Here is a 144,179-nt window from a genome sequence, read left to right as displayed (position 1 = left end):
TGAGATATTTGCTTTTCATTTTTTATTGTAAGGTCACAGTATTTCTGATTATCAGAGGCTGAATATGTTCTAGATGGCTGTAATTGTTTCTAGTCGGGGTTTGGGTCAATGACATTTTTCACTTACAATATTGATTTACAATTACAGTTAAATCACATTTATCTTTTATCATCAGAAAGTCAATTACAATTACATTCTCAATTACTAAATTTCAAGCTTGAATTAATTAACCAAATAAATGTTAATCTTCCTCTTGTGTTAGCTTTCTGTTAGCATCTCTTATGATAACGGATCCTAAATCAGCTGTAAAATACTGTAAAATACACTATAAACAAATATCTATTATCTAATTTATTTCTTATCTATTGGTTACATTGTTAGGTTTCCTAATCAATGAAAATATAGGTTTTAATATTTTTGGTGTGGGTGTTTTTATTAAGTTCTTCTGTTAATACTGACCTATAGCTGTTATCACCAAATGGGCGGCTTTGCATGAATGAATAGGACAACAATGATACTACAAATACCTTTTACTCACATCCTTTGCTCATATATATATATATATATATATATATATATATATATATATATATATATATATATATATATATATATATATATGGCAGAATGGAAAGTTGTGACAACGCCACCAGGGGAATTTCGCCCCTGGAGATAGCTAAAACCAACTAAGGTTAAGGTCCCACAGGTCGGCTTACAAATCAGGGCTGGAGGCGTGATTTCTCGTACAACAAAATGCCTTTTATTATAACCAAATGAAACAAAAAGACAATCAATATTTAAACCAAACTAAAGGTGTCGCTATTGCTGGGGAATAACCAGAGGCAGAGGTGGCGGTACAGGGAGCAGGGAGGTGGACTTACCGCGGCAGCCAGGGGGGGAACAAGGGCACAACCTAAAACACCACGTGACACACCAAACCAAGGACACCACACGAGGTTGGAAACACCACCACCAGGGGATCTGGCTGCCACGCACCAGAGGCCCGCAGCTCCTGGCAGACCAAAGAAAAAAACAATTAATACACCCAGCAATAGGACGTCAAAATTAACATGAGAAAGAAATAAAAATACAGAAACCAATGTATATCAGAAAATAATGACAACTCAAGAAAGCAATAACTCTATTGGCAGGACAGACGAAACACTAAAATATAAACATACAATGCAGACACAGACAATGACAAAATAACACTTAGCCTGTTGCCCCCTGGAGGGATGGGCCAATCGGGCAGGTGCGGAGGGCTGATCCCTGACCAGACTATAGTGGAAACAGAGGATAAAATACCCACACACACACAACAATAATATTAAAAACGGAGCCAATGTGGATTAAAACCACCAAAAGACAGTTGCATTAAACACCAGCCAATCTCATAATGCTAATATAAATGAATCCTGGAGATGAAGAGATCCAACTCCGGCCGTACGACACAGCGCAGCAAAACAGCAGGTCTGAGGGGGAGTGGCAGCCGGTTTTAAGGGGCTGCACACAGCGGCTTTGAGCCTAAAACAAAACATTTAAACTTCAAGCACCAAGTCTAGCCATGATGTTATTTATGAGTTCCACACTTACAGACGGTAAGCTGGAGTGGGAGGAGTCGGGAGCCGCGATAATAGCGGCTCACGCTGCACAGAGAGCTAGACAAAAATAAAGCCCATGTTGGTGCTAAACTTATAACACGGAGCAGCCACAGGAGAACGAGCAAGCCTACCTCGGAGACGGTGGTAGATTCGTGCCGAGCCAGACAGAAGCAGCGTGTCCGCCAGAACATCCACTTTCCAATGCGCTCAATGCTGCAGACACACCACATGAACTGAGTGTCCGTGCGTGCCAGTGATCGGAAGAGGAAGCAGAACAAACCATGCTCACCTCTGGAGCGGTGTCAAACTCCCAATAGATGCCGGAGAAACTTGCTTAAAGCAGATCACTGCAGCCTTACGTCGCCAAGCCACTCCGCTACATCTACCAAGCATGAAGTCATCAGCAGAGGTGTGTGCAGAGTCATAAGTACGCAGCGCTGTCAGGGGCACCGCCCACTAATCAGCGCGCCAGCTGTGGAGGCAGCACACTCCATCCTGCTACATTCTACCCCCCGCTTTTGAATCGTCGGCCCGACGATTGGCTACGCATAAAATAATGGTGGTTTTGGAACTACGACCACGGCCTAAAGAGAGCTAACTGAGCATTAGACACCGGTGGCTGAGTGTCACGGATTCTGTGGTCTGCATGCCCTATACCCTGGGGCAGATGGTGCACATTAGGGTGTCGACCAGCGGTGGACCGGCAAGTCCGACGTAAGGTCTGGGGACTGGGTCCAGGTTGATTGCCTGGTGCAGGAGGCGCAGCCACCTGGGCCCGGCCTCTCATTGAGGGATAGGTTTCAGATGAGGCTCTCATCAACGGTTCCGAAGGGGGGAAAGAGCTGGCTGGCGCTAAGTTAGGTACCGGCGAGGTTTCTGGCATAAGGACCCATAGATCCTCTTCGCTGGAGTATCCCTCGGGCTCGAGTAGAGTAGGTGTCGATGGCGCCCGACGGGGGTTGACAGGTAGCTCGGGGCCAACCAGGGGTTTCATCATGTCTCGGTGGATGTGGCGGACCTTCTGGAGGTCATCCACTGGGGCGACTAAATAGACTGAACCCCCGGTGGGTGCCCTCAAGACCTTGTAGACCACCGGGTTCCAGGTATCCCGGATCTTATGTCGGCCTTTAGCGCTATGGTCCCTAAGGTAGAGTAGTTGGCCCACCTTCAGAGGGGCCTCATGAACACGCTGGTCATGTAGCTCTTTTCGGTGTCCAGCAGCAGCAGCTGACAAGCGTTCGCGAGCACCCTCAAAGGCAAACCGTAGAGTATCACGGTGTTCTGTTACCCAGTCTTGGACTGCTCCAGGAACAGGATCGTGAACCCGTCCCAGGAGAAAGTCAACCGGGAGGCGCGGCTCCCTTCCAAACATCAAGAAGAAAGGGGACTCTTCCGTGCCTTGATGGGGTGTGGAGTTGTAACAAAACAGGACTTGATGGAGACAGGAAGCCCAGTCATGTTTCCTAGAAACAGGTAGTGTGCGTAAGAGGTTGTGGAGGGTTCTGTTAAACCTCTCACACTGCCCATTGCCTGCTGGATGGTACGGGGTGGTGCGAGATTTTAACACGTCATACAACTTGCAAAGGTTTTGGACTAGGGAGCTTTCAAAACTCCTGCCCTGGTCTGAATGAATGCGGCTCGGAACCCCCAACCTATAGAACCACTCTTGAAGTAGTACCTGAGCCACCGTAGAAGCTCGCTGGTCCCGTGTGGGGACAGCCACGGTATATTTGCTAAAAACGTCGGTCATTACAAGGACGTTTTCTAAACCGTTTCGGGAGGGTTCCAAGACTGTGAAGTCTATGGCCACAATCTCATTGGGCCGGGATGCAGTTAAATGACCCATAAAGCTATGGGGCGCATGTGTAGTGTCTTTTGCCACTTGGCATCGTTCGCACCCCTGGACCCACTGCTTTATGTCGGACGTCATACCTGGCCAGTAACAGCGCTCCCGGACCAGTTCAGAGGTCCTTTCAATGCCTTGGTGGCCATGTTCGTGATGCAGCTGCCTCGAAGCTTTCCTCGCACTGAGGGGTCCAGCTGACAGCCAGGTCCTTTTCTGAGCCCTTTCTGTGCTTTTTACCCCCGAGTTCTGCCACTAGCTTGTGTAGGGGGCCAGCCAGATTGGCAAAACCCGCTACAAAACGGCGATAGTAGCTAGCAAAGCCCAGGAACGACTGTAGCTCGGACACGTTCGAGGGACGCTGCCACTTTGCAACAGCCTCGATTTTGTCTGAGTCAGTTGAGACTCCCTGGCTGGAGATGGTATGACCCAGGTATTTTACCTCCTCTCGGAAGAAAGAACACTTCTCCAGCTTTGCCTTCAGCCCCTCTTTCTGCAGACGACCTAGCACGACCTCCAGCCTCTGCAGGTGCTGGGAGATGGAGGATGAAAACACAACAATGTCGTCTAGATACAGAAGGAGGGACTGGCACTGTTGGTCCCCGAACATCCTCTGCATTAAACGTTGAAAGGTTCCTGGAGCATTGCACAACCCAAATGGCATTCTGTTCCATTCGAACAGGCCGAAGGGGGTGCAAAAAGCCGTCTTTGGTTTGTCCTGCTCAGTAACGGGAACCTGGTTGTACCCACTGGTCAGATCTAGGGTGGAGAACCAGCGGGCACCGGAGAGTGCGTCTAGACTCTCCTCAATGCGAGGAAGCGGGAATGCATCCCTTCTAGTCTTCTGGTTAAGAAGGCGGTAGTCCACGCACAACCGTAGAGTCCCATCCTTCTTGCGAACCAGGACAATGGGAGAGGCATATGGACTGCTGCTTTCCCTAATTACCTGGGACTCCAGGAGTTGGTTTATATGGGCCTTGACGGCCTCATACTCAGATGGAGGGATGCGTCGATACCGCTGTCGGAGAGGTACGTCATCCAGCAGAGGGATGTCATGCGAGATGAGGTGGGTACAGCCCAAGTCTCCCTCGTGGGCCGAGAAGACAGAGCTGTATTTCCGCAATAATGCCCTCACCTCAGACCGTTCTCCCTCGCCCACCGTGGACAGGTCTATCCAGTACCGGATCTAACACCGTTTGGGAGGACACCGTGGCCATGGTCGCCTGTACTTCCGTGACCCCAGCAGGGAGACTGACCACCTGGGCCCTACTTAAAGTGCCAAAGCTCGTACGTGGGTAGAGGAGCACCTCTGTAGTTCCCACGTTGACCACGGGAATGTAGGCTGTACCCCGTATAACCTGAATTAGGCTCGGGGATGCTAAAAGCCCTGCTGGAAGGCCGGACTCAGTTGGTTCGAAGAGTGCATTCTGGCCAGCAAATTGCTCAGGGCAAGTACTTGCTACCAGTTTCATGAACCCACCAGGTATGCGCACAGCTTTCTTCCCATGAACCCGGATGGTACCATGGAAGTCTGATGGAGCCTGGCCATCAACCCTGTGACATTGCTGGAGGGCTTCGCGAACTGGGCCTGGGGCCTCCGCCAGCAAATGAGACTCGAAGAGGGCAGGACCACACCCTCCAAACAGTTCCCTATAGCAGCGACGGATTATATTCATCCCTAAAATTCCTGGAGCAGAAGAAACAGGGGCTGGAGGGTCCCTAACCACCAAGATCCCGCAGCTGGGGATGACTTGGCCACACAACTCTACCTCTAACTCCAGGTAGCCAATGTATGGTATTGCGAGCCCATTGGCTGCTCGCAGCTGTAGCCAGTGACAGGACTGAAGGCGTTCCTGTCCCCAAGGTGCAAATTTTTCTAGAAAGAACTGCTCAGTCATGGTGGACACCATGGACCCAGTGTCCACCAAGCAGGAGACAGACACCCCACCAATCAGGACATCAATGGTGGGACATGACAACATCAGACCTATTTTCGGCACTCCCTGTGAGCCCGCGGACTCCCTATCTGAACTTTGGCTCGGCAGCTCAGTGGGCTTCAGTTTCCCGGCTGGTGGGAAGCCTGGGAGGGAAAATCAGAGGGCGGAGTGACCCCAGCCTGAGGAAAAGCCCGCTCTCCATCACAATCACGTGCAAAGTGGCCTGGCCGTTGGCATCGCCGACAAATTAAAGGTCTGCGGTGCTCAGCCCGACCTTGGGAAGGCGGGGCCTGCAGGGAGGCCACAGTCTGGGTGAGTAAGTCCAGTTACTTTTGTTGGCTCTTTATGAGAGCCATCAATTCACCCAGGCCGGGAATACTTTGGGGAGGGCCAGAAATTGTCTGGGGGCTACTCTGTATGCCGCATTGCAGGCCATAAACTGAGGGGAGAGAGTAACTACGGTCCCTCGGACCAGCTGGAAATCCCTCCCTCTCCCACCTGATTGCCTCTGCGCGCACCTCCAACATAGTCGCCGTCGGGTGGCCCCGAACAAACTGTTTTAACACCCTACGGAGGGTACTGGGTACTATGCCTGTTCTGCCATTAAATGTGGGACATCTACGATCCCTGGGTATGACCACCAGCCGTTCTGTTACAGTCGTGCTGGTGCCTGCAGTCGGGGCATAAGGAGCTGACGTAGGAGAAGCCACGCCTGCCCTGCTAGGGTCAACCCGGGGAACCAACGCCTCCTGAAGCAGCCGCTCATTATCTGCCTTCAGCTGCAGTACCAGCTCTCTGAGTTGCTGCATTTCCTCCGCCATACTGGCTGACTGAGGGCCAAAAAGAGAGAAGGAAAAAAAAAATTTGGCCGACGTTTGGGGTCAAGATTTGGGTCCCTCTAACCAGAACTGCTGTTTTGCTGGAAAAATATAAAAAAATCACAAGTGGTTAAAAACTACTAAAATAACACGGAGGGAATCACGCCTCGGCCCCAAAACGAAATGTGCAAGTCCTGTCGACAACGCCAAGATGTGGCAGAATGGAAAGTTGTGACAACGCCACCAGGGGAATTTCGCCCCTGGAGATAGCTAAAACCAACTAAGGTTAAGGTCCCACAGGTCGGCTTACAAATCAGGGCTGGAGGCGTGATTTCTCGTACAACAAAATGCCTTTTATTATAGCCAAATGAAACAAAAAGACAATCAATATTTAAACCAAACTAAAGGTGTCGCTATTGCTGGGGAATAACCAGAGGCAGAGGTGGCGGTACAGGGAGCAGGGAGGTGGACTTACCGCGGCAGCCAGGGGGGGAACAAGGGCACAACCTAAAACACCACGTGAAACACCAAACCAAGGACACCACACGAGGTTGGAAACACCACCACCAGGGGATCTGGCTGCCACGCACCAGAGGCCCGCAGCTCCTGGCAGACCAAAGAAAAAAACAATTAATACACCCAGCAATAGGACGTCAAAATTAACATGAGAAAGAAATAAAAATACAGAAACCAATGTATATCAGAAAATAATGACAACTCAAGAAAGCAATAACTCTATTGGCAGGACAGACGAAACACTAAAATATAAACATACAATGCAGACACAGACAATGACAAAATAACACTTAGCCTGTTGCCCCCTGGAGGGATGGGCCAATCGGGCAGGTGCGGAGGGCTGATCCCTGACCAGACTATAGTGGAAACAGAGGATAAAATACCCACACACACACAACAATAATATTAAAAACGGAGCCAATGTGGATTAAAACCACCAAAAGACAGTTGCATTAAACACCAGCCAATCTCATAATGCTAATATAAATGAATCCTGGAGATGAAGAGATCCAACTCCGGCCGTACGACACAGCGCAGCAAAACAGCAGGTCTGAGGGGGAGTGGCAGCCGGTTTTAGGGGGCTGCACACAGCGGATTTGAGCCTAAAACAAAACATTTAAACTTCAAGCACCAAGTCTAGCCATGATGTTATTTATGAGTTCCACACTTACAGACGGTAAGCTGGAGTGGGAGGAGTCGGGAGCCGCGATAATAGCGGCTCACGCTGCACAGAGAGCTAGACAAAAATAAAGCCCATGTTGGTGCTAAACTTATAACACGGAGCAGCCACAGGAGAACGAGCAAGCCTACCTCGGAGACGGTGGTAGATTCGTGCCGAGCCAGACAGAAGCAGCGTGTCCGCCAGAACATCCACTTTCCAATGCGCTCCATGCTGCAGACACACCACATGAACTGAGTGTCCGTGCGTGCCAGTGATCGGAAGAGGAAGCAGAACAAACCATGCTCACCTCTGGAGCGGTGTCAAACTCCCAATAGATGCCGGAGAAACTTGCTTAAAGCAGATCACTGCAGCCTTACGTCGCCAAGCCACTCCGCTACATCTACCAAGCATGAAGTCATCAGCAGAGGTGTGTGCAGAGCCATAAGTACGCAGCGCTGTCAGGGGCACCGCCCACTAATCAGCGCGCCAGCTGTGGAGGCAGCACACTCCATGCTGCTACATATATATATATATATATATATATATATTTTTTTTTTTCCCGGGCATATTGACACTAACCACAAGCTGAATCCATAGGGATTTGTATTTCATGAAGGAATTGATGGCTATAGTCGCTGTATTACCGATGCTGCACCAACAACAGAGCATCAACTACCTTTCAGCTCTTCCAGGGTGCTGTTGCTATTTTTGGACTCCCACAACATGTTAGGAGTGATGCTGGTATGGAGAATATTGATGTTGCAAGGTTTATGATTGAGAATCGTGGGTCAAATAGAGGAAGTTTTATTGTTGGATGCAGTGTTCATAACCAAAGGATTGAAAGATTGTGGGGGGAAGTAAGCAGGGTGGTGTCTGCTTTTTTCAAAGACCTTTTCCTCTTCATGGAAAATGTGGCCATTTTAGATAGCTCTGACCCAGTTCACATAAGGGCACTTTGTCATGTGTACTTACCAAGAATAAATATATCTGTGGATGAATTTGTGGGGCAATGGAACCACCACGGCTTAAGAACAATGTAAAGAGACGACTTATTCATGTGCATCTGCCACAACAACCACCTTATGATCCCCACCACTATGATGCAGACTTCGGTCACATTAATCCACTGGCTGATGATGGAAATCATGGGATTATGGCAGCATGTGACCTGCTTCAAATGAGTTCATGGTAACACTTAGTACGGGTGCAAATTTGTTGGCAATTAATGCACATTTATTGCTTTATATGTGACTTCTGTTTATTTTATGTAGTAAAATGTTGTATTATACTCCTGTTTCTCTACATCAGCTAATGATGAAATCATGTTAAGCTATAAAGTTAGGAACCTTCTTTCACTTTTACTTTATTGATATTATAGATATTTTGTTTTTTTAACCAAAGGTTTGCTCAGCTTTTCTGCATTAATTTAAAAGATTAGATTTCTAAATGACTTTCCACCATTTATTTTACATCATGTAAAACATTGATTGACAACTGTAAATGTTAACTTCGATTAATAATTAATTCATTGGTCATTACTTAACTTTATAACTATTTTTCCACTTACTAAACATTTTTTCTGAATATTTTCCTAGTATTTCTATTATCTTATTTATGAAAGGGGTAAAAATGTGTTTATTTTAACACTTAATATTCATACAAACAAATGAAGTTGCATGTCTATTTGCTGTGGTTCGTACCATTTGTTGTATACTGTAAAGTATTACTGAAAGAAAGTAGGCTGTCACCAAATAAATGCATGGTTTCTTAATATAATTTTATGCTGAGCAACAAGAGAATATGTTAAGTAAGTAAGTAAGTAGTTTATTTATAAAGCGCTTTTTGCAGATAAAATCACAAAGTGCTGTACAGAGTTGTGGTAAAAGTACAAGTGCAACACAATAGAATAATAAAATAAAAGTGCATAAACATCATAAGAACAGCAACATTAAAGGATAAATAAAAATTAAAATCCAGTTAACTAAAAGCTTTACTGTAAAGTGTAGTCTTCAGCAGTTTTTTAAAAGTGTCCACACAGTTGAGCTCCCTGAGAGACTGGTGCAGGTTATTCCAGAGTCTGGGAGCTACAGCCTGGAACGCCAGGTCTCCTCTGGTTTTAAATTTAGTTTTTGGGGTCTTTAGGAGACCCTGACCTGAAGACCGAAGGCATCGCCCTGATGAGTAGGGGCACAACAAGTCTGAGATATATTTAGGGGCCTGACCATTTAATGCTCAGAACGTGAGAACTAATATTTTATATTCTATGCTAAACTTAACTAGAAGCCAGTGCAGAGTAGCAAGAATGGGGGTGATGTGGGATGTTCTAGAAGCACCAGTTAAAAGTCTGGCAGCAGCGTTCTGAACGATCTGGAGTCTGTTTAGGGTCGACTTACTAAAACAAGTAAAAAAAAGAATTACAGTAGTCAATACGAGATGATATAAATGCGTGTATGACCAGTTCCAGATCTGATTTTGATAAAAGATGCCTCACTTTAGAGATATTTCTCAGGTGGTAAAAACAGTTTTTAGTCAATTGAAATATTAGATCACTGAGATCCAAATCTCTACTAGTAAATGACCTTATCTCAGAAAATAACTTTGATTTATTCTGTTTAACTGAAACATGGCTGTATCAAGATGAATATGTTAGTTTAAATGAAGCCACTCCTCCCAGTCATTTAAATACTCATATGCCACGAGACATAGGCCGTGGAGGTGGTGTAGCAGCTATTTATCATTCCTCTCTCCTAATCTATCCTAAACCAAAGGCCAATTACACTTCCTTTGAAAGCCTGGTTCTAAATGTATCTCATACCGAATCAAAAACCTGCCAGCCAGTCTTATTTGCGATAATTTACCGTCCTCCAGGCCCTTATTCTGAATTTCTATCAGAATTCTCTGAGTTTATATCAAACTTAGTCCTCAGTTCTGATAAAATACTGATAGTAGGAGATTTTAATATCCATGTTGACAAAGATAGTGATAGCCTGAGCTCAGCCTTTATGTCCCTAATAGACTCAGTTGGCTTTTTTCAAACTATTAATGAAGCTACTCATCGTTTATATCATACTCTTGATCTTGTTCTAACATATGGCCTTGATATTAATGAACTAAAAGTCTACCCTGAAAATCCTCTGCTATCAGATCACTTTTTAATATCTTTTAACATTATCCTAGAGTATCTCGCACTGTGCAATAAAATAGTTACGAGTAGAAATCTGTCCAATAGTGCTGTGGCTAAATTTAAAGAGGCCATTCCTGCTGCCTTAAACTCAGTGCACCATCCAATAAATAACTATGACATTAATTATAACCCCTCTCAACTGGATCTGCTTGTCGATAGCTCTGCTAGTCTACTAAAATCCACCTTGGACTCAATTGCCCCATTGAGGGAAAAAACTATTAAACGTCAGAGGAAAGCTCCGTGGTTTAGCTCTGAAACTCACACACTCAAACAAACAACCCGTAAATTAGAGAGAATGTGGCGCTCCAATAAAACAGAAGAGTCACGAATACTCTGGCAAGAAAGCCATAGTAAATACATGACAGCCTTACGACATAGTCGATCTACAAACTATTCCTCACTAATTGAAGAAAATAAAAATAATCCGAGGTACCTTTTCAGCACTGTAGCCAGGCTAACACAAAGTCAGAGCTCTATTGAGCCCATGATTCCTCTTGCCCTCAGCTGTGAGGACTTTATGACATTTTTTAACGATAAAATTCATAAGATTAGAGATAAAATTAGCCACTCCCTGCCTTCACCTGGGCCTGCTGTACCATTAAATGTAAATAGGACTAACCTAAACTGTTTCACACATATAGGACTTCAGGAACTTAACTCTATTATTTCATCCTACAAACCATCGACCTGCCTTTCAGATCCGATCCCAACTAAGCTGTTTAAAGAAGTTGTTCCCCTGGTCTGCCCATCTTTGTTGGAGACAATAAATATATCCCTATCAATAGGCTACGTGCCACAGTCCTTTAAAGTAGCTGTAATCAAACCCCTTCTCAAAAAACCTACTCTTGATTCCAGCACTTTAGCAAACTACAGGCCTATATCTAATCTTCCTTTTATTTCAAAGATTCTTGAGAAAGTTGTGGCGGCTCAGCTCTGTGAATTTCTTCAAAACAACAGCCTGTTTGAGGACTTCCAGTCAGGTTTTAGAGCTCAACACAGCACAGAGACTGCTTTAGTTAAAGTAACTAATGATCTACTCTGGGCTTCAGATGAAGGACGACTCTCAGTGCTGGTTTTATTAGATCTTAGTGCAGCTTTTGACACTATAGATCACTATATTCTACTAGAGAGATTAGAGGAATTACTTGGAATCACAGGGACTGCCCTAAACTGGTTTAAGTCCTACCTATCTGATAGGTACCAGTTTGTACACGTGAATAATAGGTCTTCTGTGTACACTAAAGTAAGCTACGGGGTTCCTCAGGGCTCTTCTGTATCTATATGATCCCCCTTGGTAATGTTATGAGAAAATACTCTGTTAACTTTCACTGCTATGCTGATGATACCCAACTGTACGTATCAATGAAGCCAGGTGAGACAAATTAGCTATCTAAACTTGAGGCCTGTCTAAAGGACATTAGGGCCTGGATGGACCAAAATTTTCTTCTTCTCAACTCAGACAAGACTGAGATCATTGTACTGGGCCCACGACACCTTAGAGAAACCTATGCTAGCCTAACTGCCCTAGATGGCATTACTCTGGCACGAAGCACAACTGTTAGAAACCTTGGGGTTCTATTTGATCAGGATTTATCCTTCAACTCTCACATAAAACAAACTTCAAGAACTGCCTTCTTTCATCTCCGTAACATTGCTAAAATCAGATCTATCCTGTCTCAGGGCGACGCCGAAAAGCTAGTCCATGCTTTTGTTACCTCTAGACTGGATTATTGTAATTCTCTTTTAGCAGGCTGCCCGAGCAAGTCGCTTAAGACACTTCAGCTGGTTCAAAATGCTGCAGCACGTGTACTGACTAAAACTAGGAGAAGAGATCACATTACTCCTGTATTAGCCTCTCTGCATTGGCTTCCTATAAAATATAGAATAGAATTCAAGATTCTTCTTCTCACTTATAAAGCCCTAAATGGACAGGCACCAGTCTATCTCAAGGAGCTTGTAGTGCCATACAATCCCCCCAGAACACTACGCTCTCAAAATGCTGGACGACTCGTTGTTCCACTTGTCTCTAGAAGTAGTATAGGAGGAAGAGCTTTCAGTTATCAGGCCCCACTTCTCTGGAACCATCTACCAACCACAGTTCGGGGAGCAGACACCCTCTCTACCTTTAAGGTTAGGCTCAAAACATTCCTCTTTGGTAAAGCTTTTAGTTAGGAACCAGCTCATAGCTCATAGTTAAGATGCAATAGGCATAGACTGCCAGTGGGGGGGGGTCTGGCACGCTCGGTTGGAGAGAGGTTGGAGAGGGCGTTAAGAGAAAGGTCATTTAGGTTAGAGAGGGACCGGAGAGGGTCCCATTCCTCTCTCTAACACTCCCTCTATGTCTGCTTCTTCCCTTGTGTGTTTGCTCCTGTACTCCTTCTGGCTTTTGTCTTGCAGGTCCGTGGGATCCTCAGTGTGGAGTTACAGAGTCTCAGCGGCTCTGTCTCCACTCGACAGTGTGCTTTCATAATTCAAAAATAACATAAATGAGTGTTATTGTATTGGAAGTTAAATGACTAGGTCTCACTGGACAGAAGATTTTTATTTGCTATGCACTTCTTTAATAAGAAATCATTGGAGATAATACTGTACAGAATGTTAAGTGTTTTTTTTTAAATTATTGTATGTTATGAGATAATTACTTTGGAGGAAAATAAAACTTTTTGGGATTTTCAAAAGATCGTTTTTTTTTTAAAGTTTGTCAAGGGCAAATGTGACACAGTCACGTTCAGACAAGCACGACCTAGAAGCAGACATGAGCATCAAACAGATTTATTCCTGCTGGCTCTCCAGAACAGTACATTTGTGCATAGCGCAGCGTCAAACTCCGAATCATGGGCAAACCTAAATAGAAAGCCGTTCAGGAAATTATATAAATATATGAGACTTAATATATATATATATATATATATACGAAAGACTTTATATATATATATATATGAAAGACTTAATATATATATATACGAAAGACTTAATATATATATATATGAATGACTTAATATATATATATGAAAGTGTATTTATATATATATATATATATATATACAAAAAACCTGAACGCCATCTTTGTAGTCATTTATATCGTTGGAGACAGAAGAGTAAAGACAGGCAGACACTGTGTGATTTTCAATCGTTGTATCAGCTACAGCTCAAACTCATGTTCTCACACTTCTTCTGTGTCCAATGACTCTGAGTAAATGGGCAAAAGTTGTAGACAGAGGCTGTTAAAGAACTTTCTAGAGAAGTGCTGCACCTCGTTTCGTCGTTTTTTTATCAAACGCAGCAGAATAAAAGTCTGTCTGTCGGTCGTTCTGTGTGGTGTTTTTCATATATATAAAGTCTTTCATATATATATATATATATATATATATATATATATATATATATATATATATATATAGCCACAGTGACAGGAGGTGTCGCCACCTTGTTTTCTTAACGCATTTGGCAGCGGTGAGCTGTGAAGAAGCGATGGTGTACCCGTGATGAACAGAAACACCCATTTTTGGACGCAGACGGACAATATTGGAGTTTTTGGGGGCATTCCGTTGATATTCAACATCTTTCATGCGGGGAATCGTCGGCTGTATCTGGCAACCAGTGTGGCACAGCAACAAAGCAGTGAAATGGCGGAAGGACAGAGATAGAGGTGATGGTAGAGTGTCCCTCTAAAGGTGATAAAGATTGTATAGTGAGCACAGCTAGAAACACCGTGGGAAAGAAAACACAATGGATGCCAATTTATCAACGAGCTGGATGATGACTGCCGTCAAAAAGGAAGAAGAAGAAGAAGAAGAAGAAGAAGTGCTGTGGAGGGAAGTGAAGCTGAGTGAGACGGACAGTGAGGATGAAGATGAAGATGAAGATGAAGGCTGCAGGAGGAAAGCTGTGCCGGAGGAGCTTCGTTATCACGACCATCTGTGGGACAGAAAAAACTTAGAGAAAATCCCCAAAGAAGAAACGGAAGAGTTTCCGTCCAACACAGCAGACCAAGGCCCTGTGAAGGAAGAGGTAAGACCACTCCACGTGCCCCTCACAACTAGTACAACTACCAGTATGTACTGTTAGTATCATTCATTCACTGATCCGGTGTCATCTACTGAGAATGTATATGCACATATATATGCACATGCGCACTACCGAAAAATTAAATTTCGCTAAAAATAAAAGTAATTAATTTTGTTTTCAAAGAGAACGGACACGTGTTTTATTTGTTTATTGGATTATGTTAGGGTTAGGATTATAATCTCAGTACGGAGGTAAAGTCAGACTGTGACAACAGGTTTCACTCACTCACTCACTCACTCACTCACTCACATTATGGTCACATTTTGTAAACATGAATATGCTGATCAGTGCTGTTTTACTTAATCATAATTAGGAAATACTTTGTTAAACAACGAGGGGTTTAATAAAGTATAATATAAGTATAGTTTAAACGGCAAAGAGCGGTGTATTAAACACACACACACACACACACACACACACACTAATAATGAAAATATACACACGCAGAAAAAAGGAGCAAGACTACACAAAAAAGTGTGCAAATGAAATGACCTGTCCATATTGAGAACTTTCTTCAAATTTGAAAATGTAAATTATGTAATAGCTTAATAAAAATAATCATATAATAATAATAATCAAAATAATAATAATAGTAATAATAATAATATTACATTTTATTTAAAAGCGCTTTTCGAGACACTATCAAAGACACTTTACAGCATAAAAACAACAAGAGCATTGGTAGAAGAAAATATGACATAGAGAAAAAAAATGAGTGGGTGGTTTAAACATTAAAAGCTGAGTGAAACAGGTGAGTTTTGAGAAGTGATTTGAAGGATGGGAAGGTCGGTGCAGTTGTGGATGTGGCTTGGTAGGGAATTCCATAGGGTTGGTCCTGGGGACAGTGAGGAGGTTTTCATCTGAGGAGGGGAGGCTGTGGGAGGGAGTGTAGGGGTGGAGCAGATCTGTGAGGTAGGAGGGGCCTGATTATTAAGAGCTTAATGCTGCGTTCACACCAAACGCGGTTTCTGCGGGACCGTTCGCGTCTGTCGCGCAAAACCTTCCGCAGGATTCGCGGGATCAAAAAATGTTTCCCTATTCGCTTCATATTCGCATCTGAAGCGAAGCTCCGCCCACCAGACTCCCAAACGGCGACAACCAGGCTCTGTTTGTTTCCACCATCAACTATGGAGGACCTCCGTCAATTCACTGCTCCTAACCTCGGAAGGGGAAGAAACGTCGGCTTTCCTGGCTTCACCAGGTTAACCAGCGCCACATCCAACTCGGTGAGCTTCACTGCCTGCTTCAGAAGCTACACCTGGATGATGACTGCTTCCAGCGGTACCTGTGGATGACCAGCGCCCGATTCGACGACCTGCTGGGTCGGACTGGCCCACGGATGTCCCGGCAGGATACCAACTACCGGAGCTCCATCTCTGCAGCCGAACAACTGTCTGTCTGTCTCCGGTAAGTTTCATAAGCAACCGAAGATGCCATGATTCATCAGACACATCTCTCAAATACACAATAAAGATAGATACTATATTAATCCCAAGGGAATTTAAAAGCAGAATTATTAAAATTATTGTTTTCTGGAGATACCTATTCTGGGAGAAAAGGCCTGCTTTATTATTGTTTTTATCATAAATATATTACAACTAAAATAAAAGTTAATCATTATATTAAATTATTTACTATTGTTATTTTTTGTCCTCTGGAGATCTATTCTGGAAGATGAGGCTTGTTTCATTAATATTTATTGTTTTTAACTCTTATTAATAAATCATTATTTATTTACTACTGTTAATTATTGTCATCTGGCAACACATTCTGGGAGATAAGGCCTGTTCTCTCTAATCTCTCCACCTTTTATGCACACGTAGACACACCCACATTATATATATCTAATTATCAATGATCTGAGCTTTTCTATGTTGTTCACTGTGCAGGTATCTGGCCACAGGTGACTCCTTCAGGACCACAGCTAACAGCTATGGACGAGAGGTCTTCACATCATACTTGTCTGCAGGAGCCGTTCCATGGCTAGACATATTGCACCAGCACACCCAAAACGACTATTTTAAGAGCCAAATGTGTTTTTAATCAACAATTCTGAAAGAACATCATGTACATTAACATAATACCTCAATTTTAAACAAACTATTTACTTCAATATTATAATACTTACATAATAAAGAAACTAGTATAAACAACTATTCACAATGTGGTTCTTGCCATGCAAAGAGTGCCGCCCATCCAGTCCAATCCAAAACCTAATTAAAATTTTCCAAATTTAGTGTTACCGGATGATAATAAAGAAGTTTAAAACTTTGAAATTTAACGTTCCCTAAATTCTGGTGGCACTTTTTGCAGGATAGGAAGCAGGTCTCTGAAAAACATCTCATCCTCAGTCAGAGCTGGTGGTGAGGAGGTGGTCTCCTGAAGGTCTGTAGGATAAGCTGCTCCACCTCTCTTGGAGAGCCTTGGCTGGGCCTCTTCTTTGCTCTTTTTCCTTAAAAATAAACAAACATTATATATATATATATAAAATAGCTTATCAAGTCACTGTTACTTAAATAAGATCATAGATATATTTTAATTAAACATTAAATGAGGTAATGATCAACATTGTCATCACTGATATACCAAGCATTTATAGATACATTTTATTTATAACAGAATGCAAAACAACTTCTGTCATGTTCATATCAGATGGTTTGGCTGCACTTGTTTCTGCAGGAGATGCTGCTGTAGCACCATCACCATCATCATCATCTTCTCCTGCTCCCTGAGCACTATCTGTTCCCCCTCCCTGTCCTTCTCCATCACTCATCTGATTGTTTACCTCTGAGTGACAGCAAACACAATATATGAAACACATTACTATAGATTTGAAATCATTATACTAGATTTAGATCCCCCCACTAGAAGAAGCCCTGTGATGCATAAAGGCCTGAATATTAACCTGGTATATATTTCTATATGTCTGCACTGATAAACAAACCTCCAGTCTCTGATGGTTGACCATACTCTGCAGTCCTGTCTTCCTCAACCCTCTACCCCATGTTGCTGCTTGTCTCTCGCGGTGAAACAAAGGGGTCGACGAAGGACATGACCACAGGGTATTTCCACAGTTTGGATGTTCCTGCAGCTGACCCACTACGGTTCTCCTGACTTTTTTTTCCTCTCATAACCCATAAGTGAAAATAGCTGGGGTTAGCGGCTAATGCTATCATTAGCTAATGCTATCCTCACTCACTGCTGACTTTCAAAGATGAAAACTACAGAGAGAACATTTACCTGCTGCTCCACCTCCTCGCTGATTCTCCTCCACACCAAATCCTTCCTGGTCCCGGTTAAAATAACAGGCCGTGTCATACAGCTCCCTGTGGTCACACACCGCTACGATTAGCTTCTCCTCAATGGTTGAACGGGTGAAAATACTGGTTTCCGTGTTGCCTGCCTGATGTCATTGCCAACAAGGACTCTGATTGGCTTTCGCGCCTGCGCGTCACGCGAAACAGCCGCTGGAGTTCAATATTTTCAACTCAAGCGAACGGCGAATAACGCGAAAATCGGGAGCGCGCTTGCCGCAGCCTTCGCGTTCAACGCGCGAAACAGTCCGCGCCGCCCCACCGGCGAATAATTCGCCTCCCAGCGCGTCTAAACCATTGACTTTGCATGTAATCTGTTCGCTTGTGCCACAGAAACCGCGTTTGGTGTGAACGCAGCATTATAGGTGAGAAGGAGGAGTTTGAATTCGATGCACTGAAGAACGGGGAGCCAGTGGAGGTTTTTAGAGGACAGGGGTGATGTGGTCACTGGAGCGGTTGTGGGTGAGGAGGTGGGCAGCTGGGTTTTGGATATATTGGAGGTTATTTAGGAGTGTGGAGGTTGTACCAAAGAGGATTCTATTGATAAAGGTTTCAATTAGAGTTTTGGAGTTTGGACCTGATTTTTGAATGGTGTACCTTTTTAATGTGAGAATTCATATTGTAATTCCTGTCTGGTCCACATCCCTGGTGTCATATAATAGCTAGTTTATATACAAATACAGTACATGTCTGTGATTAGGGATGTCCGATCATTTTTTTTTTGAGTCTGAGTCCTTTGATTTTGAGAATTGCCCAATACCGAGTCCCGATCCGATACTTATATAATACATTAAAAAGATAAAGAGCAAAAAAACAGATCCAGGATGTCCCTTATTTATTTTATTCACCTTATTTTAACATTCTACACTAAACAGAACACTTCTGTGACGTAGCTTGATCAATCAAGCAATACATTAAAAGAAAATTATCTTTAGACTTCTAGTGCAAGATTAAATTATATTAAATAAAAATTTGTATATAATAACAGGCATGTTAACAAATAAGAAAATAAAACTGCCACAGTGCTGTAAAGTAAGGACAGTAATGTGTGAACTGCACTCTTAATGTTTACTCTCCTCATTTTAGTTTTTCCATTGATTTAAAAAAAGTAAGGTATCGATAAAATACTGGATCGATAAGAGTAGTAGTACACCCATCCCTAATGTTGAAGAGGTAAAGACACAGATTTGTTTGCTTTATTGTTGTAATTTGTACTTTAAAATTTACATTTCATATTTATTTAAAGTTTAAATAAATCTGAAATTGTTTGTTATGAAACAGATGATTTGTTGCTTGTGTTCATTGAAAAATACATGACAAGAGGCCCTTGAAAAAAAAGAATCACATATGAAATCGCAATTGCAATATTGAGGAAAAAAAAATCATAATTATATAAATATTTTCCAAAATTGTTCAGCCCTTGACCAGAATAAGAACTTGCAACCCAGCAAGGCATGAAATTTCATTCGTGCGAGCTGGAGAACTACCCTCCTGACCGAAAGCCCAAACAGGTCTGCTGGGAGCAGAGAAGGACTGGCAGCTAAGGGTGGACCTGGGAAAACATCTTTGATTCCCTGAGAACATCATAGAAACCAGCCTTAGACCACACATCGTCCTGCTCTCAGTCATCCAAGCAGGTAATTTTGTTGGAGCTAACTGTGCCCTGGGAGGAGAGGATGGAAGAAGCCAGTGAGGGGAAGAGAGAGAAATACGCAAAGCTGGTGGAGGAGTGCGGGGTGGCGTGCGAGGTGCTTTCCCGTTGAAGTAGAAGGAAGGGGCTTTGCAGGAAAGTCACTCTGTCAGGCCTACAGCCTCCTGGGCATCACCGGAGCATGCAAAAGAAAAGCCAACAATGCAGCATCCGAGGCTGCAGAGAGAGCCTCAAGATGGCTGTGGATTATGAGGGACAAGCAGTGGGCGACAGCTTCTTGGACACAGGCCGGGAACTGATCTCTCCCGGTCGGGTCGCCTGGGTGAGGGGGTCTGAAGTTGAAAGACCCGAAACCCCCTCCGTGACCCAAGGTACTATCACTGAGGATGTGGCCAAGAAACTGCATCAAAATGTGTATGTAGCAACCAAACAGAAATGTACTATTGAGATATAAACGTAGACATATTTATGATTTTTGTAGTTGGACTAACACATCCGAGAACAATGCTGGAGTTGTGATGGAAGTCATTAAGTATATAGCCATTCAATGTTCAAGAAGAAGATGACATTTGCCTTCCAATCATTATTTTTTCAATTGCGTTTACTATACGGCCCAAACCCAATACGCTGAAGCCCTTTACAAACAGCGTACATGGAGCGGACACGGATAGGATCCGGCTACCCCAACTGCATCTTAAACAGAGTTTTCTGTACAAACATACACCCGAGTTCAGGAACAAGTCCGCATTATTTGTGTGAAAACAGGTCAAGATTGGCCCGGAAGGTTTTCAAAGAGGTGTGTGTGTGGCAGTGATTGCAGGGGGGTCGATGACGCAGAAAGAGCAAAATCCTCCAGTTCTGGTAGTCCTGACCAAGCCCAGCATCAACATCAGGAGACGGGTCCTGACACTGCCCTCGACAGAGGCCCTAGTGGCATTGAAGGATGGGTCAATTGCAGAGGACAAATTTCCCTACAGGGACATTTTACACCTGCAGTGTTTCATACAAAGCCCTGAAGAAGAATCCTAGAAGTCGAAATGCATTGGCGTAATAAAAAGGCTTAACTTTAAAACAGAGTGCCTCGGACCTTTTATCTCATTTTCAACTCTATGCTATGCCCTAAAAGGACCTTGAAGAGGACCTGTTCTAAAACCTACGAGCTGTGATCCAGTTGAGCATTCCCAGCTTCATATTTTGTACGCCTTATACTTGTGTTTTAAAACACATATGGAGTACAGAGTGGCCAAGGAGCCTGCTTTTATCATCTTTCAGGTCAATCACCTGTCGACTTTAAATTTCACACATGTATTTAAGTCTGCATGTGGTGTCACTAATACTAATAGTAGCAGTAGAAGTAGTAGTAGAAGTGCGTTAAAATAGGACATTTGTCCCATATCAAATTCTCTTCATTCTGTAGGGGGCGCTAACGTGCCAATATCCGTTTTTCTACATTGAGCTGGTTTAGGGCCGGGTGTTGAACAACTGATTCACTTTTGATGCTAATCAGAGTTTGTGTGTGCAAATGGGAGCATTTTTTTTTTTTGGCCGAAATTCATGGCTCTACCCTGCAAACATTGTAAAAGTACTCAAATATCCATGGATTACTTTCGGTGTCCCACTTCTCTAGCAATTTTGAACCCTGTCAGTGAAACGCCCTAGGAGAAGTGCGTTAAAATCAGGGATGTAACGATTCACTCAACTCCCGATACAATTCAATTCACGATACTGGGTTCACGATACGATTCGCTCACGATTTATTTTACAAAATGGGACTGTAGACAAATGATGACTGAAAAATATTCCTTTATTTTGTTTTGGGAAAATACTTTACTTTTATTTTTCATTGTCAAAAGATTCCCTTGATGAACTATTCAAAACAATGCAATTTAACTAAAAATAAATCTTGAATGAAATAAATAAAGGAATAATACAAATGAAGAAGAAGCCTATTAATTTCAATCAATCAATCAATCTTTTATTTGTATAGCGCCAAATCATAACCAATGGTATCTCAAGACACTTTACAGTAGAGCAGTCTTAAGGATGGACTCTTCATTTTATGGATACACACATATGCATATATACACATACATATGTATCCCACACCCAACATGAATTCATCATGGCGGCAAGGAAAACCTTCTGTTAAGCAGCAGGAACCTTGTGTGGATCCTAATTTAAATTCTGGTTCTACAGTTAACAATGCAAAACTGCATAATAGTTCTTTTTCTTTTTAAAAGTGCAACTGAAAATGTATTTTGTGCCTTAACAATTGGACTTAAAAAAAAAAAAAAACAGTCTGCACTGTATTTACATCAGATATTTGTTTGGACCAGCAGAGGGCGCTGGTAACCCAGTGGTCGGTTGGCATGCAGAAATTCTAGCAGTGAAGAAGAGATGCTATGCGCTAGCAGACAAAGCTAATAGAAAAACGTGACTTTTACAGATATTCATGTAATATTACAGATATTCTTTCGGTGCTAAAGGGGTAAGGAATCATTTATGAACATGTTTAAGAGTAGAAGGGAGCCAGGAAGAGAGTAGTAGCAGATTCCGCCCGCCGCCAACACTTCTGGACAAGAGAAGGATATATAGCGCCCTCTGCTATTTAAAAAAAGTACTGCGATTCAATTTTCATAGTATTGATGTGAACCGTGATACCTATTAATCGATTTTTAACTGCCTTACGATTAATCGTTACATCCCTATTTAAAATACGAAGTGAGCGAAAATGGCAATTTTGCAATTTTCAAATCAAGATTCTGGACTTCCTGTGTGTTGTTTGGCGTGGTCATAATTTTTTTCTACTTGTCATGGTTTACTTCTGTGTCAATTTTCATGATTCTACGATTAATTAATTTTTTTGGCAATTCCTATCTCGTAATGTATTTTTGGCGTGCTTGGGGTAGCCGGCGCTTCAAATTTTTGTATTTTTAAAACCGAAAATAGCCAGAAATTAGAGAAGAGCGCAATTGAATTTTATTTGAATTTTTGTGACTCTACATAATGGTTCAGTGGGTGAAAAGTAGGTGAGTTGGTTCTGACACCGGAAAAGAAAGAAAGACGAAAGAAAGAATAATATTCCAGCACAATAACTATGTTTCCCCTTTTTTGAGTACCATGAACTATACATTTTCGGAAAGCGTGGGGGCATTTCTGTGACATGGCAAGAGTTCCTGGTCAGTGACAGGCACATGGTGTTCGCATATGACACCATGTAGAGAGCAATAGTGGCCTCTTGCGCTCCACTTTGAGAGCAAGAGGCCCTTCGCCTTCGCCATATTTACAAGTGAGAGAAAAAACACAACCTGATCCCAGCTCTGCGTTTAACTGGCAGGTTTAAGGAATTTCCTTGTGGAACAGATCTGTTGCTTGCACATGCAACACCAGAGAAAGACTGACCACATGCAGCTTCCCACACTGCTTTGAACAGGTAAACCCCTCCCATGGGTGCCGTAGAACTAACTAAAAACAATTATCAATAAATACAAACAATAAATACTCACATCCTCTTTAAAGGATACCTGTATTTTCTAATAAAATAAACAAATGCATTTTTTAAAGCAAATCCTAAAATAAACCCCAAAAACATAAACTCACAATTAATCAAAATAACTCATGATCTCCAACCCCCGCGCTCATGCGCTACATAATCACTGAGTTAACCCCGCCCTGTCTTGCTTTTCAAATGCTCAGACGCGTCATTTCACCGGTAAGGATTTACGTGTGTGAGGATGTAGGGCTGCATGATTATGGCCAAAATGATAATCACGATTATTTGGATCAGTATTTTAATCACAATTATTAAACACAATTATTCTTCCTGTTGGAAAAAAATCTTTATTTTTATTTATATTCTTTTTAACAAACAATATTTGAGAGAGAGAAACCCACACCCACACCAGAGCCAGTACCAGCCGGCATGGCGCCACGATAAAACGCCCTCCACAGGGAGGCTCCCCCGGCGAGGAAGGACTACCCCGCCAGCCACGGACTGATAAGCAGGCGAACCCAAGCACCCCCAGCCAGGCACCGCTACCCCACACCAATGCCGCCATCAGAGCAGAAACCCCCCCACCACCAACGTTGCTGGCGATATCGTCATCAAAAGCAGAAGTGGCCTAAATGAAACATCAAGTCAGAGTTGTGCCTCGATGCATTTTAGTAATCAAATTACTCGAATAACACGAGGAATCGTGTTAGCCTAAAGCCCTAAATGAAATATGAAACTTCAGTCAGCATTAGGGGTGGAAGAAATAATCAATGCATTGTCATTTAGAGATTGTAATCAATCATTTATTCATACATTTCATTTCCCATAATAATTTATTAAAGGTGCTTAACAACGAAGCGTTAAAACGCTCTTGGATTTGTTTGCTCATATAGTCTGCCTCGTTTGGTTGGTGTGAACACGCAAATTAAATCTAGACTCGACAGAAAAGACAGAAGTGTTTGCGCATCCTGAAGTTCTTGCTTTGACCCATAAATGAGATCTTCTTTGGGTTTCTGTTTGTACTAAGGATTGTCAAGTGAGCCATCAGGACAGCTGGAAGCACCGTGGGAAAGAAAGAACAATGGAGGCTAATGCACCAACAAGCTGGATGAAGACTGCCATCAAACTGGAAGAAGAAGAAGAAAAAGAAGAAGAAATGCTGTGGAGGGAAGTGAAGCTGAGTGAGAGGGACAGTGAGGAGGAGGAGGATGAAGGCTGCAGGAGGAAAGCTGATCCGGAGGAGCTTCGTCATCATGACCATCTGTGGGATGTAATGTTTGCTCCAAACGAAGTAAAAAGCCACGAAAAAGTGACCCAGGAGTTTACATTCAACGTTGCAGATCAAGGCTCTGTGAAGGAAGAGGTAAGAACACTCTGTATGTTCCTCACAACTAGTACTGCTAGTTTCGATTTGTTCTTTCGTTCTTTCATTCATATGCCAGTGCTTTATTAACAGAGGTTACTCTGCACAATATCAATATGCATAAAACAAATTTAGAAAAAAACTAATTTAGAATAAAACTTTTTTCACATGGGGTCAGATGGGTTTGGACTCCCCCCCCAATAATAAATAAAATAATCACTTTGAAACTGCATTTTATATTTACTTGGGTTGGCATGGTGAGACTTTAAAATTGGTTTGATGAACAGAAACGCTTAGGTGTGATAAACATGCAAAATAATCAGAAAAAAAGGAAGGGGGGCAAATACTATTTCACGGAACTGTATTTTCTCCACATTGTTTAATAACCACAATTCCTTCATTTGATCAGAGACGAGTGCTACTGTCCATCCTGCACTGAGCTGTGTGATGCTTTGGTCAATGTTCTGCTGCCGTCCACGTTGATGTTCTATTGAAGTTGAGCTCCTACTGAAGCCTAATGCTATGTCTGATCCATCTCTAACAGCCACTGTCTAGGGAACACATTTAGAAACACATCTTTCAAAGGACTTTGTTTAGTTTGTTCTCTGTGTTTAATCTCTAACTATTTTACAGAACTCTGGAAGCCAGAACAAAGCGAGACCTCAATGCTCTGAAGAGGATGAAGCTCAGACAAGACAACGAAACAAATGTAAGAGAAAAACTTCTGCCACAGAGCAAAGAGTTCAACAACATAGTCAACCTGTTAAAGCCAAAGCACATACATGTGACCAGTGTGGAAAGGCCTTAACCACAAAATCAAACCTGGCCAAACATCAACTAATCCATTCTGGATCTAAATTGTTCCCCTGTGACGAGTGTGGAAAGTCTTTTAATCAGAATTCTTACTTAATGAGTCACAAAGTCGTTCATACTAGAGTAAAAAAGTTTAAATGTGATGTGTGTGGAAAAGATTTTGCTCGTAAGAAGAACCTGACAATTCATCAGCTGGTTCACAGTGGAAAGAAACCACACGCGTGTGACCAATGTGGGAAGGCCTTTAGTATGAAGAGCACGTTAATAGGGCATCAACATATCCACAGAGAATCTAAACCGCACACGTGTGAAGATTGTGGGAAGGCCTTTACTCTGAAGAATAATTTACTACGGCATCAACGTATCCACAGAGAATTGAAACCGTACAAATGTGAGGAATGTGGAAAGACTTTTACTCAATCTGGAACCCTCAGAAAACATGTACTCATTCATCGTGGAAGCAAAGCGTACAGATGTGAACAGTGTGGGAAGGGTTTCACACAAAGATCAAACTTAACGCTACACTCAAAGACTCACTCGAGAGCAGAGTTGTTTCACTGTGACCTCTGTGGAAAAATATATAAACAGAAACAAACCCTCACCATTCACCTGAGATCTCACACTGGACATGAAGTGTGTCGCTGTGACCAGTGTGACAAAGTTTTTACAACATATCAACATTTCAAACTTCACCAAATCAGCCACACTACAGAAAGACTTCACAAATGTGACACATGTGGCAAATCTTACAAGTATAAACGTGACCTTAATCGCCACCAAAGAGTTCATGAAAGAAATGTTTTTAGATGTGACCAGTGTGGGAAAACCGTCAGCAGTTCAACTGTTCTCAACTCTCATCTCTGTGTGGATGGAGCCATGGATCAGGAACTATCTTCAGATCAAAGTGACATACAGGTGTAGGTCCTCTGAATTTTCAATTAAAAAATTTCCCAAACTCCGTTCTAGGGTTTAGTCACGTCTGCGACTTGTTACACTTTCCTGCTTCCTGTTTTTTTTCCATAATCTTTTCCTGTGTAGATGACTTTCCTGGCTATTAAACCTTCCAAAGCTGTACCACACAAGCTAAATGGGGTTAATAGAGTCAAATACTGTTATTAATTTTACAGTTTTGACATGCTTCAGAGGATTTATATCAGCAAGATGCTTACGCTGAAATTAGGCAAGACGTCGCTGTAAATTTGATATGTCCGAAGCATGTAATATTGCCATTTCCATTTAAATTTTAGCAAAAATAGTATGCCCACTCCATGATTGTAATGGTTATATTCTGAATGAAAATGTACTGTGATTGCAATTACAATGTACTGATGATTACCAAATGTAGATCAGTGTTAAATTGTGAATAAACTTTCCAACAGATCTTGTGGTTCAAAGCTGCAACTGTGATGATTCTATGACTATATGTAAGATTAGTCAGAGCTTCACTGCTCTGTATTTAGGAGGAGGATATCCCACACTTCTTTGTCTTGCTCCATCTCTCAACTGGTTATTAAAAGTGAGGCCTGGAAATGTTATTCCGAGCTAAACAGTAATTCTGATGACTGATTTCTCATTTCTGAATGGTTGCCTTTTGTATAATGTCCAAAGTTTAATTTTTAATATTTTACTGCTGTCTTTGGGCATGTTGGTCTGTTTATTGTCCCAATGGTTGTTGTTCAGTGCTTTAAGGAAATGTGACGTATTGATTTCATTGTTTTTTGTTAGTTTTGTTATGTTGTCATGGTCAATGATTCCAAGACTGCAAGTCAAGGTATTTCAGTTTAAAACTGTAATTGAATTAGATAAATAAACTGTCTTTAATAGTAATTCATGCTTCATTTCCCTTTATTTTAACATAAGCCTAGCCTATAAGAAAGAACAATTTATATATAATACATCTGATATTGTTTATTAGAACAGATTATATTGATGATGATGATGATGATGTTTGTTGAAAAATAGATGAAAAGATGACCTTGAAAAAATAATCGCAAATTAAATTGTAATTGCAATATTGAGGGAAAAAAAATTGCAATTTGATTTTTTTCCAACATCGTTCAGCCCTAGTGCAAAACTGTGTTTAACAGGAAGTGCATCTGCCAGCTGTCAACAGGATGTGTCTCTGTATTAAGAGAAATGTTTATACTGCACATTGTCAACAATGCAATGGAGCCTGAATGAAAAAGTAAAGAGTAAAGTTTGGGACCATTTTGACCTTATATCAGTAAATGTATTTGTCCTAATTTACTTGTTTCAAAATTTAGTTTCTGCTTGATCGCTCATAATTCAAATCTATTTCAAAGTGACTTCATTTAAATATTCATTTTCTGTTCTGCAAGTTAAATACCACAATTGTTCTTCAGAGCTGTCAAAGATGAATAAAATCAGAACCTGTTCCATTCTCAGTGGTGAAAGTAATGCCTCATCAGCTGAAGAGCCACAGGAGGTCAAAAATACACCTTCTCGTATACAGACTTTTAAAAACTTCCTTATGGTGGCTTTATTAATAATGAATACATATTAAGTTTTATTGTCAAAATGTATATAAAAACACATCTGCTTCAAAGACAATTACATAAGCAGCATCACAACCACAACACACCCACTTTTTATTCAACTTATTTATAGATTATATTTTAAAGATATCAGGTATTTTATTTTCAAGATATAAAATGATACAAAATGAAATACAATAGCTTAAATTACAGACCCTTTAAAAAAAAAAAAAAAAAATAGAATATCATGGAAAAGTTGTTTCATTTCCATAATTCCATTCAAAAAGTTAAACTTTCATAGATTATAGATTATTTGTTTATATTTACATAATTTGGGCTTCCAGGTCATAAAACCCATGAAAACAAGAATTCAAAAAATTAGAACACTGTGAAGAAATCATCATTTACTTCTCAGTTTTTGCAGAAGAAAAGAGGAGAAGAAGGACTAGACTGTTGACCAGTGGTCCAAGGTCCTCTTTTCCGATGAAAGTAAAGTGTGCCTTTCATTCGGGAAGACGGGTGAGGAACAGAACCCAAGCTGCTTGAGGTCCAGTGTGAAATATCCACAGTCAGTCATGATTTGGGGTGCTCTGTTCTGTTCCTCACGTTTCTCTTGTTTCACGCAGCTTTTCATCACAGCTGCTCATCATATACTGTATGTGCAGTTCCAACACACAGCTTAGTTTCTTTTGGAAACAACAGCTGTGTCCGCTAGTTCTGCATGCTGAGTCGGCCCAGGAACGCATACAGGAAGCAGGTAAAGAGGTGATTTTTAATCCTCTCCTAACATACAACCTGGATAGTGCACTTTAGTCACTGAAGGAGTGGATAGACACTGCTGCTTAGTGCCGAGAGCAACATAGAAACAAAGCAACGTGAATGCAAGCGTGTCATATCCTGTCCTAAATGGCGGCACTCCATAGTTTAATGCCCGACGGTATAAAATCGTAATAAAAAGTCCTTTTATTTTAAATAAAAAGGTGCACATATTTTGTTTATTGATAATACACACATTTTTGGTTATATACATTTACACTACAGATACCCTTTAAATGGAACTGTCTTAGAAAAACCTTGCGTAAAAGACTAGTCGATAAGGAGCCATCAGTGTAGTTGACAATGAAAATGGTCGGTTAGCAACAGCCTTCGTGATAATGCAGTTGTAGTAAATGTGATCCAAATGGTACCTGACAGGGAAACCCTATCTAAAGCCTGGGAATGGATCATGCAGTTTGCTGAATAAATATCGGGGGAAGGGAAGTCCAACGTGTCCAAACACTCCCATTTTATCACCCATCTCCTGCAAGTCCTATTTACATTTCTATGAATCTTTCATTACAGCTCGTAGATTTGTTCTTAGTGATTTTGTAACTCTGAAATGTTCTTTAATCAGTTCTTTATCCTGTCCAGCCTATCTTTAGAAGATAGAATTTTCTATGAATCAATGATAAATCCTAAAGTTCTTCTTTAATCTCTTTTGATTTCTTCTGACATGAAGTTTGAATCACTGTGTAAATGTAATGATATGAAATGTCCAGTGAAGCTTTGTTCATTTGAATAAAGACCTGTTATTGTCTGTGCTGTGGATTTCTTTCAACAGAGAAACACGTTAGAGAGAGGAAGAGTTTTTCATTGGATTCAGAAAGCTGCATATTATCATCTGTCACTGATATTCCTCAGATTCCTTCCAGAGTCACTGGGTGTGTTTCCAGAAGTCTGTCATATGCTGCTTGAAAGTCCATCTTGACATTTGTTGGACCGACAGACTTGACAGCATTAGGGGCAGAAACACAGACACCCAGACTGTAGCCCTCCTCTGGAGACCCAGCACTGCATAAACATAAAAAATCTTCTAAGATGAGCGTTCAGTGTGCCTACATAATAATGATGGGAGGTTTAATTATGGGGACAAATTGTATATTGTATAGAGGAATATAAAACCCTGAGTCCCCAGTGAGGATAAGTAACAAATTACATGTAACAGCGTTACATAATCAGACTACAAATTATGAGTAACTGTAATCTATTACAGTTACAGTTTGTATAGTTGGTAATTACACAATGCTACTTTTCAGTTTCGCTGGTTTATTCACTACCAGCATGGCAACGCGATGCTTTTCCCAGAAGCTCCAATGTAAATATGAAAAAACCTATTTGGTGACTCAATCTAATGATGTCATAAAACAAGCAGTGGGAGAAAGATGTGGAACTGGATGAAGAGCTGGATCCAGAACCAGTGAGAAAGTGTTTGTTGCTCGATGCTCTGCAGCACAAAGCATGTATGTATGAGATGACAACGACTGTAAATGCTTTCTGCTGAAGAGTGACAAAGTTTGTTTAATGAGCTTCTGCCCTGAAATATCAGGAAAGTCTGTCACACAGTTAGTATGCTAACGTTAGCTTCTCTTCTTGGGTAATGATGTCAAAGAATAGCTGATATATGGAAAAATAAGATCCTACTCAGAACAGAGTGTTTTTATGCCCCCATACAGACACTTTTTAAATGTATGTCTGTGATGATTTTGGACGTTATTTCTGGAGCAGCAGTTACTCGTTTATCTCCTGAAGTGAGCGCTAGTCATGGTAACTTTGTGGTTAGGTGTTTATAATTTAGCATTTGTATTAATTCCAAATATTAACTGTAGGTAACCCCGTAATATTTGGAATTAATTCAAATGCTATATCATAAACGCCAATATAATGTATGTATCAATGTGTGTAGTTAGCAAAAATTCTGTGTGATGTCAAAATGTACTAAAATGCTTTTCTCTTCTTGATGTTGGTACAGTATTTGTATGTTTGTAATAATAACTGAATATTGGGGTAGGCACCTATAGGCTTTCTTGCTTCAGCCTATTCCTTTTGAGCTTTCATTTTTGATGATGTATCTTGTTTTTTGTAAAAAAAAATAAAACTTGATTGTAAATTGCTCGAATAAACTAAACTGAACTTACCCATTATTCACCGTTAAGGTGGTCACATGTACATGGTGGAAGTTTATCATGTAAATACTTTTACAGTTGAACTTAAAAGTACATTACCTTATCATTTCATATTAACATAGCCTAACATAACATACATGTTGACTGTCAGTCATCCCTCGGGGGCCCAGCACAGCAGACATAAGCTTGAAATCCACTTTTTACAGCATTGTTCTGTGAACTTTTTACATTTCTCACATACATGAACTGCTGCAATCCAAAATGGAGCTTGAAATGTTCAGCACCCTCTTGTAACTTAAAGGATGACTACCTGTCAACATTGAGCTGCTCGGCAAAACTGTATTTAATGACTAAATGTGTATCATAAAGAACACTTAAAGGTGCAGTTGGTAACTTGGAGGAGAGAGACTTAGCATTAAATTTGAACAAGTTCAACTTTCAGATCCCTCCCCCTCCCTCTCCGCTGCTTTCCTGCCCTGCCTCAAAGGTCCCTCCCATGGAGGAGGCTGGCGTGAATATTGCTAAATGGTCAGTAAACCAAACAACAAAACCCATAAGACTGTCGGGTCATTCATGAAGATATCGTCTGCTACTTTCTAAAACAACACCAACCAGTATTGTTAGCATTAGTATCGGAAAGTTTTGAGTCCTTCCAGAACATGGAGTTCCCTCCACCTCTGAAAAGCCTCTACGATGTTGACTCGACTTGACCCGGGCTCTGTCTAATTCTTTCTTTTAAGCTTTTCTTTCTTCTTGCTTCCTCTTTTTACTCGTCGTCTTTGCCGTGTAAGCTGTTGATGCTAACGCTAAGCAATGCTTAATGTGTGTTTGTTGTTTATATATACATGTTTTCTGTTCTTTTGTGTTCTTGTGGAAAGTGAAGAGTTCACCTATAGTCATAATATATGAAAACAGCTAAATAACAGATTGTTGCACTCTTAAAAACTATTTTCATTTTTTCTCAGTTCAAAAAGGATCTTCAGCTCTGGCTTAGAGAGGAAGCCACATTCTAAACAAGAATCGTTTCTCTGGAAACTGTTTCTGCCTCTAATCTCAGTCCCACACTGGATCACTTTCACACATTGGTCAGTTCCACCATGTGCTACACACACAAAGAAGGAAAACTAAACTATGTAAAGTGAGAGGTGTTGGAGTTGGGGAGGGGGGCTTCTCCACCTCAACACACACACACAGGGGTGTAACACCACATTTTCGGCCTTGGGTACAAACCATGTTGTTGGGCCCCTACTGTAAGTTATGTGCACTTTTTTTCCCACCTGGAAACTATACTAGTATTCTTGCATCATTATATAAGCTTTCTTTTACCTTCACAAAAACCAATTGACTCCATATTCATTTCTTGTGTTTAAAATGTGTTTATTATCTGGTTAATTAAAGTTAAACATAGAATGATTAGAATCATGAGGACAATCTCATGAGACTTGGGGCCAGCAACATTTCATCTTCAAAATCATTCTTTAAAATAATTGTATTTTTATTTAAGAATTGACGTGTAAAAGTAATGTTGCAGCATTTAAATGCACAAGAGTGCACAAAGTTAAAGCTGCAGTATGTACGTTTTTTTTTTGGTGTTAATTGGTCAAAAATCCATAATCATCTTCCAGCACAAGTGTAATCCAAAGTGTTCTGAATGGACAGTGAATCTCTTCCCCTGGCTCTGTAAATGAAGTTTATAAATCCAGGAGTGTGATGCTGGACTTCAGCCAATCAGAGATCTTTCCACAAACACAGTGCTCTATGAGTTGTTTTGGGCGTTACTATTGGCTGCTTGAGCTGCTCATCAAAGGTGTATGTGCTTTCACAATCTCAGAGTAGGGAAAGTGCAATGGCAGATCTATGGCAAGTCTCTAACACAGCTTTTGGCACAGCGGTTACTAGAGAAAACAGTTGCAAAGAGTTCCACAGTGTGCGTGTCCACGCAAGTGCTCACAAGAAGACTGGTAAGTTTCTTTCAGAAGGGGAGGGGGAGTGAGCAGTGTCTCGTGATTCTACATACTGCAGCTTTATTTCAATGAAAATAATATATTGCCTAAACAAAATGTGTGTTTTAAAGCTCACCTTTGAAGAATTGAGTGAGCAGTTGCTTTCCCTCATTTCACCTTCTCTCCCTCTCATTTCTTTCCTTGTGTTTTTGACCTTGTTTTTCTTTCTAGAGGAAAGACATGGTTTCCTGCTGCTTTCTATCTGCCTCTCCTTGTCACATCCACTGTTGAGACTACCTGTCACAGCGTTGCAGCAGAAGCACGTGGGTCATACCAGTTTTAAAGGAGGTGGTAGCTAGGGCTCTGATGCAGCATGAATAATTATTTTTAGTGCAAAACTGTGCTTAACAACCATCTTATTTTCAATCAGGGCCGTTCCCACCCCCCCCCCCCCCCCCCCCCCCCCCCCCCCACTCCTTGAGCCCTAGGTACTCAGCAGTGCCCTTTAACCCCCCAGTCCAATACAGTCACACCCATGCACACACACACTTTGCTTTGCATCATCACATCTGTACTACACTCAGTCCTTTTTCATAAAACAAATATTAGTAACAGTTGAGAAAATAATGGTGACTCAGCTACAGTTACTCAGAAAGAAACCGTAAGTAAATCAGGGTGAACACTGCTGGGTTGAACCTGCTCTGACTGGGATGTCTGAGAGATGAACATGAGTTGGAGACAAAGTGGGAGAACTGAGAAATTTGGTAGAAGCAGCAGGAGCTCAGACGTAACAATGTAGCAAAGAAGAGAAAAATCACATCAACAATTTAGAAAAAAGGTTCTTTACTGAATTTTAATGATTCACATCATATCATGGATCAGGACTCTTTCTTTAGTCATTCACTCACATATTCATATTTCAGTAAACAAATATTGCTTTGCCAGTATCTTCCATAAAAATTACATGAAAATAACCGAGTGTGAAACCACTGGCAATTAATCCTATTCATTATGACTGTGACTGGGGAGGGAAAAAAGACGGGACAAATATTTTCTCCTTTAGATGAAACATTCAAACAAACATCTATTTTCAGGCTAATTTGTGTGTAACAAAATTTGTTGTATTGTGTTAAATCACTTTGGAATGAAGGTGTTACTTTTGTAACATAATGGATAGAATGGATTGTAATCAGAGGGTCATTGGTTTTAATCTAACTTGGTCAATTACAATGGGATGTTGATCAAGTCTCTTAAAGGTGCAGTCTGCAACTCTTATAAATGTGACTTTTTGTCATATTTGCTAAAGCTGTTAATATGTAAGGACAGCTTTACATCAAACTAGTAGTTAGTGTGAAAAAAACAGACCCATTGAGTCCCCGCCCCCTTCTGCTCCTGCAGCCTTTGGCAGATTGCCAGAATGCACTGTGACTGAGCAAAAAGAACCAATCAGAGCCAGGATTGTGTTTGATGGGCTGTCTGACAGCTGTTGCTCACAGGCCCAGCCCCTTTCCTGAAGCTAGAGTGCCGTCTTTTTTTCAATGTATGGTCTGGAGGAGTAGACGATGGAATTGGTGACTTTTCTGCTTGAAAGGTAATTACTGCTGCTTGATTTACATTATGTTTGATTTGTTGATTCATGTACGCGCAGCAGCAAGTGACACTGAGTTGTTGCTGCTGCTGAGGTGTGTGCACATTGAGAGAAAAGCACTACAGTAATACGCTTTTAACAGAGCAAATTATATTACTGTGATGTTGCTGATGGACTAATGTTTGCTTGTTAGCTCCTCTGAGGGAGGGACTTTGGAAAGTTTGGAGGCAGGTGTCACGGCAAATTTGAGGTTGACCTCGTTTGGTGACATGAATTATGCTCTGTGTTGAATGATGATGTCCAGTCAAAACTTGATGATTTTATAAAAAAAAAGATTTATTATAAAACTAAATGAAAAGGAGTACAAAAAAAAAGAGTCCCATCCCGTGGGAAGGAAGGCAGCCAGGTACTAAGCAGCATGGTCCAAAAGTTCTTGTCCCTGGCTCATGATATACTGGACTGACCAACAGTTTCACAGTTTAAGCTTTATATACAGATATGAGAAAAAGTCCCAACCCTGAAGGGAGGAGAAGGTGGGGGTCAGATGCCCAAGGGATGGAGGATGATGAAGACATGTATGGAATGCCTGCACCACTGGTATCTGTCCTTGATAGTGTGTGTGCGTTGTACACATGAACACACATTTGATGATATGATGATGAATATAATATTTGCCATAACATTCCCCACTTTTGGTCGCCATCAACGACCAAATCAAGAAACAAATTTATTATATTTTACCTTTGCTGTCTGTCAGGGTTAACCATTAGCATCGTTATTGTCACATATTGGATATATTCTTCTTTTGTGAGGCACAGACATATCAAGAAAAATGTGGAAATAAACCTTAAAAACTTCATCATTATTATCAATGGCATGAATCATCAAAAATCAACCTCTATTACCATCTAGATAAGCAAAAATCATCATTTACATCAAGGACATCACTCGTGTTCATTGACTGAGTTCAGTGGCCCCGTTGGTAACTGGGGTCATCAATAGCCAGAAGAACAGTGGAGCCATGGTTAGAATCACCGCACTTGATTGGTGGCATCATGAGTAAAGAACCTTGAGTGTTTTCCGCAATCACAGCAGAAGGGCTTATGACTGTATCATCTTGCAGTTAGGTGTGAGGTTGTCCACCCTCCACCTAGCTCTAAGCCTTCCATGGGTGTGGCTTATAAACAAAGCAAAGGAAGAACAAAATCCCACATCGGCGGGGTCCTCAGGGCTTGATCTAGGCAATCAGCTCATGTGATCCCACAAGGCAAAGGAACGCTCCTTTGTGCACCGCACTGAGCTTAGAGGGTGTAGTGGCCTTGTCGGTTCCCCCTTCGTTGGTCAGCTTCTGTCTCAGCATCAGCTGGTGTCGGCAATCTCTGCTTGGGTCCATGTCGCCCGCTCCGCGACCTTCACTGCCGTGTGGGTCGTCAGCTGAACGCAGAAAGGGTCGGTCCACCTTCGGTCGGTCCACCTCAGGTCGGCGTGGTAGATGATCACGAAGTCATTAGGCCAAATATCGTGTAGATGATCGGTTGTTGTCTGAGGAAGGGTAGTCTCCACACACCTGGCAACCTCTCTTGGGATCGGTTGGTACCTGAACAGAAGAAAAGAGGGGAAAACCAAAACCAAAACAAAACAAAATAAAATAAATACAAAAATAAAAAGATAGAAATAAAATAAAATAAAATAAAACAAAATAAAATAAAATAAAACTAGTTTAAAAAGAAGGGGTGTTAGGGTTAGTTAACTAACTAAATGAATAGTTAGTATGGCTCTGCCGCTCAGTTATAGCTTCCAGGAAGGCAGAGACAGGTCAGAGGTCAGGATCTGAGAGCTTTTCAGATCCTAAGGTGCTGCTGCACAATCACACAATGGTTAGGAGTGGGTTAGTGAGCTTTTAGCCATGCTAGCTCAATGTTATCTGTAGTCCATTCACACGTAAGTGGGAAAATATGAGGCTGAAAGAAAAGCAGGAAGTATTAATTCAATTCTCCTTTCCTGGAGGAAGGAGAAGCGTATATCTTCATCTGTCTGTTTGATTCCCATTATTAGTGTTTTACTCCCTGTAGTCTTCACTACAGTTTATTGGATTAGGTTAGGGTTGGGGTTTTAATCTATTTTGATATCGGTACAGAGGTGAACTCAGTACATGGCACGGGGGTGTTTCGGAAAATTTGGTTGCCTGTCTATCCTATGGTCAGGACCTCACAGGCTGTTCGTGGAGGTGCCTGAACAGAAATCAAAATAAATAATTACCAGCCGTCCTAGATGCCTGAACAAAAATATCCGGAGCCCGAAGAAAAATATAGGGAACTTATAATATTAAAAAGCAAAGAACTTCAACCATTTGAGCCTTTTCCATGGCAGTCTTTTTACTGCGTCAAAACACAGAACAGCTGAAGAAGGAGAGAACCTCCAGATTAAATCAATACAGTGCTCCTGGTTGTCTGTCTATCAACACAGAGCAAATATACTGTATATATATATATATATATATTGAAAAAAGGCATTTTTACCTTATTAGTCCGAATTGGTGTTTGAAGATCAACCGATGATTCGTGGTCCAGTCTCTGTCCAGGAGGCAGACCACCGCGGGGCAGACTCGGAGTCCCTTGCCAAAACCTGGCTTTGGGTTTTAAGCGTGTCCGCTCTTCGGTACCGGTCCGTGGCAGAAGCCCCCCAGAGCAGAAGATGGGTCCTGTTCGTGATCGCCAATTTGTCACGGCAAATTTGCGGTTGACCTCGTTTGGTGACATGAATTATGCTCTGTGTTGAATGATGATGTCCAGTCAAAGCTTGATGATTTTATGAAAAAAAAAGATTTATTATAAAACTAAATGAAAAGGAGTGCAAAAAAAAAAGAGTCCTGCACCACTGGTATCTGTCCTTGATAGTGTGTGCGTGTATATCTGCATGTGAGTTTGAGGTTGGCCTTGAAGGTTCAGGCCGGGGTTCTTATCTGTGTGTTAACATGACTCAGCTGTTCAAAAGTGCAAAGAGTAATGCAGTCATCATGTATTAACACATGACAAATTGTACACATGAACACATATTTGATGATATGATGATGAATATAATAAATGCCATAACACAGTGCAAGAGAGCAGCGGGGAAGGAGGGGGAGAGAGGGATCTGAGAGTTGCGGACTGCACCTTTAACCCTAACTGCTCGTGTTGTACGTCACTTTGGATAAAAGCGTCTAATCAATGACATTGTAATGTGTCATTTCTAAATGTGTTTAGGCCTGCAGAGAAGGCTTTCCTTGCCCTATTGTTCCACTACTAGAGGTGTAAGGATACACTCAATCAATAAATCGATTCAAATCCCGATTTAAAAAAAAAAGATGTACTTAACTCCTTTCAGGCTGAATACATAGAGATCATATTTTGGAGAAAAAAAACAGATTAGTCAAAATACAGATTCTTATTCTTTTATCTAAATTGTCAAGAATTTTTCTTATAACCTTTTTTCCATCCATTTTTTTTTTCTTACAAACCATTTAAACTGTTTGAACACATGAACCAAGATAAACTGACCCGGCCCGTCAAGTTTGGGCTCAATTTTGATCATTGTACCATGGGCTCAGGCCGGGTTCGGACGTTGCACGGTAAATCAGGTCATGTGTTCTGATTAGCGCAAAAAAAACCCAAAAAAAACCCACAAATAAACGCTGACTCGCCTTGGATCATTTTACATGTGCGTGCACAGATGTGAATAGTGATTGGTTAATGGTCCCATATCATGCATTTTTCATCCATCTCCATTATTTTCCCAAACTCGCCTGTTTTCCAGAGTTTTAGCCCTCTGAAAAGTGACTTACTGACCAACGGGCTGTTTGCTGCCTGCTTATGCATATTCATGAGTAGGCGTGTCTATATACTGACTTGACTTGCCTGCATGACTCGCTCTGAGGCAGATCATTGATTGCCAAAGCGTATTTCTCTTGCTATCAACACACTGTTGTTATTATTTTTTACCAAAAAACTGCACATTACAGTAAAACACATGGATATTTTAGCGGCTAATTCTAGTGACGTCACTAGAATTATGAACCGCCCCCTCCAGGAAGTGTTAATAAGTGTTGCTAATTTTGTTTATCACCGTTGCATTGGGTCACAAACACATCAGATTAGGTCAAAGGCAATACGTTGTTTGCTCCCTGGGTGCCTACACTGCAGTGTTCACCGTGGAGGCTTGGCAGACACTTCCTGGAGGGGGCGGTTCATAATTCTAGTGACGTCACTAGAATTTGAACCACTTGTTTTCAGAAGTGGGCAAAGAAGCAGCTCAGAGAGCAGGATTATTGAGGATTTCTCAAAGATGCAGAAAGGAATCCCAAAAATACTTTGGGGGTGTTTTTGATAAGGAACTAACATTGTAACAAGGTTAGCTCAAAAAAGTCAATTTGCATGATAAAGGACCTTTAAACAAATTCAGGATTAAAGAGACATCGACTTCATACTGTGCTGTATCTATATATATATTTTTAGCCGAGTTAATATATATAGATCCTTCGCATCCCTATCCACTACACTTCCTGTTTATCACTGGCAGAAACACTATCTTTTTCCTGCTGTTGGACGCAACTTTCAAACTCATGTTTTGATTCAACTACAACTTACTAGAACATTTTATTCAGGGTTAAGTTGATAAATCTCATTGACATTCATTTGCAATTGTTTCCAGCAGTTTCTCACACAATCGTGGCGTGCATTCAATGAGGAAATCTGGTTGCCACGGACACAGAAAATTGTATCATGGAATTTTTGTGACAGTTGACCAACACTGTGGGACGAGGCTGTTCACTAACTCACTAAACATGAAATGCATCACTTCAGTGGGTAAGGATAGTAAATAGTAAACAAACACATATGAAATAAACACAGTTACAACTGACCCCAGATATTAGGATGGACAATGATGAATGTCCTGATCTGTACAAAGGAAGCACAAATGAAAATGATTCCATCTTAATACATTGTTTTAGTTTATTCCAGTTTTGGTGGCAACTCTCGAGCAGTGGTTCTCAAACTTGTTTGCCTCAAGTACCCCCTTTCTCCTATTTCCAAAGCCAAGTACCCATTTTGTCCAACTACAACATTTTGCTCAGAATACTATGAAAAAACAATTGTTTAGTGCCTCCTGAATAGATTTATTTTGAATAGTTTTTATCATTTCCGGTCATCTCCTTCCTGGTGTGGGACCAATACTGACTCTTGTATTTTTAGTACATGTTCTGATCAAGATCATTTCCATCATCAATATTATAAGAAATTATTTATAAGAAAATCCCATATTTTTTTTATTTATTTCAATTGTTAATTTCTTTCTCTCTCTCTCAAGTACCCCCCTGTAGTGCCATGGCGTACCCCTAGGGGTACACGTACCCCCATTATAGAAACACTACTCTAGTCTAGGAGATATGTTAGAGCATTTTTTAGGTTGCCAAACTAATATTACATCCCATTTTAAACACATTTAGCAGCTATGTTTACACTTAATTAAACACCTCCTGGTTTAAAAGTAAGAAAAGGGTGGAAATATCAACCCTTTAAAGATCACTTAAAACAAGTAGGTAAATGTACTTTTTTGGTCAGATCCAAACAGATGATACAACAACGGGTACTATGGATGGAGCTATCAACAGGAAGGCACTTGAAGGTTTGATTCTACTATTGCTGTCATCAGCTCCTGGGATGCAATATTTGAATATAAACCAACCTTTATGTTTGTTTAAATGTTTTAATAGTACATGTAAATATGTGACTGTTTTTGTGGTGTTTTCATTTGTTAATTAAAAAAAAAAGACAAAAAGGAAAAACCACCACAAGACGATATACATAAAAACAGATCAAAACACAATACACAACATTGTGTTATGGCAATTATAATATTCATCATCATATCATCAAATGTGTGTTCAGGTGTACAATTTGTCATGTTTTAATACACGATGACTGCATTACTCTTCGCACTTTTGAACAGCTGAGTCATGTTAGATTAAACAGTACAGATCGTATTGTATCCACAGTGCAACACAGAGTCTCTGCTGAAGGCCAAACTCAAACTCACATGCAGATATACAAGCACACACACTATCAAGGACAGATAAGAGTGGCGCCCAACCTTCCTCATAATATACACATCATCATCCTCAAACGTTTCCACTGTTGGGCATCTGACCCCCTCCTTCTCCTCACCTCAGGGTAGAACTTTTTCTGTTATCTGTATAAAAGCTTAAGCTGTGAAACTGTAAGTTAGTGGGTTGGCTTTTTGCTCTGCCAGGAGCCTTTTGACCATCCTTGTTGGGGCCTGCCTTTCATTCTTACAGGATGGAAGCTTCTTTTTTACTCCTTTTTTAATTGAATTTTATAATAAATCTTTTTTATATAAAATCATCAATGCTCCGACTGGACTCCATCATTCAACCAGAGCAATAAATCATGTCTCCAAATGAGGTCAACCGCAAATTTGCCGTGACAAATTGGCAATCACGAACAGGATCCATCTTCTACTCTGGGGGGCTTCTGCCGTGGACCGGTACCGGAGAGTGGACGCACTTAAAACCCCAAAACCAGTTTTTTATGGCATGGTGGTCTGCCCCTCGGACAGCGACTGGACCACGAACCATCGGTTGATCCTCGAACACCAATTTGGACTATTAAGGTAAAGCTGCCTTTTTATATGTACATAAATTTACATATATATATATATATATATATATTCGCTCTGTGTTGATAGACAGGCAACCAGTCAAGCACTGTATTGATTTTCATCATTCTGGAGGTTCTCTCCTCCTTCAGCTGTTCTGTGTTTTGACGCAGTGAAAAGACTGCCATGGAAAAGGCTCAAATGGTTGAAGTTCTTTGCTTTTTAATAATATAAGTTCCCTATATTTTTCTTCGGGCTCCGGATATTTTTGTTCAGGCATCTAGGACGGCTGGTCATTATTTACTTTGGTTTTGTTCAGGCACCTCCACAGACAGCCTGTGAGGTCCTGACCATAGGATAGACAGGCAACCAAAGTTTCCAAAACACCCCGGTGCCATGTACCGAGTTCACCTCTGTACCGATATAAAAATAGATTAAAACCCCAACCCTAACCTAATCCAATAAACTGTAGTGAAGACTACAGGGAGTAATACACTAATAATGGGAATCAAACAGATGAAGAATCCAATAAACAAATAATATATGCATGCGCATATACAATCTTGGTATGATATGAACTCAGATCATGAAACCGGCAAGCTATCAGTGAGTTTTACTTTTTTTTAATCTTTGTTTTTATTTTGTTTAAACGTGTGAATGGAATCAGATTTCTCCCTTTGGTTGTTTGGCTTTAATGCTTTCATTTTGGACGTTTCTCTCTCAGCTGAACGTACGGACGTACACACCCCCACACACACAGAGAGAGAGAGAGGTACACACACACTGTTGGACTCTATCCAGGCTTAGATTCCCAAAACTAACAACGTTGTGGTTTCTCAGCTTTCCCTCTGCCTACAGAATAGTGCGAAGCCATTGCAACACAGATACTATTTTTTTTTTTTATTTTAAATTTTATCTGATTTCATGTTTGATATATCTGGGGTCCACTCTAAAATGCCTATGAGCAACACACACTCAAACACACACACAGATGAATACAGTATTTCATTTTATTTTATTTTAATATTACTGTTATCATCATTATCATCCATCCATCCATCCATTTTCATACCCGCCTATTCCCGTTTAACAGGGTCGCGGGGGTCTGCCGGTGCCAATCTCCGGCTCTCATAGGGCGCTGGGCGGGGGTACACCCTGGACAGGGCGCCAGTCCATCACAGGGCAATCATCATTATCATTTTTTTAAATTATTTTATTGTTAGTTTCTGTTGGCTTTGCGGTTGTCCCTGAAGAAACGACATCTTCAATGAAAACTCTTAATGAATGAAATCACCTCCAACTCTTATGCTAATGAAATGTCAACATCATACAAAGGACCAAGCATCAGAAGGAAATCGACTATCAAAGGACTCAACTCCCATTCAGCAAAGCAATGCTGAAATAACTCGCTCAGTCCCAAGTCAACTCTTCATCGTCTATGAATGGGCCGCATGCCAATGCTGGGATTAACACATCCTGCCCCAACATCAAAGACTGAGAACCTGTGGGCGTCGGAGTTGGTTGGACACTCCCCCACCAGTGAGTTGCGGGTTAAACGCCACGATTACTGCCTGAATGATGGGCAGCAACTGCAGACTGATCACACGTCTGCTGGAATATCTTCACCAAAAAAGACACTGTTTCAAAAGCCACGAGGATACCAAGCCATAAGAAGTCCACCACAGCCTCTGGTGGTAGTGCTATATCACTTTAGCCTTGAACTTTGGCATGGGGGGGGACAACTAGCAAATAGCCAACAAGCTTCTCCTTCGATAGGACAATACTAACCCCTCTATCTTCTGACTGTACGCTAGATTATTTTGTTTTCATTTATTCTCTCACACGCTTTGAGAAGGTGTGCTCTAAGCAGACAGACCAGACATACAGTCACACACCCACATTCATAACTATGAGCTGAAACACAGGACCACCAGAACTTCACACAGAACCCTTCTGTTTGCCACATGAGACCATGTGTGCCCATCGTTTATCTTTGCTTTTATTCATTATGTTGCTCATTTATTTACACTGCTTTTGCCTTTATGAGAAAAGAACCAACAAAAAGGGAGGAAAATAATTACTAATGGGTGTGTTTTTGTTTGCTTTTCTTTCCTTTTATTTTCTTGTTGAGGGGAGGCCCCCCACAATGCAAGATAAGGTTACATCCGTTGAAGAAAGAGCCCTCTGTTGCCTCAGCTTTTGGAGCTGAAGTTTTAATTTTTTTATTCTTTTATTGGCCATGATTTTTTTTGAGCTCACACGTTTTTTCTTCTTTGTTATTTCTGAACGATTCTTCTTTTACTCTTTTGTTTTTACTCAATTTCAGGAAAATTGAGACAGAGATTGAGGACTGCAGCCTCAACCAAATTTACATTTTGACATTTTTTGACCGATACCCTCGTAAACAATCTGTACCTTACTCTGTTGAAGCTGCTTGCGACAGACAGCCTAGTTCAACATTCATCGTTTTCATTTTGCGCGCCTCCTCCTTACCGCGTCGGACTGTCTTGCCGGCCCAAAAACTAAACTGGGTTCTTCAATGTATGTGAACCAAATCCGCCCCATTGCCAAGCAGGTATGATCCTTTCTTATTGTTTGACTAAAATCCTATCTATGATGATGCTTGTTAATCAATAAATAAAGCTTTGAGTTAAAAGCTGATCTTAAACAGCTCCATAAGAGGAACTCCATTATAATTCTGTCTTTTCTCATCGTGTCCCTGCAGATGTTGGTAGCACTACAGAGACTCCAATCTCTGGGGATCACCCACAATGACATCAAGCCTGACAATGTGATGCTGGTAAACACTGAGGAGGATACATTACAAGTCAAGCTCATTGACTTTGGACAGGCTCATCCATCCTCCTCCACCACGCACGGGAAATGGCTTCAGCCCATGGGCTACAGGTATGAGTGTGTCAGCCTGAATGACTTCTGTGGTTTTGTAACAAACCTGTGTCATTATGAGGGGTGTAACGATTCAAATACGCTATTGGTTCATTCAGAACGATTTGATCAGAAATGATTCAGTGACTTAAAATCGATTCAGGAACTTTTTAGCCAAAAATAATAATTCAACCACTGTGACTGAAATAAATCCCTGAATAATGGACGGTACAGGTGAGGTTTTATAGATTTCTAATCGATCAAATAGATGAATCGATACACCCTTAGTCATTATAGTGTTGGTACTTAGTGCTAAGCAACAGATTTCTAAAGCGTATTTCGTTCATTTTGCTTCACAGGGCCCCAGAGGTGTGTCTTGGCCTTCCGTTCACAGAGGCCATTGACATGTGGGGACTGGGCTATATGCTGGCCAACCTGTACCTGAATACCAACCTCTTCCCCGTCAGCTGTGAATATCTCATGGTAGGTCATCTTTTTTTATCCACCATCCCTCCATCCATTTAATGACCCACGTGCTTTTTCTAAGGGTTGCAGCTGTTTTATACACGTTGATATAAAGTCTTGAAGAACTGCCCCTAATGTGTGTAATTGTGTGTTATTTCTGCAGATGAAAGCCATGGTTTAGTATCTTGGTATGCCGTCAGAAGAATAACTTGAACTTGATTTAATATTATTCACATTATAAACCTTTGGAAAAATACAGAGACACTCAACATGCTGATCATGATCATTGAAGTTATCACATTATGCAAGTTTCTTACAAATAAAGTGTGAGCAAAGACAAATGTATCTTGTTAAAACCAAATGGTGGCTTGTCAGGGTTTACAACATCACTGATCTCTATTATACCATTGGTGAAAAAGCCAAAGCCTTCGGCCACCATCTTGGTATAGTAAACAACTGCCAGGTGATCAACAGCTGATTCAGATTTGAACATATTTTCTCAAATTGAATAGAAAACAATACATTGAAATAAAAATACTGTAACACATTATAATAATAGAAACAACGTTTTTGGTGGCACGTCTTGTGTATATATAATTAAAATAGTATAATAGATTCAAATTCTAAAAAAACACTCTCTGTATACTTATATTGACCTGAATATTAAACACGTCTACTTCAGTGATAACGTCCTTTTCAGTTTAATGAGCAGACTATTATTATTATTATTATTATTATTATTATTATTATTATAACTACTACATTAAGTTTAATTAGTAATAAAAGGTACCTAGAGCATATGACGAGATAGAAAGTAGACTTATAATAATGGTAATTTCCATTTTATATGTACATTGTTCGTAAAATACATTTATTTTCTTGATAGTTTAATGGTGTTTATAAAAACACATTTGTGTAATAATGACCCACTTAATTCCTGTGACTGCTAGAGTGTTTTATTAACAAAATAATGCATTCTGATTTAACTTTAATAAACACATTCCACAACAACCATCAATAAATTACTAAAATAATAGTCTTACAGCCCCATAATGATGCAGTTGAGCGACACATGTTGTTGGCATGATCCAGGATGTTTTCAGTGTACCAATATGGCGGCGGGTGGCTACACTGCTGTATGATGGAGATCAGTGTTTCATTGACTCTTTTGTTCATTGTTGTATTGCTGCGGGGTTATCCAGCTGATGAATGTTTTGAAAGCCAACTTAAGTTTTGTTTCATTGAATTCAAGAAGTATTAAAGACAACCTAAAAAGAAAAGCCATTTTATTGCACTGCAAAGGAGTTAAATGCCACTGTGTCCTTCTGCAAGAAACTCACTCATGTGCTTCAGACATCACCTACTGGTCAACACAATGGGGAGACAAAACCCTCTTCAGCCATGGAAGTAATCGATTAGCTGGAGTTGCCATCTGCTTTAACAAGTCCCCGGTGAGGTCATTTCATATAAGGCAGATGACAATGGACACTGGCTGACAGCTGTCATAAAGATTGACAATGCAGACATAATTCTAACAAATGTTTATGGCTATATTACTACCACGCAAAACAAGAACTTATTACTAGAAATCACAAAGGTTAATTCTCAGTATAAAAGGTTGTATCATACAGACTTAATACTTATCAGAGGAGACTTCAACTTAACACCTGATGATTACTTGGATAGGTATCCATCAAAATTCACAGATACACATTTTAGTATCACTTTGATTGAATTTTGTAACACATTCTCATTGCTTGATATCTGGAGAAATAAAAACCCAAAGCTCAGACAGTACTCATGGATTAAACCTAATGGGTTATAAGATCTAGAATTGACTTGTGGGTGGCTGCTCCAGAATTGGTGAACCATGTCTCAGATGTAACTATCTCCAATGCACCATTAACCGACCACTGCCTGTTGTACCTTAACTTAAAACCAGATATAAGTTCTAACAAAAGGAATGTGTTTTGGAAATTTAATGCAGATTTGCTGAAAAACCAGGATTATTGCAACACAATTAAAGACTTAATTTCAGAAATCAGATATGATGTAACTATTGGTTACTACCGCTGGAGATGGGAATTTTTTGAATTCATGGTCAGACAGGTTTCAAGAACTTAAACTAATACAAGATTTGGATGAATATTGTAAGAAAACTCCAATGTTGGACTCGGACAAAGCTGCCTTTATAATTCTCAAATCTAAATGGATGAATGAAGTTCTCAAAGAGCCAGAGGAGCTTTCGTTAGATCGAGAGCCAAATGGATTGAAGAAGGTGAACGTAACACAGCATATTTTTGTGGCCTTGAAAAGAGGAGACAGGAGAGGAATTTGATTGACACACTCATGATTAATGATGTTGAATGCATGGATCCCAAAGTCATTGCTGAGGAAGTTTATGAATTTTATAAGGATCTTTATTCATGGACCTCTGATAAAGACTCATCTCTCCTGGACAGTATAAAACACAACATTCCTACCATCAGCCTGGATTTTAAGGAAATGTGTGATGCAGACATTGATATGTTTGAGTAGATACTGCAGTTAAACATCTCTCCCTAAGGAAATGCCCTGGTCAGGATGGCCTCTCATCAGACTTTTACAAACACTTCTAAGAGGATATAAAATACCTTTTTTTCTTTGCCATACAAGAATGTATCAAAGCTAAATCTCTGATGAACACCATGAAACAAGGACTCATTTCACTGATCCCCAAAAGTGGTAAATATAAAAGTATTTGAACAATTTAAGACTGATAATCTTACTCAATGTGGATTATAAACTGTTTGCTCAGGTTATTGCTAACAGACTTAAAGAAGGTATTTCACAAATTATCAGTGAATAACAATCTGGTTTTCTCAGAGGTCGCTCTATCAGAATCATAATCAGAATCAGAATCAGAATCAACTTTATTGACCAAGAATGTATGTTATACACATGAGGAATTTGACTTGGTGAACTGTGCTCTCTAATAGTGTAAACATTAAAAAATAACAATCAACTAGAAAAATAAAAAATAATAATAATAATAATAATAAGATAATAGTGCAGTAGTGCATTGATGAGTAGTGCAGGTGAACATTTAAATTAAATATTATGTACATGAACATTCACAGTGACAGGTTGATCCAGGGTTGTTATGTTTAGTTCCAGGGTTATTTCACAGAACCAGGTCTGACACTCTATGACTGTTTAGAGTTGATCAGAGTGACAGCCTGGGGGAAAAAACTGTTTTTATGGCGGGTTGTTTTGGCGTACAGTGATCTGTAGCGTCTGCCGGAGGGGAGGAGTTTAAACAGATGTGAGGGGTCTGCAGTGATGCTACCTGCCCGTTTCCTGACCCTGGACAGGTATAAGTTTTGGATGGAGGGCAGATCAACACCAATGATCTTTTCTGCAGTCCTGATTATCCTTTGTAGTCTGTGTCTGTTTAGTTTGGTTGTAGATCCAAACCAGACAGTGATGGAGGTGCACAGAACAGACTGAATGATGGAGGTGTAGAACATGATCAGCAGCTCCTGTGGCAGGTTGAACTTCCTCAGCTGACGCAGGAAGTACATCCTCTGCTGTGCCTTTTTCCTGGTTGTGTCTATGTGGGAGGTCCACTTCAGGTCCTGTGAGATTGTGGATCCCAGGAGCCTGAAAGAGTCCACGGTAGCCACTTTGCTATTCAGAATGGTAAGGGGGGTGAGTGGGGGGGGATTTCTCCTGAAGTCCACTGTCATCTCCACAGTCTTGAGCGGGTTCAGTTCCAGATGGTTCTGACTGCACCAGAGAGCCAGCTGTTCCACCTCCCGTCTGAAGGCAGACTCGTCCCCGTCCCTGTTGAGACCGATGACGGTGGTGTCGTCTGCAAACTTCAGGAGTTTCACAGAGGGGTCCCCTGAGGTGCAGTCATTGGTGTAGAGGGAGAATAGCAGTGGGGAGAGAACACACCCCTGAGGGGCGCCAGTGCTGAGTGACCGGGTGCTGGATGTGATGCCTCCCAGCCTTACTTGCTGCTTCCTGTCAGTCAGGAAGTTGGTGATCCACTGACAGGTGGAGGCCGGCACTGTGAGCTAAGTGAGTTTCTGGTGAAGGATGTTCGGGATGATGGTGTTGAACGCAGAGCTAAAATCCACAAACAGGATCCTAGCGTAGGTCCCTGGGGAGTCGAGGTGATGCAGGATGTAGTTCAGTCCCATGTTGACTGCATCCTCAACCGACCCGTTTGCCTGATAGGCAAACTACAGGGGGTCCAACAGGGGTCCTGTGATGTCCTTCAGGTGGCTCAATACCAGCCTCTCAAAGGACTTCATGACTACGGACGTCAGGGCAATGGGTCGATAGTCATTGAGTCCTGTGATGGCAGGTTGCTTTGGGACTGGGATGATGCTGGAGCTTTTGAAGCAGTAAGGTACTTCACACAGCTCCAGTGATGTATTGAAGATCCGTGTGAAGATGGGGGCCAGCTGCTCAGCACAGGCTTTCAGGCAGTAGGGAGATACTCCGTCTGGTCCTGGAGCCTTTTTGATCTTTTGTTTCTTGAATAGCTGGCACACATTTCCTTCATTGATCTTACATAACAACATTACACTCAAAAAAATGATTCTTGGCCCCAATAAACATGAAGCAATATTTTCAAGTAAACTGTAACTGAAATGTATAAAACTAAAAGTTTATTTAATAAGAATAAATAAACATTATGTATATATGCGTTCTACAAACGGAATGTAAACAAATCGAGTAAACTTTATCTGACTGGACCACATAAAAGGACATTGGGCGTGTGCCAGCATGTTGCTACCATGGCAACTGCAGAAATCTACGGGTTCGCCCACACTGCCCTCACAGCCTTAGCTCTGCCATGCGGAGCGAGCGCATACATGACAGATCCTAACCGACGGACGGAGGCAAGTGAACTTTAGGTAAGTTTAATTTTTTGTACTGCATTGTCTTGATGGAAGTGATTTGGTATTTCAGAAAAATGTCGATGTTATTTTGTTGTTAGTTTTTTTTCCCCCGAACTTCTCAAAGATAATTTGAATGCTTTTTTAGCCTTTAAAATTTTGAAAGTCCGGTAAAGTTCGAGTAGCATGCCAGGATATGCCTTTTAGCATGAGCTAGCAGCACTGCTTCCACCTCGGTTATGTAAGTAAAATGAAGCTAATGGTTCGGCTATTGCCACTCAGCCGGCATTATACATTATATATTAAAATACTTTAGGTGTTCTCGAGTCCCAGACGAAGCCGGGTGTTGCCGTTTCCATTACCAGGACGTGGCGGACTTGCTAAGGGCTAGCTATTTTTACGCTAGGGGCTGCCGCTAGGCTAACGGAGCCCAATATTACACGTTTAGCTGCAGGCTGGCACATGGCACCTGCCACCTGTCCAGCTGCTGCATTTGGGCGCTGACTTGTTCTGCAGTAGGAAAGCCGAATTACGGCCGAGGCTACAGAGTCTAAAATATTTTGAAATGTATAAATTTAATGTCAACCCGAGTTTTTCGTTGTCATTGTAGCCAAATGCTGCTAATGTGGAAATGTTCTCTTGAATTTTACGTCTACTTGTAGTTAGTTAAGTCTCATGAGCTGATATAAGTTGTGATTTGGCGCTGCAGATGACGTGATTAACATATCCATTTAAATTCTGATTGGTGTGGTTAATACTCTAAAAATGATTTAAAATGTCATTTATTTGGCCGGTTGGGGCTTTTATCAATTAATGTTGCATTTTATCTGGATATGGCTTCATGCTGAGGCCCCAGTGTTTTTTCCAGCTAACAGAACCAGATAAGTTAATTTATAAATTGACTTATTTATAAATATACTTATTTTAATTTATAAATTAACTTATCTGGCAAACACGGCGCTTTTTGGCGCCTCCCGCTTTTTTCACGTGAGTTTGGGTGACTTGTGTGAATCGTGCAGATCCGAAGAGGTTTTTTTGGGGGGGGTGGAGGGGGTGTATGCGTGTAACGTTTTAGCTTCACCAAACTCACCTGTAAAATATCTGGTGCTAGCTAGGGTTGAGCCAGATGCTCGTACGGATAAAGCATTTTTGACGAGTACGAGCATGATAAGAGTAAAACCAAAGACAGAGAGTAAATCTGGTCTATCTGTGCTCGTGCTGAGGGAAAATCCTCATTGGTAACCGGCTGTCTTCATGCTCTGTGATTGGCCAGTCACACAGTGCCCGCCCCCCTCTCACACAGACAGTGACTGAGGTGAGAGACGGAGGCGAGCTGACGGATTCTAGCTCACGCTGCTCTTTTCAGTCCTCCGGTTTTCTTCAGCTCGCCTCTATTTCTCTGATATTTAAAGTTACTTGGTGAACTTGTTTCGTAACGTACGCGGTGCATTTGACAAGACAGAGTTAAAAACGGTTCGTGCAGCCTCGGTCACTGCCCCGTTTTTTTTTTTTTAAAACGTCTGCTCTTAGTTTCAGCTGGAAAACTTTGCGTGCTTTTCAGAAGAATACAGTGAACAAGACTGACTTATTATTATTTATTAGGGATGTAACGATTCACTCAACTCCCGATACGATTCGATTCACGATGCTGGGTTCACGATACGATTCTCTCATGATTTTTTCATTTACAAAATGGGACTGGACAAATTTTTTGGGGGGGAAAAAAAAATAGAAATACTGTATTATTTTCCTTTTATTTTTCATTGTCAAAAGAATTCCTTGATAAACTATTCAAAACAATGCAATTTAACTAAAAATAAATCTTGAATTAAATAAATAAAGGAATAATACAAATGAAAATGAAGCCTATTAATTTAAGTTCTGGTTCTATAATAAACAATGCAAAACTGCATAATAGTTCTTTTTCTTTTAAAAGTGCAACTGAAAATGTATTTTGTGCCTTAACAATTGGACTTTAAAAAAAAAAAAAACCGTCATTGCACTGATTTACATCATATTTGTTTGGACCAGCAGAGGGCGCTGGTAACACAGTGGTCGGTTGGCTTGCAGATATTCTAGCAGTGAAGAAGAGAAGCTATGCTAGCAGACATAGCTAATAGAAAAACGTGACTTTTACAAATATTCAAGTAATATTACAGATATTCTTTCGGTGCTAAAGGGGTAATGAATCATTTATTAACATATTTAAGAGTAGAAGGCAGCCAGAAAGAAAGTATTAGCAGACTCCGCCCGCCGCCTACACTTGCTGGTTAAAAAAAGTACTGCAATTCAATTGTCAGAAAATCGATATCAACCGTGAGACCTATTATGCCCCCCATTGATTGGATTCAAGACTCCAGGTTCTTCACTGATGTTTATTAACACCGTAGAACTAAGTTCAGACAAACAAAACCATAGATATTAGTTACTTTACAGAGTTAGCATTTCGTAGCATCACACATGAAAACACTGAGCAGAAACTGACCACTTTAGCCTGCTCCTCAATCAACGGCAGAATCATCCCCAGCAGCAATCTTCACAGTAGAAATCACCTTTTAACCATGAACTTCTTATTTAACTGCATTCACAAACCTATAAACATTAACTTCCAGCAGCATGGAGTCAGTCATGGCGCTGCAGCTACTCCTCAGTCTCTGTGTCTAGCTTATAGAGTTAGCAGGTGCTAGTTCCTGTTTAGCATTTCAAAATAAAACAACAAAAAATATAGCTGCATTTACACTCCCACCATCACACAAAGTGTGATTCACAATGAAAAATCACATTACAATTAGAACTTTGTAAGCCATTATTGTGAATACACAAATACACTTTCAAAGACAAATCCCATACAAGACCTGCTTAATCAGCCTCAAGCATCAGTACTGTTTTGTGTACAGACCTTTCTAGGTAAACTGGCTTAGTGGTGCGTTTGCCTTTACTGTCTAGTGTTGTGTCACTAAGTAAAAGTTTCAGTTTTCTGACTCTTCCGTCAGCTCCTTGGAAGACTTCAACGACTTTTGCCACTTTCCACTGGTTTCTTGGTGCGCCATCATCTTGCAACAGGACAATGTCATTTACTTTAGCATTTCTCCTTTCCTTATTCCATTTGCTCCGTTGTTGCAGATTCAGTAAATACTCCCTTCTCCACCTAGTCCAAAATTCATTGGACAAGAACTGAACTCTTCTCCATCGTTTTCGAAGATAAAGATCTTCCTTTTGAAACTCGCCAGGTGGTGGTGAAATTATTGATGACTTCATCGTCAATATATGGTTTGGAGTTAGGGGTTCTGGCCCTAATGGATCATTGAGATTTTCTGTGGTCAAAGGTCGACTATTCACTATAGCCATCACTTCGTATAGGAAAGTTCTTAATGAAGTGCTGTCTAATCTTCCAGCAGACTGGTTTAGGATGGATGTAAGAACACTTCTTACGGTTCGAATCTGCCTCTCCCAGACACCCCCCATGTGACTGGAAGCAGGTGGGTTCATGACAAAGTTGCATCCTAAATCTTTCACACGTTCTTGCTCTGATCCTTTTAATAAAGCCTGGAGTTCGTTGCGTGCCCCCACAAAGTTTGTGCCCTGGTCACTCTGCAGCTGATACACATTGCCCCTTATGGCAATAAGGCAGCGTAATGCATTGAGGAAGGCATCGGTAGAAAGATCATCCAACGCCTCGATGTGAATGGCGCGTGAGCACATGCAGGTGAATAGGAGCCCGTATCTCTTCATTTCCTTCCTTCCATCTTTCACATAAAATGGCCCAAAGCAGTCCATACCACTGTAGGCAAATGGAGGAGTAGCTTCTACTCTCTCTGGTGGAAGGTCAGCCATTTTTTGTTCCTGACTCTGCTTTCTGAGTTTTCGGCATTTGATGCATTTGAAGATGAAAGAGGACACTTCACTACTGCACCCAATGATCCAAATTCCATTGGAGCGTAGTTCATTGATGGTCATTCCACGGCCCTGATGCTTAACCCTTTCATGGTAGTGCTTTATCAACAATCGAGATACATGATGTCCTCTGGGAAGGATAGCTGGGTGTTTTACATGGGGGTGGAGCGTTGCTTGAGTCAGTCTACCTCCAACCCTCAGCATTTCTTGGTTGTCCATGAATGGGTTCAACTTGTTCAGCTCACTTAGCTTGGTCCCTTGCACTTCCCCCTTTTGTAAAATAGACTTGATTTCAACACTGAATGTTTCTCTTTGAACCACACGGATAATGAAGAGTTCAGCATCTTCTCTTTCTTTAAGTGTTGAAACTTCATTGATTCTTGCAAGACCTTTAGCTTCCTTTGCAAGGCGTCTTAATCTTGCTATGGCCCTTACTGCTCTCTTCCACTCTGAAAACTTCTGAAGCCGATCTGGTAGAGACCTTTCCTCTTTTGCTTTTGTAGTGTGAACGTATGATCCTTTGATTTCCGGGTCATCCTCATCTAGTTCTCCTACCTTGGTTTCTCCTCTCTTAGGGAGGTCCCTTAGCCACAAGAAACTAGGGCCTTTGAACCAGTTAGACTCTACCAGCTCCTTTGAAGTAAGTCCACAAGAGGCATGATCAGCTGGGTTTTCCTCTGAAGCAACATATTGCCACTGACATGGTCGTGTGCTTGATTTGATCAGTTGTATTCGGTTGGCTACGAATACATGAAATCGCCTTTCATCATTGTTAATGTAACCAAGGACGACCTTGGAATCGGTCCAAAAATATTCTTGTAGATCTATCTCCATTTCTCTCTTTAGCAGATCACTTATTCTTGTAGCCACTACTGCAGCTGAGAGTTCAAGCCTTGGGATTGTTGTTACCTTCGTCGGTGCAACCCTTGCCTTCCCCATAACAAGGGTGCAATGAACTTCCCCAGTCTTTGACACAGCCCTAAGGTAGGAACATGTTCCATAGCCAGAAAAACTAGCATCGGAAAAATGATTGAGTTCATACTGCAGAACTTCTTTGGCTGTCAACGGTATGTAGCGTCGTGGTATCTCTACCGAAGATAGATTACGGAGGTCTTGGAGCCACGATTCCCAACGTGGCTTAAGGTCATCGGGAAGTGGATCATCCCATCCTACTTTGTCTTGGCACATCCTTTGAAGAATCTGCTTGCCTTTCAAGATTATGGGTGCTACAAATCCAAGAGGATCAAAAATTGAGGCTACCATTGACAGTACTCCTCTTCTGGTAAAGGGATGTTCTTTTACCCTTACACTGAACTGGAACATATCTGAGCCAATGCACCACTGGACTCCGAGAGCTCGTTCCATCTTGTGTTCTCCTAAAGCCAGGTCTAAGTCAGCTGCTCTCTCAACACGTTCTGATGTTGGGATTGTGGCGAGAACTTTCTTGTTATTGGTAATGAATTTATGTAAGTGGAGCTTACCAGTACTGCAGAGTTCTCTTGCTTCTCTAACAAGCTGGATAGCTTCTGCTTCACTGTCCAAACTTGTTAGTCCATCATCAACATAAAAGTTACGTTGTATGAACCTCACTGTTGCTTCACTAAACTTGTCTTTTCCTTCTGCGGCCAGGTGTTTGAGCCCAAAGTTTGCACAACCAGGTGACGATGCAGCACCGAACAAGTGAACCTTCATGCGGAACACTGATGGGGCAGATTCCATGTCACCTTTTTCCCACCACAGGAAACGGAGGTAGTCTTAGTCCTTTGAAGCAACATGAAATTGATGGAACATTCGCTCCACATCGCACATGATGGCTACTTGTCCTTTGCGAAAACGACACAAGACCCCTACAAGGGTGTTTGTAAGGTCTGGCCCGGTGAGTAGATGCTCATTCAATGATGTATTTTGGAACTTAGCTGAGCAATCAAATACCACACGAATTTTTCCCGGCTTTTGGGGGTGGTAAACCCCATGATGAGGAATGTACCACGTGGTCTGATTGTTTAGCTGTTACTCTGGAACTTTTTCAGCATCATCTCTTGTTATCATGTCATCCATAAAGGCCAAATAGTCCATATGATATTGCTTGTCTTTCTTAAGCCGTTTCTTTAGACATCTGAGTCGATGTTCTGCACACACTTTGTTATTTGGCAAACTTGGACTTTCCTCCTTGAAAGGCAATGGCATTTCATAATGCCTATTAGGCTTTTGCTTGATGCCTTCTTTCAACTTTGCCAAAAACCTTATATCTTCTTGTGACAGAACTTCTTCACTGCACTTCTCCGCAAAATCTGACTCGAAAACCTTAAGCATATCTGCTGGACTGATCATCTCTTTGACTTCAGTTCGATAAACAAAATGGACCTCGGATTTGAGCTCAGAAGAGGGCTTTGTGTTGGGCAGAACTTTCTTAATGATGACACGATGGCTGACACCAATTTCATCTTCCGGGTCACAAATCAAAATCAGTGCTGCTGCAGCCAATAATACTCCAACCTAAAACAGACCTTTGCGCATATGGCTGGTTTTCACTGCCTGTGACGACATCTCTAGGAAGTAAAGCTCATGGACAATTATAGCCCATCAACAATCCAACTTCACAGTCGAGCTCAGGAGACATTTCATCTGCCAAATGTTTTAAGTGAGACCAATTTCTTGCAGTTGAGCTTGTGGGAATGTGGGATCTGTTTGCTGGTATGTATTCTCTGGTATAAGTTATTGGAAGTGTGATTTTAGTGTCAGAGTTGATGCCTCTTACTTGCAATCCTTGCATTCTTTGGCTTTTTACCACCTTTGATTTTGATGTTATTGTTGAAATCTTTAGTTTTATTGGTTCTTGTTTGACACACAATTTTTCTGCTGTATCTTTCAAGATGAAGGTGGTGTCGCTCTGACTATCAAGTAAAGCATAAACTAAAATTTCCTTTTCTGGTTCATTTTGTGAGGAGACGTAGACTGGAACAATGGAAGAAGTATGAGTGTTGCTCTTCTCTTGAACAACTCGATTAGAAGTAGCGAGCTGTGTTTCTGTACATTCTGATTGATGGGTTTTGTCTTCTTTGTTTTCATTTGACCTGTCTTCTTTCTTCTTTACTTCTTGTTCTTTCTTACCATAATCACGATGTAAGCAAGTGGGATGGCGTTTGTCACATAAAGCACACACACTCCTGAATGTACAAGCTTTGGAGTTATGGCCAATCTTCAGGCAGCCAAAACACAACTTCTCCAATCTCACAAAGTTAACCCTTTCTTCGACTGGTTTTTCCATAATTTTGCGACACTTATGGAGTGTATGGCCTGTCCTTTTGCAGAAAATGCATGCAATGCTTGTCTTCTCTCTTGTGTTTGTGGTAAAAGTCTTCACACTGAAGTTTTGATTTCGATGATGTTTGGACTGTTCTCTTTCGGTTTGTTTTGATCTTTCTTGCTCAGTTGGCTTTACTGCATATAATGATGTAATAGGGTTGCACGCAATTCTAGCTTCCATGTTGAGGAATCTTACAAAGTGTTTGAACTCAGGAAAAATGTTGTGATGATCTTGATTGTGGCCTCTCTATTCCAGCGAGAAGTCAACCAGTCTGGTAGTTTGACTGTGATCCTTTGGTTTTCCACACAGTCATTCAGTGTTTGTAGACCTTGTATATATGGCATAGCTGATTCTACACAGCTCAAATAATCAACAAAGTCACGGAGATTTTCACTTTCTTTTGGACCAATTTTAGGCCATGCGTGTATTTTATCACGATATGACTTAGCAACTATGAATGAATTACCAAATCTATCCTCAAGTATGTCCCAGGCGGCTCGATAAGCTGTTTCTGTTCCTACAAGGAAATGGCCTTCAATAGCTCTCTTGGCTGAGCCACCAACATACTTGCGTAGAAAGAAGAGCTTTTCTTGAGTTGGCAGGTTCTTTCGATCTATCAGTGTACAGAAGGAAAGTTTCCAATCATGGTACTTGAGTGGATCTCCCTTAAAGATCTCAGGTTCTGGGATTGGAACTTGGTTAGCTGTGATTGCTTCAGCGAGAGCTTTCACAAGGTTATTGGAAGCCTCACTGGAGGTTGGAAAGGGTTGAGTGTTGGGAACTGAAATGGATGAGGTTTGTTGCATGAGCGGGATTGTGGTTTGGATTATGGGTTGACTTAGCTTGGCTTGTTGTGCAGGAGGAGCGTGGGAAACTGGTGCTTGATGGGAGGGAACAAATGGGTCGATTAAAGGGTTAAGTGTTGGCATTTGGTGGAGAGATTCTGAATAAACTTGAAACCTCGCCTGTGCTGCGACATGGCCCTTAAGTTCTTCTAGTCTTTCTACTTCTCTTCTTTTCACTTCCAGTTTAATTTTTCTATCGGCACTTTCGGCCACAAACTGAGCTCTTTTTCTAGCACTTTCAGCTTCAATTTCCCTTTCTTTAGCTTCTCTCTCTGCTTTTAGGATTTGTTCTTCAACCTCAAGTCTTTGGATTTCTTCTCTTTGTTGATGTTGTGCATTTGTTATCTTTATCACTTCTTGTGTAGCTACAACTTCAGCTGCTGCTTGTTTTGCATTCAGGGACAGGATAGAAGAATGTCTGGATGCTTTAGAAGAAGACTTTGACATAGCGGTTTGAGCTGAGTTGACACTAGACACTGTGCTGTCAAAAACTGACTTAGCATCAGGCCAAGATATATCATCTAATTTATCACCAGTGCGAAAGTATTGGGCGTTTACATTCGCAAACCTAGTGAATGCTTGGCATGTGTCATTCATTCTTCGGATGTCAGGTTCGGGACTTGAAATTGCTCTTATTTCAAGGTAAACATTGTCGATATCCACTTGAATTGTGTTGATTGTATTTACAATCTCATCAATCAGATCATTTCCATCACTGTTCTTAATCGACCGTTTTATGCCATTAATGTGATACTTCCATCTTCTGTACATCTTTACAAAACTCATGTTTAGATTTATCAGTTTTTCATCTATTAAGGCCTTTCCTTTTTCTGTTAACTTTCTTGTGCGTCCAGTTTTCCTAATTTCTGGAGGTAGGTGTGTGTCTTCTGCACCAACCTGAGATTGTGCATCTTCGACTTCCTCCCCAGCGTTGTCATGCTGTGGTAGTGTAGTTTGCTCTGTGTCACCATCTTCTTGAAGGTCTTCATTGGTGGCCTCTTCAGTTGGCAGAAAAATATTTTCTTCAGTGTGTGACATTTTTAATGTGTAGTGTATGAAAATGATATATTCGGTTCTCTTTTATGTGTAAATATAAAATAGCATGAAATGTTGAAAATGAAATTAAATGTAAAGATAAATCTCTTTCATTTACATAGCTTAATCTTTGCGCAATACACATCAAACATTCCAAATATTAGAACAACAAACTTCAATAAATGTGAAATAAATGGCAACTAACACAGCGTAAATCTTGGTACAGTCTATGTATAAATGAACTAACTCACTGAACAATGCTTAATATCAACTTAAAATGTCTTCAACTTAACTGGGAAAATGATTAACTTGTGTTTTTTTTTTTATTTTTTTTTTACTTCTACTTTTCTTTAATTAAATAATAAACTGCAGGAAAAAGGTCCACTGCTGCCTTAGGAAATGCACATAAAATGCACGTGTGCTTAAACTTAATGGCAGCTTACAAGTACTTGTGCTACTTTCAAGACGCTCTTCTTAACGTGCTTGCTTGTGTAGCCTTGTTCACTTGCCCCTTAGATTCACACGAACAGTTCATGAGCTAGCCTTTCTTTACCACACGTGGCCTGCAGCTGTCGTCTTCATCCACACAGAGTCTTCCCCGACGCAGAAGTGTTCTACTATGCCGCCCATTGATTGGATTCAAGACTCCAGGTTCTTCACTGATGTTTATTAACACTGTAGAACTAAGTTCAGACAAACAAAACCATAGATATTAGTTACTTTACAGAGTTAGCATTTCGTAGCATCATGGCTAACACACATGAAAACACTGAGCAGAAACTGACCACTTTAGCCTGCTCCTCAATCAACGGCAGAATCATCCCCAGCAGCAATCTTCACAGTAGAAATCACCTTTTAACCATGAACTTCTTATTTAACTGCATTCACAAACCTATAAACATTAACTTCCAGCAGCATGGAGTCAGTCATGGCGCTGCAGCTACTCCTCAGTCTCTGTGTCTAGCTTATAGAGTTAGCAGGTGCTAGTTCCTGTTTAGCATTTCAAAATAAAACAACAAAAAATATAGCTGCATTTACACCTATGAATCGATTTTTAACTGCCTTACGATTAATCGTTACATCTCTATTATTTATTATTATTATTATATTAACCCTAACCCTGTTTCCATACATACTGGGTACTAAAATGTAATGATTTTCCTGTTTTATTTAGTTTTTCCCTGTTACTCAGGGCACATCACCATTACTTACGGCAAAATCAACGAAGACTAACTCTTGTGTTGGGCAACCTCTCAAATAAGGTGAGTACATTTGATATTGTCAATTGTTGAAGCTTAATAAAGCCACAGTTTTCTGCTAAAATGTTAGATTTTATTAAATGTTGATTTGGTTTTCCTCTCTTTTGTAGGTGGAACATGTGAATGGGTGTATGGGAATGTAAAGTATGTAAAAAGTCAGTTCCAAGTAGGTATGAATTGCTTAAACATTCCAAGCTAAAACATGGCCATCATGGAAGCAGATTCAGGCATTGTTGCCCATATTCTAATTGTCCATGCACATTTAGACTTTGGAACAGTCTTTTGAGTCATATATACCGTACTCACAAAGCTCAAACATCTTCAGAACCATCCGAGTTATCTCTATATTCATGTCAGTTGTGTACATGTCCTAAACTTGCAAATGAACGAGATTACTTCAGTCATGTAAATGAACATTTGAGAAGACATGAAACTGTAACATGCATGTTCAAAGGTTGTTCTTTTAAAACTAGCATTTACAATACATTTCATACTCATAAAAACAGGAAACATAATCCCCATACTGTAAATGATTTTAGAGCTGAGGTTGTTAGTGTTGTTGCAAGGTTACATGAATCAGACACTTCAGTTATTGATGTTTCTTGTGCAGCAGACACAGATGTAGAACCTGAAACAGATGTAGATACACATGCCTCTAGTATTGAAGATCTTCCCAAAGTTATTGAGCAGAATATAGCGTCAGTTTTATTAAAGTTGGAGCATGTTCATTTTGTACCAGCTACAGCCATTGATGAATTACTTCAGGAATTACACTATCTGTTAAGCTCTGTATCTGTACCAGTCACATTTAATAGTCTGTGTAACGTCCTTAAAAAATGTTCTGTTACAGTCAGTGAGTCAGTTGTCAAGGAGCTTGCTGAAACAGTGTGCAAGTCCTGTCCTTTAGTTAAAGCCTTTACAAAAGATGGCCCCCTAGCTACAGCCTACAAAAGGAAACAGTATTATAAAAAACATTTCAATGTGGTAAACCCAGTTGAGTACATCCTTGACCTTAAGACAAATAAGACATACCAGTATATTCCTATTTTGTCATCTCTTCAGCGTCTGTTAAGTAATCGTGACATTTTAGAAAGTGTAATCCATACACACAAGATACAGAAAAGTACCTTGGATGTAGTACATTATAAATCAATAAGGGATGGAATTTACTGTAAAGAGAACATTTTTTTTACTGGGGAGGATTTGAAATTGTCAGTGTCTCTATATGTGGATGACTTTGAGGTGTGCAATCCCTTAGGCACATCCAGAAAAACTCATAAACTTTGTGGTGTGTATTGGATTTTGAACAATTTACCACCTGGATCACATTCAACTCTTTCTTCCATCTACCTAGCAGTTTTATGTAAGAGTACTGATGTTAAGCTGTATGGGTATGAAAAAATTTTGGAGCCCCTTTTCCAGGATTTGATCATTTTAGAGAAACATGGTGTTTTTATTACAGGTCTTGGAGAGTTCGTGAAGGGCACAGTCCAGTCAGTCATTGCAGATAATTTAGGAGCCCACGGGATTGCAGGCTTTATTGAAAGCTTCTCTGGTGTGTACTTCTGCAGGTTTTGTACAGGTGAGAAAAAAGACATTCAGAACAAGGCTGTTCAGTCAGGACATTTTAACTTGCGTACAAAAGAGCTACACGAAACACATGTAAAGTTTGCAAGGGAGAACTCAACTATCTATTGTGGAGTAAAGAGAGAGTGTTTTTTTACTAAGAATTTATCTCATTTTGATGTTACCCGAGGCTACCCTCCTGATATAGTCCATGACTTATTTGAGGGTGTTGTTCCCGTTGAAATTGCCCTCTGCATCAGTGAAATCTTCTCCAAAAAGTATCTGTGCCTTGACACTCTTAACAAATTAATTCTGAAATTTCCTTACAAATGGGGAGACAGAACTAATAAACCTCATATTATACCACGCACTTACACCTCTAGAAGGACCATTGGGGGTAACGCCCATGAAAATTGGAATCTATTGAGATTGCTTCCATTTATAATAGGAGACTTGATACCAGAGGCAGAGCCTGCTTGGCTTGTGTTGCTTGACTTAAAAGAAATAGTTGAACTCGCTGTTGCCCCTCTTCATAATAAAGAAACCATTGCCTACTTAGACTGCAAAATCACAGAACACAGAGACAGGTTCTTGGAACTTTTTCCAGCAAAACTCATACCAAAACATCACTTCCTTGAACATTACCCTCAATTGATAGAATGTTTTGGGCCTTTGGTAGGGCAGTGGACTATGAGGTTCGAGGCCAAGCATAGCTTCTTTAAGAAAGTTGCTCGTCACACAAGTTGTTTCAAGAATATACTGCTCACATTAGCAACTAAACATCAGCAAATGATTGCATATCATATCAGTGCATTACATCTTAAACCTGCTTTGGAAGTTGAAAATGTTTCTGTGTTTCCTGTGGATGTAATGAACAAGGAAGTAGCGGGCAGCCTTAGGCTGAATAACCCTAATATCAGTGATGTGCATCTTGCCAAAAGTGCAACCATTAAAGGCATGTCCTACAAAATTGGAATGCTTATTCCATATGGTTCCACAGGTGGCTTACCTGAGTTTGCAGAGATCCTTCAAATCTGCGTTGTTGAAAGAGGTTTGAGCTTTGTTGTAAGGGTATTGTGTGCATGGTATCATGAGCATTTCAGAGCTTATGAGTTAACTACATCTCCTAATAGAGAGGTTGCCCTGGTTCATCTTGAAAACCTGGCCGATGCTTATCCACTCTGTGACTACACTGTGGGTGTGAAACGAATGGTTACTTTGAAAAGGCACATTATTGTTTAAAGTACGTCTATAATGAAACTTCTTTTTCAATGTCTCATGAAATGGAGTTGTAACAAATTAATTACCTGATAAACATAAAAGAATTTAAATTGTATTCCTCTTTAAATAATGTAAATGTTAGATGTTTTTTATATTCAGTGAGTGATGTTAGTTTAAAAAAAACCCAAAACAATATATTCTCCATTTATAATCTCCACTTCTGTCTGTCCTCTCTCCATCTTATGTATGCTCATCAGACAATGTTTACGTCATAAATTGTCAATTAAAGAGGCTATCATGTTTGTTTTAGGGAAAAAACTTAAATATAGCCTCTTAAAGGAAAAATTGAGGGGAAATTTGCGTAATGTGTTGTGCAACTCTTTGTACAATTTTTTTTTTTTTTTTGGTGACACTTCTTGATGTAAAAACATTTTAGGTAAGACATTAACTCTGCCTGACACTCGCTATTGTATTTGTGAAATGTAACATTACTTCATTGTTTTCGAGGTAAATACAGAGACTGCTTGTAGAAAAACTTATCATTGAAGGCAACTCACATCAGCGGTTTTGCATGAATTTACCTCTAAAACTCTGTCTCAAAGCATTCCGTTATCTCATAGCATGGTGAATGTGCAAGTCACAACTTGCCCACCAGAGCGTTTTTAGAATAGTTGGATTGTTTATTTGATGAGGGGAAGCAAAGATATCCCATAAGCTTCTGTAGCATAGCTCTGAGCAGCTTTCGGCTCTGCTCCGGCGTTCTAATAATAGCTGGCACCGACAAACGTAATAAACCCATTCCTAAAACTTTAGGGATTATGGCAATGTGCCAATTTGCCAAAATGTTGAACTATCCCTTTAAGTCAGACAGAACTATGACCATAGTTGAAGTTCTTAAATTAAGTTGCAGTAATTAAATATTATCCTAACCTTTTGTGTCCTGTATTTGTTCCCTAGAATACATAAAGTGGAAAATGTCAAGTCCTGTCCACCTGAGAGTCGTCTTAGGCGGAGATGATGCCAGAAAACTTACCCTGATGTCAGGGATGCCAGCATCTGTGGATCAACTTATCTATGAGATAAAAACTGCATTTGGACTTGTAGAGCAGTTCAGACTGCAGTATAAAGATAATGATTTCGGAAATGAATATGTCAATCTTATGTCAACAAGTGAAATAAGAGACAGGGATACTGTGAAAGTGGTATTTATTGCATGTGAAGAAACTAGCTCCAGCATTCCAGGGATTCTACCATCTTGCAGCAGCAGCACCCCACTGACATCTCCCAATACATCCCAAAGCTCTGTGAACTCAACCTCTCCATCCTTGGATGAGGATGGTTTTCCCTCTGAGCAGTCGTTTGGCAGCGCAGACACGATCATTTTAGATCCATCTCCAGAGTCAAGAACCTCTGCATGGCCTCCAATCTTTATTGTTCCCAAATTTTTATATTTTGCTGAAATTCTACTTCAGAGAGCAAATGCAGAATTTAGAGAAAAGGGCACTCTTCTTACCCCTCCCCCAAAGCTAAGAATGGATATTCTTGAAGGCATGGCTGAACATATCTTTAAATACACAGCATACCCCAGTGACTCCCAAATTGAAGAGGCTGCTGTGGTCTTGGTGCATGTCCATCCATGTTTGAGGGAAAGAGGAGCTCGAGCTGGCCATGAAGGATGGAAACAGTATCTAAAGACAAAAGTTGCCAATTTCCACACAAAACTGTGCAAGATTGGATACCCAGAAGTCAGTGTAAACTCTCTCAAGAACAAACACAAAGGTCAAGAAAAGGCAGCTGCAAACATAAAAAAACCAAGAAAAGCAGAGGTTAACTTTCTCCCATCTCTCCCTTGCGGTGAAACAAGAGAGAGTCTTGAAAATGAAAGAGTAGCACTCTTGACAGAGGTGAAAAAGAGACACAATGAGGCTGTGGTTAAGGAGAAAATGCAGAAGACCTTTTCCTACAGACGTCAAGAGGTTGTCCAGGACTCTCCTTTAGTCTCTGAGTTAGTGAACAGATGGCCTGCCTTGTTCACAGTGAGTGAGGTATGCTTTATGACATTTTGAACCCTTCTCTGCTGATTGTAAAACTGCTTTCCAAAATTATTTTAAAGCAATTATTACTTTGTTGTGCCAAGTCCTCAAATTGTCTGTCCTTTTTCAGCACAGAAAATATCAAAGCTAGAAAGTTATTACTACTTTCTTCTCCTATTAACACATTTTTCCCTATATCTTATAGATAAATGCAGAATTCATGCGTCTAACAACTTTGCCACTTCAAGCCAAATTTTTGGCAGAAGTTGACAAATACACACCTAACTTGATGAAGGTCTTCAGCAGTAGAGGAGGAGCTTCTGGAAGGAAGATCAGGCTCCTCATGGCTCCAACAACTAAGGCAAGTGCAGTAACCTGTTAAATTATCTAGCCAGATAAGCCCCCCCCCACATAACAGCTCCTTTTTCCTATCTATCTTCATTGGTTTAAAGTGGCCCTTCCATCGCTTTTTTTTTTCATTAGTTTTGCAGTGATCTTTGGGATTAATTACAACACTTTGGGCCAAATTGAAGGGAAAAAAAATATTCTGGATCCTCAGTTTCAAGCAGCTTTAGTTTGGTGAATGGGGGCGTGGCGAGTAACACCAAGATTTTTCTGGGTTTTTTGCGCTTCAAGTACATATTCATGACTCCTTTGATTGGCATATATATATATATATGTGTGTATGTATGTGTGTATGTATATATAAGTATATGTGTGTGTATATGTGTGTGTGTGTGTGTGTATATATATATATGTATATATATGTGTGTATGTATATCACCCCCTCTTTCATCAATCTGTTCTTCCTCCCTTTCAACTTCCTTTCTATACCCTCCACTTTCCAATGTCCAACTTTGTTTACCTCTGCAACCTTCCTCTCCACCTCACATGGTGGGTTATTTGTGGCAGAGATCTGATAAATGCTGGAAAATGTCTTGAAAAATTGTAAGCTTTAATATTTCAAATACATTCTTTTGCAGAGTGAGGTCATCGAAGTCAAGAGGGACTGTGTACTTCGAGGTCTTTTTGCTTATCTCAGTGAGGACAGCAACACTCTAATCAATGAGTACTTGGTCAGTAATTGGATTTTTTTTTTACTGTTTTTTTTTTTTTTTTTTTTTTTCAGTCTTGCTATGTTTTCTCAGTTTATTCAAAATGCTCCTTGTTTCTCACCATTAGAACGTCAACTTTGAGGAAGCTAAGAGAGGCATTGCACAGACCACCATGGGACTTTATGTGATCCGAAAAGAGGGTGCTGATGATGAGGAAAAGCCAGATGATGTTGGAGTAGTGGTTGAGGGCGTGGAACTTCTGTGTAATCTTGGGAGCGTCTCCTTTGGCTGTGCCATGCTTTTTGGGCTCATTTACACACTCAACCTGAGCTATCCCCAGGAACTCAAATTCACATTTGAGTTCTTCCAGAAAGTGATGATGAACTTGGATGGTAAAACACTGTCCCTAAAGGTTCAAGCACTGAAAATAAAGATGCTTCAGTGAGCTCGCAAGTTAAGGTGTTGGACAGTTGAGCAAGCCACATTTGTTTGTGCTTGTTGGACATTGCCATTGTGATGTTGTTCTGCCACTGTGAACTTGTTTAACATTGTTTATTGTTCATATGTTCAATGTGCACATTAGCTCAACTGCTGTTCTGCTGTAATTTCACATTGTTAACTGTTAGATGTGTAGACGTGTTGCTGTGTGTCAACATTATTGTGAAACCAGCATGCTTGGCCCTTTCTTTTAGTGCGGCTACAAGAGAGGGCAATTAAAGCTGTAGTGTGTAACTATGCAAGAGTATTAGGGCCACTAAAAAAAAAAAATGGAATTCTGAGAAAAAAGTTAAAATTCTTAATTTATTCTGAGAAGTCAGAATTCTGTATTTTCTGAAATGAAAAAATCAAAATTGTTTGTTCTGAAAAAAGTCAGAATTTTTTTAATAGATCATTACAAAAACTGTTTCTGTTGGTATCTAATGTCTTTACTAATAGAGGTTTTATTTTCTTAATGTGAGCCATTTATTTTGACTAGCTGTGGGTCTGCATACATGACAGCTGCCATGTCTGCAGCTAAAGTCACTGTTAAGCTCATCTTTACCATTTGATGCCAGTAATTCCTACACACTAACCTTTAAAGTGACACATCACCATTTGGGTAAATGTGCTCATTTTCCACCTCCCCTCGAGTTAAACTAATTGAGTTTTACCTTTCCACTGTTCGTCAGCAGCTTTGAGGCTGACGACCCCATTTTTGGCTTTAGTTTAGCATGAATCATTGAATCGGATTAGACCATTTTGGTCTAATCCGATTCAGTCCAGACAACCCGGAAATGTAATAATTTGTGATTAAAACTATAATTATTCATGACAGCGAATAATGTATTAGACAATAATAAGGCAAGGAAACATTATGTAGTACATTTTATCAGCAAGGCATTCAAAGTGATTCATTTTAGGAATTTAAAAATGACACATGGCGTAATAACATTAGAAAACAGCTTTTTTAGATTAAATTTATAATATGAAAGCACCATTTTAAATTAAAAGGAAATAACATTACACAATATCTGGAAATAATCTGCAGAGATAACAAGTAATTAACAAAGTACACATACTTTGTCATCCATGAAAAAGCTACTTAACCTCCCACTATTCTATAGTAATACATACTTCCCACAGGCACTGTACTAGTAGACTGACTGAATAAGGATGTTTGACGACTATAGTTACTTTTTTACTTCAGATTGTGAAAGACTGACAGCATGTGGTCAACGACTGCAAGTACAACAGTGTAAACAGCTGTAAAACTTGTCTTTTATTCACTATTGATTATTTCCATGTAACTAAGGTGTAAACTTTAAAGCATTAAGATAAATATTTGGAACAAAAAAAATGTATTTTACTGGTCAATACTATGGCTCTAGTCTTTCACTCTGCAAAATCATTTTGTGAGCAAAATTAACCTTAAATATTTTGTCATTCCTCACATCAAAAACAGTAAAATTAGTATTATGTACTGTAGTGTAAAGTTTTTGACTGTTAGACAAATCATTAAACACACCAAGAGAGTCAACAACCTTTATTAATCCATATACAGTATGTGCCACTCAGAAACTGGGAACAGGTGTTACAAGTTGACCTCTAAAGGGAAGGTCTATATGGATCTTTCACAAATTGCTCTCAACAATGGGTTCATTGACAAAACACAGGGAGAGAAAAACAATAGATAATATGGTTGTAACAGTGTAAAAGCGTGACAGGAAAATAAATGCAAAATGTATCAGTGACAACATAAAATGTTGGGCAAGTTAGAATAAACAGAAAACTTCTGAAAACTTTTTTTTTCTCAAATAACAGCTCAGCATAAATTTCTACATAGCATTGTTTATTTATTCTCTGCTGCTCCACTTCAGTCATGTGCTGACCCCACCTTTATACATGGTGGTCTGACGTCTCCTATGCAGCCGTGGTGTGGATGGGTGGATGTGTTGGCTGAACAGAAAAAAAGGGGGGTCGTTAGCAGGGATGTGTTACATTGGACTGATCAAATATGTGCTGACTGATCAACATGAATCCTGTGGTGTCTGGAAAGGGACGATGAGTGATTAAATCCTTTTCCACACTGGGAGCCCATGTATGGTTTCTCCACAGACAGGATGTGTGGCTTTGGGAAGACATTGTTTCTGAATCCCTTCGGTGCTGGGATGGGGCTGGACTGCTGTGGCTCTGGCCGTAACTCGGGCTGAGGCGGCTCCATCGGCTCTGAGATGCTTGTTGAGCGAGGAGAAGTGTTTGAATCTCGTGCCACAGTGGCCGAAGTTGTAGGTTTTGCCCTCCGAGTGCACTCTTTGGTGTCGTGACAGAGACAAAGACTGATTGAAGCCCTTGTCGCAGTGGAGGCACATGTAGGGCTGGTCTCCTGGTTGGTGCACCTGTTGCTTCAAAGGAGAGCCATAAGGCAAAGGTTTCCCAGGCTGAGGTGGTGAAAAAACTGGATTCTGTAGGTGGGTCTTGTGGTGGCGAGAAAAAGACGACGAGTGGTTAAAGCCCCTTGTTGCAATGCTTGCAGGTGTACGGCGTGAACCTGCTGGTGTTACTTTAAATAGCTTCTTCTGCACATGTTGCATTTGTACGGTTTCTTGCCCGAGTGGATCCTCTGGTGCTCTCTCAGCATGGTGGTAGCTGCAGAACATTTGCTGTACTGGGCACACTGGTTAGGTTGGTCAATGAGCACAACTGTGGCGTGTATCTTCTGCTGCTGCTTCATGTTGGAAGTCATTACAAAGTCTTTACCGCATTGGCCGCAGGTGTACGGCTTCTCCTGTGTGTGGACCTCCTGGTGCTTTTTCAGATGCCTCCTTCAAACAAAGCTCTTTCTACACTGAGTGTATTTATAGGGCGTGTCCTCTGAATGCATCTTCATGCGTTCTCTTAGGGTTTTGGCTGCGGCAAAGCTCTGACCACATTCTGAGCCTGTCTGGTAAATGAATCATCTGATGAGATTTTAGACTGAAGGCATCCATAACATCTTTGCCCATGATCTCAACACCATGAGGCTTCTCTTTCATGTGAATCTTCAGGAGTTGCTTTGGGCTGGTCTCCACAGCAAAGCTCTCCCCACAGTGGACACAGATGTAAGGGTTGAGGTCTTTGTGAATCTCAAAGTGTTGGTGAAGATCAGCCATGTTGCCAAAGATTTCCCCACACTCGTTGCACTGCAGACTGTGGGCTTCGTGTATGATATTTTCTGACTCCACCGTAAATTCTCCCCCTGTGATTTGACTCCACTTTCACCACATGCTCACTTTCTGTCTTGAGTAAAACTTTGCCAAAAAAGAGTCTCCCCACTCGTTGTCTTGATTTCTGCTGCGGTGAAGCAGTGCATGTCCACTGGTTCCACTTTGATGTAGTCGTGGTCTGATTCAGCAACAATTGCATCCACGCAGGTTGCACCATCAAGATCTGTCCCCAGTTCCTGGATCTTTAAGCCTGAGCCATGGATCTCCAGCTCTTACCCTTGTTTCTCTTCTGTCCTGATCTCCATTTCTGCTTTATAGTGTAGGTCGACATGGCTATGGGCTATGACACACTCTGACCCAAGTGTGTCAAGCCCCGGCGTGTCACACTCAGTCTCTGACTCGGCCATGAGGACACACTCCAGCCTGACGACCTCCGTTTTTAGGCCGGATGAGGAATAAAAAGTGAACTGGGTTGTTTACAGTGTTTTGTGTGACGTCCTGCACTGTTGCACTTTCCAACGAGGAAATCTGGAGAAAAAGCAAAAACATAAAAGCCGTTACCAACACAACGCCACGAATGGTTCATCAATAACTTTATACTTGCTCATTCAAAGTGAATCATAAAAATAGTATCTAATAATACCTGTGGATGGGATAGAGAGCAGCTGGACCATGGTATGAAAGCCCAAAATAACTGTCTTTACAAGTCAGATTCCCATGAAGCTGATGCCAATCAGTTAAACTCATAGATTATGAGTAAATTATGTATTGCTAATTACTCCATCATATAGGTTCTTCAATCAGAAACATGATTGTTGTATTGTCATTCAGTAGGTAAAATAGAAATGCAATAATACATGTGTTGCTTCATTCCTGTGTTGAACATTTCATTGTAGCAGACAGATGAGCGCAGGTACCAGCTGATGTTGAAGGCCAGGTTCTTGTTACATGCTGCTGTGTCACCCTGGACTGCACAGAGATACAGAGCTGATGCTAATGCACATCCTTATAGCACGCTCATCACAAATTAATTACATATAGTGCCTTTTATTCACAGTAGGGGTGTTGATTCGTTGAGGCATATACTGTACCTCAGTTAAGTTGCACTAAAGTCAAAGTGGGTTTAAAAGCCACAGGCAGATTGTATGTTATTTTTTATTTTAAGTTGTTGGCACATGGCATGTTAAAGCCAATGTTTTGAGTGTAAAATATGCCAAGAAAATATATTTCATACATAATGTTCTCATGAAGGTGTACACATTTACAGATTAGTTGTTTCTTAAGTCATATATTTGAAAAAAAATCTTATACTTTAAAATCAGGAAATATCGTATCGTGACCTACAGTATGTCTCTGGATATGAATCATTCTGCCAGATACCAGGCAATACACACCCCTAATTCACATTATACATGTTCTTTATCTTTTCATCTTTACATGATACACATAGATCTATTAAAAATATATGAATATGTTTATTTCTAAGACACGACGTCATTCTCTCCCAGGTCCTTTAAAAGAAGTAGACAAACATAATAATCTAAAAGCATGATGAGCTAAGGTAAACAAGATTAATACTAAGAAAATGACAAAAAAAAAAGTCAGTTAAAATTAGTATGTATCCCTGCAGAGATTACACAAATCTATAACGTTAAATATTTAAAAGGTAAATCACAACATGATCTTAATAACTATGTGATAAATGCATTAAAAATGCAGGATTAAAAAGATGGCTGTTGCTGTTTTAAACCAGGTTAATTTTGGAATAATAAAACAGCTAAAGTAGCATTGAAACTCTGTTAGTCTGGTTTAAAGATGTAAATCCTTGTTTCAATCACAAATACTATTTTTTAAAAGTGAACAAAAATGGTAGAAGAGGTGGTGAAATGGGATTTTAAAAACCACAGAATTTGGTTAAAAGTTGCAAATTAGAGTGGTCAAAAACAGACAGAAAAAGTGGTAAAAATGGTTCAAAGTGTCAATGATGGAATCCAATGGGATGAGGCAATCTAACTAACAACCACAAAGTGACAAAAAAAACTAAATGAAATAACAAAAATGTTATTATCTTTGTCAGACTTAAACTTTGTTTTTCAAGGAAAATACAACAAAGTTATTCTGAACTTTGGGACTTCCGGTGCGACGCTACAGCAGGATGGACGTGTAGCAGTGAGCTCCCACTAATCGGTCTGGACAAAGTACCTCCTATCAATAGAAATAGTTTTGAAAACGTCTTAAATTAAGTATGAGAGGAGGGAAACAGCCAAGGAGTCAGAGGATTGAAAGAAAAATGAATAGAACACAAGAAAACACGGAGGTGTCTGAGTCTGCTGAACACGAGGAAGATGGCGACCAGGGAGAAACACCGACAGGGGAAGCTAACGCTGCGGCCAGCCTCCATCAAGACGCTCTGCTTAAAACCCTATTGTCACTCACAAAAGAGTTAAAAGACTTCAAACAAGATATGAGGCGGGACCTGAGTGAATTCAAGAACGAAATTAAGAAAGCTGTGAAAGACGACTTTGCGGAGTTTAAAGGTGAAGTTATGCAAGAGCTACAGGTCCAAAACGCTAATATTACGGAGGCCCAAACCCGCATAGCTGACCTGGAGTCGGCCTGCCTGGAGATGAAAGACACGCTGTTGACGGCGGTGAAGCAGAACGCAGAAATGCGAGACAAAATTGTCGACTTGGAGAGCCGTTCAAGAAGGAATAATATTAGGATCTACGGAGTGCCAGAAGAAAAAGAGGGGAACTCCGTGGTGGAGTTTGTAAAAGAACTGTTTAAGAGTCACATTACTCTACCTGACGGGGCGGAGCTCCAGATCCAGAGGGCACACAGAGCATTAATCCCAAGGCCAGCTGCTTCCTCATTGCCCAGGTCAATAATAGTAAACTTTTTACAGTTTCATGTTAAAGAGCTGGTCCTCAGGAAAGTTTGGCAAGAGAAAATTGAGATGAATGGCAAATGCCTTTACTTTGACAACAATTACGCAACTGACATCATGGAGAGGCGCAAGGCGTACGGACCAGTCAAAGCGGCGCTGAGGGAGAAGGGGAGCCGATTTCAGACGCCCTATACGAAGATGCGAGTGCACTGGGACTCCGGATTGAGGATTTACGGGACAGCGGAAGAAGCGGCTCAGGACCTGAAGCGGCGCGGGTTCAAAGTGACGGTGACAACGAAGGTGAATGCAGTGGCTGCTGCAAAGGAGCGACTGGAGGCGGCGTTACCATGGAAACGGGCCACCGCTTCAGGGAGCACAGCCCAGCGAGCGAGAGAGAGGCTGACAGAGTTCAGACGAGGCACCGAGTGAGAAGTGAAGTTAATAAAGGAATAATTGTGGCCCAGGTAAACCCAAACATTACTATTATATTATATTATTTACTGACTTTAATGAATATTTTTGTTTGAATAAGGGGTTTTGTTTAAAATAGTTAATCCTGGGCCACACAGGATAATTGACTCATGACTTTTTCTATTGAATTTATGAAACCGATTGGAGGTATATAGTTCAAACAAGCACCTAATGTTGGACATTTCTAGTAATTGTGGGTATCTACTCACTACTAGGGAGGGCCCTCACAGAAATGAGGCACCTAACCCTCCTCCCACCAACAGGGACCATAAGGGATGTCAAAACACATCCCTTCCTTTGGAAGTCACAGTGTTTTTGTTGTTCCATAGTTGGAGTTCTATTGTGTTTTTTATGTTCAGAGTTGTATTGCCACACAAATCCATAAACACTAATAATAGAGTATAAAACCAAGATACTGTCGTTGAATGTTAACGGCCTGAATAACCCTGTGAAACGACAGAAGGTAATGGCTAAACTAAGGAGGGATAAATCACAAATTATATATTTACAGGAAACCCACCTGTCTAGACAGGAAAGTGAGAAGCTCAAGAAATTTGGCTACACAAAATCATTTTACAGCTCGTTTCGTCATGGATGTAGAAGAGGGGTGAGCATACTTATTCCCAACTCTGTGAAATTTGAGTGTATTAAAGAAATTAGTGATAAAGAGGGGAGATATATCCTTGTAAGAGGAAAATTGGAGAATGAAATGGTGACAATGGTCAATGTATATGCCCCACCCAATAGTGGAAAATCATTCTTTAAAACCTTACTAGACATCATCATTTTGGAAATGGAAGGGATACTAATATGTGGCGGGGATTTTAATATTGTGATGAATAACAAATTAGACACAACAAACAAGAAAAAAAAACCTGATCAAGTCACCAAATTAATAAAGAAAACATTTAAAGAATTTGGTTTAGTGGATACTTGGAGGGAATTACATCCTTTTAAAAGAGATTACACACATTACTCTGCCCCCAATAACAGCTATGCTCGAATTGACTATTTTTTCATGAACAAAAAGGAATTATACAGAGTTAAAAAATGTGAAATTCAACAAGCAGACGTATCAGATCACTGTGCAGTTTACCTTGAAGTCAAATTAAAACCGCAGGAGAAAAATACATTATGGAGGTTAAATATTGGAATACTAAATAACAAATCAAGAGTGGAAGAACTAAGAAAAGATATCATAACTTATCAAAAGGAAAACGACAATGGAGAGGTCATACCCACTGTCTTGTGGGACGCCCTAAAAGCAGTTATAAGAGGAAAACTTATTGCAAAGACAGCAGCCATCAAAAAAAGTAGAGAGGAAATTTATAAGAAGGAAAATGACAAACTGCTTGAAATTGAAAAACAACATAAAACTACACAAGATTTTGCACTGCTTCCAGAAATTAAAAAAATCAGAGATAATATAGATAGACTACTAGTTACAGAAATTGAAAAGAAGACACGATTTCTGAAACAATCTTACTATGAAGTGGGGCCGAGGGCAACCAAACTATTGGCAAAAAGACTAAAAAAACAACAAGCAGACAGGACAATTCATAAGATAAGAGATATAAACACAAATCAGATTATCAATGAACCCAAGGACATTGAAACTACATTTATGAACTATTATAGAGACTTGTATAGCCAGCCCTCATCTGCTGATACAGACCAAATGAAAGCTTTTCTTGAGAAACTCGACTTACCAGCAATTGGGAAAAATCAGAATGATCTCTTGACATCACCCATTACAAGAGAAGAAATTCAAAAGGCAGTAAATAAACTAAAATTAGGTAAATCTCCCGGCAGTGATGGCCTACCATCTGAGTGGTACCGAACATTTAGCGAACAACTTATCCCACTACTTGAATTATCATTTAATTATACACTTGAATATGGTGAAATTCCACCATCCTGGAAGGAAGCAATAATAACAATGATCCCTAAGAAAAATTACAGCGAGACTTGTTCAGATTACAGACCTATATCACTACTCAACGTTGACTATAAATTGTATACTTCTATAATTTCAAAAAGATATGACCATTTTATTAGCGACATAATTGAGGAAGACCAGACAGGCTTTATTAAAGGACGCCAAACCCATGACAACATTAGGAGAACTTTGCACATTATTGATCATATCCAGAATCAAAATATCAATGCAGCCTTAGTAAGCCTGGATGCGGAAAAGGCATTTGATTGCGTTAATTGGAATTTTCTTTACCTGACTCTTAAACAATTTGGACTCAATGACAAAGCTTTTAAATGTATTAAAGCACTTTACCAAAGACCGACTGCAAGGATAAGAATAAACGGTAGCCTGACTGAGTGCATAACTTTAGAACGGTCCACCAGGCAGGGCTGTTGCTTATCACCGACCTTGTTTGCAATTTTCATAGAGCCATTAGCTCAAGCAATCAGACAGAATACAGGTCTTAAAGGGATAAAGATTGGACGAGAAGTACACACTATTGGACTTTTTGCAGACGACATGATCTGTTTTTTGGAGGAACCAGACACGTGTATTCCCATATTAATCAACCAGCTTGAAACGTTCGGCTTCTGCTCAGGATATAAGTTAAATCTAACTAAAACGCAAATTTTAGCATTCAATTATCACCCCTCTGAACACATACAATTAAAATACAATTTGGATTGGAATGCAACAAAAATGGAATATCTCGGTGTCACTCTAACACGAAGAATCGACGAAATGTACGAAGCAAACTATAACAAAGTGGATAAACAAATTAGAAATGATATAGATAGGTGGGCTGTTCTTCCGTTAGACATTGGTTCACGAATAGAGACCATAAAAATGAATATTCTGCCTCGTTTCCTCTACCTATTTCAGTCGCTACCTATGGAGATACCTGAGAAACAATTCAGACTATGGGACAAAACAATTTCAAGGTATATATGGAATGGTCACAGACCAAGAATAAAATTCAAAACGCTACAGATAGGGAAAGATAAGGGAGGAATGTCGCTGCCAAACCTCAAAGAATATTTTCATGCAGCACAAATTAGACCTGTAATTTGTTGGTGTGATGAAAATTATGTAGCAAAATGGAAAAATTTAGAGAAATTTGTACAAGGAAGAGAAATCGGGGGCCTTATTGGAGACCGGGAAGAAGCACTAAGTATGATTAAACATGTGGACACTATCACCCAATTTACTTTAAAAATGTGGTTTAAGTTAGTTAAAAAATATAGATTGGAGAAAGAGCTGAGATTAATCCAATGGATAGCCTATGATAGGCGTTTCATCCCCAGTTCTCATGACCAGACATTTAAGCAATGGATTTCAAGTGGAATAACAGCCATGTGTATGCTAATTAAAAATGGGAATTTTATGAGTTTTCAGGAGATTAAAGAAAAATATAATTTAAACAATCAGGATCACTACAGGTATCTACAAATAAGGAACTACTTTGACAAAGAAATAAAGCATAATATAAATTTGGATAATAATGGAATAATCAGAACCATAATTGGAATATACAATACAAAGAAATATAGAATAATATCTACATTGTATCAAAATCTATTGGAGACAAGAGGGAATACAACTTCATATGTTAAACGTAAATGGGAGGGAGAGCTGGGGGTGAATATCTCTGAAGATGAATGGCTAGACATTTGGAGAACACAACAGTCAAGCACATCATCACGTGCATGGAGGCTATTTTGTTGGAAGAATATAATTAGATTTTTTATCACACCTAAAATCCAACACAAATACCTGTCAGTACCACAACCATGTTGGAGAAAGTGCGGGGCAACAAATGTAGACCATTCTCATGTCTTTTGGCTTTGCCCTAAAATTGTAAAATTTTGGGAGGATGTTCATTTGTTTATTGTCAGAATTCTGTACTATGACATACCCAACTCATGTTTATTACTGTACTTTGGCAGAATGACAGGAAATGTGTTAAAAGAGGACAGATATTAGTTTAAAATTTTGTTAGCAGCTTGTAAAAAAGCAATTACGAGAAAATGGTACAAACCAGACCCACCAACACAAGATGACTGGCTCAAAATGGTGAAAGAGATTCACGTCATGGAGCTTTTGACCCATAAGTTAAGAACCCAAGAAGAAAAATATCTGGAAAAATGGGAGAAATGGACTGTACACACATCGACAGGATAAAGACTATCACACTGACACTAACATCAGATCAAACTGTAGAGACACGGCAATGCAACATGTTCTTTTTCTGTTTTTGTTTGCTTTTGCTTTTTTTGTGTTTTTCACTTTTGTATGTAAAAAAGGAAATAAAAAATAAAGTATAAAAAAAAAAAAAAAAAAAAGTTATTCTGAACTTTAACATAATGATCAAAACAAGTGCAAATATTCAAACCTGGGACTTTACACAAACTGTTATTCTAGTTTCAACCCTATTATCACATCATTTTGATAAAAAATACTAAGAAATGCATTTCTTAGCTCAAAAAGTTTTGACCTTTTGACCTTATAAAAGTTTATGTGATCATGTGCATTATGTATTAGAACAGTGGTTCTCAAACTGGTGTACGAGTACCCCTGGGGTTACTTGAACACCTCTCAGGAGGTACACAGAATCATTTGTCAGTTTATTTTTTAATCATTGAAGATTTTTTTTTTTTTTACATGCACACATACTTTTTCCTCCTCCATCAATAATAATTTGTGGCACATCTTTAAAATACACCAAAAGGTGAAGTTCAAATTGTAAAATTTGCAAAACATCAGAAATAAAAGAATAAAAAACGCCTAAATTCAAGGTTAATGTTGGATGAGCCTACAGACAAAAATAAACAATGTATAACGTGAACTATGGGGTACTTGTGATAATAAATAAAGGCTAAGGGGTACATGGGGCAATAAAGTTTGGGAAACACTGTCATAATATACAAAGTTTATGGAATATAATATCAGCAATTTGAATAAATTCTTAAAATGTTTCCAGTCATATCCACATGTCTTATTAATTTAATGGTTAGGTTAAAAAAAAAGAAAAGTACAGATACTCAAAATTACTTTAAGTACAGTACACAAATATATTTACTTCATTTATCAACACTTAATGTATACATTTACAATGCAGTTTGACAGCAGCTTTCAAGTATGGTTGCCATGGTTGCAAGATGAAAGAGAGCCAAACAAAGCCATAACTCCAGTAGTTTGTCTGAGTGGTTGTGGTTCAGTTGGACAAACTCTCTCTTGATCTAAGTATTGAGAAGTTAAATAAGCAATATTTGTGTATTTTTAAAGCTTAAATTGTGAAGACCTGATTGAGAAATGGCTGCTGTAGGTAAGAGACTTTATAGACAAAATATGAGGATTAACTCTGATCTGCTAAGATGAAAGAAGACTTTAGTCAATTAGTAGATTTACTTAAATTATGTTAGAAATTATTATTAGAAAATTACTTTAATCTGGTTTAAATATATTGAAAACAATATATATATATATAACCTTTTAAATTATTTATGTAGATAATACTGTTTAGAGTGTGCCAACAGAAAATGCAAGACTTCACATATGAAGTGGATTCACAGACCTTTTTTTTTTAAAAAAAACTCAAACTTCAAAATTATAAGACAGGAGAAAATGTCCTTGTTTATGTGAGTCTTACTGTTGAAATACTGAATACTAACCTTGTGCCCTGTCTATCACTTTGACAGAGTCTCAACTCATTTTAGGGCAGGTTCTGCAGAGCAGCTCAACTCAATATACAATCATTGAGTTCATCGGAGAAGGTGCCTTCGGTAAAGTGGCCAAGTGCCAGGTTAATTCCACCAGCGAATTAGTGGCAGTAAAAATATTGAAGGACACGTTTGTGCAAGACGTGGAGGAGGAGGTGAGTGTTTAGATCTCTCCTAGTTTTGGTGCCTCCAACAGGTCTTTAACTATGAACTGTTTAGAGAATAGTGACATAAAGATGATCTAATTATGCTTTTATTCCCCTCCAGCTGTCTATGTTGAGTAAAATCAACCTACTGGATCCAGACCAGTTTAACTTGGTCAAGTTCCATGAGAGGTTTGAGTACTCCAGCTATACCTGCCTCGTCTTTGAGTTGCTGGAGATGAACTTGTTACAGTTCCTCAAAACTAAACTGGGTTCTTCAATGTATGTGAACCAAATCCGCCCCATTGCCAAGCAGGTATGATCCTTTCTTATTGTTTGACTAAAATCCTATGTATGATGATGCTTGTTAATCCATTAAGAAAGCTTTGAGTTAAAAGCTGATCTTAAACAGCTCCATAAGAGGAACTCCATTATAATTCTGTCTTTTCTCATCGTGTCCCTGCAGATGTTGGTAGCAATACAGAGACTCCAATCTCTGGGGATCACCCACAATGACATCAAGCCTGACAATGTGATGCTGGTAAACACTGAGGAGGATACATTACAAGTCAAGCTCATTGACTTTGGACAGGCTCATCCATCCTCCTCCACCACGCAGGGGAAATGGCTTCAGCCCATGGGCTACAGGTATGAGTGTGTCAGCCTGAATGACTTCTGTGGTTTTGTAACAAACCTGTGTCATTATGAGGGGTGTAACGATTCAAATACGCTATTGGTTCATTCAGAACGATTTGATCAGAAATGATTCAGTGACTTAAAATCGATTCAGGAACTTTTTAGCCAAAAATAATAATTCAACCACTGTGACTGAGATAAATCCCTGAATAATGGACGGTACAGGTGAGGTTTTATAGATTTCTAATTGATCAAATGGATGAATCGATACACCCTTAGTCATTATAGTGTTGGTACTTAGTGCTAAGCAACAGATTTCTAAAGCGTATTTCATTCATTTTGCTTCACAGGGCCCCAGAGGTGTGTCTTGGCCTTCCGTTCACAGAGGCCATTGACATGTGGGGACTGGGCTATATGCTGGCCAACCTGTACCTGAATACCAACCTCTTCCCCGTCAGCTGTGAATATCTCATGGTAGGTCATCTTTTTTTATCCACCATCCCTCCATCCATTTAATGACCCACGTGCTTTTTCTAAGGGTTGCAGCTGTTTTATACACTGTGGTAAGGATGACCGGCAGCGGAGGGGACAGACAGACTCGAGAGTAGAAATACGTTTCAAGCTTTTTCTATTTATTTTTCTTCCTTGTCAGGTGCAATATATTTACAGTGAAACCCCCAAAACAGAAAACCAAAAACTTGAGCAAAACAAAAAGAAAAGGGCATTGAGATGCCAGGCTATATTTTTGCAAATCCTGAACATGGACTTTACCCTCTGTTTGTTGCCATCAGTTTTAACAGGTCTGCTCACTCAGGGTCCTCCCTAGCAACTGAGGCTGTGCTTCCTTTATAGGCAGCCTCTAACTGTAACTCCTCCCACAGACAAACCAAACCCCATCTAAAATCAATTAACTCAATAACAAACCAAATAATCATACAAGCAACACACAAAACAACAAACCTTAATTACTCAATCATACATAATAACTTCATGTAAATTAATTCACCTTAAATGTTTTTAAAATCGAAAACAAACAAAAATTACACAAACACCCCTGTACAAATGGTTTGACCCAACACCAGCCCACCAAACACCCCTATTTACATGAGTTGGGTTAGTCCCTCTGGTTTCCTGAAAATGGAAGTGCTCCTGTGACCATGGTGGTGAGTTTGCTGCTAACCAACAAACACATATGCTGGTAGGCCTTTCCCTGCATAGATGCTGAGGTCAGTAACTAACTGTGGTTATTGTGTGAGCGTCATGGCTCACTCCGTGACATTTCCCCCCCCTTCTCGAGATGCCCCCTGTGGCACTCTGGAGAGAAAGTCTGCAGTGCAATTCAATTTCCCAGAACGGTACAACACCTGAAAGTCAAAAGGCTGTATAGCCAAGAACCACCTGGTTATACGTGCATTTGTGTCTCTCATACGCCCCAACCATGACAGTGCCTTGTGGTCCGTTTCCAATACAAACTTACGACCCATCAGGTAATACCTGAAAGAGTCCAAGGACCACTTGATTGCCAGGCACTCCTTCTCAATGGTGGAGTAGTTACACTCCCTTGGTAGGAGTTTGCGACTAATATAAGCCACAGGGCGTAGCTGTCCATGGCTCACCTGCAGCAGCACAGCGCCCAAGCCTCGCTCTGATGCATCCGTCTGAAGTGTAAATGTCTCATCAAAGTTGGGAATGATCAGCACCGGCTCCTGGCATAAAGAGTTTTTTAGGGCCCAAAAGGCTGTTTCACAGTCCTCAGTCCAAATAACCTTATTGGGCTGCTTTTTCCGTGTCAGTTCAGTCAGTACCAGCGCTACTTCTGAAAAGTTTGGAATGAAGCGTCTATACCAACCCACCAACCCCAAAAACGAGCGTACCTGCTTCTTGGTGGTAGGTCGCTCTGCAGACATGATGGCTTCCACCTTGCCCACTTGAGGCCGGATGACACCCCGACCCAATATGTAGCCGAGGTAAGAAGTCTCTTCCTTTGCCAAGGTGCACTTATTGGGGTGAATCGTCAGGCCTGCCTCTTTTATCAAAGACAGGATATGACCCAGGTGACGTAAATGTTCCTCCCAGCTGGTACTGTACACAACAATATCATCCAAGTAAGCAGCTGCAAAGCCCTCCGTCCCCCCGAGGACTCTGTCCATTAACCGCTGGAAGGTAGCGGGTGCCCCATGCAATCTAAAAGGAAGTACAGTGAACTGGAAATGCCCAAATGGTGTCCTAAAAGCGGTCAGCTCTTTACTGTCCTCCGCCAATGGCACCTGCCAGTACCCTTTGCATAAGTCCAGCGTGCTCAGGTACTTTGCTTTGCCGAAGCGCTCAACCAGATCATCCACCCTCGGCATGGGGTAGGGGTCAAACTTTGCCTGGGTGTTGACCTTCCTGAAGTCCAGGCAAAAGCGCAGGCCTCCATCCTTTTTTGGGACCAGAATGATGGGACTGCTCCACTCACTACTCGAGGGCTCAATTACCCCCAACTCCTGCATCATGTCGAGTTCCCCCTTCAATATTGGAAGAAGACGTTCAGGAACTCTGTAGCATGGCTGTCGAACTGGCCCCTGGTCCGTCAACACAACGCGGTGCTCCACCAGCGTTGTCCTTCCTGGCCGCTCCATGAAGAGATCATCAGGCAGGATGTTGTGAAGCTCACTCCGCTGAGCATCTGGCAGGTGACTCAGGTCTAGCTCCGTCCTCCCTTCCTGGCCCGGCAGGTATTGCTCACTGCAATCATCCTCTTCCTGGACCGCCCGGATCAGCATTGCTACTGATGTGGCTGCAGGCTCCGGTCTCTCGTTCCACACCTTCAGAATGTTGACATGGAACACCTGGTGCTGCTTCCGACGATCTGGCATATCAATTTCATAAGTCACTGGCCCCATTTTCCTTGATACGACGTACGGACCCTGCCATTTTGCAAGTAATTTGTTGCCAGAGCTGGGCAGCAACAGCAGCACTCGATCACCTGGCTGGAATGTGCGGGAACGGGCTGCACGGTCATACCAAGACTGCTGCTTCTTCTGGGCCTCCCGCAGGTTCTGCTGTGCCAGTCTCGCTGCTGTTGAGAGCTTCTCCCTCATCTTCATCACAAACGAGATGACATCCATCTTGTTCGGCATCTCTCCCTCCCAAGATTCTCTGAGGACGTCCAGTGGCCCACGAACATGATGTGCGTACAGGAGCTCAAACGGTGAGAAGCCTGTGGATGCCTGCGGAACTTCTCTGTATGCAAACATCAGGTATGGCAACCACTGGTCCCAGTCTTTAGCATTCTCTGAAACAAACTTCTTGAGCATGCTGATCAGAGTCTGATTGAACCTTTCGACAAGTCCGTCAGTCTGTGGGTGGTATGGGGTCGTTCTGATGCGTTTGATACCTAAGAGGTTGTAAACCCGCCTGAGAGTGCGACTCATGAAGTTTGGGCCTTGATCTGTTAACACCTCCCGGGGAATACCCACTCTTGAAAAGAACTGGAGCATAGCAGTGGCAACATGTTTTGCCGTTATGTCACGTAAGGGGAAAGTCTCTGGGTATCTCGTGGCATAATCACAAATTACCAAAATAAATCTATTCCCCGCCTTACTCCTCTCCAAGGGACCCACTATGTCTACCCCAATTCTCTCAAATGGAGTGTCTAAAACTGGTAGGGGAATCAAAGGGGCTGGAGCAAGAGCTTTCCCACCTGTCTTCTGGCATTGGGGACAAGACTTGCAAAAGTTTTTAACATCCTCATACAGGCCTGGCCAATGGAACCTCTTGCTGATTCTTTGCAAAGTCTTCATGCAAGCTAGATGGCCCGCCCATGGGATTGAGTGTCCAAGTTCTAAAACTTCATGCCTATTCTTTTTAGGAACAATCAGTTGGAGACCTTCTTCACTCTTTCGATATAAAAGATTGTTCTCCACTACATATTTATCCCTGCCCAGCAAAGAATAATTATCTGAACTATCTGCAGTTCTCTTAAAGCAAGGGACAAGTGTGGCATCCTGACGTTGTTCCTCTGCTAAGTCTGTACTGAACACTAACTCTATGTCAGTTATATCTGGGTGTGTCGCATCAGTGTTTGGCTGCATGTTGGCATGCTCTATCATCTCACCAACATCCTTCCTGCGCCTCTCACAACGCGTCTCCCTTGGCTGTCTAGACTCAACCGCGACATCAGCCTCAAAGTAAGGCAATTCTGAGAGGTGTGATTGCTGTTCTGTTTTAGCTTGGGCTCTGGTAACTACACCACACCAAGCTGTGTTACCCACCAGCTCTGGTAATAAGGGAAAGTCTTGCCCTAACAGCACTGGATAGGGTAACTTTGGCACCACTCCCACTCTTAGAAGAAAGGTCTGGTCACTAACTCTCACATACACATCTGCCGTATCGTACTCTGTCCTATCACCATGCACACAGCAAACTTCAACAGTTTCACCAAAATTACATTCCTTGGGAGAAATTATCTCTGCTTCAACCAATGACTGAGAACATCCTGTGTCTATGAGGGCTTTAACTGGTTTACCATTAAGTTCTATGGTGATGATGGGATCTTTAAGTTGGCAGATTTTTAGGGGTGGGGAGGGGCTGGGCACATAGCAGAGATTACTATATTTTGACTTTCGAAGAGGGCAAGCTGGACTCTTGTGACCTTCCCTGCCACACTCAAAACAGACTAAGGGTTTGGGCCTGTTCAGGGAGGGGGGTGGAGCTTTGCTTTTATGACTAAATCTAGCATCAGAGCCATCCCTACCAACACCATCAGACTTACCCCAGGCCTGCTTGTCGATCACCCCAGCATAGCGATAGGTCCTTGGGCCCCTGTGCGCCGCCACAAAGTTTTCCACCAGCTTGGCTGCCTCTGCTGCTGTCGCTGGACTGTGCTCTTTCACCCAGATCTTTAATTCAGGATAGAGGACACGCAGATACTGTTCCAGCACCATCTTCTCCATCAGGCCTTCTTTAGTGCACTGCTCGAACCTGGTCCATTTGCAGAAGAGGTCTTTGAGGCGAATGTAAAGTTCTTGAGGTGTCTCTGTTGGGCTGGTCTCCATGGCACGGAACTGTAGGCGATAAGTCTCTGAGTTTATTTCGTACTTTCTCAGCACAGCTTCTTTGAGCAGGTCATAATCTGTCGTGCTGTCTGGGTCCATAGCCACAAATGCACTGCGTGCTTTGCCTGTCAGCAGCGGAATCAAGTGAATGGCCCACTCTTCCTTCGGCCACTCATACACCCCTGCGAGGCGCTCATAAGTGGTCAAGTAGTGCTCAATATTGTCAGAGTCCTCAAGCTTGGCCATCTTTAGCTCGTAGGCCCGACCCCTGGGGTTAACTGCTGGCGGCTCTGGCGTTGTGGGGCGGGATGGAGGTGGTTGAGGTGTCCTTGCTCTCTCTCTGGTCGCTTCCAAGTCCAATTGTAGCTGAACCACCTGGTGGTTGAGAACCTGGAACTGCTTGGCTTGTCTGGTTGACTCCTTCTCCATCCGCTCATCTCTGGCTCGCTGGACCTCCATGAAAGACTCAAACATTTTTCCAAGGTGACTAAGTGCTTCACCTGCAGTTGGTTGCCCACTGACCTCTGTCACCTCAGCAGCGCTCTCTTCAGGTCTTTTCTTCCTGGTCTCCATTTTTTTTTTTTTTTTTCTTTCTCTATTATTGCCTGTCCTTCTTCAGTCCACCTCCTTCATCCCACTTCTGACACCAAATGTGGTAAGGATGACCGGCAGCGGAGGGGACAGACAGACTCGAGAGTAGAAATACGTTTCAAGCTTTTTCTATTTATTTTTCTTCCTTGTCAGGTGCAATATATTTACAGTGAAACCCCCAAAACAGAAAACCAAAAACTTGAGCAAAACAAAAAGAAAAGGGCATTGAGATGCCAGGCTATATTTTTGCAAATCCTGAACATGGACTTTACCCTCTGTTTGTTGCCATCAGTTTTAACAGGTCTGCTCACTCAGGGTCCTCCCTAGCAACTGAGGCTGTGCTTCCTTTATAGTGTTGGGGCAGAATAATTAGTTATGCTTAATAATATAATTACTTATATATTTTAATCCTTAAGCCTTGGGGTGTAACTTTCCATTGTGTGATTTTCATGTCTTAAACCTTGCTGGGTCAAACTGCCTTGTCAAAAGCACACAATATCTCCCCAAAACAATAAACGCACAAGGACGCATAGGCACTCTGTGTGCGTACTCACATGCTCACACAGTCACATGTCACATAGCACACCCCATACACATTCATTCACACACACAAACACAAACGCACACTCCTCCGTCTCTAAGACAACCGACAGATAACAGAACTGGTTGTTTAGACCCAAAAGAACAAACTGTCTTTCTTTTTTTCACCCTCTGTCCTCACCTCCTCCCTCTGCCTCTGTCTCAATCTCGGGGGGGGAGGAGGGAGGGGGGAACTAAGGGGAGATATACGTGGCTTTAATATTGTGTCTCGTCACTCTGTCTTTGGATCGCCTGGCCAGGGGGTCACCATTTTTGTTTCCACTTTGTATTCTTTTATTTAGTTTAGAATAAACTATTTTTTATATAAAATCATCAATGCTTCTCCTGGACTCCATCATTCAACCAGAGCAATGAATCATGTCTTCAAATGAGGTCAACCGTAAATTCAGCCGTAACAATAGGCAGCCTCTAACTGTAACTCCTCCCACAGACAAACCAAACCCCATCTAAAATCAATTAACTCAATAACAAACCAAATAATCATACAAGCAACACACAAAACAACAAACCTTAATTACTCAATCATACATAATAATTTCATGTAAATTAATTCACCTTAAATGTTTTTAAAATCCAAAACAAACAAAAATTACACAAACACCCCTGTACAAATGGTTTGACCCAACACCAGCCCACCAAACACCCCTATTTACATGACTTGGGTTAGTCCCTCTGGTTTCCTGAAAATGGAAGTGCTCCTGTGACCATGGTGGTGAGTTTGCTGCTAACCAACAAACACATATGCTGGTAGGCCTTTCCCTGCATAGATGCTGAGGTCAGTAACTAACTGTGGTTATTGTGTGAGCGTCACGGCTCACTCCGTGACATACACATTGATATAAAGTCTTGAAGAACTGCCCATAATGTGTGTAATTGTGTGTTATTTCTGCAGATGAAAGCCATGGTGGAGTATCTTGGTATGCCGTCAGAAGACCAGCTTCTATTTGGCATGCATACCAAGAGATTCTTCTGTCAGGAGGCAGATGAGTTTGGCTTGGGATGGAGGCTCCTGGTAAAACGTAGTTTTTATTGTTGTTGAACCTTGACTGTTGCCTTAAACGTATCCTAAACCCTTATTATTGACATTGTGTTTCCTCAGACACCAGAAGAATACTCAGATATTAATAGGGTGAAAGCTAAGGAATGGCCCACATGGCGCCCCCATTTCTTCTCATTGGATGACCTGCTCTATGTAAGTATTCTCTACAATATTTGAGTTCAAATACTTAGCAGCGGTCGCTTCTTTAAAATGTAACCTACTTTATACATGCGTTTATCACCTGAAACGACTTGATTTTTTTTAACACTTATATGTTTTGAGCGAGAGAGGTTTGAACTTGTTCTAGGACCTACAGTAAATCCTTATTTTCTTTTTTAAAATCCAGATCTACGAAGAAGAGGATGCTGAGGAGTTTAAGGACAGGACTGAGTTCATAGACTTCCTCAAGCACCTGTTGACTCTGGATGAGGAGAAGCGATTCTCTCCGACTGAGGCTCTTCAGCATCCATTTATTAGGATGTCCCACCTGAGCCAGGATCCTGACAGCAGTGACTAGTGAGTAACTGCACTGAGGAGGCAATCACGCACATGGAGATCAACTTGTTGTTCTATTGACTTTTGTACTCATCTTTTTTTTACATTTTTCCTCTAGTCTGACCACCGCACAGGCATTAATGCCAACGGAGGCCTCACATAGTGTTACTCCTGTGAAGGATGGTGAGGCACATGTGGCTGAAGAGGCTGACGAGGTCCCACCCACTCCTGCATCCAGCCAAATCACACACATTGAGACAGATGTCCCCAAGGTCCCTCTTTCTCATGTGAATGATGACAATGAAAGAGTTCAGGAGTCATGCCAAGATCTGGGAAAAGAACTCCATCTTCCTGCAACTCAGAGTGATTCAGGAATCTGTTCCTTTCCAGAACAGTTTCCTAATCATTGTGATGAGGGTCTGGAATGTGTTTCATCAGTGAATGGACCTATGGTTGAAGACGTCCCCTTCCCCACCCCCAAGAGGTTCAAGAACATTCGGAGGTTCTTCTCCCGAATTCAAAAACTGTTTTTCAGCTGCTGCTGTTCCTCCATGCAGGAGTAATTTCTTTATTTGTACGATTCTATTATATTCTATTATAATTATATTCACCTTCTCGTACTATTCATCCTGCTCTCCTATCCACCATGGGACTGTATGTTTTAATTGTATTATTGCACATTTTATTGTTTATAATATTGTTTATTATTTTGTTTGTTTCAATGTAAGGTGACCTTTAGATTGTTTTTAAAAGGCGCCTGAGAAACAAAATGTATTTTTATTATAATAAATATTAAATGTCTATATATATTTGTAAATAAAAACACTTCATAACTTACCTGCTTTGTTAATGTTTTCATATTTTTTACCCTTTTTCCCAAATATTTTGAAGCTTTTCGGGGAAGTCCCTGACATTGTAGTGTGCTAAAAGTTGTGCAGAGCTGCTGAATGTCCTGGATCAAAATGAATAAAAGCTGTGTTCATTTTTCATAAGTCAGTAGTGGTGATGGCATTGTCCAATACCATGTCAGCCCTAAAACTAATTCCAAAGACACTTGGCAACATAATCTCAGCTTCTTCCCATGGTTATTAATAATAATAATAATAATAATAATAATAATAATAATAATGCCAGTGATAAAATAGAAAATGTATTTGATATACTTAGAATTGGTAAAACATTTGTGATTATGGATAATACTACACAAATAAATATAATAATGATAATTTTGACCCAGAAATCAAAATTTCACATGCTCATAAATTTTATTGAGGAGTGGAATAAGCTCACCAATGATCTGAAAATATTTCAACTTCTGTTTTTTTTTTTGCAAAGTTTCTAAGCAGCACTCAATCCTGGCTTTATTTATTTATCTGAATAATATCAAGTGTTATCCAGGAAGTTTATTACTATTTGTGCAATAGTATATAGTCATCTTAAAAGATGCTAATACCATCTACTGGAAAAACACGTACAGTAATTTAGAGAAACCATAATGCAGATGAGGTGAGGCTACTTACACTTCATGAAAATGGTGGTGTTGGCATACAGCGTCTTCCTAAACACAGCATCTTGTGTCTGAGAACAGAGACAATAAAATGATTTAATATCAGTCCATAGAACATGAATGTCAGTAAAGCACCAAATATTCCAACATTCCTGCTGGATCAGACAAATTCCCAACAACAATATCAAGTGTTTTTTTTTTTACAGTATTTACAGTTAAAAGAAGATAACATTAAACAGTGTAAAGCCCAGAAACAAGGAGTGTCGACACTTTTTACAACAATTACACATATTTTTTATATTATTTTAATTTCATGTTGTGCCTTTCGTTTGTTTTTTACTTTATTAATTTCATTTTTCTCAATAATTTTTTTTCCCAAAGTTTTTTTTGTCCCACAGTCGGATATTTGCATTATTATCCTATGCTGGTATTTATTTTTAATATTAAAGATTAAATCGGGGCATTCGCCTTTAATTGGCCATGTAATGTTATGACATGAATGGAATTTGTCCTCTGCATTTAACCCATCCCTGAGGAGCAGTGTTTTTGTTTTTAATATTACATTGTGTTGCTGCAACATGTGCATTTCCCACATTTGGGGATCAATAAAGGTCTATTCTATTCTATTCTAACAAAACATTCTTTGCAATTGTTATCGAATAACTTTAAAGAAATAATTTTTAGATGCAACTTTATCTTGTCATCAGAAAATGTTGAAGACAATTGTTTCTCCATCAATCAGAATATGCCAAACGGTCTATTTTATATATATATAGTAAAGAACAGTTCATAATTTGTTATTTATAATAACTAGATTCTCCACAGGAAATCATTCCTGCCTGTGGTGATCAAACTGTATAATGCATCACTGTAACCTCACAGCTGGATTGTTGTAAATATCTGCTTCATATTTGTATTATTATTAGTAGTAGTATTATCTCACTTTATTTTTTACTACTGTACTGTGTGTATCTGATCCTTATTTTTAACAGTCTTATTTAATTATAGACTTATATAACATTGATTCTTTCTTTCGTCTTTAATAAACGTTTTATTCTTTTATTTATGATTTTTTTCTTAAGTGGCTGGAACAAAAGCAAATTCCTCCTGGGATTAATAAAGGAATTCTGATTCTGATTCCTCTATTTCTAAATATATTTGATTTATCGATAATGTTTATTCATGCAGGTTGTCTTATTAAGATAACAAGGTCTCAATGTCTAGAGAGACTTGGACAGATACATAAATAAATGAATAAAGTAAATATTGATTTTCTAAGTAAAGAATCTAATACTAAGTGAAGGAAAGCAGCAGATACACAACATATACAGCAGGTGATATAAGTATTGAGTAATCAAACATCTTCTTTATAGGCCATCAGTTGGGACTGAACCAGCTGATATTAATTTATAACTAATTACTGGTTGATTTCAGCTGGTGTCTTAGGTTTTCCATGCTTTTTTTGCACCTCCATTTCTTCATGTGTCTTTTTCACATTATTACACATAATAAAAAAATTACATTTCATGTAAATAGCACCTTTAGAAATATATCATTTACTGAAGAAAAAAAAACGGTGACGTGTTTTTACCCACTGTATTTAGTTTACCTTTAATAATTATAAATATTTTTAATAAGCTCCCTAAATAGGTAATTATTAAATTAGAAATATTGTCATTAGAGATATGTTTGATGCAGACCAATTGGTGAGTAACATTTTAGGCCAGTTTAAACAGTTTAAAAGAGTTTATTATTTTTCTATGTATGTATTAATATGTAGTTATATGATTTCTTCATCAGAAAATTGAAGCTACTGTGAAGTTACTGTTGCACTTTTGCTTAAACCTGGGTTAAAACTTAAAATTGTTGAATGACAGAGACTCATTTACTTTTTATTTTGGGATTGTTTTATGCATTTTAACTCTTGAAGACAATCACAGCAATAAAGTTGCACTTTTGACAATATACCATCTATAAAAATTGAATCAAAAATCAAATTTTTCTTTAAAAAATGAGATTTTTTTTAGGGTAAAATCATACAACCCTACTAACAGGTGAGTTCCAGATCACTGAATCAGGTAATGCTGGTTTTAATTCAAAGTGTGTGTCGATGCATCAGTTCATTGTTTTTGGGAGATGAATAACTTCAGATCAGTCTAATGCTTTGGCTAATATTCTGCAATGAATTATTGACTCAAAAACCTACAATAACTTTAACTTGATTTAATATTATTCACATTATAAACCTTTGGAAAAACACAGAGACATTCAACATGCTGATCTTGATCATTGAAGTTATCACATTATGCAAGTTTCTTACAAATAAAGTGTGAGCAAAGACAAATGTATCTTGTTAAAACCAAATGGTGGCTTGTCAGGGTTTACAACATCACTGATCTCTATTATACCATTGGTGAAAAAGCCAAACACTCTCTGGTATACTTATATTGACCTGAATATTAAACATGTCTTGTTCATTACATTGTTTACTTCAGTGATACTGTCCTTTACAGGTTAATGAGCAGACTATTATTATTATTATTATTATTATTATTATTATAACTACTACATTAAGTTCAATTAGTAATAAGTACCTAGAGCATATGACGAGATAGAAAGTAGACTTATAATAATGGTAATTTCCATTTTATATGCACATTGTTCGTAAATACATTTATTTTCTTGATAGTTTAATGGTGTTTATAAAAACACGTTTTGTGTAATAATGATGCACTTAATCCCTGTGACTGCTAGAGTGTTTTATTAACAAAATAATGCATTCTGATTTAACTTTAATAAACACATTCCACAACAACCATCAATAAATTACTAAAATAATAGTCTTACAGCCCCATAATGATGCAGTTGAGCGACACATGTTGTTGGCATGATCCAGGATGTTTTCAGTGTACCAATATGGCGGCGGGTGGCTACACTGCTGTATGATGGAGATCAGTGTTTCATTGACTCTTTTGTTCATTGTTGTATTGCTGCGGGGTTATCCAGCTGATGAATGTTTTGAAAGCCAACTTAAGTTTTGTTTCATTGAATTCAAGAAGTATTAAAGACAATCAGCCATCCAACAAATCCTCTTCAGCCATGGAAGTAATGGATCAGCTGGAGTTGCCATCTGCTTTAACAAGTGCCCAGGTGAGGTCATTTCATATAAGGCAGATGACAATGGACACTGGTCATAAAGATTGACAATGCAGACATAATTCTAACAAATGTTTATGGCTATATTACTACCACGCAAAACAAGAACCTATTACAAGAAATCACAAAGGTTAATTCTCAGTATAAAAGGTTGTATCATACAGACTTAATACTTATCAGAGGAGACTTCAACTTAACACCTGATGATTACTTGGATAGGTATCCATCAAAATTCACAGATACACATTTTAGTATCACTTTGATTGAATTTCGTCACATTGCTTGATATCTGGAGTAATAAAAACCCAAAGCTCAGACAGTACTCATGGATTAAACCTAATGGGTTATAAGATCTAGAATTAGTAATATTGCAACACAATTAAGAAATCAGATATGATGTAACTATTGGTTACTACCGCTGGAGATGAGAATTTTTTTAATTCATGGTCAGACAGGTTTCAATATGTTTTGGAAAGGAAAGAAACAAGACTTAGAGGGAACAAGAACTTAAACTAATACAAGATTTGGATGAATATTGTAAGAAAACTCCAATGTTGGACTCGGACAAAGCTGCCTTTATAATTCTCAAATCTAAATGGATGAATGAAGTTCTCAAAGAGCCAGAGGAGCTTTCGTTAGATCGAGAGCCAAATGGATTGAAGAAGGTGAACGTAACACAGCATATTTTTGTGGCCTTGAAAAGAGGAGACAGGAGAGGAATTTGATTGACACTTTCATGATTAATGATGTTGAATGCATGGATCCCAAAGTCATTGCTGAGGAAGTTTATGAATTTTATAAGGATCTTTATTCATGGACCTCTGATAAAGACTCATCTCTCCTGGACAGTATAAAACACAACATTCCTACCATCAGCCTGGATTTGAAGGAAATGTGTGATGCAGACATTGATATGTTTGAGTAGATACTGCAGTTAAACATCTCTCCCTAAGGAAATGCCCTGGTCAGGATGGCCTCTCATCAGACTTTTACAAACACTTCTAAGAGGATATAAAATACCTTTTTTTCTTTGCCATACAAGAATGTATCAAAGCTAAATCTCTGATGAACACCATGAAACAAGGACTCATTTCACTGATCCCCAAAAGTGGTAAATATAAAAGTATTTGAACAATTTAAGACTGATAATCTTACTCAATGTGGATTATAAACTGTTTGCTCAGGTTATTGCTAACAGACTTAAAGAAGGTATTTCACAAATTATCAGTGAATCACAATCTGGTTTTCTCAGAGGTCGCTCTATCAATAACAACAATAGGATGGTGTCTATAGACTTATTAGATTATTGGGACAAAATTGAGGATGATGGTTTTATTCTTTTCTTGGACTTTTGTAAGAAATTTGACCGAGTTGAACATTCGTTTATGATGATACATTGCATCAATTTGGTTTTGGAGACGCCTTTTATGAAATTATCAAAATATTATACAGTGATGTCAATAGTTCTGTGTTGTTTCCTTTTGGTACCTGTAAATGATTTGATGTTAAAAGAGGTATTCAACAAGGATGCCCTGCATCCCCTTTACTATTCATTATGGTTGTGGATATTCTTAGCTTTATGTTCAAAAACTGTGAAGAGGTCAAAAAATTAAATGAGATGTTTTAGACAACCTATTAGCTATAATTCAGCTTGCAGATGACGCCACCCTTTTCCTTAAAAATGAGGTACAAATACCTATAATTCTACAAGTAGTCAGTCGCTTTTCCAAAGCCTCTGGTCTTCACTTAAATAATGATAAATGTGAATTCATGGCAATTCATGACCACCCTCAAATAGCCCTGTATGATATACCTGTTAAAGACCAGGTAAAATACTTGGAGATTACCATCTCAATAAACTCAGAAGTCTGATTAAAAAGCAACTTTGATAATACAATGAAAAAGAGTAAAACTATATTAAATACATGGTTACAGAGAGATCTCTCCATATTTGGTAGGTTACTGCTCTCTAAAATGGAAGGTCTCTCAAGAATCATTTACCCTGCATATTCTCTGGACATTCCACAAACTGTTATTAAACAAATCAATCAAAACAACTTCAATTTCATCTGGAAAAATAGACGTCATTATATAAGGAAGAATGACATTGTCAAGTCTTTAGAGGAAGGTGGTCTTAATGCTACTGACTTTGATCTGATGAATGGTGTTTTAAAACTAAGATGGTTACAAAACTTTATGACTCATATGAATACTTTATGGTTTAATCTCCCTGCTAAAATATTCTCCAATGTATAGGCATTCAATTGCTTTTACACTGTGATTTTAAACTGTCCAAACTACCCATAAAAATATCAAAAATCCATGAACAAGTCCTACAGTACTGGAAATTAATATATAAACATAATTTCACACTCCAAAACGCGCCAATGTGGAACAATCATTATATCCATATTAAAAAAATCATTTTACTTTAAAGACTGGGATGATCAAGGAATATGGTCAGTTTTGCATTTAATGGATGAAAGAGTGAATTTACTTAATTGTGATGATTTCAAGCGTAAATACAATATTGTTTGTACAATCCAACATTTTCTGATGTTATTAATGCAATACCACAAGCTATTATTTGCACTCTAAAAGGTTCTCTACTATACTCACACCTTGTCCCTCGTGTGCCTTCCTTACTGGTCCACTACTGCCCCTTTGTGGACAAGAAATGTAACAACCAGTTTCTCAGAACAGTGCTAACCAATGCATACTTCCCCTTATCTCTTAGAAGACGACATTTAGTACAAAGATTCACCAGTCAAAACGTTACAAATATTAGGTGCAATTATCTTAAATTTCCTATTCCACCTAAAGCTAAAGAAATGCATTTTAAAACTATGAACAATATTTATCCCTGTAAAGATTTTTTACACTTAAAATGTAATATTGGTGAAAATGACTGTGTTTTTAGTACTAACAACATAGAAACTGAAGAACATCTGTTCTTTACTTGTGTTTATACAAACATTTACTGGGACAGTTTTTGTTTATGGGTTTCATATAATAATTTAGAAATACTGTCTTTGACTTATAATGATGGTAAATTCTGAAAAACAAGAAAAAACAGTTTACAGTTAATAATCTTATCATTATGGCAAAATTCTTTGTACACAAATGTAAATTTGGTGACACTAAACCTGTTTTTATTGTGTTTCTAAAAGAACTAATATTTCTGAAGAACTCTTTAAAACTATGTAACTCCAAGAAGGCTGTATGGCTTTATAATAATCTAATAACTATGTCTTTTGACCCCATTGTACCTTAATGTTGTTGGCTTATACAATTGTTACAAATTGTAATGTTCTTTTTTTTCTGCTCATTTCATCTTATTTTTCAGGCTCTATGTGCAACTGCTCTTTGAAAAATGTTGAAAAATCAGTGTTTCAGACCATAGACAAGCAAATTTGACAATGTTTTTATTTTATTTTATTTACTTATTTATTTATTTATTTTTACTCATTTGGAAAACGTGAAATACATGGCTTAGTTTTTGAATATCTACATTTGTGAATAAAAAAATTTTGACAAAAAGTGTTTTGTTTTTTTCTATTTTTTTTAGTTTTAAATAAAAACAAACTTTTATTTCATCAGACATATAATTTTTCCACCAAAAAAGCATGAATATGAAGATTTTTAGAGAGTAGTACTCACAGAACTTATACACAATCTTTAAAACATTCCAAATAAATTAGGCCCCATTTGTACATAAAACACAATTTTGATATAGATTTAATAAACCAAGTTTGGTATATCTTTTGTTTTGTTTTAATTTCATATGCTAATAAAATTGTTTCTTGAAATCATTTCAGACGTCATGGTATTTTTATTCACTGGAACATTAAACCAAGCTAAAATACACAAAAGGACAACAAATTTATTTACAAAAACACAAAAAAACAACAACACCTAAAATGAGAAGAAAATGTCCATTGTAAAATCAGTGCAGGCCTGGGCGTAAAGGTACGGATGGTGACGCATCTGACTCGCATTCCTTAGGAAATTGAGAACAATGACAGTCCTCATTGAAGCTGAAAGACTCAAGATACAGAGAGTTCATTATTATCACTAAACTTCTAAAGCAGTGGTTCACAACCTTTTTTCTTTTGTCGTTACCCCATTTTTATTTTTCTCAAGAAACATTTTTTTTCTCTAAAATTAGTTTTTGATCGTGTTTGTTATACTGTGTTACATTTACAAATACATAGTATCCAGGATTAGTGCAGAAAGTGACAAGAAGCACCAACTCAGATATTTCTATATTTCATTTTATTTTAACTAGATTTATATTTGAGAAAGTGAAAGTATAGTGTGATGCCTTTTGGTCAAAGGCAGTAATAAGTTTATATTGTGAATAATTTACATAAATAAGTTCATAGTAAAAGTGATTTTATGCTAAAAACGGTTAAATTGTTTTAGGTTTATTGTCTACTGAGTGTGAGACATCTGTATCTTAACCATCTTTGTTATATTGTAGCCTACGTGTAACCGCTGAAGGAGTGAGCGCTCTCACCGTAGCACAATCTTTGACGTATTTTCTCCGGTAATGCTGTGAAAAAGTGTTAGCAGAAAATAAGTGAGGAAACGGCTCATGCACACGCTAAATGTGCCCTTACACGTTTGTGCCTGGGAAAACATTCGTCTTTTTACAAAAGAAAAAACTAATGAAAAAACTAAAGAGAAAAAGGAACATAAAGGATCTTTACATCAAGAAAAGCAAGCCTTGTGTGGAGAACTTTTATTTGTTTTGTTTTGTTCGCTAGCTGTCTAGCCTCACATAGTCACGTGTCGTGAGGACAGCATAGTAAAAAGACGACTACACGGCGGGTTCAAGCATACAGAGCTACATTGAGCAGCCATGAGTCTATGCTCAGGAAGAAATTATCTCAAAAACTTTGCTTCAGAACAGCTTGATGAAGCAACTGGTGGTGAACAACAGCCAGAAGTTTTACCTCAACCAGCTAGAACAGAGCAACAGTCTCAACCATTGGACAACAAATCGCAGGTATCCAGAATGACAAGTAAGCGGTCGCAACGGTCATCAACAAGTACCTCGTCAGCCACAAAAGCCTATGCTAAAGCCAAGGCTGCACAAGCTCAATTAGCTTTCGCTAAGAAAGAAGCAGATGTGATGAAGCAGAAAGCAGAACTGGAAGCAACTGTGCTAAAACGAAAAGCTGATTTAGATGCAGACCTCCATCTTCTACAGTGCCAGAGGGCAGCAGCTGCAGCTGAAGCTGAAGCCACAGCCTATGAAGAAGCAGATATTCAAAGCGGGGAGTTCAGCAGACCCCAATATGTAGAGCTGAAGCCGATCAGTGCAGCACAGCGCACGAGCGAATATGTTCAACAACAAAGTGAGTTTCTTTTCCCAGAAGCTCAGGATGATGCAATACGGCCTCCTGAAATAAATGACAATGAGGATTACGTAGAACACAATACACAAGTAGCCAATCGTGTTAGAGCCAACATTCAAACGAACCCACCACCAGTAAACGGAGAAATGAAAATGGAGCCAACAGTGCACACACATTTAACCAACAGCTACCTGCCCTATGCTCCAATGCAAACTGCCAATCTCCCTAACAGCTACATGCCTACAACTAACAACGCACAGGACTTTGCAAAATACCTAATCCGTAAAGAACTGGTGAGCACAGGTCTCCTGCAATTCGATGATAAACCTGAAAACTACTGGGCATGGAAAACCTCATTCGTTAGTGCAACTAGTGATCTAAATTTGTCTCCCAGAGAAGAGTTAGATTTGTTAACAAGGTGGTTGGGCCCAAAGTCATCTGAACAAGCTAAACGCATTCGTGCTGTGCATACCCTGAATCCTGCTGCAGGTGTCAAGATGGTCTGGCAACGTCTCGATGAGTGCTATGGATCACCTGAGGCCATCGAGGACGCACTCTTAAAAAAGGTAGAGGATTTTCCAAAACTAACAATTAAAGACAATGTTAAGTTACAAGAGCTTAGCGACATCCTAATGGAGCTAAAGTGTGCTAAACAAGATGGCGCTCTACCAGGGCTAGCATACCTGGACACTGCTAGAGGAGTCAGACAAATAGTTGAGAAACTTCCTTTCAATTTACAGGAAAGATGGTCTACTGCTGGCACGCAGTACAAAGAGTCTCACGAGGTGTCATTTCCTCCTTTCTCATTTTTCACGCAGTTTGTACAGCAGCAAGCGAAAATGAGAAATGACCCAAGCTTTGCTATGTCTAATCCTAACAGTCATGTCCCATCTCACACAGAAAAGCTGAGGCCTTATAGGTGCAAAACTACTGTGTCGGCACACAAAACGGACATAACAGGAGAACCTAACCAAAGCAGTCTCAGTCCAAAGAAAATGGAGGAACCGGATCGCCAGTGTCCGCTCCACAGAAAACCTCACCCGCTCAGAAAGTGTAAGTTTTTCAGAGACAAACCTATTGAAGAAAGACAGGCCTATCTGAAAGAGCAACACATCTGCTACAGGTGCTGTGGGTCTGTCCGACATATTGCAAAAGACTGTAAAGCAGTAGTAAAGTGCACCGAGTGTGACAGCCCTAGACACTTATCGGCAATGCATCCTGGTCCTGCTCCAGCCCCAACGAGCACTACACCAGGAAACGACGTCATCGAAGCCCTCGGTGAAAGCTCACCTTCAGTCATATCAAAGTGCACAGAGATATGTGGCCAAAGTGCTAGCCCACACTCGTGTTCTAAGATCATTTTAGTCAAGGCATATCCAGCAGGCCAAAGGGAGAAGGCTGTTAAAATGTATGCTGTAATAGACGAACAATCTAACAGGTCCTTAGCTAAATCTGAGTTTTTTAGCCTTTTTAACATAGAGGCTAGACCCACTCCATACACATTGAAAACATGTTCTGGAAAAGCACAAACATTCGGAAGGAGAGCTGACAACTTCTTCCTCGAGTCCATGGATGGGAAAGTCAACATTCAGTTACCTCCGCTAATTGAATGTGACTCTGTTCCGGATGATAGAACTGAAATTCCTTCTCCGGAGATCGCGCAGCATCATCCACATCTACTCCCAGTGGCAGACAAAATCCAACCTGTCGACTGCCATGCTCCAATCCTTTTACTCCTCGGTAGGGACATCCTCAGGGTCCATAAGGTACGTGAGCAAATCAATGGGTCCAACAATGCGCCTTACGCTCAAAGGCTGGATTTGGGTTGGGTTATTGTGGGAGAGGTGTGTTTGGGAAAAATCCACAGTCAGTCAGAGGTAAATGTCTACAAAACACACACTTTAGATAATGGCCGTGCATCCTACTTTGAGCCATGCCCAAACATAATTCATATTAAAGAGGATCATGGGGTTGCTATAAACACTAGCCTTGAGACAGACAACCTAGGGCATTCTGTGTTTGTTAGAACTGATTGTGATGATAAACAAGCACTGTCTATGGATGATAAAACATTCCTAACTATAATGGACAGGGAAGTAAGTCAGAATCAAGAAAATAGTTGGGTCACACCTTTGCCCTTTCGCTCTCCAAGGAGAAGGCTACCAAACAACAAGGAGCAAGCCCTAAAACGCCTCTGCTCTCTTCGAAAAACTTTAGAAAAGAAACCAGAAATGAAAGATCATTACATCCAATTCATGGAAAAAATGTTGGAGAACGATCAAGCCGAGCCTGCTCCTCCCCTGCCCAAAGACAAAGAACATTGGTATTTGCCCACGTTCGGTGTATACCACCCTCAGAAGCCGAAACAGATACGGGTCGTGTTTGATTCTAGTGCTGAGTGTGATGGTACGTCCTTAAACCAAGTGCTTCTTAGTGGACCAGATTTGAACAACTCCCTGTTAGGAGTGCTGTTGCGCTTTCGTAAAGAGCCTATAGCCCTGACAGCCGATGTGCAACAAATGTTTTACTGCTTTGTTGTGCGTGAAGACCACAGGGACTATTTGCGCTATCTGTGGTACAAGGAGAATGACATTACAAAAAACATAGTCGAGTTCAGAATGAAAGTTCACGTGTTTGGAAACAGCCCGTCACCTGCTGTTGCCATTTACTGTATGAGACGAGCAGCACAGCAGGGTGAACGAGAACACGGCTCGGATGCACGACAGTTTGTAGAGCGTCAGTTCTATGTCGATGACGGGCTCACATCAGTCGCCACGCCCGAGGAAGCAGTCAACCTTCTTAGGAGAACTCAAAGCATGTTAGCAGAGTCTAACCTACGCCTTCACAAAGTGGCATCAAACTGTAGTCAAGTCATGGAAGCTTTCCCTGTAGAGGATCGAGCCAAGGACTTGAAGGATTTAGATCTAGGAGTAGATCCTCTCCCAGTTCAGAGAAGCTTAGGACTCTGCTGGAACCTACAATCTGACAGTTTCACGTACAAGGTACTAAACCAAACCAAACCATTCACACGTAGGGGAATATTGTCAACGGTCAATAGTCTCTATGACCCTCTAGGCTTTGTTGCTCCCATAATAATGCAAGGCAAAGCACTACTAAGAGACTTGTCAGCGGATGAAAGAGACTGGGACACCCCTCTTGCTCCTGAAAAGCATGAAACGTGGGCCTTGTGGAGAGACTCTTTGCAAGCGCTTGAAAACCTCCAGATACCAAGGTGCTACACTCCAGGCACATTGAGCACAATGAAAGTAAAAGAACTGTGCATTTTCTCTGATGCCTCCACTGTTGCAATAGGAGCAGTAGCTTATCTGCGTACAGTTGACAGTGAAGGACAGTGTCATGTTGGGTTTGTAATGGGGAAGTCTAAACTAGCCCCCCGCCCTGCACACACAATACCACGTCTAGAGCTCTGTGCTGCTGTGCTAGTAGTTGAATTGTTTGAGCTGATCAGAGATGAGCTGGACATTAAAGTAGACAATGTGACATTTTACACCGACAGTAGAATCGTGTTAGGTTACATACACAACAACTCCAAACGCTTCTACATGTATGTTGCCAACAGGGTTACACGCATCAGGCAATCCACATACCCCAGCCAGTGGCTTTATGTACCAACTGACCTGAATCCAGCTGACCAAGCCACTAGGTTTATGCCAGCAGCTGACCTGCAGAACAGTACCTGGTTCTCAGGTCCACACTTTTTGCATTCTGATTCACACACTGAATCACACAACACCAGTCCGTTCGCACTCATTGAACCTGACAAAGATAAGGAGATACGTCAGGAAATAAAAGTATTGAAAACTTCAACCTTAGAGCCAGTGCTTGGCCCTGAGCGTTTTGGGAGATATTCCAGTTGGGCCACACTGTGTAGAGTCATAGCTAGACTTATTCATGTTGTTAGAGTCTTCAAAGAAAAGACCAATGGACAAAGGGGATGGAAAAGTTTCTGCGAAACGCCAAGCATCCAAGAACTTGCGCAAGCCAAAGTAGTTATCATTCAAGCTGTCCAACAAGATGCTTACAAAGACACATTCAAAAACCTTAAAGAAGGAAAACAGACTTTCACAAAACTTGACACGCTCAAAAAGCTCAATCCTGTAGTGGACAAAGACAACCTTTTGCGAGTTGGTGGACGCCTCTCCTCCGCCGACCTCACAGAGGACGAAAAGCACCCTCTGATTGTCCCATCTACAAGCCACATCACCACGCTACTAGTAAGAGACTTTCATGAACAAGTGGCTCATCAAGGGAGACACATAACCAAGGAGCTGTCCGTGGTGCTGGGCATTGGATAGTGGGAGGTAAGCGCCTCGTATCCTCTGTCATTCACAAGTGTGTAACATGTCGCAAATTGCGTGGCAAAATGCAGACCCAGAAAATGGCGGACTTGCCCGCAGACCGGGTCACCCCTGAACCACCTTTCACCACAGTCGGCCTAGATGTGTTTGGGCCGTGGACAATTGTATCACGTCGTACGAGAGGTGGCTGTGCCCAGAGCAAACGCTGGGCTGTCTTATTCACATGCATGTCTACCAGGGCTGTGCATATTGAACTGATCAAGAGTATGTCTACAGATAGTTTCATCAATGCATTAAGAAGGTTCTTCGCTATTCGCGGCCCAGTCAAACTTCTGCGTTCAGATAGAGGCACAAATTTTGTAGGAGCCTGTAAAGAATTAGGCTTAGACCCAAAAAACTCAGCAGTTGGAAAGTACCTGCGAGAGAGAAGATGTATTTGGACATTCAACCCCCCTCATGCATCACACATGGGCGGCTCGTGGGAGCGTCTCATAGGGGTCAGTCCTTAGCACCTTCATGGCAGAGGTGATGGCAATTATTAATGCAAGGCCTCTTGTTCCTATATCCACCGACCCTGACAGTCCTGCAGTGCTCACACCAGCAATGTTACTAACTCAGAAAGTGAGCGCTGTTTCTGTTCCTTCTGGGAACTTCTCATCTGGCCAGCTGTTTCGTAAACAATGGAGACATGTTCAACACCTTGCCAATACCTTTTGGAAAAGGTGGAAAGGAGAATATTTGTCCACCTTACAAAGCCGTGCAAAATGGACGGAAACTCAACCTAATGTCAAAGAAGGAGATGTTGTCCTTCTAAAGGACTCCCAAGTTGCCAGGAACGAGTGGCCCATGGGACTAATAGTAAAAACATTTCCCAGCAGTGACAATAAGGTCCGCAAAGTGGAAGTGCGGATTGTACAAGACGGGACTGTAAAAGTATTCCTCAGACCAGTTTCACAGATAATTGTTTTGGTTTCAGAGACTGAGTGAATTTTCTTTGATGTTACATACAGTAACCAAATGTGATTTAAAATGTGGTATTATGTTTGTAGTGATATAATGTGACTATATCAAACGGGGAGTGTGATGCCTTTTGGTCAAAGGCAGTAATAAGTTTATATTGTGAATAATTTACATAAATAAGTTCATAGTAAAAGTGATTTTATGCTAAAAACGGTTAAATTGTTTTAGGTTTATTGTCTACTGAGTGTGAGACATCTGTATCTTAACCATCTTTGTTATATTGTAGCCTACGTGTAACCGCTGAAGGAGTGAGTGCTCTCACCGTAGCACAATCTTTGACGTATTTTCTCCGGTAATGCTGTGAAAAAGTGTTAGCAGAAAATAAGTGAGGAAACGGCTCATGCACACGCTAAATGTGCCCTTACACGTTTGTGCCTGGGAAAACATTCGTCTTTTTACAAAAGAAAAAACTAATGAAAAAACTAAAGAGAAAAAGGAACATAAAGGATCTTTACATCAAGAAAAGCAAGCCTTGTGTGGAGAACTTTTATTTGTTTTGTTTTGTTCGCTAGCTGTCTAGCCTCACATAGTCACGTGTCGTGAGGACAGCATATATAGAATACTGTTGTTGGAGATTGTGTGGTGATTTATTTTGAAAAACAATTGTAAATTCAAAAATGTAAAAAAATATCAGTTTAATCAGTAATTTTTTTTAAATTTAATTTTATTATTTACTATTTAGGAGGCACTAAAAATAAAAAAAATATAACAAATTACCCCATTTTAAGTAAAAACACTGATATTTCAATGTAAATTTATAATATGAAAGCACCATTTTAAATTAAAAGGAAATAACATTACACAATATCTGGAAATAATCTGAAGAGGTAACAAGTAATTAACAAAGTACACATACTTTGTCATCCATGAAAAAGCTACTTAACCTCCCACTATTCTATAGTAATACATACTTCCCACAGGCACTGTACTAGTAGACTGACTGAATAAGGATGTTTGACGACTATAGTTACTTTTTTACTTCAGATTGATGAAGAAAAACCATATTTATTAACGGAATAATTTTTGTTTGATATTCATAAATGGATTGAAAACAATATATGTCTATTTCCGGGTCATATTTCCAAAAATATGATCACATTTGGACTCTAATTGCAAAATAAAAATGATGAATTTCTCAGTAAGATAATTATATGAAAGAGAAAGATTTTTTTAATAAATATAAATTAGTTTAAAATTCAACCCCATAACTTCAATTCCTTTTCAATGACTTTAAATTTTACTGCAACTTACAAAAATGATTCAAATTAATAAAGCACACAATTTATACACAATTTTTAAAACATTTCAAATGAATTAGGCCCCATTTGTACATAAAAACACAAATTAATTCAGAGGTCACTCAAATAACACTTTTTAACAGCAGGTTTAAAGTGGACGAAATTGACAATGTTTATTTATTTATTTATTTATTTATTATCAATTTTTATTCATTTATTTATTTATAATTATAATGACTTTAAATTTTACTGCAACTTACAAAAATGATCCAAACTAATAAAGCACACAATTTATACACAATTTTTAAAACATTTCAAATGAATTAGGCCCCATTTGTACATAAAAACACAAATTAATTCAGAGGTCACTCAAATAACACTTTTTAACAGCAGGTTTAAAGTGGACGAAATTGACAATGTTTATTTATTTATTTATTTATTTATTTATTATCAATTTTTATTCATTTATTCATTTATTTATTTATAATTATAATGACTTTAAATTTTACTGCAACTTACAAAAATGATCCAAACTAATAAAGCACACAATTTATACACAATCTTTAAAAAATTTCAAATGAATTAAGCCCCATTTGTACATTCATTCAGAGGTCACTCAAAAGACACTTTTTAACAGCAGGTTTAAAGTGGACAAATTTGACAATGTTTTCATTTTATTTATTTATTTATTTATTTTTACTCATTTATAAAATGTGAAATACATGGCTTAATTTTTGAATATCTACATTTGTGAATACATTTTTTGACTAAAAGTGTTTTGTTTTTTTAATGAAAAAAAACAAACTTTTATTTCATCACACATATAATTTTTCCACCAAAAAAGCATGAATATGAAGATTTTTAGAGAGTAGTACTCACAGAACTTATACACAATCTTTAAAACATTCCAAATGAATTAGGCCCCATTTGTACATAAAAACACACTTTTGATAAAGATTTAATAAACCAAGTTTGGTATATCTTTTGTTTTGTTTTAATTTCATATGCTAATAAACTTGTTTCTTGAAATCACTTCAGTCGTCATGGTATTTTTATTCACTGGAACATTAAACCAAGCTAAAATACACAAAAGGACAACAAATTTATTTACAAAAACACAAAAAAACAACAACACCTAAAATGAGAAGAAAATGTACAAATTTTTTACAAATACACAACAATGTTTCCAAAAACCAATACAAAAAAATAAAAAACACAATAGAAAAATATTTTGGTGATTTTTAAAATCCCATTTTACCACGTTTTCTCCCATTTTTTGTAAATTTTAACAAATTTTATCTGTGATTAAAACAAGGAATTCGGCTACATCTTTAAGATGAATATATACTATGACACAAATAATAATACTAGTAATTTTTCTAAGACACTGATGTCATGTTTTTGCTTAGAAAGCCAACCCTCACGATTGGACTATTGTAACAGTCTGTTTACATGCCTTAGCAAAAAGGATCTGGCTCGTCTACAAGTGGTCCAGAACTCTGCTGCACGCCTCCTGACCCGTACCTGTAGGAGAGCCCATATCACTCCTATTTTAAAAACTCTACATTGGCTCCCTGTCATCTACAGGATGAATTTTAAAATCCTTGTGCTGACTTTCAGGGCCCTTCATGGCCAGGCGCCTGAATACATTGAGGGTCTGATCCAGCCCTATGTTTCAAACAGGAGCTTGAGGTCTTCTTCGCAAAACCTGCTGATGGTCCCCCGCACCCGCTTTAAAACACGAGGTGATCACTCTTTTAAGGCGGTAGCTCCTCGTCTCTGGAATGCTCTTCCACACACTCTGCGGATGCTGGACTCTGTGGATGTTTTTAAAAGTCATCTAAAGACCCACTTTTTTATGGAGGCTTTCTTGACTCACTCCTGTTTGTGAATGGACTCTTTTATACATTGTAGCATCATTGTAGTGGACTTTTATATGCATTGTGCCTTTTAACTGTAAATTGTGAAGCGCTTTGTGACCCTGGTCTGAAAAAAGCGCTATATAAATAAACTTTACTTACTTACTTACTTTACTTACTCCTATATCTGACCATAAAGAAACAGATAAACTCTTTTGCAGACACTTCTTTGTCTCTGTAAAACATGTTCCCTCAGGATCCTGAATAAATCCACACAAAGACATATTATTGTCATCCACTCATTTTTATTTCATCACACATATAATTTTTCCACCTAAGAAGCATGAATATGAAGATTTTTAGAGAGTAGTACTCTTTAAAAAAGTGTAAAACAGTTTAAATAACACATCACATTTTTAATACTGAATATTTGATTTGATAAAAGGGATATGAGGATTATATACATTATATATTTACACTACAAGTGTTCACAGGTTGAGCATTCTCTGAGCTGGAGGATCGTCTGTAACTTGGCCTAAAAACAGATTCAAGGTTTTGTTGGGGTTCAACATTCTGTTCCTCAGCTTCAGTAACAGTTTGTCTCTGCAGAGGGAAGCCATCAGCCACACATCCAGATAAGTCAGAAATAGGGCTGTAGAGGAATAGGTTTCCAACAATGTCAGAGACATGAGCTGCATTAGGATCAGTGGAAGCAAAGCTGAGCTGGTTTGGAGAGCAAATGCTTTCAGTGACCTCAGGAGGTTGGCTCATGCTGCCAGGCAAGATGTGTTGTTGATCCCACAGATGGCCTCCTTCCTCCCAGGTGTGGGTACCACCACAACCTGGTTCAGAGATGGGCGGTCCATACATTGAAAATACAGGCCGTGGTCGCCTGCAGGACGGCCAGTCCATTGTAAAATCAGTGCAGGCCTGGGCGTAAAGGTACGGATGGTGACGCATCTGACTCGCATTCCTTAGGAAATTGAGAACGATGACAGTCCTCATTGAAGCTGAAAAACACAAGATACAGAGAGTTCATTATTATCACTAAACTTCTAAAGCAGTGGTTCACAACCTTTTTTCTTTTGTCGTTACCCCATTTTTATTTTTCTCAAGAAACATTTTTTTTCTCTAAAATTAGTTTTTGATCGTGTTTGTTATACTGTGTTACATTTACAAGTACATAGTATCCAGGATTAGTGCAGAAAGTGACAAGAAGCACCAACTCAGATATTTCTATATTTCATTTTATTTTAACTAGATTTATATCAGAACGTGAAAGTATAGAATACTGTTGTTGGAGATTGTGTGGTGATTTATTTTGAAAAACAATTGTAAATTCAAAAATGTAAAAAAATATCAGTTTAATCAGTAATTTTTTTTAAATTTAATTCTATTATTTACTATTTAGGAGGCACTAAAAATAAAAAAATATAACAAATTACCCCATTTTAAGTAAAAACACTGATATTTCTATTGATAAGACTATCACAGGTCACATGTATAAAAAGATAAACAACAAAAAAGACAAAATGTAAATTGTTGCTGAGGAAGTAGGCTACCTAGAAAGAAAATCTAATAGTGCCTTTAAAAGTTTAAATCAAAGTAAAGTTTTAACCTATAAAGCTTAGAATCTGAAGAAGCTATTAAATAAATAGCCCTCTGATTGAGAGGTTGGGGGTTCGATCCCTGTCTATACCGGTCTGTGTGTCTAAGTGTCTTTGCTCCCAGTGGTTGACTAGCGCCTTGCATGGTAGCTCTGTTCCAGTGGTGTGTGAATGTGAACGTGAGTGTGAATGAGCTGATATGTAAAGCACTTTGTGACCTCTGTCTGTGAAAGGTGCTCTAGAAATAAACCTTACTTACTAAAGCAACAATCAGTCACCAATTGATAGAAAACAGGAAGTAAACAAGTTTGTAAATCGAGGCTACTTACGTGTTTGGAATAGTTTGTCCATCGTTTGTTTAGCAGAAGTATAAATGTTGTTATTTCTGTCCAAAGCGCAGGTAAACGTGCTTTTATTCACAGGAATATTAGAGACTGAAAAAGTTTCCGCTTTCAAGTTGAAAGAACAAGTTTTTAACGCTCGAGTGACGCACGTCTGTCACTGTGGTTACCGCTGAAGACACGCCCACTAAGGCAAACTCATCAATGATTGGTCCATCAGTAATGCAGTCCAGACAACCCGGAAATGTAATAATTTGTGATTAAAACTATAATTATTCATGACAGCAAATAATGTATTAGACCAATAATAAGGCAAGGAAACATTATGTAGTACATTTTATCAGCAAGGCATTCAAAGTGATTCATTTTTGGAATTTAAAAATGACAAATGACGTAATAACATTTTTAAGAAAACAGCTTTTTTTAGATTAAATTTATAATATGAAAGCACCATTTTAAATTAAAAGGAAACAACATTACACAATATCTGGAAATAATCTGCAGAGATAACAAGTAATTAACAAAGTACACATACTTTGTCATCCATGAAAAAGCTACTTAACCTCCCACTATTCTATAGTAATACATACTTCCCACAGGCACTGTACTAGTAGACTGACTGAATAAGGATGTTTGATGACTATAGTTACTTTTTTACTTCAGATTGTGAAAGACTGACAGCATGTGGTCAACGACTGCAAGTACAACAGTGTAAACAGCTGTAAAACTTGTCTTTTAATCACTATTGATTATTTCCATGTAACTAAGGTGTAAACTTTAAAGCATTAAGATAAATATTTGGAACAAAAAAATGTATTTTACTGGTCAATACTATGGCTCTAGTCTTTCACTCTGCAAAATCATTTTGTGAGCAAAATTAACCTTAAATATTTTATCATTTCTCACATCAAATACAGTAAAATTAGTATTATGTACTGTAGTGTAAAGTTTTTGACTGTTAGACAAATCATTAAACACACCAAGAGAGTCAACAACCTTTATTAATCCATATACAGTATGTGCCACTCAGAAACTGGGAAAAGGTGTTACAAGTTGACCTCTAAAGGGAAGGTCTATATGGATCTTTCACAATTTGCTCTCAACAATGGGTTCATTGACAAAACACAGGGAGAGAAAAACAATAGATAATATGGTTGTAACAGTGTAAAAGCGTGACAGGAAAATAAATGCAAAATGTATCAGTGACAACATAAAATGTTGGGCAAGTTAGAATAAACAGAAAACTTCTGAAAAACTTTTTTTTTCTCAAATAACAGCTCAGCATAAATTTCTACATAGCATTGTTTATTTATTCTCTGCTGCTCCACTTCAGTCATGTGCTGACCCCACCTTTATACATGGTGGTCTGACGTCTCCTATGCAGCCGTGGTGTGGATGGGTGGATGTGTTGGCTGAACAGAAAAAAAGGGGGGTCGTTAGCAGGGATGTGTTACATTGGACTGATCAAATATGTGCTGACTGATCAACATGAATCCTGTGGTGTCTGGAAAGGAACGATGAGTGATTAAATCCTTTTCCACACTGGGAGCCCATGTATGGTTTCTCCACAGACAGGATGTGTGGCTTTGGGAAGGCATTGTTTCTGAATCCCTTCGGTGCTGGTATGGGGCTGGACTGCTGTGGCTCTGGCCGTAACTCGGGCTGAGGCGGCTCCATCGGCTCTGAGATGCTTGTTGAGCGAGGAGAAGTGTTTGAATCTCGTGCCACAGTGGCCGAAGTTGTAGGTTTTGCCCTCCGAGTGCACTCTTTGGTGTCGTGACAGAGACAAAGACTGATTGAAGCCCTTGTCGCAGTGGAGGCACATGTAGGGCTGGTCTCCTGGTTGGTGCACCTGTTGCTTCAAAGGAGAGCCATAAGGCAAAGGTTTCCCAGGCTGAGGTGGTGAAAAAACTGGATTCTGTAGGTGGGTCTTGTGGTGGCGAGAAAAAGACGACGAGTGGTTAAAGCCCCTTTGTTCCAATTCTTGCAGGTGTACGGCGTGAACCTGCTGGTGTTACTTTAAATAGCTTCTTCTGCACATGTTGCATTTGTACGGTTTCTTGCCCGAGTGGATCCTCTGGTGCTCTCTCAGCATGGTGGTAGCTGCAGAACATTTGCTGTACTGGGCACACTGGTTAGGTTGGTCAATGAGCACGACTGTGGCGTGTGTCTTCTGCTGCTGCTTCATGTTGGAAGTCATTACAAAGTCTTTACCGCATTGGCCGCAGGTGTACGGCTTCTCCTGTGCGTGGACCTCCTGGTGCTCTTTCAGATGCCTCCTTCAAACAAAGCTCTTTCTACACTGAGTGTATTTATAGGGCGTGTCCTCTGAATGCATCTTCATGTGTTCTCTTAGGGTTTTGGCTGCGGCAAAGCTCTTACCACATTCTGAGCCTGTCTGGTAAATGAATCATCTGATGAGATTTTAGACTGAAGGCATCCATAACATCTTTACCCATGATCTCAACACCATGAGGCTTCTCTTTCATGTGAATCTTCAGGAGTTGCTTTAGACTGGTCTCCACAGCAAAGCTCTCCCCACAGTGGACACAGATGTAAGGGTTGAGGTCCTTGTGAATCTCAAAGTGTTGGTGAAGATCAGCCATGCTGACAAAGATGTCTCCACACTCGTTGCACTATAGTATAGGAATCATACTGCCAGATACCAGGCAATACACACCCCTAAATCCTTGTTTCAATCACAAATACATTTTTTTTTAAAAGTGAACAAAAATGGTAGAAGAGGTGGTGAAATGGGATTTTAAAAGCCAAAGAATTTGGTTAAAAGTTGCAAATTAGAGTGGTCAAAAACAGACATAAAAAGTGGTAAAAATGGTTCAAAGTGTCAGTGATGGAATCCAATGGGATGAGGCAATCTAACCAATGGCCACAAAAAACTAAATGAAATAACAAAAATGTTATTATCTTTGTAATAAAACAAAGTTATTCTGAACTTTAACATAATGATCAAAACAAGTGCAAATATTCAAACCTGGGACTTTACACAAACTGTTATTCTAGTTTCAACCCTATTAGCAAATCATTTTGATAAAAAATACTAAGAAATGCATTTCTTAGCTCAAAAAGTTTTGACCTTTTGACCTTATAAAAGTTTATGTGATCATGTGCATTATGTATTAGAACAGTGGTTCTCAAACTGGTGTACGAGTACCCCTGGGGTTACTTGAACACCTCTCAGGAGGTACACAGAATCATTTGTCAGTTTATTTTTTAATCATTGAAGATTTTTTTTTTTTTTTACATGCACACATACTTTTTCCTCCTCCATCAATAATAATTTGTGGCACATCTTTAAAATACACCAAAAGGTGAAGTTCAAATTGTAAAATTTGCAAAACATCAGAAATAAATGAATAACAAAAGGCCTAAATTCAAGGTTAATGTTGGATGAGCCTACAGACAAAAATAAACAATGTATAACGTGAGCTATGGGGTACTTGTGATAATAAATGAAGGCTAAGGGGTACATGGGGCAATAAAGTTTGGGAAACACTGTCATAATATACAAAGTTTATGGAATATAATATCAGCAATTTGAATAAATTCTTAAAATGTTTCCAGTCATATCCACATGTCTTATTAATTTAATGGTTAAGTTAAAAAAAAAAGAAATTAAAAAAAAAGAAAAGTACAGATACTCAAAATTACTTTAAGTACAGTACACAAATATATTTACTTCATTTATCAACACTTAATGTATACATTTACAATGCAGTTTGACAGCAGCTTTCAAGTATGGTTGCCATGGCTGCAAGATGAAAGAGAGCCAAACAAAGCCATAACTCCAGTAGTTTGTCTGAGTGGTTGTGGTTCAGTTGGACAAACTCTCTCTTGATCTAAGTATTGAGAAGTTAAATAAGCAATATTTGTGTATTTTTAAAGCTTAAATTGTGAAGACCTGATTGAGAAATGGCTGCTGTAGGTAAGAGACTTTATAGACAAAATATGAGGATTAACTCTGATCTGCTAAGATGAAAGAAGACTTTAGTCAATTAGTAGATTTACTTAAATTATGTTAGAAATTATTATTAGAAAATTACTTTAATCTGGTTTAAATATATTGAAAACAATATTTATTAAAAAAAAAAAAACCTTTTAAATTATTTATGTAGATAATACTGTTTAGAGTGTGCCAACAGAAAATGCAAGACATGCAATAAATGCAAAGACAGGACTTCACATATGAAGTGGATTCACAGACCTTTTTTTTTTTTAAAAAAACTCAAACTTCAAAATTATAAGACAGGAGAAAATGTCCTTGTTTATGTGAGTCTTACTGTTGAAATACTGAATACTAACCTTGTGCCATGTCTATCACTTTGACAGAGTCTCAACTCATTTTTGGGCAGGTTCTGCAGAGCAGCTCAACTCAATATACAATCATTGAGTTCATCGGAGAAGGTGCCTTCGGTAAAGTGGCCAAGTGCCAGGTTAATTCCACCAGCAAATTAGTGGCAGTAAAAATATTGAAGGACACGTTTGTGCAAGACGTGGAGGAGGAGGTGAGTGTTTGGATCTCTCCTAGTTTTGGTGCCTCCAACAGGTCTTTAACTATGAACTGTTTAGAGAATAGTGATATAAAGATGATCTAATTATGCTTTTATTCTCCTCCAGCTGTCTATGTTGAGTAAAATCAACCTACTGGATCCAGACCAGTTTAACTTGGTCAAGTTCCATGAGAGGTTTGAGTACTCCAGCTATACCTGCCTCGTCTTTGAGTTGCTGGAGATGAACTTGTTACAGTTCCTCAAAACTAAACTGGGTTCTTCAATGTATGTGAACCAAATCCGCCCCATTGCCAAGCAGGTATGATCCTTTCTTATTGTTTGACTAAAATCCTATGTATGATGATGCTTGTTAATCCATTAAGAAAGCTTTGAGTTAAAAGCTGATCTTAAACAGCTCCATAAGAGGAACTCCATTATAATTCTGTCTTTTCTCATCGTGTCCCTGCAGATGTTGGTAGCACTACAGAGACTCCAATCTCTGGGGATCACCCACAATGACATCAAGCCTGACAATGTGATGCTGGTAAACACTGAGGAGGATACATTACAAGTCAAGCTCATTGACTTTGGACAGGCTCATCCATCCTCCTCCACCACGCACGGGAAATGGCTTCAGCCCATGGGCTACAGGTATGAGGATGTCAGCCTGAATGACTTCTGTGGTTTTGTAACAAACCTGTGTCATTATTAGGGTGTAACGATTCAAATACGCTATTGGTTCATTCAGAACGATTTGATCAGAAATGATTCAGTGACTTAAAATCGATTCAGGAACTTTTTAGCCAAAAATAATAATTCAACCACTGTGACTGAAATAAATCCCTGAATAATGGACGGTACAGGTGAGGTTTTATAGATTTCTAATCGATCAAATGGATGAATCGATACACCCTTAGTCATTATAGTGTTGGTACTTAGTGCTAAGCAACAGATTTCTAAAGCGTATTTCATTCATTTTGCTTCACAGGGCCCCAGAGGTGTGTCTTGGCCTTCCGTTCACAGAGGCCATTGACATGTGGGGACTGGGCTATATGCTGGCCAACCTGTACCTGAATACCAACCTCTTCCCCGTCAGCTGTGAATATCTCATGGTAGGTCATCTTTTTTTATCCACCATCCCTCCATCCATTTAATGACCCACGTGCTTTTTCTAAGGGTTGCAGCTGTTTTATACACGTTGATATAAAGTCTTGAAGAACTGCCCATAATGTGTGTAATTGTGTGTTATTTCTGCAGATGAAAGCCATGGTGGAGTATCTTGGTATGCCGTCAGAAGACCAGCTTCTATTTGGCATGCATACCAAGAGATTCTTCTGTCAGGAGGCAGATGAGTTTGGCTTGGGATGGAGGCTCCTGGTAAAACGTAGTTTTTATTGTTGTTGAACCTTGACTGTTGCCTTAAACGTATCCTAAACCCTTATTATTGTCATTGTGTTTCCTCAGACACCAGAAGAATACTCAGATATTAATAGGGTGAAAGCTAAGGAATGGCCCACATGGCGCCCCCATTTCTTCTCATTGGATGACCTGCTCTATGTAAGTATTCTCTACAATATTTGAGTTCAAATACTTAGCAGCGGTCGCTTCTTTAAAATGTAACCTACTTTATACATGCGTTTATCACCTGAAACGACTTGATTTTTTTTAACACTTATATGTTTTGAGCGAGAGAGGTTTGAACTTGTTCTAGGACCTACAGTAAATCCTTATTTTCTTTTTTAAAATCCAGATCTACGAAGAAGAGGATGCTGAGGAGTTTAAGGACAGGACTGAGTTCATAGACTTCCTCAAGCACCTGTTGACTCTGGATGAGGAGAAGCGATTCTCTCCGACTGAGGCTCTTCAGCATCCATTTATTAGGATGTCCCACCTGAGCCAGGATCCTGACAGCAGTGACTAGTGAGTAACTGCACTGAGGAGGCAATCACGCACATGGAGATCAACTTGTTGTTCTATTGACTTTTGTACTCATCTTTTTTTTACATTTTTCCTCTAGTCTGACCACCGCACAGGCATTAATGCCAACGGAGGCCTCACATAGTGTTACTCCTGTGAAGGATGGTGAGGCACATGTGGCTGAAGAGGCTGACGAGGTCCCACCCACTCCTGCATCCAGCCAAATCACACACATTGAGACAGATGTCCCCAAGGTCCCTCTTTCTCATGTGAATGATGACAATGAAAGAGTTCAGGAGCCATGCCAAGATCTGGGAAAAGAACTCCATCTTCCTGCAACTCAGAGTGATTCAGGAATCTGTTCCTTTCCAGAACAGTTTCCTAATCATTGTGATGAGGGTCTGGAATGTGTTTCATCAGTGAATGGACCTATGGTTGAAGACGTCCCCTTCCCCACCCCCAAGAGGTTCAAGAACATTCGGAGGTTCTTCTCCCGAATTCAAAAACTGTTTTTCAGCTGCTGCTGTTCCTCCGTGCAGGAGTAATTTCTTTATTTGTACGATTCTATTATATTCTATTATAATTATATTCACCTTCTCGTACTATTCATCCTGCTCTCCTATCCACCATGGGACTGTATGTTTTAATTGTATTATTGCACATTTTATTGTTTATAATATTGTTTATTATTTTGTTTGTTTCAATGTAAGGTGACCTTTAGATTGTTTTTAAAAGGCGCCTGAGAAACAAAATGTATTTTTATTATAATTAATATTAAATGTCTATATATATTTGTAAATAAAAACACTTCATAACTTACCTGCTTTGTTAATGTTTTCATATTTTTTACCCTTTTTCCCAAATATTTTGAAGCTTTTCGGGGAAGTCCCTGACATTGTAGTGTGCTAAAAGTTGTGCAGAGCTGCTGAATGTCCTGGATCAAAATGAATAAAAGCTGTGTTCATTTTTCATAAGTCAGTAGTGGTGATGGCATTGTCCAATACCATGTCAGCCCTAAAACTAATTCCAAAGACACTTGGCAACATAATCGCCGCTTCTTCCTATGGTTATTAATAATAATAATAATAATAATAATAATAATAATAATAATAATAATAATAATAATAATGCCAGTGATAAAATAGAAAATGTATTTGATATACTTAGAATTGGTAAAACATTTGTGATTATGGATAATACTACACAAATAAATATAATAATGATAATTTTGACCCAGAAATCAAAATTTCACATGCTCATAAATTTTATTGAGGAGTGGAATAAGCTCACTAATGATCTGAAAATATTTCAACTTCTGTTTTTTTTTTTGCAAAGTTTCTAAGCAGCACTCAATCCTGGCTTTATTTATTTATCTGAATAATATCAAGTGTTATCCAGGAAGTTTATTACTATTTGTGCAATAGTATATAGTCATCTTAAAAGATGCTAATACCATCTACTGGAAAAACACGTACAGTAATTTAGAGAAACCATAATGCAGATGAGGTGAGGCTACTTACACTTCATGAAAATGGTGGTGTTGGCATACAGCGTCTTCCTAAACACAGCATCTTGTGTCTGAGAACAGAGACAATAAAATGATTTAATATCAGTCCATAGAACATGAATGTCAGTAAAGCACCAAATATTCCAACATTCCTGCTGGATCAGACAAATTCCCAACAACAATATCAAGTGTTTTTTTTTTTTACAGTATTTACAGTTAAAAGAAGATAACATTAAACAGTGTAAAGCCCAGAAACAAGGAGTGTCGACACTTTTTACAACAATTACACATATTTTTTATATTATTTTAATTTCATGTTGTGCCTTTCGTTTGTTTTTTACTTTATTAATTTCATTTTTCTTAATTTTTTTTTCCCAAAGTTTTTTTTGTCCCACAGTCGGATATTTGCATTATTATCCTATGCTGGTATTTATTTTTAATATTAAAGATTAAATCGGGGCATTCGCCTTTAATTGGCCATGTAATGTTATGACATGAATGGAATTTGTCCTCTGCATTTAACCCATCCCTGAGGAGCAGTGTTTTTGTTTTTAATATTACATTGTGTTGCTGCAACATGTGCATTTCCCACATTTGGGGATCAATAAAGGTCTATTCTATTCTATTCTAACAAAACATTCTTTGCAATTGTTATCGAATAACTTTAAAGAAATAATTTTTAGATGCAACTTTATCTTGTCATCAGAAAATGTTGAAGACAATTGTTTCTCCATCAATCAGAATATGCCAAACGGTCTATTTAATATATATATATATATATATATATATATATATATATATATATATATATATATAGTAAAGAACAGTTTATAATTTGTTATTTATAATAACTAGATTCTCCACAGGAAATCATTCCTGCCTGTGGTGATCAAACTGTATAATGCATCACTGTAATCTCACAGCTGGATTGTTGTAAATATCTGCTTCATATTTGTATTATTAGTAGTAGTAGCATTATCTCACTTTATTTTTTACTACTGTACTGTGTGTATCTGATCCTTATTTTTAACAGTCTTATTTAATTATAGACTTATATAACATTGATTCTTTCTTTCGTCTTTAATAAACGTTTTAGTCTTTTATTTATGATTTTTTTTCTTCAGTGGCTGGAACAAAAGCAAATTCCTCCTGGGATTAATAAAGGAATTCTGATTCTGATTCCTCTATTTCTAAATATATTTGATTTATCGATAATGTTTATTCATGCAGGTTGTCTTATTAAGATAACAAGGTCTCAATGTCTAGAGAGACTTGGACAGATACATAAATAAATGAATAAAGTAAATATTGATTTTCTAAGTAAAGAATCTAATACTAAGTGAAGGAAAGCAGCAGATACACAACATATACAGCAGGTGATATAAGTATTGAGTAATCAAACATCTTCTTTATAGGCCATCAGTTGGGACTGAACCAGCTGATATTAATTTATAACTAATTACTGGTTGATTTCAGCTGGTGTCTTAGGTTTTCCATGCTTTTTTTGCACCTCCATTTCTTCATGTGTCTTTTTCACATTATTACACAATAAAAAAAAAATGACATTTCATGTAAATAGCACCTTTAGAAATATATTATTTACTGAAAAAAAAACGGTGACGTGTTTTTACCCACTGTATTTAGTTTACCTTTAATAATTATAAATATTTCTAATAAGCTCCCTAAATAGGTAATTATTAAATTGGAAATATTGTCATTAGAGATATGTTTGATGCAGACCAATTGGTGAGTAACATTTTAAGCCAGTTTAAACTATTTTGTAATTGCTAGAAAAGTAAACAAAAGGCTCTCCAAAGCTGCTTTTCTTTCCAGGTGTTCCTCGTCCACATTACCAGGTCGAGTTTCAGAGAAAGGAAAAACACAGCAACTGTCACAAGGATGTTAGTAGATTAGGATTATGAAATGAAAAGATGGTGGAAAAAAAGATAAAAACCTAACAAGTAGGGCTGGACAAAAAAAAAAAAATCGATTTAAAAAATTTGTACATAAAAACAATTTTTATTTTGCAAATTTAAGTTGTTTCCCACCAAATTTTTCAGACTCTTGCGTTCTGTCCTTGTGGGTTACCGTAGTGAGATGTGATGTGAGCCCGCCCCCTCTTTGTTTACATATGTTTACCCTTTGAATAGACTATGTGTGTGCCACAAACATGTTTAATGTTTTATTCACACTATGCTGAGATGCTAAGGGAAGAGTTTATTATTTTTCTATGTATGTATTAATATGTAGTTATATGATTTCTTCATCAGAAAATTGAAGCTACTGTGAAGTTACTGTTGCACTTTTGCTTAAACCTGGGTTAAAGCTTAAAATTGTTGAATGACAGAGACTCATTTACTTTTTATTTTGGGATTGTTTTATGCATTTTAACTTTTGAAGACAATTACAGCAATAAAGTTGCACTTTTGACAATATACCATCTATAAAAATTGAATCAAAAATCAAATTTTTCTTTAAAAAATGAGATTTTTTTTTGGCAAAATCATACAACCCTACTAACAGGTGAGTTCCAGATCACTGAATCAGGTAATGCTGGTTTTAATTCAAAGTGTGTGTCGATGCATCAGTTCATTGTTTTTGGGAGATGAATAACTTCAGATCAGTCTAATGCTTTGGCTAATATTCTGCAATGAATTATTGACTCAAAAACCTACAATAACTTTAACTTGATTTAATATTATTCACATTATAAACCTTTGGAAAAACACAGAGACATTCAACATGCTGATCTTGATCATTGAAGTTATCACATTATGCAAGTTTCTTACAAATAAAGTGTGAGCAAAGACAAATGTATCTTGTTAAAACCAAATGGTGGCTTGTCAGGGTTTACAACATCACTGATCTCTATTATACCATTGGTGAAAAAGCCAAAGCCTTCGGCCACCATCTTGGTATAGTAAACAACTGCCAGGTGATCAACAGCTGATTCAGATTTGAACATATTTTCTCAAATTGAATGGAAAACAATACATTGAAATAAAAATACTGTAAGACATTATATTAATAGTTATAGTTATATATAACATTTTTGGTGGCAGGTCTTGTGTATGTACATCCATAAATAAAACAGTATAGTAAGTTCAATGTCACGGTCCGGTGTGGGTGTAGACCCAAATGCAAGGAGAGATGGAGGCAGGATAGATGCATAACGTTCCTGGAACCAGTCCATGTTTTTATTCTCCAAACAAAAACTTAAATCCAAGACAGGGGAGCAGGAACAGGGAGCAAGACCAGACACAGCAGAGGGGTATTCCATAAAGGAGGGTTAACAAACTCTGAGTCAATCCATAAACTCTGGGTCAACATACCCCATGATGGGAAACTCTGGGTATCGATTCCATTAAAGCTGGTATGAAGTGGGTTAATCAACCCTGAGTATGTAAACCTTGGGTTACTGACGTGCACGCGCGCGATAAAAAGCCATCATCAATGGATCGAAGATGAGTCGAGCTGCCATGGCAACCACCCGGAAAATAGTGATTTATTCACCGTAATGGGTGAAATAAGCCGGTGTTTGAGGAATATGAGCCTGATCTAAAGGTGCGTACAGTCTTCAGTGACTATAGTGGCTTAAATCACCCATAATTAGTCACTTCATCACTTCAGTGACGTGAGGAGCGGTGAATAATATGAAAAAAAAGTGTCTGAGGACACGTGTCAGCAGCATAGGATGGCTGCATAAAGACCCCTCCTGTTACATTGGATATAAAAACAGTAAATGCCGCTTGATATCGCATCATTTATATTGATTTTTAATGTAATATTGTTGCCAGAGTCATTCAACGTCCTAAAAAATGTCATAAAAAAACACTGAAGCGGGGCACAAACTCGTAACCCATCGCTTCCAAAAGAAGCATCACAACTCACTGCGCCATCATATCTTCAAAGAAGCGTGATCTACAGATTTAACTGTATAACAATATAAAACAACAAACGAGCCTTAAAAGTGTTTTCATTTAAATTTTCATCTCCTTTATATATTATCCAGAGGTTTGTATTCAGGGAACTTTACGACAGACGTCAGTAGATGTTTTAATGCAGATCAACCTCAACCTACATCCACAATGTTATAAAGAAAACTACCGTTTGCACACACAAAAAAAAACATAAAGCAACACAACATTAGTAATGATGTGAGCACGTCTGTGGTGTGTGATGTTACTAATGTGTTTCAGAGAAGAGTTAATGTTCATTAAAGTGTTCAGAAACGGTGTTCAGGTGGGCGGAGCCAGGGAGAAACCCAGGGTTTCTTCGATAAAACCTGCCAGCTACCAGGTTTAGTTCACAGACAATGTTGCCATGGTAACATACTCAGAGAAGAACATACCTCGTGTTTAGGAATGGGATACTCAGAGTTTCCCTCATTTCTCAGAGTTTCAACATAATCTGCTTCATGGAATACCCCTCACGAGGAGGGAGACAATGAACCTGACATCAACGAAAAAGCAAACACACTGTGACCAAGCACTCAGTTAAATAGTGGAGGAGACCTGATTGGGAATGGGCCACACCTGGGTGAAAACATGAGGGAGCTAATCAATCACCAACCAAGCACACAAACATCACTGGGGGTGGAGCCACAAACAGGAATCCCTGAAACACAGACAAGAGTTAACACAAGACCAGACTCAAACCAAATAAACAAAGAGAGAATAATGAAAAGAGGACCCCAAGGGCTAAATAACCAACACATGACATTCAAATTCAAATGACGAGATAGAAAGTAGACCTATAAAAATGTTAATTTCCATTTTATATGTACATTGTTCGTAAAATACATTTATTTTCTTGATAGTTTAATGGTGTTTATAAAAACACATTTGTGTAATAATGACCCACTTAATTCCTGTGACTGCTAGAGTGTTTTATTAACAAAATAATGCATTCTGATTTAACTTTAATAAACACATTCCAAAACAACCATCAATAAATTACTAAGATAATAGTCTTACAGCCCCATAATGACGCAGTTGAGCGACACATGTTGTTGGCATGATCCAGGATGTTGGGGCATTCCAAGATGGCCGAGTGAGTAGACGCTTACTGCCGAGCTCTGCAGTTATAAAGTTGTAACGCTGCGGAAAATAATTTCAGTCCATCTTTGAAACGTTTAATGACTTACATAGTACAGCAAGAGCTTGCAGTGTGAAGGAATAGCGCCAGAATTAACCCAACTCGTGAGAAGAAACGGCCGTTGGGAAGCGCTAAAGGAAAGCTAATGCTATCTGAGAGGAACGCTGATGTTACTATTGCTGCTGGAAATACTCTACTTGAAAACTGCCATGATTAAACTGCATCACCGTCGACGTCGATAGCAGAAGATATGGTGGAGGACTTTCCAGCTCTCCCCGTGACGCCCAGTAAGTCTCCAGTAACAAAGAAACCAATGCACAAAAAGCCTGAAGCAGAACACGTGGACATTGTTGCTAGCTTGTCAGAGTTAATTAATGCAAGGTCCGACTCATGTTATGGCACTTGATGGGCTTAAAAATAATTTGGACTTTGTATGTGAGGAGGTCAAAGACGTAAAAGGATGAGTGACCAAGCTGGAAGCTAGAGTCACTAAAGAGGAAGCCCGTGGTGAAGTGAGTCCAAAGACTACCTCCCTTACACTGTGGATACTGTGCACCGTATTGGCCCCAAGCGCTAAAACGACAACAGACCAAGAGCAATCATCATCCAGTTAACTTCACGGTTCTTTAGAAATTCCATTTGGAGAGCAGCAAAATCTTCAACATTCCTCAAGGAGAGACACCTGAAATTCGCTGAGGACCTTTCGAAGGAAGATTGAGAACGTCGCAGTAAGTTGTGGCCCACCATCAAGAAGGCCCGTAAGAAGGGCAAGAAGACGTACTTCGTGGGTTTGCGTGGATTCGTCGAGGGCTCAGAGATTTCCCTGATGTCAACATAAAGAGGGTTCCTTCAATATCTCTTAGACCAGGGATCTGCAACCTTTACTCTCAAAGGAGCCATTTTGCCTCATCTCACCTGGATTAAAGTCCTCCTGGAGCCGGAAAAAAAACCTTCTCAATGAAGACAATACAGTGAATGAAATTCTATACAGTTAAAATGACATAGAATAATGTTTGATTTCATGATTTGATTTATATTGATCATGTAAATGGAAACTTAAAAACAGATTAAAATAAAATTAAATAAATTAACATCAAGAAATAACTAAACAGTATCTTGCATCTTCAAATTCTTACACATCTCAGTTTACATGAACACAATGTTATATAAGATTATTTTTAGTGAATGTATTTAAAGGGCCACAAAAAGTAACTTGAAGTTTGATAACACATGATCATGTGATCAACACATGCTAATTTCTCATTTCTTGCCACACATAAAACATGCATATTTAACCTGCACATTGGTGGTTAAATGAATCTGTCCTCACACAATTAAAATCTCTATTTTCTTTCAGAATAGTGTTTTTGTTGGTTTAGTTATTTACCAGGGATTTAAAACTTAAGGTTAGCCACAGGTGCAGGAAAGTTAATGGTCTGTAGATGTTGCAGGAAGTGAAGTAGGAAGGTGCTGAGTCATTGCACAATGTGATTTATTTTTAGGTTAACAAATTGTTATATCTTGATTTTATTTGTCATTAATCAATAATAGCTTCTGTTGGAAAATAACAACTCTTTATTTCAATAGATTTTTTTAAAGCTATAGGGAGCCATTGCAAAAGAGTCAAAGGGCCACATGAGGCTCCAGAGCCGGAGGTTGCAGACCACTGTCCTATACAGATGCATACAACAAACACCTTCACTGAATCCAGATTACTCTTGTATGATATTTATGTTTATATTTTTTTTCTAGTTGATTATTATTTAATGTTTACATTGTTAGAGAGAGCACAGTTCACCAAGTCAAATTCCTCGTGTGTATAACATACATTACATGGCCAATAAAGTTGATTCTGGTTCTGAGTAAGTTTGGAGACCAGAGAATATAATTCCACACCACAACAATCCCTCAGAATAGAGGGAGTTTTTCTGCTCAAAATCCAATCCCTCCAAGTACTGTGAGAGGCACCCTGTCTATGGAAGAAATTGTCATGTAAATTAACAGTAGATTACTGGCAACAGTGTCTCCAGCAATTTGTTTACCTACTGTTATTTTACTGTAAAATTAATTAATTTTCATTACTGTTATAATAACAATAATGTAATGCTCAGTGTTGTGTAGTGGGAGTGAGGGTATCTCATTGCAGGGTAATAACAGGGTAACTCATATGATATGAAATGTGATTTGTGGTTTTACAGTAATCCATATATTGCAAGAAAATTACACGATTCATTACAATATCCGACTCAAAGACAAACAAATTAACTGAAACAATGTCAAGTGCAGAATTTCTCATTTTATTTACTGAATTAGTGTTAGTTTCACATAATTTTACACAGATGAAACACAAGACAGAAAGTGCACAAAGTCAAAGTTTTAATTTTAAATAATTAAATAAACAATCCAGTTCTCCCTAAGCCCTTTACTTTTAACCCCCTCACTCAGTTGTACCACTGCCCTCTCTTTTTCACATCTTTTCCCCTAATAAAGTTTAACTCACCCTTCCACTAAGACATGTGTATTGATTTATTTTTCACAAATAAAAAAAAAAAAAAAAAAAAAAAAAAAATCATGCATTGTTGTTGCAAAAAAGATTCAATATATGTCAAGAGATAACCTAAAACAACAAATGCAACCAGGAAAAAAAGTTATCATATCAATAAACATGTCATGGTGGAAGGAAAGCGATTATTGCCATTTTTTGTCCCACCCTATTGTGGAGTTTAGAAAATGCATGGAACCCACTATACAGTTATTTTATTCTTTACAATTACATTACCAAAATAAAATTAAATCAGGCTTTATTGTCATTTTGCTGCACATACACCTGCAAGATGTACATCAAGATGAGAAAGCATTTCTACAGGTTCTAGTTCAGAACATATTTTCTTGAGGATTGTTTGTGTGGAGTATTTTTTTTTTAATTCTATGTAAGGTTTTAATGATATAAACCACTTTGAATTATATTCTACGTTTTATTTTATTTACACTTGTGCAATTATAGAAAAGAAAAAAGTCTTCGGGGTCGTCAGAATTATTATTATTATTATTATTATTATTATTAATAATAATAATAATAATAATAATAATAACAAAAAGTTTTTCATAAAAAACTTCAATTAAAAAGAAAGGGTTCAAATGCAAATTTTTACGTTTCAAAAATATGCAAATGGTTTTGTAAAAGTCCAATTAAGTTACATTGTTTTTGTATCTGCCTTGTGTTTTGTATTTTATTAAAACTGATGAAGAGGGTTTCTATTGTGTGCAGTTTTTTTTATTTATTCATGATCTAACAATCTCCTCCTGTACAGCGGACATCAGCAATTACACACTATATTTAATATTTTGGAGCCTCAAAAACTCTCAGTGAAGTTGACATCAATCAGTTGGTTTGAGAGGAACAGTTTGTTAAACGTTGACAGATGTGTTCAGTTTAATTACCTCCTCAGTCCAAAGGCGATGATCTGCTCAGGAAACACTGATCACTCTAAATGCAGTGGTTCTCAACCTTTTCAGCCAGAGACCGAGGATCGACCCCCACTGTACCTGAAGGTGGTTGAACACAAACATGAACATTAAAGAACAGTCATGTGGAGACAAGGTCATCTATAAGGGGGGATACAGGGGAGAGATTTTTGGGGCCCATCCATAAAGTCAGCAAAATGATAATGCATCAATTTTATATAGCGCTTTTTTGGACACTCAAAGACACTTTACAGAATTAAGGGGTTATTCTTTCACACTCCACACGTAGTGGTGGTAAACTACTATTGGAGCCATGTGTCAAACTAAAGGGCCGGGGGCTACCTCAGGTCCTTTAGAGTGACCAATTCGGCCCCTTGAGAAAAAGTAAAAATGACAGAGAAAATGATATCTCAGCCTCTCCAAATACACAATTTAAAAGAAACTCACTGTGTTTTGATGCTTATATCACATGATGGCAGTCATTTTCAGTTGCAAATTGTTGAAAGAACTCTCAGTTTTTCTCAAACTGTGACATTTTCATCAAAATATTTCACAGAGTTCCCTGAATGAAATTAAAAATTTGTTACAAAATCAAGGAAATTTAAAGAGAACGAATAATCTCAGTCACCTATTGCTTGGATATTGTCGGTACCACTGTACTTTATACTGGCCCAATAAAGACCAAACTGGTCCTTATTTGGCCCCTGAATTAAAAAGAGTTAAAATAATTATATATAATAATGAATCAATAGTCTAAAAACAAAAAATGAGGTGTACCTTAAAGTGATGTGCAGACAGACACACTCTGAGAATAAGTTTAATCTCAGATGTGTGTTTTAATGTCTAAGAGTATCAAGGTTTGCATCAATTTAACTTCAAATAGTGTCTGTGCTCTCCATAGATTGTTTGAATTGCATATATCAGCCATTTAAGATGGTCTTTAACCCTTAGTTTATGTTGTATTCTATCATAGAGACTGACCTAAAAACAAGCCTGCAGTAGAATCAGAAAACTCATCAGCTGTTCTCTATATTTTAATAGCACCAAGGACAACAATGACAACATCAGCAGCAACATCAACATCAAGGGCTGAGAACACCAGAAGAGGAACATCGACTAGCAGCAGACGTGGGCAGATGTTTTTCTGCTCCCTGCTTGACATTTTGCTTTTATTCGTTTTGGCCAGGGTCTCTAGTCTGTGTTTTTGTTTTTACAATATACAATATTTTCTGTAGGTTTTTTTTTTAATTTAAAGTGCTTCCATACAGTTTCAAATTTTTATCTTATGACTATATCTATATTTTTTTTTACATTTTTTATAGCGAAATATATAATAAAATTATATTTGAACTAAGTTGGAAAAAAGCTTGCTTTCTACACACACATCACAAAAAGGTATTAGAAGTCTATTTATTTAGAATCAATAGAAATTCATTGACCATTGTCAATGTGTATCACCAGATATTTTATTATTTAGTTTTTTTGTTTTTTTATTTGAAAAAAAAAAATATATATATATATATATATAAATCTCTGAAGAAGAAAACTGGGTTATCAGAAATACATCAGGAGAAAGTTTACAAGGTGTACAGTAACCAGGTTATGAAAGTGGACAATATCACTTTCCATTGGATATACTGTAGCTGCTGACAAATTATTTTGGCACAAAACTATCAGTAAATGTAAAAGTCCGACCTTCTTTTAAAAAAACAAAATGTAACAACCTTTACATTACTGACCCTTCCTTACATATGAGTATATAAGTTACACGTGTAGTGCAAAAGTGCCGAGTCTCACAAAAATATGGTCCAGAAGAGACAGGAAGGGCTCAGATAACTAACCAGTGACACTACACACATGCAGATGTCTGAGATTTCATGATTTTGAAAGCCGATAACAAATAACATTGAGTCAAATGGATAGTATGAATATTGCTGTGTTGGATTCTGTACTGCAGTTATTTGGGATGATGGATCTTAATGTCTAAACAAGAATGAAACACTTATGAGGCCACTTTAGTTGTTGTAAAGGATTGATTTGTGACTTAACATTTTCAGTGACGTCCCTATAGTATCGGGACTTCACTGAAAATGTTAAGTCACAAAGAACAGTCTAAGACTTACACTGTTCTGTTCAATATTATGAAGAAGTTCAAACCAAGTCTTTACTCAGGTTAATACTTGTGGTGTTCTGTTTTATGCTGCTAATATTTTTACTTTTATTATTATTCAGTCTCAATCATATATTTTAGTTCCTAACTATTAATGGTCAATTGCAGCTTGTTTTTCAATTTCTTGCCATATTTTTGTGGGAATGTTGCAGTGCTCGGTCCCTTACTGATCTAACTGCTAGATTCTATTCGTGTTCTAAATTGTGTTGTTTTTTTTAATTTGTTTGAATTTCACTGTCACTAGTTTCCTTTAATGCCAGGGGGTTAAGACAACTGTGTTAACGTAAAGCCTTTTTTTTTTTATTTTGCCAAAACATTTAAAGCCGATTTCGTTTTTTTTCAAGAGAGTCACTCTACAGTTGCAGATGTAAACTTCTGGAAATCCCAATGGGACAATGATAGCTGGTTTTCTCATGGCTCACAGAGGTCAGCAGGCATCACTACACTGAAAGGTACTTCTGGTGGAAACATTTTACATTCAGAATGTGACTCTCTGGGTCACACCCCCCTCCTCATAAATGGAGAACAGGTGGAGACTGTCACCACCTTCAGGTTTCTGGGCACCCACATCTCCGCTGACCACTCCTGGACTGTCAACATCGGGGCCCTGGTCAAGAAGGCTCAGCAGCGGCTACACTTCCTGCGTGTCCTCAGGAAGAACCACCTGGAAACTAAGCTGCTGCTGGCCTTTTATCACTCCTCTGTAGAGAGCGTGCTGACATACTGTCTGGGTGTGTGGTACACAGGCTCAACAGCCAAGGACAGGAAGGCGGTGCAGAGGGTCATTAACACTGCCCAAAAGATCATCGGCTGCCCTCTGCCCAGCCTGGAAAACATCGTCACATCCTGCTGCCTCAGGAGAACCAAGGCCATCACAGGAGACCCCTTACACCCTGCCCACCCCCTGTTCGACCTGGTGCCCTCTGGAAGACGCTACAGGTCAAAGTCTCACACAAGCAGACTGACAGACAGCTTCTTCCCCTGGGCCATACGGACTGCAAACACCCATGGATACGCACACACACACTCACGAACAATCTCCCATAACCCCCACACCCCCTCATTTATCACTAAACACTTTAGCACCTTAAACTGTTATTTATTGCTGTAAATTACTCACTAATGTCTTGTTTTAAGAGAAAAAATACCCCCTTTTTTTTTACCTTTTTAAATGTGTTTTTGCTCCTGTCTCTTAATTTATGCTCTGTGGTGTACTGTAGATCTATGCGAGCACCCCTCAAATTTTGCTGTACCACCGAGTACAATGACAATAAAGACTATTCTATTCTATTCTATTTCAAGAAACAATTTTAGTAGCATATGAAATTAAAACAAAACAAAAGATTCACCAAACTGGATTTATAAAATCTATATCAAAATTGTGTTTTTATACTTAGGAACATTAATGAAAACTGTTGAACAAGAAATGGTCCAACTTCAGAAATGGTTTAATAAAAATAAATTGTCATTAAACTTAAGCAAAACAAAATGTATGTTGTTTACAAATCAAAAATGTCCTGATAGTGTTAATTTAACTTTAAATGGAATAACTATTGAGAGTGTCAGAATTTAGGTTTTTAGGAGTTCTCATTGAAAATTTAAGTGGAAGTCGCACATAGCTTACGTAAGAAATAAAATTTGTAAAAACATTGCCGTTTTGAGTAAAGTTTATGTTGAATTACAAGGCAACGAGAATTCTATATTGCTCCTTTATTTTGCCATATTTAATGTATTGTTTGGAGATATGGGGTGATTCTTATATTACTAATTTAACGCCCTTATTTCTTTTGCAAAAAAGGGCTATAAGAATAATTAATGGAGTTGCTCCAAGAGCGCATACCACAGGACTGTTTCTGAGGTCAGGACTACTCAAACTGAAGAACTTGGTTTCTTTACAAACTTTATTAGTTGTTCATAAAGCAAAACACTGTCTGTTACCGCATGGACTTCAAACCCTTTTTACTGTAAACAGTGAGACAAGCAGAAGAAATAATGACTTAAAACAACCTTTTGCAGGAAATACCCTCAAAAAAATGTGTGTCTCAGTATCTGGTGTGATACAATGGAACTCTCTAGAAAATGATCTAAAATGTTGTTCAAATATAAGTATAAACAGCACATACTTAACTTGTATAAAGATGAATGTGAAAATTGTTAAATTTACAACAACTGTTGTTTTAGCAAAATCATTTATAATAATTGAGAAATAAAATATAAAAAATCATAAAAAAAGAAAAAATTGTTAAAATCAAAAGTTGATTACATCTGTTCTGGGCTATTGTTATCTTTTGGCATCGGTGAGGCCATCTAATTTGTAACGTTTTTGTTAAGAATGTGGTAGGAGTTTATAAGATTTTTTTCTTCATCCTACTCCTGTTCTTCTTTTCATGGAATGTATTATTGTTGTGTTTGCTGGATTGTTGTACCAATTTTATGTTGCATTACCATGAAAAAAAGAAGAAATAAAATAAAATGAAATGAAATGTACAAATGGGGCCTAATTCATTTGGAATGTTTTAAAGATTGTGTATAAGTTCTGTTAGTACTACGCTCTAAAAATCTTCATATTCATGCTTCTTTGGTTTTTATTAAAAAAACACTTTTTGTCAAACAAATGTACTCACAAATGTAGATATTCAAAAACTAAGCCATCCATTTCACATTGTCCAAATGAGTAAAAATAAATATTTATATTTATTAAGAAATATGAGCAGATGAAATAACTACAAGACTTCACAGAGAGATATTGGGTTAGTAAGGCAAGGCAAGGCAAGGCAAGGCAAATTTATTTATATAGCGCATTTCATACTCAAGGCAACTCAATGTGCTTTACATGATAAAACATTCAATTGTTTAAAATCAATAAGAACATTTAAATCAATAAGAACAATTAAAATCATCAGTAAAATCAATTAAAATCATCAGTAAAATCATCATTACATCAACAACATGACAAAAAATCTCTCTCTCAATCATATGCAGTAGAGAAAAAAAGTGCCTTTAACTTTGATTTAAAAATGTTCACATTAGATGCTGACTTCAGCTCCGCTGGCAGTTTGTTCCACTTCTTTGCAGCATAACAACTAAAAGCAGCATCACCATGTTTACTGTGAGCTCTGGGCTCCACTATCTGACCTGTGTCCATAGATCTGAGAGACCTGCTGGGTTCATACCTGACCAACATGTCACTGATGTATTCTGGACCAAACCCATTCACAGATTTATACACCAGCAGCAGAACTTTAAAGTCTATTCTGAGGCTGACTGGGAGCCAGTGTAAAGACTTTAAAACTTGTATGATCTACAGTGTCAAATGCAGCACTTAGATCCAACAGAATGAGAACAGATACTTTTCCTGAATCAGTGTTCAACCTTATGTCATTGATCACTTTGATAAGAGCAGTTTCAGTGCTGTGATGAGAACGAAAACCTGACTGAAATTTATCAAATATTTTGTTGAATGTTAAGAATTGACTCAGTTGGTTGAAGACCACCTTCTCAATGATCTTGGCCATGAATGGAAGGTTGCTGATTGGTCTATAGTTAGCCAGTATAGAGGCATCCAGTGTTCTCTTTTTTAACAGCGGTTTCACAGCAGCTACTTTCAGGGATTTTGGTACGGTGCCTGATTGGAATGAGCAGTTAATTATCTGACACAGATCAGTGACAATTGACTTTACAACAGTTTTAAAGAAGTTTGAGGGTATTGTGTCAAGGCAACACGTTGATGGATTCAGCTGCTGAACAGTTTCCTCTATTGTTTTTGGGTTCACTGTAATAAACTCTAACATTGTAATTGACTCATCCCTCAGTGGTTGAAGCTGTTCAAGCTTTTTGTGATTTTGCTGGTTTGTTCTGATGTTTGACCTTATTGATTGTATTTTTTCATTGAAATATACAGCAAATTCATTGCATTTTCCAGCTGACAGTAATTCAGGGGCTATCTGATCTGGGGGGGTTGTGAGCTTTTCAATTACAGAAAACAACGTGCGAGAGTTGTTGACATTTTTAGCAATAATTTCAGAAAAGTATTGCTGCCTTGCTTTGAACAAGCCATCATTGAATTTTCGCAGACTTATTTTGTATAGTTCTAGATGAATTTGGAGTTTTGTTGATCTCCATTTACGCTCAGCTCTTCTACAGTCAGATTTCAAATTCTGCATTATCTCAGTCCTCCTCCAAGGTGTTTTCTGTGTGTTTGGTTTTCTCTTAGTTTTGATTGGAGCCACCACATCTATGACATTACAGACGTTTCTATTATACTCATCCAGAAGATCATCAACTGTCTCAGCACTCAATGTTGGTGTCATTGCTATGGCTTCCATAAACTGTGCACTTGTGTTCTCATTTATGTACCTTTTCTTTAAACACACATAACTAGGGGGAACAGATGTTACAGTCTCTAGGTCAAAAAAGACACAGAAATGATCAGATAGAGCTAAGTCTCTTACATCAACAGCAGAGATATCAACACCTTTAGAGATAACCAGATCCAAAGTGTGACCTTGAGTGTGTGTCGGACCAGTCACATGTTGTGTCAGACCAAAAGTATCCATTAAAGCATACAGTTCTTTGGAAGTATTGTCCATGTTATTGTCTACATGAATATTTAAGTCACCTGTTATTATTAAAAAGTTGTATTCAGTGCATACAACTGACAGCAGTTCAGCGAACTCATCCATGAATTCTCCAGAATATTTTGGGGGTCTATAAATGACTAAAAACAGAACTCTTGAATCACCCTTCAGTAAGAATGACATATATTCAAAGGAGATAAAATCACCAAATGTTATTTCTTTGCACTGAAATATTGATTTAAAAATGGCAGCAACTCCACCACCTTTCCTGCAAGTACGACACTTATTTAAATAAATAAAGTCTTGTGGCGCACTTTCATTGAGAATAGTATTACTGATACCATCATTCAACCATGTTTCATTAAGAAATAAAAAGTCCAAGTGATGTGTCAAAATAAAATCATTAATTATTAGTGACTTGTTAACAAGAGATCTAACATTAAGAAGAGCTAATTTTAAAGACTTTACTGGAGACACTGGTGGACTTTTTGGATGACATGTTATAGGAGTCAAATTTTTATCTCTATAAAGCTTTTTGCTTTTCTTTAATTTCACAATTTTACCTGTGTTACCTGTCACCACAGGAATTAAAGAAGCTGCATTAACTCCATAGGGCCCTGACTTTTTCTGGTTGTTCCTAAAAATAGAGCTATTGCAGTCTGGACCCAGCACACATCAGGCCTGTGTCGCTCTAAGTTGAACACAGCTGGCCTGAGGAGAAGAGTGATCCTGAGCCTGGTATCTTCGAGGAGGGATGGGTGGTGCAGATTGACCATGGTGGGGTAAAGGGTGGGGTGTTAGTCTTGTGCCAGCCAGAACCAGCTCGTTCATCTGGGCAGTTAAATCCAAGAAGGCAGGGGTAGGAGAGAAGCTGGATGAGGTGGAAGTAGGTGAATTTTGGGGTGAAGCAGGTGGGTCCTGAGATGCGGGGGTTGGGTTGACCTCTTCATTTTGGCGATTTTTATTTCTTGCTGGAAGCTCATTGACTCCATGTTCTTTCCTTGTTGTTTTGTTCTCCGATGGTACATGTTGTCCTCTGTCTTTATCAGAACTGATAGCAGTGTGACTGGTGAAGTAAAACAAGTTGGATGTGAAGAGTTTTACTCCAGCCTTGTTTAGACACAGTCCATCTGCTCTAAAAAGATGACGACGTTCCCAAAAAATAGGAAAATTTTCTATAAAATTTAGTGAAAGGGCAGCACAAGCCGAAGACAGAAATTTATTCAAAGAGTAAATCCTTGAGAATTTCAGATCTCCTTTGCGGACTGGAGGTATCGGGCCACTGATGAACACTTTAGGCTGTATACAGCTCACAGTTTTTAGCAGATGGGTGAAATCCAGCTTTAACACCTCAGACTCCTCCTTGGCTAAATCATTTAACCCAAAATGAATCACAACATTTTTCAAATGTGGGTAATCTGCAACGATATGCAAGATTTTGTCAGCCAGGTCTGATACTGTGTCATTAGGTAAGCAGATCACTTTCACGTTGCTGCTAAACATCTTCTGAGCATCTTTAACAGAAACGTCTCCCACTATCAGTGTGTGAGGTTGTTGCTTTGGCCTACCATGTCGCTTTTGTTTTCCTGAAGCACTTTCAGTCTTCGCAGTTCCAGAAGGTTGTGTGTTGACCTCATTAGAGCCAGATCCTAGGTCATTCAGCAGTGGGGCGAATCGATTACCCAGTTCTACATGAAACTGGGTTTGTGAGTTGGTGATACTCCTGCCTTTAGCAGATGTCCACTTTTGTGCCTGGGCAGACAAGGGAGTTGATGTTGAGGCTGCAGTCTGCGAAGCCAGTGCAGGCCAGTCCGTCTCATTATTGATATCAGGGCGCTTTGCTCGGCCCGTTAGCCTTTGAAGTGGATATGACTTTTTCTTAGGCTTAGCTCCCAGAGTATTCCAGGGAGGACTCGCACCTGTTGGCTTATCAACGGGAACAGGATCCTCCCTAGGCCTGATAGCTTTGTTAGCACGGGCTGGTAGCGAGTTAGCTTTATCCACTCCGCTGTTTTGAAACAGCGGCACAGTCGTATCATTATCATATCCACAGTGTCCATTAACCTCAATGTTTACTTGTATTCCTCGCACTGTAGTCTCCAGTTCAGTAATCTTTTGGAGAAGACTGCTGTATTCTGTTGTGGAAAGAGCCATTCTTCTGCTAGTTAGCTTGCTACTTGTAGCTAGCTAGCTTGCTACTTAGCTTTCCAGTTGAGCCAGCAAATAAAAAAGCAGTAGATGATTACCTCAGAGCCAGAGTCAGATGGTAAATGATAGAGTTTGATGTTGAGGTATCGTATCATTTCTCAGAAGAAAAAGTTCATGTTTAGTAAATAAATTCCTCTGTGAGCTCCGCTCTGCTCTTTTGCTGCTGTCAGCTCAGCTGCCGGAAGTAAGTCATTGATGGTCTTCAGCTTACCTTCCATACATTCATTGACTGATTCAGCTGTCAGCTCAGCTGCCGGAAGTAAGTCATTGATGGTCTTCAGCTTACCTTCCATACATTCATTGACTGATTCATAGTCAGCATATGTCCTTCCCTCTGGCCTCTTGGTGGGCTGCACCAGCAGAATGGTGTGAGACTGAAAACAGACACCATCACACTATAAAAAACTACCCATTCAACTGTTTTTGGAAAACATCATCAAACCAAACAAGTTAAAATATAATTGATGTATAATTTAATCTAACTTTTCTTTAATGTTTTAATCTTATTAAAACGGTATATTTTATCACTATCGAACTAGGTTTCATGTTTCTAGACAAACTGAAAAGTTCACAAGTTTAATATTGACTAAAGCAGTAACCAAAACTAAAATCAACATCTATATATAAGTTAAAAGAAAATGTTGATTTAGAAGTGTTGTAAATCCGTGCATGAGGTTTGTTATCACAGCTGGTTAAGGGCAAGTAGCACTAATGCTAACACTAGCTGCGAGATATCAGTGATTCTATATAGCTTACGGTGTTAATGCAAACACGCCACGTGGAGAACAAGTATTGTTCTGAAGAAATTATACAAATAAACAATTCATCATCATTTAAAAAAACTGCACTAACCATTATTTCAGTGCCGTTTGACTCGGTTTGGATGGATTTAGTCGTCGAACACCTTCAGGACGTAGTAATCAGTGACTGTTCTCTTCTTCTTCGGTGGTGTTTTTAATGTCTATGGCACCATAGACATTATAACACGTATATAATGTCAACCTGTTTTTATTGTGTTTCTAAAAGAACTAATATCTCTGAAGAACTCTTTAAAACTATATAACTCCAAGAAGGCTGTATGGCTTTATAATAATCTAATAGCTATGTCTTTTGACCCCATTGCACCTTAATGTTGTTGGCTTATACAATTGTTACAAATTGTGATGTTATTTTTTTCTGCTCATTTCATTTTTTTTTCACGCTCTTTGTGCAACTGCTCTTTTAAAAATGTAAACCTGTAAGCTTCATTTGTTAATAGTAATAATAATAATAATAATAATAATAATAATAATAATAATAAGCTCTTCTAATCAGCAACCACAGCTTCACTGGGCAAGAAGCATCGAGTTCAACAGGTTAGCTCCATGTATTTATAATCGTCAATAAAGACAATATTCTCAAAAAAATAACAAAAAACAAGTATATAATGTCTATGTGTGGCAAGAGAGAGTTACTCCCCCTACCACAGGGGGGCAGTGGGGCCAATAAGTAATTAGTGCAATGCATATAAATGTACCCAGCTGGCCTCTTCTTCTGTCTCCCTCTTCCTCCTTCGTGTGTGTGTGTGTGTGTGTGTGTGTGTGTGTGTGTGTGTGTGTGTGTGCGTGTGCGTGTGCGTGTGCGTGTGCGTGTGCGTGTGCGTGTGCGTGTGCGTGTGCGTGTGCGTGTGCGTGTGCGTGCGCGTGCGCGTGCGCGTGTGTGTGTGTGTGTGTGTGTGTGTGTTCGACCTGAAACTTAATCAACGGGTTTCAAATACCCCAAGTGTGTGTATCTGTTATTTTGGAGTAATTTGGTCATTTCAAAATGTTTATTTTAATTTTATTTCACTTCTGGACGGCCCAGAAATGAAACCTATTCAGCTTTTGACCTCAGAGTGTGAGGGGGCGCTAGCGCACTATCTGTTGAGAGACGACTTCCGGGATCCATCTTGATGGCGAAACAGATGAACTGTGATCAACTGCTACTCATCTATTGGCATCTACGTTAATCAATCGGCAGGGACTGTTGTAAGTGTGTTATTATTACTTTATATCTGTATATAATAACATATCATTCACTATTTTGTTAGTATTGTTTGTTGAACTACGTGTTTGTTGAAGATGAACCAGCTCCATGTAACCAGCAATTGTATTGTGTATCACAGTTTTTAGAGCGGAAAAGTGCTACGTACTATTCTGGTAAGAAAACATCATGTGTATCCGTGCACACAGCATTAGAAACGCTCATATTTTCACCACGTAAGCAAAACAAAAGCGCGTGAGGCTTTTACTCCGTAGCAGAGCACCACACACAGGAGTAGTCACGTCCTTTATAGCGCACAGGGAAAATCCCCGGAAAAACCTGCAAAGTCATTGTTAACATGCACATCTTTTTAATGGCGACAGTTAAGAAAGCTAAGCTACATATTAGTCATTCTTATTATTGTTTTATCTTATAGTTACTGGTATTCATTAAATTATTTTGTTATTGTTATTATTACTATTATTATTATTACCATTACTATTATTACTACTTTCACTATTATTATCTCTATCTAATGGTACTACTACTGTATTATTGTTATTGCTATTCTTATAATATTCTTTTTTTTTAATTCTTTTTTTTTTGTTATAGTTACTGGTATTCTCATTGTATTATTTTTATTTTTGCTATTACCTTATTATTTTATGTTATTGTATTATAGTTACTGGATTTTCATTATAATATTTTGTTATTGCTAATGTTATTGTACAATCTTACTACTATTGTATTAAAGTTATTGCTATTCTTATAATTACCATTATATATATTTTTTTATTATAGTTACTGGTGTTCTCATTGTATTATTAGCATTGCTATATTATCATTCTATTACCTTATAATTATTTAATGTTGTTTATTATTATTGTTTTTAGTGTATTATTATATTATTTTGTTATTGCAATTATTACTATTAATATTATAACATTACTTTTATTACTAGTACTACTTTCACTATTAATATTATATCACTATCAACATATTTATTATTATCAGGGCTCTACACAAACTTATCCAGTGGTGGCACTGGTGTGACCAACTTTCTCCGTTGGTCGAGTGGGTGTACAGTATAGACATGTATAGTATATGCATGCTGAGGAATAGTTGACTTAACTGGCGTATTGTAGTTTTGTATGAAGTAAAGATTGACAGTGACTCAAGATATATTTGCGGAATGTTTTAGTGTCAATATTAAGTTATAATTATTATAATATTACTATTATTACTTTCACTATTAATATTATTTATCTATTTGTACTAGTATTGTATTCATGTTTTTGCTATTCTTATATTATTATTTTTAATTATTCTTTTATCTTATAGTTACTGGTATTATTAATAATAATATTGCTATTACCTTGCTGTTTTATGTTGTTAACTATTGTATTATAGTTACTAGATTCTCATTATGTTATTTTATTGCCATTATTATTAATGTTATTATTGTACAATTGTACAACTACTGCATTAATGTTTTTGATATTCTTATAATTACTATTATATTCTCATATTCTTTTTTTAAAATTATTTTATATTATAGTTACTGGAATTCTCATTGTATTATTAGTATTGCTATATTATCATTATATTACTTTATCATTATTTAATATTATTATTATTTATTATTGCTTTTTTTTATCACATTATAGTTACTAGATTCTTATGTTATTTTGTTATTACTATTATTACTACTTTCACTATTAATATTATATCCCTATCTAATTGTACTGCTACTGTATTATTGTTTTTGCAATTATTATTTTTTATTCTTTTATCTTTTGGTATTACTGGTATTCTCACTGTATAATTTTTATTGCTGTTACTAGGGCTGGGCGATATATCGAATATACTCGATATATCGCAGCTTGTAGTCTGTGCGGTGTTGAAAATGACCATACCGTTAAACTCGCAGACTTTTTTTTTTTTTTTTTTTTTTTTTTTTTTTTAAATATCTTAGTGGCATTATGCACAAAAGGTGCACTTAAATTTAGTGTTGTTTTGAAATGTCATCTTAATGACAACATGCACAAAAGGGCACTATTTGTTTTAAAATATTGTAGTGGCATTATGTACAAAAAGTGCACTTTAATTTTGTGTTTTGAAATGCCATGTGAGTTGCATCCTGCACTAATGTCTTGTTTTGAAATGTCTCTGTGACAATTTTGCACAGAACGTGCACTTTCTGTTGACAATTTTATGTTTGAGCCACTCACTGTTTAATAAATACAGTTATGTCAACTTTGACTTAGTTGTGATATCCCCTTTTTTGCATGAAAGTTTAAAATTGGCATATATTAATGCAGTATGATCAAGAATGTTTTAATGTAGACATATAGAATCATCATACTGGTGTGATTTTGTGCATCAAAGTGTTAATTCAAGGGTAATGCAAAATATCGAGATATAAATCGTGTATCGTGACATGGCCTAAAAATATCGCGGTATTTATAAAAGGCCATATCGCCCAGCCCTAGCTGTTACCTTATTGTTTTATGTTGTTTATTATTGTATTATAGTTTCTGGATTCTCATTATGTTTTGTTATTGCTATTATTATTATTATTATTATTATTATTATTATAGTTATTGTTTAATTGTACTACTACTGTATTAATGTTGTTGCTATTCTTATAATTACCATTATATTCTCTTTTTTATTATTTTATATTAGTTAATGGTATTCTAATTGTATTATTAGTATTGCTATATTATCATTATATTACTTTATTATTGTTTAATATTGTTTATTATGAATAATATAGTTTTTATCATAGTAACTAAATTTAATTTTAACTTCTTTGATAATTACGTTTCAAAACGTTTATTTTCATTTTGAAATCAACACAAATTAGACCAAACGAGACGTGAGAGGGAGGAGCGTCTGAGCGGCACGCACACTGATACTACGTACTATTACTACTAAGAAGTAACCCACTAACAAACTAACCTCTAACATGGTGTGGTGGTGGGAATCCAGCAGCAAAAGGACTCACTCAGTGTGTTCCTGTGTGCCAGTCCCAATCCTGGATAAATGGAGAGGGGCACCTTTAGTGTAAAACCCACCAGTTTTCTGTGTCTCTTCTCTATGGTCGTATGTTGGATGTACATGACATGTTTGTGTGTAATTCATTTTCCCACTGGGTTTTGTGTGTTTTCCCCTTAATAATAAAATTAGGGTAATTAATACAAAAAAATAGCATAACCTGTGCACTTACCAGGGAGACAGCATTACAAAAGTTCTGCTATTTTCCTAGTGTATGACCCAAAGGTGATGCTTTCAATGACTGTAGGATTAATCGGTTTTAGCGATATGTGTTGATAACAAGTAGAATCACATTAGATTTTAACTCTTTTACACCAGAAAGATGTCGCATTTAACTAAGCATCACTCTCGGCCATGTTTGGGACTGATCACAGTATTGATCAGTGCATCTTTAGCTTCTATGCACTGCTGTCAGACAGTATTTCTAATCTCCTTGCACAGTTATTGCATCAGAACTACATGCCACACATTCAGAGGTGGACAGTGGAAGCTGGTTAAATATGGTTAAAGGGGGTGTGTCTCATAAAGGTGGTGGGATTCGATGGCTCCACGACTGTAGAGGAGTTCCTCAGCACGCTGAACCAGAGGATAGGAATGAGGAAGCCTCAGCTGATGGGTTTCGCTCTCTTCACTGATGATCCATCAGGAAAAGACCTGCAGCACAGCCTGCAGCCCTCAGCCAAGGTAGGACCGTAGGTCAACACACACACGCTCATCCAGTATTAATGCCTGTGGCTGGAAACTGATCTGAATCTCTTTTGTCAGATCTGTGATGTCATTTCCAAATGGGAACAGACTTTAAAAGAGATGCATCCTGGGAAGAACGAGGGAGCGCGTATTTTTCGACTTACATACAAGAGCAGGTAAGATTTGATTTGTTTCAACAGGAACTTTTGTGTTATGAGTTTGTCACACCACAGAAACATGCGTCATTGACATAATGACACAAAAATCGCTAAATATAAAAAATGAGGTTTCAAAATCATTGAAAAACAAGCACTTCTCTCTGCTCTGAGACACTGGGGGCGTGTCAGTTAGAGGCGCTGAAACCACGCCCACTCGCGGGAAAGGTGCCGCCTCCTTACTGTGTCTATGGGAGAGAACAATGTGAAAGCGGCTCCAGCGTTAATAGTGCTTCCAAAAGTGATCGGACCAAAGAGGTGTCAGCGGAAAGGTCTGCTCCGCCCAAAATATGTGCATCCCTGCCCGGTTGAGTCAAAACTACGCCTGATAGAAGCGAACAACTGTACATGGTGTATAAAAGTGCTCATTTCATGAAAAATGTAGCACCAGCGGACGCGTTTTATTCCCCTGAGTCTAAATATGTGGTTTGTTTTTGGCTAGGGGCCGAATTGCGTCCGCTGGAGGCCACGGAAGTTTACTGAGCTTAAGCAGCAGGGTCAGGTTTATGCTAATGATGGCTCCTTTACGCAACGCGTCCCTGATTTCTACATTTATGACCCATTTAATGTGTTGAGAAGAAAATGTCAGAATTTGCTTTACACGGACTCAAGTTTAGAACATTGTGATGTAGAATTTTAACAGTTTATTTTAGATTTCCTGCATTTGTAAAAGTGATTGAAATGGTAATTGTCAGAGGTGAAAGTAATAGATTACAAATACTCACGTTCCTGTAATTGAGTTGCTTTTATGGTACTTGTACTTTTTTGATTATATTTCTAAATCAGTAATTTTACTTGTACTAAGGTACATTTGAAAACAAGTAAAGTAAATCATTACATTTCTACACCCAACCATTACTGAGTAAATTATTATGACAATTGGCTTGGGACTGTTTTAGAATTCAGAAATTAAATTGTATTTATTTGTTTTTATTTTTTATTTTAAATTGAACTCTTTGGTGTTATGTTTAAAAAAAAAAAATGGTACATTTTGACAAAACCTTTTATTTTATACAGATGCCTTTGTGGAAAATACATTAAGTTCCAATTGTATAAGATTTGGTCTCTTCCTTTTTAAGTTTATACATGAGATGTTATGTATGCAAGGGAACAGTGGCAAGATTTATTACCAAACATAGACAAGGGTGGTGAAAGTAACGATAATAACTTTTACTATTTCATTGAGCTACTTTTTACTTGTACCTGAGTATTTTATGTTTGTCTTACTCAAGTAACAGTACTTCTACTTACGTACTAGAATATATCAGTACTCTTTACACCTCTGGTTATTGCCTCTAAAGTCAGGTGTAATGACTGGGTTCTCTCTACGTATGTGCAGACTTTGTTTCAGATCTCAGGTGAAAGGAGAGACAGCGAGAGCGCCTCCTGTTGGCCTACCAAGTCAATGATGAAGTTCAGCAGGGCCAGTTTCTTGTGAACAAAGAGCTGGCTCTGGAGGTGGCAGCCCTCATGGCACAGGTCTGTGAAAATGGTTTTTATATCATTTATATTAAATTAATTATAAATAATGTAAACCTGAATACTTGCTAAAAAAACAATAACTAATTAGTAAAAGTAACAAATTACCACCACCTAGTGTTAGGGGGCAAATAAATCCCCTTCAAATTAAAATAAAAAAAAAAAAAAAACTAATTCAGACAAAAACCTGCCACCCACTGGAAATCCATCCATCACAAACAGAGATATTATGAATCTAAACCAAGATCTTCCTCTGACATTTTAATTAGAGTTTTTATTTTCTGCAGTCTTCAGAAGAACAAAAACAGAACAAACAACACTAATTGTCTCAGTAATCAGCTGAAAGGGTGTAAGTTACACAGCTACACCTTCACAAAAAACTGAACTAGGTTCTCCAGATAATATTACAAAAAAATATATGGAAACAAATATTACTATTGTTAATATACACATTTAGTATATAGTCTACATAGTTTTGTATATGCAGTTTATACATGCACATCAAATATATATTTATATACATACTGTATAACTGCTTTCGTCCAGTACGTTGTCTGTTTTTGTTGTTGTTTGATTTTTGTGTTTCTACTTGTATTGTTTAACTTACAATAAAAAAATTAAGTGAATTTTAAAAAAACAATTTTTAAAAATCGATTTTTGAACTTTATGAATCGCTTATGTGAATCGATTTTTTTACATACATACTGTATATACACATATACTGTACATATTTTACTATTTAATATTTACTCCACAAATTTCATAAATTACATTTTAAATAAAATATATGGTGTGGCAACATTACAATTCACAATATACTCGATCCCAATATATACCTTTTTGTTATGTTTATTGAGTAAATATTAATATTTTTTATACCATTATATATCTATTATAAATTATTGCTGTCACAGGTAAAATTGTTGCACTTCTGTCTTATACTTACTAACAATATATGATTTAAAAAGCTTTTTGTTGCTGCTTTGTTGGTAAATGGTAAATGACTTGTTTTTATATAGCGCTTTATCACCACACTGAAACAGTCTCAAAGCGCTTTACATATCAGCTCATTCACCCAATCACTCTCACATTCACACACCAGTGGGACAGGACTGCCATGCAAGGCACTAGTCGACCACTGGAAGCAACTTTGGGTTCAGTGTCTTGCTCAAGGACACTTCGACACATAGTCAGGTACTGGGATCGAACCCCCAACCTCTCGATCAGAAGACGACCCACTACAACCTGAGCCACGGTCGCCCACGGTTGTTTTATTTCATCCTTTAAGCATTTCCATAGTTTTCCTTCTCTCTCTAAAAATCTTTCTGCAACCTTTTTGCGAGTGAAACTTTGCTATATTTATATTTAATTTGGACATTTTTTTTCTCTGTATTTTTGTTTGAACAATCACACACAGTTTGCAAAGGGTGGAATAAAACACAATTTGACAGATAAAATAATAAAGTAAATAGATGCCTGTGGTCTTTACAAGTCATCTTTCTTAAAACAAAACTCAGAGAGAAATAAAAAAAACAAACAATTAAGTGTAACGAAATAAAAATGGAAAAACAGAAAATGTTTCTTTGAGGTTTGATCACCCTCTTTTACATGTAGGTTTCCAAAATAATATAATGAAATGAAAGAAAAAGAAAAGAAAACATAGTTTTATATGTCAACATATACCCACATACAACACTTAAAAATAAAATGTACCATAGTTATACTCAACAAAATTACAGAAATGCCTTAGATCAGTGATTCTTATGGCGCGTTCAGACCGAACGCTTTTTACATGCGTCCGGCGCCTTCAACGCGGCCGATGTTGAAGTTGGGATTGTTGAACTTTTGGGACATATCGCGGCGCGTCGACCAATCAGGAGCATTCCCCAACCGTGACGTGTTCAGAATAATGAGAAGAAGAAAAAAACACTAACAGGAGGCAGAGACAGATGGACAGGCGCACTTCTGCTGGAATAGAGCACCTATTGTTGGTGTCCTGGTAGGGGATGCGAGCGCCGATGCGGGTCAGCAGGTCGTCAAACTGGGCACGGGAGAGACGGAAGTAGTGCTGAAAGCGACTCTCGTCCGAGCGCAGCTCTGGTGAATCCAGAAACGGCGCCGAGGTGCAAATAAAGCCAAGCCACTCTCTGGATAATGTAGAGCCGATGAACGGGAGTCGGAGGTGGCGTGTTCAGCAAGGAACTCCAAACTTTATTCTCCATTCAACCACACCAAAAAACATCTGACCAGAAACACAATGTTCCCTACCACTTCACAGTCACTGGGTGAATTATGAACGTAACTGATCTCCACAATATCATCCATTTTATGAACACCACCGGCAACAGAGAAGCTCCTCCCCTCGACGCGTTGGGCGCGCGTCCCGAGCATCTTCGACACTGGTGACAAGCGTCCAACAACGCAAGTGAAAACGCGTTTGGTGTGAACGTACCATTAACCATAGGGCCCCGTCTCATGGTTGGTCCGTGAGCGCCTCCTAGAGGGCCGTCAAAAATTGTTTGTTTTAAGCCTGTGGTCCATGGGGGCCGCAAGAGCATTCACTGGCTGAATTTATATTTGCACTTTACTTCAATTGTATTGACAGTTGTATTAAAAAAAAAAACAAATACTATTTAATTAAATTTTCTTTTTTTAAATTAATTTATTTAATCACCCCATATTTGCCTTTTTTCATCAGTATTTTTTGAGTCCTTCTTTTATTATTGCAGTGAATACAATTTTTTTTTAAATATTTAAAAAAAAAAAAATCTTTTCTTTTCTCTCTCCTCTGAGCTCTGCCCATCACAGGTGATCTATCATCCAAAGGTGCGCTGCTGCCACATACATGTCACCATTTGGTCTCTACATCATTGTACATGTTAAATATTCACCGGAGAGCTTCGTCACACTGTCTCCTAGCAACCCCAGCCTAAAAACACAATTCACGTCTATAGACGTGAATGGCACTCAATGAGTTTAGAAACCCTGCCTTAGACAACCTGAGTATTTTTTGTCTGCTTATTTGCTACTAAAACCTAATATCTTCATACTCAGAAGTTCAAATATATAAAATTCTTCCCTTATCTCAATAACTATATACAAAAGAACAAGGAGAGTCTGCTGAAGGGGGTGGGGTATGCATATAATTTAGACATTTCTGAATTTTAAATCTGGTGTTTTTAAGAATGATCTATTTGTGTGTTCTCTGTATCCTGCGTTACATATCATTCTAATAATCTGGTCCTCTTTCCACAGGTGGAACAAGGGGATCTGGATCGACCCAGTGCATCGTCTCCTACTGGTTCTCCTCAGCCTAAATCACAGCTGATTCTGCTGCAGGCTTTAGAACGCTTCTACCCTAAACGCTACAAACTAGACTGCAGCTCTCAGCAGCTCCGGTAACAGTCAGATCCTGTTCTTTTTAATTCACTTTTAGAATTCATATATTTAATGGTTATTGACTGACTTGTATTTAAATTTAACTTGGAATTTATGTTCGTAGAGCAGATTAAAGTAATTCTCCACTGGTCAACATATAATCATTTATTATATTTATACAGTGTTTAATTAGATTTTTTTTTTGTGAATACTACAGGTAGGATTTATAGTAGGGATGCACCGAAATGAAAATCTTTGGCCTAAGCCAAATAAAATATAAATACTTGGCCGAATATCGAATGCGGTTGTTGTTTTTCACTATTTTTTTTAATAGTGCATAAATAGCCGAGAACAGTGATTTTCAACTGGTGGGTCGGGACCCAAAAGCGCTTCGCAGACCTTTACTGGGAGGGTCGTGGACAGCTGGTCCAAAATTAACAAAGAAAGTGTTATGGTCATTTTTATATTCATCATCATATCGTCAAATGTATGTTCATGTGTACAATTTGTCATGTTTTAATACATGATGACTCCATTACTCTTTACACTTTTGAACAGCTGAATCATGATTAAACAGTACAGATCGTATTATTCTCAGTGCAGCACAGAGTCTCTGCTCACATGCAGATATACACTGACGCACACACTTATCTAGGACAGATAAGACTGGCGCCCGAACCTTCCTCATAACATCTTCATCATCCCCCAACATTTCCACTGGGAGCATCTGACTCCCTCCCTTTTGTCTCTCAGGGTTGGGACCTTTTCTTATCTGTATAAAAAGCTTAAGCTTTGAAACTGTTAGTCAGAGCGTTGGAACGGGTCTTGAACGGGTTTTGCATTTTTGCTTTGCCACCAGCCTTTGTTTTTCATTCTT

The 144,179-nt window shown here is 38.9% G+C and overlaps 6 protein-coding genes across 8 annotated transcripts; 5 read left to right on the top strand and 1 right to left on the bottom strand.

The window, feature by feature from the left end:
* The first annotated feature begins 14,017 nt into the window (after positions 1 to 14,017).
* Positions 14,018 to 26,978, top strand: LOC114460641 (zinc finger protein OZF-like). 3 transcript variants are annotated; one of them, XM_028442548.1, is made up of 3 exons: positions 14,018 to 14,391; positions 24,264 to 24,449; positions 25,083 to 26,978. In XM_028442548.1, the coding sequence occupies exons 1-3, from the start codon at positions 14,290 to 14,292 to the stop codon at positions 26,181 to 26,183; spliced, it is 1,389 nt and encodes a 462-aa protein (XP_028298349.1). In that variant the 5' UTR covers positions 14,018 to 14,289; the 3' UTR covers positions 26,184 to 26,978. The 3 variants fall into 3 exon arrangements, with proteins under 3 accessions (XP_028298349.1, XP_028298350.1, XP_028298348.1); XM_028442547.1 differs by having other exon boundaries at positions 14,019 to 14,571; positions 24,114 to 24,449; XM_028442549.1 differs by lacking the exons at positions 24,264 to 24,449; positions 25,083 to 26,978 and adding an exon at positions 16,518 to 16,838 and having other exon boundaries at positions 14,018 to 14,571.
* A 16,430-nt stretch (positions 26,979 to 43,408) lies between these two features.
* LOC114460620 (homeodomain-interacting protein kinase 1-like) lies at positions 43,409 to 44,416 on the top strand. The gene is made up of 4 exons (XM_028442520.1): positions 43,409 to 43,459; positions 43,610 to 43,791; positions 44,130 to 44,253; positions 44,399 to 44,416. The coding sequence occupies exons 1-4, from the start codon at positions 43,424 to 43,426 to the stop codon at positions 44,414 to 44,416; spliced, it is 360 nt and encodes a 119-aa protein (XP_028298321.1). The 5' UTR covers positions 43,409 to 43,423.
* A 19,026-nt stretch (positions 44,417 to 63,442) lies between these two features.
* LOC114460643 (uncharacterized) lies at positions 63,443 to 66,089 on the top strand. The gene is made up of 4 exons (XM_028442550.1): positions 63,443 to 64,299; positions 64,493 to 64,648; positions 65,271 to 65,363; positions 65,470 to 66,089. Exons 1-4 carry the CDS (start codon positions 63,787 to 63,789, stop codon positions 65,785 to 65,787), a joined length of 1,080 nt encoding a protein of 359 aa, XP_028298351.1. The 5' UTR covers positions 63,443 to 63,786; the 3' UTR covers positions 65,788 to 66,089.
* Positions 66,090 to 77,608: 11,519 nt separating this feature from the next.
* LOC114460619 (homeodomain-interacting protein kinase 3-like) lies at positions 77,609 to 87,186 on the top strand. The gene is made up of 9 exons (XM_028442518.1): positions 77,609 to 77,686; positions 78,060 to 78,235; positions 78,348 to 78,539; positions 78,690 to 78,871; positions 79,210 to 79,333; positions 85,982 to 86,101; positions 86,189 to 86,281; positions 86,475 to 86,644; positions 86,742 to 87,186. Exons 1-9 carry the CDS (start codon positions 77,674 to 77,676, stop codon positions 87,184 to 87,186), a joined length of 1,515 nt encoding a protein of 504 aa, XP_028298319.1. The 5' UTR covers positions 77,609 to 77,673.
* A 21,311-nt stretch (positions 87,187 to 108,497) lies between these two features.
* On the bottom strand, positions 108,498 to 109,639 carry LOC114460618 (zinc finger protein 502-like). The gene is made up of 3 exons (XM_028442517.1): positions 109,416 to 109,639; positions 109,088 to 109,312; positions 108,498 to 108,891 (listed from the first exon to the last, which is right to left on the bottom strand). Exons 1-3 carry the CDS (start codon positions 109,637 to 109,639, stop codon positions 108,498 to 108,500), a joined length of 843 nt encoding a protein of 280 aa, XP_028298318.1.
* A 1,722-nt stretch (positions 109,640 to 111,361) lies between these two features.
* LOC114460617 (homeodomain-interacting protein kinase 3-like) lies at positions 111,362 to 114,003 on the top strand. The gene is made up of 8 exons (XM_028442516.1): positions 111,362 to 111,556; positions 111,669 to 111,860; positions 112,011 to 112,192; positions 112,530 to 112,653; positions 112,799 to 112,918; positions 113,006 to 113,098; positions 113,292 to 113,461; positions 113,559 to 114,003. The coding sequence occupies exons 1-8, from the start codon at positions 111,362 to 111,364 to the stop codon at positions 114,001 to 114,003; spliced, it is 1,521 nt and encodes a 506-aa protein (XP_028298317.1).
* Positions 114,004 to 144,179: the final 30,176 nt, after the last annotated feature.

This window comes from Gouania willdenowi, unplaced genomic scaffold (genome assembly GCF_900634775.1).
Source record: "Gouania willdenowi unplaced genomic scaffold, fGouWil2.1 scaffold_55_arrow_ctg1, whole genome shotgun sequence".
Lineage (NCBI taxonomy): Eukaryota > Metazoa > Chordata > Actinopteri > Blenniiformes > Gobiesocidae > Gouania > Gouania willdenowi.
The sequence above is the reverse complement of the archived record's forward strand: the minus strand, read 5'-3'. Positions and strand labels throughout refer to the sequence as shown.

What these genes read in the sequence shown, in the direction of transcription:
- LOC114460641 (XM_028442547.1), top strand. Translation starts at nt 14,290, where the DNA reads ATGGATGCCAATTTATCAACGAGCTGGATGATGACTGCCGTCAAAAAG. An exon ending in AAGGCCCTGTGAAGGAAGAG is followed by an intron (nt 14,572 to 24,113) that starts GTAAGACCACTC and finishes GTTTGTACTAAG; the next exon opens with GATTGTCAAGTGAGCCATCA. An exon ending in AAGGCTCTGTGAAGGAAGAG is followed by an intron (nt 24,450 to 25,082) that starts GTAAGAACACTC and finishes ACTATTTTACAG; the next exon opens with AACTCTGGAAGCCAGAACAA.
- LOC114460617 (XM_028442516.1), top strand. Translation starts at nt 111,362, where the DNA reads ATGTCTATCACTTTGACAGAGTCTCAACTCATTTTTGGGCAGGTTCTG. An exon ending in CATTGGATGACCTGCTCTAT is followed by an intron (nt 113,099 to 113,291) that starts GTAAGTATTCTC and finishes TTTAAAATCCAG; the next exon opens with ATCTACGAAGAAGAGGATGC. An exon ending in GATCCTGACAGCAGTGACTA is followed by an intron (nt 113,462 to 113,558) that starts GTGAGTAACTGC and finishes TTTTTCCTCTAG; the next exon opens with TCTGACCACCGCACAGGCAT.
- LOC114460618 (XM_028442517.1), bottom strand. Translation starts at nt 109,639, where the DNA reads ATGGCTGATCTTCACCAACACTTTGAGATTCACAAGGACCTCAACCCT. An exon ending in CCAGACAGGCTCAGAATGTG is followed by an intron (nt 109,313 to 109,415) that starts GTAAGAGCTTTG and finishes CTTTGTTTGAAG; the next exon opens with GAGGCATCTGAAAGAGCACC. An exon ending in ATCCACTCGGGCAAGAAACC is followed by an intron (nt 108,892 to 109,087) that starts GTACAAATGCAA and finishes TCTCCTTTGAAG; the next exon opens with CAACAGGTGCACCAACCAGG.
- LOC114460620 (XM_028442520.1), top strand. Translation starts at nt 43,424, where the DNA reads ATGTATGTGAACCAAATCCGCCCCATTGCCAAGCAG. An exon ending in TCCGCCCCATTGCCAAGCAG is followed by an intron (nt 43,460 to 43,609) that starts GTATGATCCTTT and finishes GTGTCCCTGCAG; the next exon opens with ATGTTGGTAGCACTACAGAG. An exon ending in CTTCAGCCCATGGGCTACAG is followed by an intron (nt 43,792 to 44,129) that starts GTATGAGTGTGT and finishes TTTGCTTCACAG; the next exon opens with GGCCCCAGAGGTGTGTCTTG.
- LOC114460619 (XM_028442518.1), top strand. An exon ending in CATTGGATGACCTGCTCTAT is followed by an intron (nt 86,282 to 86,474) that starts GTAAGTATTCTC and finishes TTTAAAATCCAG; the next exon opens with ATCTACGAAGAAGAGGATGC. An exon ending in GATCCTGACAGCAGTGACTA is followed by an intron (nt 86,645 to 86,741) that starts GTGAGTAACTGC and finishes TTTTTCCTCTAG; the next exon opens with TCTGACCACCGCACAGGCAT.
- LOC114460643 (XM_028442550.1), top strand. Translation starts at nt 63,787, where the DNA reads ATGGATATTCTTGAAGGCATGGCTGAACATATCTTTAAATACACAGCA. An exon ending in CCTTGTTCACAGTGAGTGAG is followed by an intron (nt 64,300 to 64,492) that starts GTATGCTTTATG and finishes TATATCTTATAG; the next exon opens with ATAAATGCAGAATTCATGCG. An exon ending in CTCTAATCAATGAGTACTTG is followed by an intron (nt 65,364 to 65,469) that starts GTCAGTAATTGG and finishes TCTCACCATTAG; the next exon opens with AACGTCAACTTTGAGGAAGC.